The sequence below is a fragment of the Chrysoperla carnea genome, chromosome 5 (assembly GCF_905475395.1).
Source record: "Chrysoperla carnea chromosome 5, inChrCarn1.1, whole genome shotgun sequence".
Classification (NCBI taxonomy): domain Eukaryota; kingdom Metazoa; phylum Arthropoda; class Insecta; order Neuroptera; family Chrysopidae; genus Chrysoperla; species Chrysoperla carnea.
The window spans coordinates 26,875,538-27,019,716 of NC_058341.1; the positions used below are offsets into that span (position 1 = coordinate 26,875,538).

At 28.3% G+C, this 144,179-nt stretch overlaps 6 protein-coding genes across 16 annotated transcripts; 4 read left to right on the top strand and 2 right to left on the bottom strand.

Annotated features, from left to right (window-relative positions):
- Positions 1–28,152: 28,152 nt before the first annotated feature.
- On the bottom strand, positions 28,153–35,668 carry LOC123301487 (methionine--tRNA ligase, cytoplasmic). Its single transcript, XM_044884237.1, has 11 exons — positions 35,455–35,668; positions 34,771–35,030; positions 34,568–34,705; positions 33,433–33,674; positions 32,616–32,732; positions 32,068–32,271; positions 31,698–31,980; positions 30,851–31,250; positions 29,825–30,275; positions 28,749–29,331; positions 28,153–28,578 (listed from the first exon to the last, which is right to left on the bottom strand). The coding sequence occupies exons 1-11, from the start codon at positions 35,558–35,560 to the stop codon at positions 28,420–28,422; spliced, it is 2,943 nt and encodes a 980-aa protein (XP_044740172.1). The 5' UTR covers positions 35,561–35,668; the 3' UTR covers positions 28,153–28,419.
- Positions 35,651–39,169, top strand: LOC123301508. Of its 4 annotated transcripts, XR_006535436.1 has the most exons (7): positions 35,651–35,681; positions 36,510–36,700; positions 37,407–37,515; positions 37,643–37,749; positions 38,067–38,120; positions 38,701–39,084; positions 39,158–39,169. XR_006535436.1 is itself a non-coding variant. In XM_044884273.1 (6 exons), exons 2-6 carry the CDS (start codon positions 36,693–36,695, stop codon positions 38,978–38,980), a joined length of 558 nt encoding a protein of 185 aa, XP_044740208.1. In that variant the 5' UTR covers positions 35,651–35,681; positions 36,510–36,692; the 3' UTR covers positions 38,981–39,114. The 4 variants fall into 4 exon arrangements, 3 of the variants coding, with proteins under 3 accessions (XP_044740208.1, XP_044740209.1, XP_044740210.1); XM_044884273.1 differs by lacking the exon at positions 39,158–39,169 and having other exon boundaries at positions 38,701–39,114; XM_044884274.1 differs by lacking the exon at positions 39,158–39,169 and having other exon boundaries at positions 35,676–35,698; positions 38,701–39,114.
- A 538-nt stretch (positions 39,170–39,707) lies between these two features.
- On the bottom strand, positions 39,708–44,221 carry LOC123301493 (poly(A) RNA polymerase, mitochondrial-like). Its single transcript, XM_044884253.1, has 7 exons — positions 44,021–44,221; positions 43,750–43,931; positions 42,855–43,109; positions 41,865–42,071; positions 41,395–41,609; positions 40,745–40,965; positions 39,708–40,318 (listed from the first exon to the last, which is right to left on the bottom strand). Exons 1-7 carry the CDS (start codon positions 44,160–44,162, stop codon positions 39,708–39,710), a joined length of 1,833 nt encoding a protein of 610 aa, XP_044740188.1. The 5' UTR covers positions 44,163–44,221.
- On the top strand, positions 44,183–46,261 carry LOC123301507 (cyclin-dependent kinase 2-interacting protein-like). The gene is made up of 4 exons (XM_044884271.1): positions 44,183–44,382; positions 44,495–44,645; positions 44,700–44,951; positions 45,293–46,261. Exons 1-4 carry the CDS (start codon positions 44,313–44,315, stop codon positions 45,444–45,446), a joined length of 627 nt encoding a protein of 208 aa, XP_044740206.1. The 5' UTR covers positions 44,183–44,312; the 3' UTR covers positions 45,447–46,261.
- Positions 46,262–46,502: 241 nt separating this feature from the next.
- LOC123301489 (phosphatidylinositol 4-phosphate 5-kinase type-1 alpha) lies at positions 46,503–109,583 on the top strand. 7 transcript variants are annotated; one of them, XM_044884238.1, is made up of 19 exons: positions 46,503–46,848; positions 58,788–58,828; positions 74,481–74,637; positions 77,354–77,565; positions 80,192–80,334; positions 80,565–80,739; positions 81,147–81,362; positions 81,666–81,898; positions 82,391–82,537; positions 82,660–82,792; positions 83,747–83,834; positions 87,480–87,542; positions 88,766–88,837; positions 89,746–89,790; positions 91,785–92,066; positions 93,578–93,863; positions 95,376–95,560; positions 96,015–96,193; positions 109,055–109,583. In XM_044884238.1, exons 1-19 carry the CDS (start codon positions 46,743–46,745, stop codon positions 109,064–109,066), a joined length of 2,775 nt encoding a protein of 924 aa, XP_044740173.1. In that variant the 5' UTR covers positions 46,503–46,742; the 3' UTR covers positions 109,067–109,583. The 7 variants fall into 7 exon arrangements, with proteins under 7 accessions (XP_044740173.1, XP_044740175.1, XP_044740176.1 ...); XM_044884240.1 differs by having other exon boundaries at positions 91,860–92,066; XM_044884241.1 differs by lacking the exon at positions 91,785–92,066.
- A 3,268-nt stretch (positions 109,584–112,851) lies between these two features.
- Positions 112,852–142,181, top strand: LOC123301500 (abhydrolase domain-containing protein 2). 2 transcript variants are annotated; one of them, XM_044884261.1, is made up of 8 exons: positions 112,852–113,271; positions 128,290–128,459; positions 136,835–137,002; positions 137,251–137,437; positions 139,359–139,439; positions 140,579–140,773; positions 141,119–141,273; positions 141,901–142,181. In XM_044884261.1, the coding sequence occupies exons 1-8, from the start codon at positions 113,117–113,119 to the stop codon at positions 142,071–142,073; spliced, it is 1,284 nt and encodes a 427-aa protein (XP_044740196.1). In that variant the 5' UTR covers positions 112,852–113,116; the 3' UTR covers positions 142,074–142,181. The 2 variants fall into 2 exon arrangements, with proteins under 2 accessions (XP_044740196.1, XP_044740197.1); XM_044884262.1 differs by lacking the exon at positions 139,359–139,439.
- Positions 142,182–144,179: the final 1,998 nt, after the last annotated feature.

Below are 144,179 nucleotides of genomic sequence, written 5' to 3' on the forward strand. Positions count from 1 at the left end.
TGTAAATCTTCTGGTTTCGATTTAAATAAACTTTGTAGAGCTTCAAAAGACACTGACTACCTATGTCCAACTTTTAGAACTTTTTTCGTTTTACATGCCTTCCTAAATAGGGACAGCAAAAAATTTCCCATTCTATTAGTGAATATTTAATTAATGTGACTATTTAAAAACAAAAGATGATTCAATTGTTTTATATTTCAGGGGTATCTTTAATATAAGCATGAATTCAAACACATCATTGTATTTAGTAGATTTAACTCCATATTGTTTATTATAAATATTTCATTATTTAAATTATTTATGAGATGATGATTTTATCTAATATAGATTGTTTGGTTGGAGCAAAAATCATGAGTAATACCTACAAAAATAGTCCAAACTTCAGAATATCATAAGAAAATTAAATGGAACAATTTTAACGGCATAATTAATAAGTCCATATTTTCATAAAGACCCATATGGCCATCTTTTCTGATACACTTAATGCTTTATGACTTTTTCTTTTTGAGTCTTTCCGAGTCCCAAAAGCAGGAGGGGGGTGCATAAAGGAATTTATTAAAATAAAAATAATTTAAATTTCGAGAAACTTAAGCATTTAAATTTCATTTAAAAATGAAATTGAAAGCTATACATATATTTTACCTATGTAAAATTATCCCTATGATTATATCCTATTTTAAGTGTTATGAAAGGGGGATAAGTGAGAGCAAGATAGGTGAACGCTATAACGCGGTGGTCTTTACTTTTAAGCCCAGCGAAGCGGGTGGGTATCAAGCTAGTTATAAATAAAATTTAGAGGTATTATCTTATTTTAAAGATAGGTTTTTAAAACAGTTCATCTAGAGCCTAGATATGTGTTGTTTTCAAACTATGGATAGTAAAAATTTTTTTTTTTTGTGTATCCATATACGGAGAAATTTATTGTCAATATACATATAATGAAATTTACTGTCTTCAGAGAGGGAAATTCTTGAATTATTGAGAATATTTTATCCCTTAGAGCCTTTATTTCAGATGATTCAACTATCTACAACCGAACAATACATGTTTATAAATGCAGTTAATAAAAATACATGTTTATAGATGCAGTAAATAAATGGTGGAAACGCAATGAAGTTATTATGACATATGAATTATTAACATTGTATTATATTTATTTGCGCTCCCACCATATTATTATACTTGAGATATATAAAATTCTGTATTAAATTTCCTAAAACATTTCGAATTTATTGCAATGATTTTGTTTGGTTTTTAGCCATGTTTACAATACATTCAAGTATCGGCAGAAATTTTAACCAGCTCAAATTACGTTTAAACTCAAACTTGTAGTGTTAAGCTCACTTGTAGCCGTAAAAATTTTGTTGACGATTTTTTGAAAATTTAATAAATCAAATTACGTGGATCCCGTACCCAAAAGTTTCAAAAGATGAGATGCAAAAGTAGGAAAATGAGTTCCGCTTATAAAAAAAATTTTTATTGGCTTTTTCAGAACTTTTAATGTGTTTACTCGTCGAAAACGAAACACGAAAGTTACACAAAAAATAATGGCAAAATTTTTACTTGTGAATGTGCTCACATTCTTTGCTTTTGTTTACGAAATGTATTTACGAGATTAAAAATCAGTCAGCACACATATAAAAATCAAAGACTTTTCGAAACGTCGAAATATTTCTTCTATAGATGGCTGAATACACATGTAACAGACATAAAAAGAAACAATATATTTGTACACGTCATTATACTAGAACATATAGAAGAAAGACAATTTTGTTCATAGGAAAATTGTCAATCAGAATGGGACACCATCATTGACTACGAGTGACATCTTTTCTTCAATCTGGTTCGTATTATTGCGTCTTTTATGTTATATTAGAGTAGAAAAGTGAAATTATATTAGAAACTATATACAGATGTTTTTTTATATTTTTTATTTTTGTAAGTTGATACAGTCTAGTATTTCGAGAGAATTTAGTTAGTATAGTAAACGAATCTTTTCTTTCGGTTTTTTGCATTGGATTCAGAAAACTATTCAAAATTAATCCCCGCGCTTTTGGAGTGAAGGGTAATACATAAAATGAAATAAAATAGCTTTTAAAAGATTTTAAAATGGTCAAAATGCTAAAGTAACTCGAAATTTAAAATATTTTTATTTTCTTAAATTCCTTTTTTGCACCCCCCCCCCTTCTCCTTTTGGGGCTCGGAAAGACTTTCAAAAGGAAAAATAAGTCCAAGAAATTTACGCTAGGTTTGCTTATACCTAATTATTTCGTGTAAATAAACTATGTTGAAAATCGACATAACAATACTGTTATACTCAAGGTTTTCTAAATTTAAAAAAATTTCTTATATCTTATATATCGTTTTTGTTAAGAGTAAATTTATAGAATTGTAAAGTCAATTTTCAAAGTTTGGAATATCTAGTTTTAAACTAGATCTAGTACAAACTTAAAATTATTACCTTCAAAAAGGATAAGTATGCCTTAAAATCTAGGTCTTCTAATCTACATTAAATTGACGTCTACCACAAGGTCTACGATCAAGAAGGCGCCAGTCTTATGGACAGACTATATAGCATTCTAGCCCATAAAAGATTCAAGTAGGTGATCCTAACATACATTAACCAATTTTATCAAATAGAAATAAATTATACTTCTAACGCAATCAAGTAAATATCTACAAATTACTCTGTATTTATTTTCTAACTTGCATGACTTTAAATACAATCCTGTATAATGGATTGTCTGCAACACGAACACACGAAACTAATTTTGAGGGGTTTATTACATTTTACACAAGGAATCATTGAAGATTTTGTTTTCTTCTTTTATTTTTTATTCGTCTTAAATTCTTTCAAATTAAAGAAATTTTCGGTTTTTTTTTGTCAATATATCAAATTTGTTTGTATGTATATGTTTGTGTTCGTGTAGGTTTAGGCATGTAGGTGTGAGGTAATCTTACAGATAAGTAATGTCAATTCTAATAAAAAACTGTTATTTAGTATTAGATAACATTGACGAAAATTGTATATAAATTTATTAAGAATTATCTATGTCAAGGCTGAATTTAGGTTTCAGTATATTAGTTAGATATTTGTTTCGCATTTTCTTAATAGTGCAGGATTTTCTATTCATCTTCTAAAAGAATAGCAAAAAAATCTATATACTTTCGAAGTCAATCTAAAATTAATCAGAAGTATGTTCAGCAATTTTCCTTCTAGCATTGTTTGACTCAAAAAATTAAAATTATTATAGTTTTCGTTTGCTAAATCAAAACTTAGCCAGGATGGGGACTGAAAGCATAAATTTAAACAAGTTGCCCCTAGGTATAAGTCTTAATATAAACGACAGTAATAATTACCGAAAAATCATTACAAAATATTACTGGCAAGATATTCTTAAAATGTCCTAAAAAAAATTTATGGAATTCGACATAAATTGTTAATGTTCTGGCTCTAAATGTTCATTGATCGTAACTTTTTTATCTTTTGGAAACAAAATAATTAAAAAATCTATAAAATTACGCATGAGAGGGTTTTTGATTTTCCGATTTCTATTACTCTTGCATAGGGACATCAAAGTTATAGATTTTTCTAACATTTTTACTAACATATGAAGATTTATCTATCTTTGTAAAAAATAAAAAAAGAGTGTGTGTACTTATGTACACGCGTTAGAAGTTATACTTCTTTGGCGTATGAAAAAAATTTAAAATAACTCAAATGCAGTAGTAATCGACAATAAATATTAAAATCAATCAAAAAGATTTTGTTAAAGATTTGTCAAGTAATCTGTAATATAAATTAAAAAGAGATGATTAAAATTATTCGATTCGATTCACAAAATGATAAAATATTATTATCTAAAGTAATAAATAATAAATAATAAATAATTAAATTTTATTATTATTTGATTATTTGTTAGAAAAATAATAAGTTCTTTAGAAATATATCTATATATTATACTTACAAAATTAACCTCTAATATTTGAAAACACTGTAACTATACACTGTACTGTAACTATATTCAGTGTTGATATATTTTTTTATTATTTCAATTCTGTGGCTAACTTCATCATGTCGTTCGTGCGCGCGCAGCTCACAAATTCACTCTCATCCAAACGCGCCAAAAGAAGTATAACTTCAAAAAGTGTAGCACCTAATAATCTTTAAATTAAAGAATGAATATCAGCAATACATAATCTCGATTCTACTGACCCAGTAAAATATTTTTTATTACACAATTGGAGTTTACAAGACGGACTTCAAATCAAGGTCATATTTACGGTCCAACATATAATGTTTGGTAAATAAGGCTTTGATCGTTGCAACGTCATTTTGTCGATAAAATCTATCTTAAGTCAAGTCTTAGTAGGTCTTAAAGTTCCAATCCGGTATCGATAATGCACATAATCAACGAATGTTACAAATCGAAAACACCTTGAAAAATTGTATCAAATGGAAAATTTTGGACAATTTAAATAGATTTTTTTAATAGTTATCTCATTATGATTTTTTACTTAAGTAAGGCAATCTAAGAAGTTTCATACCGTGAAACTATTTTTGCTCTAGACATCATCAAATCACAAAATGAAGTATTGTGTAAGTAAATCGGCCTTGTTTCATGTCTGATAAAATCTAGCTCGTAATATATATAGTGTGCCAACCTGTACATGTCATTTCTATATATTTTTATTGTATAAAGATATCTGTCTGTCTGAACAATTTAAGTGAATAGTCGTTGTTGGTAAGGTTTTGGGGTATAAAAATTCATTGTCTTCTTTTGAATACTTTATTGTTCAATATTATAAAGTACATCTACATTCAGCGTTCGTATAGACAGTACCTAAAGTAATTTTCTCATTAGTCATTCAATTGAATGAGGTAAGTTAGTAACGAGACACACTACGCAATTATGATGTGTAGGATGGGACTTATTAGCCAATAAAAAGTATTTTATGACCAAAGCATTTTTTTTATTCTATTGTATAACGAACTCTAAATCGGTTGACATAGTTTTCTACGATGTTTGAAGCAATTTATTCACCTTTATAACTATCTTTTTGAATAGGTACATTTGAAAAAGCCACGGTGATTGTAAATAGTCTTTTATACAATGTGTCAATTTATTAGTAGAAGAAATGAAAATTTATTGACACCTTATAGACCAATAAAAACAAAAAACTGTGGGGACAATTTTTTAAGTAGAAATTTTTAATTTATTTGAAAGGTTTGAAAAATCAAAAATCTAAGACCCTCTAATTTCCATCTTAGACTCAGCAAACTCATGAAAATATCTACAGAATGAAAATAATCGAAAGGAGGATAACATCACTAAGTGGAAGTGCATATTAGACTGAAAATAGATTTTGATGAAAATCATTTTATTTTGGCATATTTGATATTTTATGGATTTGAATTTAAAGGAACAAATTTGATGAATTGAACGCTTTCTGAACCCGCTTGAACATTTTCTGATCTATTTACAGAGATCGCATAATGTTCAAATCGTATATCTGAGATATCGATTAACTCACCATATACAAATATTTGATTATCTAATGAATTGAGGCGTGACTTCCCATTTCTTAAAATCTTTTTTTTTAATTACTTATTTTTTACTTGTCATTTTATTCAAATGATAACCTAATTTCATTTAACATCCTTATTTATCGTAATGGTTAGTAAAATTAAATATATTAAATATAAAATGAAAAATATTTTATTTAATATAAAAATAAACATAAATTCGTTAGAAATAATTAAATTGCTGAAGCTGAAGTAGGTTTCAATTTCCGCAAGCATAGTATCAATGTCAAAATATGATATCGAAAATATTGTAGATAACATTCACCGTATCGAATAAATTTGTTTTATTTGCTAACTTAAAAGAGAAAACCTTACAAAAGAAAAAAATAACTTCGAAAATCGAACAAAAATACTTTCCCCAAACGGACATGTCGCAAAGACCTAAAATGTGGAAATTTATAAACGTGACATTATCTCAAAATCTCAAAGTTCAATTTAAGTTTACAATCCTTCATAAATAAATTTGAGCTGCAAAATCTGTACAAATATTGAAATAGTTTGTTACGTAAACAGCTTTCAGGCAAAGAAAAATTAAATTCTTTTATTCCGATGTTTTTTTTTTCTTCTTTTTTTTTGAAAAATTCAATATCTAACCATCTGCTTTTGTACTCAGATTGTGTTCTGACTATGTATACCTTGTTATATGAAATAAATATCAATTTTAGTTCCAATTTTGTAGCGCTTCGAGCTATGTTCGAACTTTTTTACCTTGTATGTATATGAAATATATATCAAGATATACTAATTTTTATATCTTGTACATATGAAATATATATCAAGGTATACTAGCTTTAGTCCCAAGTTGTTCATAAAATCAACTATTTGGTAATTTTCCATTTGCTCATCCCTCTGGAACAGAACAACACGATAACTCAAAAACAAAACGAGTTATCGAGCAGAAATTTTTAGAGCGTGCTCAGGACGTAAAAAGTGAATTTGAGTTCGTAAATAAGCAACGTAGATCAATATGGTCTTCAGTCCGTAGGAACCATCTTGTAAACCGTAAGAGGACAAAAGTGTAAATGTTACGTCCTATAAAATAATAAACAAATTTTGTTTAAAACATTTTTTCGTAAGCATCTCTGTTAACTCGTGGGGGTGAAAATTAGGTTGGAATATATAATAGAAGGTCAAAAAATTGTAGGTAGATTCAAATTATATCGAATCTGGTGGATAATATGAAGAAAGCCAAATAGGCAATTTTTCGAAATTTCGAAATGGCGGACCTAGGTTACCATTTAATTTGATATAAATATTTTTGTTTTTTTTTAAACTTATCTAATTTACAAAACAATACAAGATCTGATATTCAACACTGTCTAGACAGATTATTTCAAGAATACTTTTATTTTCACTTGCTGTGAGCAAAGATTGCTTAAAATTTAAGACACCGATCACTTTTTCGGTATAGCTTCTTAACCATTTAAATATTACATTTTTTATTAGTACTATTTTTTCGTAATAAGTAATAAGTACGTTATTTTACATTCACTCAGCAGGAAAATCTTTTTCATGATACAATTTTATAATGTTCAGTAAAAATATTTTATTATAGTTATAAACATTTTTCATAGGAAGGTTTTTCATTTGAAATACTACTTATTTATTGACCTCTTATTGGATCATTTAAAAATACACCAAAACATTATAATAAATTTATTGGCTTCACAGTTCATAATTATTTTTCCTGTCTGATATATGAGATCCAGTCGAACCTAGTAGGTCCACCCTGATAACAATATTCTAGCCCAATTTTTCGTAAATTCGTGGCTTTACTGTCTTTCCAGGTTTTTGTAGGTTCGAAATGAGTCCGTCGATCAGCTTAAAATTGATTAATATCTACAATTTTAAACAATCTTTTATTAGCTTCATACGTATGCTAGTATGTTGGTATGTAACGGAAACTTTGAGCATGATTTCAACCCCTTTTAAAACGTCGGATTAACTCGAAATTTGGCGTACTTATCAAGGACCGATGAGAATACAATCATTTAATAAGTACATTTGATTTTCCTGATCAGGATTTGCAGGATTGACGATTTCCAAATCAGAAAAAAAATACATTTACTTGCGCTCCCACCATATTTATACTGAATTTTTTGTAAATAAATAATAGTCTAAAAAACAAAAAAAGACAAAATTAATAACAGTTTAAAAAAACTAAAAAACACGTTTTTGTAAAGAGCTGAACTAAAAGGTAGAAAATAATTTCTTTAAATTCAAAAAATCATTTTATCGTAAAAAAGCGTGTGAAAATGATTTGTTTTTATCTAAAGAAATTATTGTCTACCTTTTAATTCAGCTCTCTACAGAAGCATGTTTTCTAGTTTTTAAGCTATTATTTTTTTAATAAGTAGATAGTTGAAAGCCGTGTGTCTCGAGTATAACATTTTAAGAATTTCGAGATTTTAATGTGTCGAGCTATGTTGCTTCGTTTAGCGTCGGACAAAAGCCAGTAAGGTTGAAAAGTCAATTATCTTCTTACTAAAATAAGAAAGAGATATTCATCAAATTGATTCTGGTGCGTTAAAATTAGCTAATCCCAAAACTAAATATTGACCAGGTTCATCATTGTTGTTGGACTATCTAAAAACTAAGTTCACCTAAATTTGGTGCAAAGTCTAAAACAAATTCTTAATCATCATACAATTAAAATTACACTTCGATCTTATCTGGCAGACCTTACTATAATTAGCTTTACCCTACTAATATATATTCACGTAAAAGTATTTTATGTCTTATTTTATATATATATTTAATACCCCATAGAGAGTAAAAAATGATGAGGTATTTTTCACCTCAAATAATGAATGACCTCTTATCTATAGTAAATATTCAGTATAGAACATGAAAACTGGTATACATTATAGGCAATTTGGTATACATTTTAATATAAAATATAGATTATTTATACGGATAACACAACATTTAATATCAGAACCATTGGATGACAGTGTTTATATATAATATTGTACACATTAAATGTTATAAACGTTATTATATTATGTGTTTGTTACCTATTTACCCTATTTATTCATATACGGTTGTGTAGTTTTTTAATAAAATTAAAAACCATAAATAAAATAATTTATTTTTCATGTTCAGCTTACGAAATATTGTGTATAGATTCAAAAAACAAGAATGCAATTAAATGTTTTTTTTTAACATAAAATATAGTAAAAAAACTTATGCAACTGGGCAGGTATATGTGTGTTTTTAAATTTAATGATAAAACTAAACTTTAAAAAATATTGTTTATTCTACCGTCGAACCAGGATCAACTGGAAAACCGAAGCTTCAACTTACAAAATATTTTGTATTGATTCAAAAAACAAGAATGCAATTAAATGCCTTTTTTAATATAAAATATAGTAAAACAAGTGATAACAAACACTTGGCTGAGTTAATTGTTGAAATACCATGTAAAGGCAGACAGTATTGATTACTCTATCACATTACAAATACATACATGTCACACATACATAACTGATATTCTAATATAATGAATACTACACAATTTACGCCTAATTTGCTCCCTCACGGGTAAACAGTGATGTTTACGAAAAAATGTTTCAAACAAAAGTTGGTTATTTTCATATAAGAAATATTTTTTACATTTAAATTTTGTTCTATCTCTAACAATTTACAAGATGGGTCCTACAGACCCAAGACCTAATTGACATATGTTGTTCCTTTACGAACTCAACCTCAACTTTTACGTTCTGAGTACGCTGTGAAAATTTTAGCTTGACATCTTTTTTCGTTTTTGTGTTATCGCGTTGACAGATGGACGGACAGATGGACTAATTTGGTGATTTTATAAACACCTATGTCAAAATTATTTTCATAGCATCAATATTTTTAAGCGTTACAAACTTGGGACTAAACTTAGTATACCGTGCATATTACAAATATGCATGGTATAAAAACTTATTCGACTAGGTAGACTTATGCGTGTTTTTAAATTTAAAAATAAAACTAAAATTTAAAAAATATTGTTTTATCTACAGTCCAATCAAGCTTAATTGGAAAATCGAAGCTTCTATTAATGAGAATTATTGATGATTTTAGAAATAGAAACTTCTACGAACTAAGTTTTAAGAAATAGATCTTAGAAAATTTTCAGTAGTAGTAGTTGCAGTTTTTTTCGAAATTTTATCAACTTATAGCTGAATTTTCATTCAATAAATTCAATAAATAGTTGCACAATAAAAATAGAGAATGAAAAACATTAAAAGAAACGCACAGAAGAAGTATCAAACTAATATTATACATCTATAAATACAACTAACTTGCGCTTCCACCAAAAATAAAAAAACAGTATAACTTTTATTTTACTAAAAACTTGAAAACTAGATTTCATTTAAAATAAATAACGAGCTAAGCTCGGTCATCCAGATACTAAGATTTTAAGAGACATCATGTATTTTTTTCACACTAAAATAAATGCACTGATGTGAATTCCGCCTTTAATATGATTATATATAGAATTTTCTAACACCAAATTATTATTATTATTATTATTACAGTGAATAGCTGACTGATATAATATAATACTCGGAAAAGATAGATACTCAACAACATTCAGCACAGGTCAATTTTTTTTTTAATTCTCTGGAGTGTTATAAATTATACTCTCGAAGGTACTATAATCTAATATTATTTGGTCAGCGAGCTATCATCTCTGAACACTATAGACATGTCTATTGTATAGATATGTACAATGCATGTACCTACATATATGCTATAGGTAATCGTAGAACTTTCATAATATGAGCTATTGTACTGTTATTAACTTTCTAATAGAAAGTTATTGTTCCTTCGATAATCGAAATGTAGAATTTAATATTAGAGTACAATGTGTTATACGTTGCTGAGAGTGTGCCTTGGATAGCACTTTCTTGAAATAATTGGTTTTCTACAAACCGACAATTGTGTTGATTGTTAAGGATATTAATATAAAATTACCAAAAAAAATTTAAAAATGATTGGTCGTTTCTAACTCGAGATAAACTTAATTAAATTAAAATATAGATAATTAACATGGAGAACACAGGATAGGTTGTGTTTTTAACATATTTTTTAAGTGTAGAATAAAACTATCAGATATTTTTTTTAAATTAACTGAACATTAATGTATCTACATTTGTTCTGAGTTAAAAAAGAAAAACTCAAATCATTAATTTTCTCATTGTTGGGATATAATTATACAAAGTCAAAACATTTTATTGTTAAATGTTCGGAGGGCAAAACTTAGAAAGATTTACGGTCAATTTTCTTTGATCGAAAATTCTGTATCACCTATCAAATATCACAGGTAATTAATGTTATTTTATCAATTGTTATTGGTTGACATGCCATGTAGTATAACAGACGTTTTATTGCCTTTGAGTCAATGACAAAAGTATTTCAAATTGTTACTTGACCCTCAGAGAAAAAGATATATTATAGTAGAAACACCATTCGAACAATTTTCGGTAAATTTGGAAGAATTAAAAAGACATAAGACAAAACTTGATGTTTCTAGTAAAAAATATCGGAAACATACTGAAAATGAGTTGTGAGTTAAAGAGAACTAATCATGCGTATATTGTGCAACTTTTTGCCGATCATCTTATAGTATGCTTCATACTTTTGCTCGTTTACTCAACCTTCATTCATTACCTAAGAAAAGCTCACAGGTTCCAGAAATTTTTTTTAATTTTTCACTCTTAGAAAGGGGCGACAATCTCGCCTCCATCGCTTTCTGGACACTATTTTAATTTACTTTTTTTTATCTATGTAACTGTGTTATTACTCTATAAGTGTAATGAAAAACAGTATTTTTATGAGAAATATCTTTGTGTTTTAAAGTTTCACTCTATCGTTATCAGCTATCGCAAATTTCAAATTTAGCACTTTTTCTAACAGTATTGTTGGTGGTTCACAAATCCAAAACGGTGCGAGTTCTTCTAAAAGAGAACTTTTTGTAAACACATAAGCAAAGAAAAAGATTTAAATTTATATGTACTCATTTAGTTAATCAGAAAGTTAATAGAGGTTTAAAAGTCATATCTATGGCTTGTTATTATTATTCTAGAAAAAAAAATTTCAGAATATTTATTCTACGTATAACCATATTATTTATTGTATTATATTTTTGTTTTTATTTTTATTAAAAATATTTTTTAGATTTTTTGGTATGCTTGATCTACTTTACTATCTTTCTTTCACATTCTATCTCTCTCACTCTGATACTTGGTTGTGAAACAAAATCTAATTTATTTGTCATTTTGTTTGCATATCGTCGTGCATATTTTTTTTACAAAATGTTTTATGGTTTTATCTCGTTTACGAAATTTTAATGTGTGACAAAAATTTTAGTTAAAAACATTTAGTTAATGGTCTGATACTTAAATATCAGACCATTAACTTTTTGATTAAAGCAATTCAAAATTTATATGAATCACGCCATAATTTCTATTTTATTTACAAATAATTGACTACTCATTAAGGCATATTTTTCGTACGCTATTTTGGTTTTCCAAAGAAATTGAAAATAAGAATATAATTAGTAGAATTACATACTTGCTTTGTCAAAATTGGATAAAATTTCGATGTAATAGTTTTTAACACTAATTTTGGGTCATTCTTTTCAGCTGTGATTTTCAGTTTTTCGCTAGTTATCAATTATGTGCTTAATTCCGAAACCAGACCTCCATATTCTTGAAACCTATTAATGCTAGGTTAATTTTGACCACAAATTTGAAAAGTATGGCCCAAATTTAGTAGAATTACATACTTGGTTTGTCATAATTGGATAAAATTTCGATGTAATAGAGCAAAATTAAATATTTTGAATTTTGATGACGTCATCAAGTTCAAAAATTCGATTTTTTTAATAACACAGGCAATTTTGATCTGATCTTATTTGAATTTTTTTTGAAACCCACTAATTTTGGGTCATTCTTTTCAGCTGTGAAGTCAGTTTTTCGCTAGTTATCAATTATGTGCTTAATTCCGGGACCAGGCCTCCACATTCTTGAAACCTAATAGAGCTAGGTTAATTTTGACCACAAATTTGAAAAGAATGGCCTAAATTTAGTAGAATTACATACTTCGTTTATCAAAATTGGATAAAATTTCGATGTAATAGAGCAAAATTAAATATTTTGAATTTTATGACGTCATCAAGTTCAAAAATTCGAATTTTTTCATAACACAGGCAATTTTGATCCGATCTTTTTAATATTTTTTTTTTAAACCTACTAATTTTGGGTCATTCTTTTCAGCTGTGATGTCAGTTTTTCGCTAGTTATCACTTATGTGCTTAATTCCGGGACCAGGCCTCCACATTCTTGAAACCTAATATAGCTAGGTTAATTTTGATCATAAATTTGAAAAATATGGCCCAAATTTAGTAGGATTACATACTTTGTTTATCAAAATTGAATAAAATTTCGATGTAATAGAGCAAAATTAAATATTTTGAATTTTGATGACGTCATCAAGTTCAAAAATTCGATTTTTTTAATAACACAGGCAATTTTGATCCGATCTTATTGGAATTTTTTTTGAAACCCACTAATTTTGGGTCATTCTTTTCAGCTGTGATGTCAGTTTTTCGCTAGTTATCACTTATGTGCTTAATTCCGGGACCAGGCCTCCACATTCTTGAAACCTAATAGAGCTAGGTTAATTTTAACCACAAATTTGAAAAGTATAGCCCAAATTTAGTAGGATTACATACTTTGTTTATCAAAATTGGATAAAATTTCGATGTAATAGAGCAAAATTAAATATTTTGAATTTTGATGACGTCATCAAGTTCAAAAATTCGATTTTTTTAATAACACAGGCAATTTTGATCCGATCTTATTGGAATTTTATTTGAATACTTAAATATCAGACCATTAACTTTTTGATTAAGGTAATTCAAAATTTATATGAATCACGCCATAATTTCTATTTTATTTACAAATAATTGACTACTCATTAATGCATATTTTTCGTACGCTATTTTGGTTTTCCAAAGAAATTGAAAATAAGAATATAATTAGAAAATTATCTAAAAAAAATTATTTTTTAATATTTAAATCTTTCTACTAAATCGAAAGTGTTTACCATATTGTGTGACGTATGTTTTCAAAATTCGTAATGCGTATCAACTTGGAACAGTTTTATTCAATACTATTCACTGATTTAGAATTTAAATTCCTTAGAATTTATTTAAATATACTTAAAGTAGAAGTACAATAATTTCTTTAAATTCACAAAAATCATTTTATCGTTAAATCGTTAAATCATTATATATTATATCAGGTATTTGTAAAAGTAAAATAATTATAAAATATCTTAAAAAGTACACCACGCTTTTTAAGATAAAATGATTATTTTGAATTTAAAGAAATTATCTTTCAGTTCAGCTAGTTATAAAAGCGTGTCTTTTAGTTTTTTAAACTATTATTTGTTTTATGTTTTTTAGTCTATTATGATGCATTTATCAAAAATTGAGTATAAATATGGTGGGAGCGCAAATAAATGTATATATTTTCAGATATGGAAATCGTCCTGAAAATCCTGATCAGGATAATCAAATAAACATTGATAGTTAAATTATTGTATTGTCATCGGTCCTTGATAAGTATGCCAAATTTCGAGTTAATCTAACGTTTTGAAGGGGTCTCAAAATCATGTTCAAAGACTTCGTTACATACTAACATACTAACATACGTATGAAACCATAATAAAAACGTGTTAAAAATGTTAATGTAGTACGTATCTTGATAAATTTATAATTTTGGAAATTAAAAAATTGAACCATTTACTTTAAAAATTATTTTCACCATTTTCTATGAAAAATAATTTCATACAATATAAAATGAATGAATATATATTTTTTTTTACTTGTTCAGAAACTTTGCTTTCTGACAAACTCATCGATTATTTAATATAATATATTGAAATAGTTCAATTATACTCAGCTGAGAACATTAGTATTAATTTGTAATTGATAGACTGTCAGTGGCAGTCAATATAATATAGGAAATATTGAATAAGAATTAAATTTAGAAAACAATTTATATGCCGGGTATTCATTGTAAACAATCCACATGAAAATTTCTTTAACGAAGAGTATTTGTAAAAAATTACTTAAAATTAATTAAAAAAGTAAAGTTGTTCTAATCGGAGGGAGGCATCTCACAGATGCTTTAAATTCGATCTTGGCTTTCAGGATCTCTGAAAATTTAGTTCATATTTGTAAATGATAAGAGATGGAGAAAATGCTTAACTAAAAAAGTAATTCTTTATAAAACAATAACCATCTTTTGTTAGAAACATTTTTTCCTAAACTTAATAAATTGGGCGATAATAGGAAGCAAAAAGCAAAAATCGATCTATACTCACATGAAAGTGAAGTGTGATTCATTTAATTTTTGGTAAAATTAGAGGTATAAAGAAAAACTGAAGGAAAAATTTTTTTGGAAGGTGATTAAATACCTTGTAGAAATTGAATGGAAAAACAAATACCTTTAACATTCGATTTCCTTAAAAATTGAGATTTTGAAAAGTTGTTTGTTATTTTATAAAGAATGACTTTCTTATTTAAACATTTCCTCTAACTTTTACTATTAACGAACATAAAGAATAACCTTCAGAACTATAAAAGATCCTAAAAACCCAGGTTAAATTTTAAACCTCTTTGAGATACTCCTCTTCGAAGAGTTTTAAATTGGATCATTTTTTCCAAAAACTTTTTGTTACATAAATTTTCAGATGGATTATTTAAAATGAGCACCCGATATGTATGTATGATTGTATTGTAAAATGGAAACTAAGTATACATTTAAAATATAAAAATCATTAATTTCAATTAGTAAAAATTCAATATTATACGTGTAACAACATATTGAATCAACTTATTTTTAATGTACACAAGAAAGGTTTTATTTATTTATTGTTAATATATCAAACAGTGAAATCTGTCAATTCTGTAATTAATATATAAAATAAATAAAAATAGCGTTAATGATGTACGAGCGCCAGGGCAACGTTGGATAAAAGACTTGATTGTTCTTTATATGAAGTTGGACTAAGTCTAAATCAATCCTTAAAATTTTAGCGGAGGTTGCCCTATTATTTAAATAAATAAATGATTTCAAAAGTAGGCATATTTAACATTGGTCTTATGGAAAAACGATAGATGAATGACATGTTTTCATAAATTTCTCCAAAAGTAGACCGTTGAAATTAAAAAAACTATCCAAATTAAAGTTAAAATCATAATAAATAATTGAAAACCAAAAAAAACCGTTGTGACCGACTAATTATGGATGTATGAGCACGGTAGTGGGGAAACAAATTAAAAAATATAAATATTATCAAAGATAATAAATGAGAAATCTTTGGAAACAACTGTAAGAAACGGGACGATCAAATATTAGCAAAAACTGGCTTTTCACAATATTTGATTTATGAAAAATGATATTTCGAATTTCCGCAATTTACGAGAAAACACGACCTTGAAAGTTATTTTTCATAATTCCAATATAGATACAAATATTAATCAATTATGTCCATTTCTGTTTTGTATTAATACAAAATATCATCCCACATTAATCAAACATTCGGCTTTACACAAAATAATTTGTGTTTTTATACAAAACAATTCGTTAAATCAATGTATATTGATTCCTTTTAAACACATGTAGAAAACAACTTTTTCGCTGTATGAATGTGTGTCGAGCCTTACTACTCATATAAATCTATTTCTAATAAAATTAAAACAACAAAAGCACATATAAATTTTGTACGATAAGAGTAATACATACATACATACATATCTAATGTAAATGGATAAATGGATAAAATAATATAATATGGAACATAAAATTTCTTCCTCCTTTTAAGATATAGTATATTGATAAATTTCTATTAACAAAATTACTTTTAGCAATTTTGTTAATTAACAAAAAATAATATCCAAATAGTATACATACATATCGAGTTTTATTTTAGTTTATTGAATACAATAAAACATCAACTATACTTTATTTATTCCTATGTATCAAATAAATTTATACTTCTTCACTATTGTTTTTAATACTTTATAGCAGGCCCGTGCGCATGAGGGAGTGGTTTGGGGGTCAAAACACCTCCCATTGAGAATTTGCCCACATAAATTTTGAACTAACAATATAATCCTGTAAATGCGCCTATTTATGAAACGCTTTTCCATTGACTAGTCAGATACCCATGCATATTCTGAGCTCGGTACATTCTTTGACTTTGTCGAGTCGAGTACTTCAAACAGAAAACGTGGATCTTGGCGAGGGTATCGAACTGGCTGATGCTGCGAAACATATTTTGATTGAAAGAGAAGGAAACGTTGGAAAAGAGTTCAGGAACATTTTCAAAACCAGGAGCGATATCTGCGATGAATATGACCTAGAATTGCGTCAAAAGTTTGAACTCCTCTCTTGGAGAATTCCTGTTCACGGGCTTGCTTTATAGGTATAGAACCAAGCATAGTATTTGACAAGTCGTTCGAAAAAACAAATTTCCAAGACTTCCAATATCGTTGAATAACTTGTTCGTCCAGAGAAAATTAAACATTGTTTTCGAAAAATCAAAGATATGTTTTACAGTCTTTATATAAAAATAAATGACATCATTTATTTTATTTCACATTTTTGTAACATTTTGTACATACATATAGTAATATAATGTATATATATTTTATATAAATATTTATGTATAATGTATACAACTTACGTTAGTTTACAGTATTACAAATTGCCTATCTTTTCACATTGTAAAGAGGATAATCGGTAGAGTGTATCATAGCTGTCAGTAACATCCCTGGACTAACAGGGTGCTGCACATTGTATGTTCGCATATTGATTGGATACATTAGCCTTGTTTCCATTTTAATATTAAAAATATTCTATATTATATATGTATGAAATATAATAATACAGAGAGTTCGTGAACATTATTTTTTCACCTAACTTAAACCTTTTACGCAGTGGACATCGGGTTTCTTCGGAATACCTAATTAATATTAAGCCAGAACAAGAACAATTTCATTATCGTTATCTTGTAAACTTAATATTGTGTTCACATAATAAGTCTTGGTCTTGAAAAAGGTCAAAGATCAAAACTAATAAATAACATAAAGGTACTAAACTTGTAAAAATATGTCTCGAATGTAAGAGAAAAATACTCAAATATAATCTTGCTATTAGATGTAATAAGTTGGTTTCATCATACTTAAATAATAGAAATATAACCTGAGAAATGAAAAAATTTAGATGTAAAAGTTGCACAAGTATCAACGCTGAGTTCATTATTTTTCATTGTATACATAAATAAATTACTCTTAATTGATACTTTTATTATTATTCTTTCAATTACTGCCAAAGTATTTTATTTGAATTAAAATTCTTAAGAAATTTATAGTTTCTATAAATTTCCCGATTTAGATCGATGATCTAGACTCCCTATATATTGTTTGTAAAACTTTGAAATTAAAGTTTTGACGCAAATACATCAAATTATATTGTAAAATTTTCGGAAAAATTGACACATTTTAATACTTTGACCGACTTTAAAACTAAATAAAATACAACACCTCTTTAAGCAATGTCTCTAAAGACTTTGGTCCACTTCTAGGTTTTATAACGGTTTACAAATCTTTAATATAATATCAGTTTGTACAATAGAATGAATATTATAGCGATTCTTAAACAAAAAAACAACGAGAGGTGTCATAGGACACCCGGTAGGAACTGTGTTTCTTTCGTACAAATAACTGTATTAGTAATTAATTATGAATATTAGTTTAATGGAACGCTACCTTGAAGGTTTAGTGTAATTAGTTTCTTTTAATTGTTTTTTTTATCGATACATTTTGCATTACTGTGCGTTGGTAATTTTAGGTTTAATTTGTTATTTTTTTCATTTTTGCTTTCACGAACTGTTTGCATATCTGTGAATTGGTTATTCTGAAAGTTTAAAGTATTAATTTAAGAATTCAAATACTTGTTTTATTTTAAAGAATTAAATATTATAGCTACTTTAACTCAATATTTTATGAATTAATTGTAATATTAGTTTAAAAACGGACATACTTTTGATTTAGGTTCATTACCCACAATTTAATTGATCAGTATATTTAATATGACATAACATAAAGTACCCTTTTACTTACTTTAAATTATTTCTATTATGTTTGACTTCTGATAACTCACAACTCATTTTTTGAATGAAAAAATACAAATTTTGGACAAAAAATACAAATTGACAGATTGTAAAATGTTTTTGCATATTCCTAAAATTCATGGTAGGCTGAATCGATTAAAAAAAGTTTTAGTTTAGTATGTTGCTTTTTTTGTGGTTTTACTACAGTCAATATTTTACGAACTATCCTTAATTTCATATGCATATGACGCTAGTTAGTATGTATAATAAGCACATTGAATGGAAAATTTAATTACGAATATGATGATTTTCAATAAAGTGACATGGTATTTAAAATTTGTGACAGACTTTAAATGTATTTTTTAACTTTAAAACTGTTTTTTATTTAAATGAATATTTAAATAAATAAAGTAAACATATGTGCGATACAATCTGCGTTTATCATGATCATTCTTCCGTTTTTTTTCACATTGACAATATTTTTATGTATCTCTTCCATCACCACTCATAGTGGTTTACCATTCTTGAAACTAGGCCAATCCACAATTTAGCGGGAGGCATTTCGAAATATTATACCAACTGTAAAAAAAAAACTATCACAAAATTTCCTCAAAAAAACGTGCTAAAGTCTAAGAATGTTGTAGCAAATAACATTGCCATTACAAAGCGTAGTGGCAATTGGTTCGTTCCGATGTTAAAAATTTAATGGCCCTCGTCTTCAGTGTTGTTGTACTACATATACAGAAGTGTTTGTAAATAATTCCAAAAATTCCTTTTATAGACCGTGGGACAGAAAAGTTGCTTTATTAAATAATTAATATATACTTGAAACTTTCAAGTTTTTTCAGACCAATAGTTTAAATATGACGTTATCATACTCATTTGAAAACGCATCTTTTTCGAAACAATCTTAGAGAGAAATTTGATAGACTCGCACAAAAGGAAGCCACTCACGAAGTTTCAAATACGTATTAATCATTGAACAAAGCAGCCATTCTGTCTTACGGTCTATTAATTTGCAAAGGACGAACACAAACCTTAGGAGAATTGACTCCCAACTCCCAACATTATCTGAATTTTTTTTATGTTTTTCTAAGCATTCTTAATGAAATTATTATATAAAAAATGAAATTTTAAGACGTATAAAAATTCTTTACAATATCTACTTATTCCTTGGTTCGAAACATCATTTATTACCTATAGGTATTTAAAAATATTATTTGATAGAAAATGCTTGAAATGACTTTCCAAAACCACTACTTACTTTTCTTTATACTCATTGAAACATTGATTTAAAATGCTTAACAACAACATATCAAAAATTCAGACAATTTAAAGACTGTGCGCCAATTCTCTTAAGGTTTGTGAGTGGTTATTTCGTATATGTTGCTATATTGCTATTCACATGAGTTGTCTTCTGAAAGCTATAATTTTATACAAGACGATACTATGTTCTACAGGATGTTCTAAGTATTAACAGCAGGACTTCATTAAATGGTAGATAACGTTAAACTAATAACCAGCACATTATAGATCTAGATACAGATTTTTGAAGAAAAGGATATTTTTGTAAATACTTCCAAAACGCCTACTTGGAAATTTGACAATTCGAACAAAGGGTCTTTCATGATTTAAAGCTTATAATGATAAATTACGAAAAACAGCGATAGGAATTTGGGTATGCCGTCATTTTGAGAAAAAAATCTTTAGCTTCACTGACTTGCAAATACAATATCGTGATGTAATATTCATTGCTTGGGGCTTTGTACGCCAAATGTCCAATGTTTTAAAGCAGCCTTTTTTCCCATTTTCACAATAAAATTCCATATTTTCTAAAATTCAATCCCCGAATGTAGAAAACGATGCCTTTCCGAGTACATGTATATTGAGAAATTGTCATTATTTAAACGTTATCTACTATGTGGTCAAGTTCTACTTTTGTAACTTGGATCACTCTTTATATTTAAACGTTACATTACATTTAGAGTCATACTTGTTTCTAGCCTGTAAAAATAATAAACGAATCTGAAAATTGTTTTTAGAAAATAACTATAATAATTTCAATCACAAAATAAAACTCTAAGGAATAATAACAACATATTGTTGATTTTCTAAATCTATTTTTGAAGTATTTTATCTTTCAGTTTACGATTCAATCAATTTCAATAGATATGGTCAACAAAGCTTTAATTCAATTTTATTCAATGATATATTCCATAAAAATGTTTAAATAAATTTTTTAACTGTCCATGTTTTGATCGTTTGTTTTTCGAAAATCCCAAATCTTACTTTTTTGAAACTAAGAAACATTGAATAAGGGCTCTTTAGATCATAATATCTATATCTGCTGACGAAAACCCGAAAATTATTTTTTTAAATGATTACTAAATACTCTACCTAGATACTATGTAAATGGTAAAATAAAAAGTGTGAACCTGCCCGTGGTTGTACGGCGTTGACGTGAAGATTTTAGTAGATTTTATATTTTTTTCTAAAAGAATTTAATCGAAAGAATGCATTGTGAATAAAATGTAAAACCCATAAATTAATTATGTTGATTTAATTAAACTCATATTCATTTCCACATCAAATTAAACAAAGAAAACTTAAAATTGTAAAATCTCTCATTCAGAATAGTGGGAATTATAAAAGTATGATTTCACATTTAAATGAAAAGAGTTTGTAAAATATTGAAGGAAATATTTTATATTTTAATGCTACCTAATCCTTTGTTTTAATCTTAATGTACTAAAATTGGCAAATGACGCCAAATGTAGGCTTTTAATTTTTAATAAAATATGGTGGAAGCGATTGGAAATCATGGTAAAGTTATATTTTTAGAAACTCTTCACTCACAAGAGATCATGTGCCCATAAGGAAGCGAAATATGAAGCATTTTTTGTTTGTATTGTAAGGATTAGTAAAGGTATTTAAGAAAATTGAGGTTTGAACATTGCTCTAGTTAATTTATTGAAATTGAATTTTTCGATATTAATGTTTTTCCACGACTTTTTTTGTTTGTCGTATTATGGACAATATAATACGTAAAATAATGACTGACAGCTTGTAACTGCCCAAAGAGTCGAAAAAAAGAGGCTTTTTACAATTGAATTTAAAGAAATAATAAAATCGTAGAAAAACGTGAAAATCGAATAACTCGATTTTCTTGAGTTATTTCGACCTTTTCTTTTTATATTTTATTAATTTATAAGTTTTTCCTGAGCCTAGATCTTTCAAATTAATATCGCATTAAGCTCAAATATTAAAGAAAACACACGATAAGAAAATATACGGTACTGATTTGACCATTGAGGGAATAGTAACATTAGCAATAGTTATGGCGGACGAGTCAATGCAGTATGGACATGAGGCCCATACTGGTTGGTTATAACCACAATTCTTCTGTTGGATAGCCCTATTAAATACTGTAATATTACTTATGCTAACCTAAACACTTTAGTTAGTATCTGTCTCTATAGATATACCATACCAGCATTGTATTAAACGCCATATATTTCTTACCGTAATATTATTAAATTTTACTGCTCATTTCATACTTAGTAAACTTTAATAGAATGAATAAATTTTAGCTGATCGAATATTGTGGAAATCGTGGGAAAACATGTAGAAAGTTTTCTTATCGCTTACTTATTAAGAAATGTAAATCATACTCTAAAAATATAATTAAATACCTATCCATCTAACTTAGATAATGGTGATTTTGACAAGATGAGCATGGCTTAATTATGGTCCAGTAAACCATACTACTGATTCTTTCCAATTTAACATTTTCGACAAAAGCGTTTGAAAATTTTTTTGTATTTACTAAATGAAATTCCACTCCAATAATAGAGATATAATCGAGCCCATAAAAATTAACATGAGTCTATAATGCCACTTTTTTTGATGATTTTTGCAAAAATAGTCCAAGATCGAAGTTTTGAGCAGTTTTTTATTCTTACACATCACGCACTAGATGTAAGAACGCAAACCGGGAGAAATTTCATTTTTAGAACGAACAAGTAAGGCAAGTATTTGTAGAAAAAAAAATGGAAATCGTTTAATGATGCTACTAGACAACAGAATTATACAGATTCACTCATTGTGCATCCGATACCACGTGATTTTAGAAGTAAGCAAAAAAACTACGTTTTAAAGGTTTTATAGTAAAATTTGTGATCCTCTAGCCGAAATTGTATATCATTTTTGCTCGTATATATGGTCATTCTAGTCTCATAGAATAATTCGATCTATAAATGCCATCGATTTATAAATACCATGACCAACTATTTATTATTGATCAAAATAAGGGAGCTAAGTATATTAAATGTATAAGTATATTGAATGAGCATACTCATAATATTTTTCTAGTCAAAAAGACTAAAAGGTTAAAACTTATAAATTCTGGATTTTGAATAGAATGTCAGCAGTATTTTCGGGCTCACAGACTTCAAGATGATGTTGTAGGTGGAAACATGTCAAAATTTATTTTATAAAATAATAAAAGCTGAAATGCTTATTTCTAAAATCATAAAATAGAAAAGCAAAAAATAATTTTTTTCAAAGAACAAAAATCAAAAACCCAATTGAAAATACGTTTGGAATCAAAATTCACCTTTATGACGTATATAAACACGTGCATTGTATAACGCATCGTAAATTGAGGCCAGATATAATTACGTATGTAATTACTCGAGCGGTAAATATGAAAAATTGTTTTTTTCCTAATACTTAAAGAATGATGTACCATTCAATTTTACTTACCCAAAAAATAAGAATAATAAGAAGAAAATTTTACAGCAGGATGTTTTCCAAAAAAAAAATAATCACACCCAAAATTATTTCGAACTAAACCAGAAAAAGAAAAAACACTGCAAATAAAAAAAAAATGTTATTTAAAGTAAATATAATCAAAATAAAGAACGTTAGTACAGTTTTGTTTAATTACAGGTAATTGCATAATAAAGAGCACATTCGATCAAATACAATTTATAGTGAATATTATTTATACGCGTAATGTATACGGAATCATCTATATATTTGGTCGACACATCACAACGTACCGCAGCAAACTGCCGTCAACGCTAGTATATGGAGTCTGGTAACTGGTCCAGACGTCAGATGCGCGGACCAGATGCTGCAGCGCACTGTCGGCTGGGTCACACATTCACACATATTATAACCTCCTCCGCAGTTAGTTTTACACCACCCTTTTAAACTTTCTATAAACAACTCAAAGGAAAACTCTATTCTATTCGTATGTAGTATGTATCAGGTTATCATCATATGTTACGGTATTTTCATGTTTAAAAGTAAATGTTGCTGCTTCTAAAGTATAATACTTATATAACTGAACATAGTTGATTGTATAATTACTATTCATAATGTCTCATCAAAATCATTCAATGCCTTTTAAACTTTACGAAAATTATAGGCATCTTATCATTATACCTAATGAATATTAACTTTCTGATCGAAAATATATTGTATTTATCCCGAAAATCGAAATCAAAACTTGTATATTTTCGTTACGTTTCGAATGTTATAATATTATTCAAATAATTTATGAATGTGTGAAGCGTTGTTAAATTAAACTGCTTTTTTCTTCCCATCGCTTCCACCATATTTTGATATAGATATTAGGGATGTGCTGGATATTTGTATTCGTATTCGTGAATATCCGTCAGAAATAACTGAAATGGCAAAAATTTTCATCAAGACGATCGATACAAACTAAAAAGTTCTGAATAGCAATACAAGGAATCGAAGGATGTTTCTCAATGAGTTTTCTCGACGAGTTCGTCATATTTATAGATAAAACAGGGATGAGAAAGACTCAAAATTGCAATTTGTGGAAATCTTTAGGGGAGGCCTTATTCCAACATTTGGGAAGTTAGGCTTTATTATTATTATTATTATTATAAAATCAGTAAAAATCGTTTTACTAGACAATAACGCGGTTAAGTTCCCGCTGTTACTGTCACAAATGTTTCGATTTAAGATCTCGAAACAATTTATTCACGCCCTGAGATAAGAACTACTTTTCTCACACATTTTTCGTGTGAAAATTAGTTCATTACCACCACCCTCCAAAGTATCTACTGTCAAAATCAAAATTAATAACAAGTAACTATAGTAACTTTTTTAATTTGACAAATTTTAAATTATAATTATCGTTTATTTTCACATTTTAGAGACGTAGATAAAGTTTTGTACGATATACTGTGTAGGTAATAAGGCATTATTGAGGTACTTCTGCGATTGCCCAACTCATGCTACGCACTTGTGGTTCGCATACATACGTTAATAATGCTGTATCGTGAATGACTACTATATCATTAATTGAGAGGAATAGTTTATATTTTGTGACTGTAGTAAAAAAGCATATATAAATGACTAGCTGTTAACCACCCGCTTTGCTAGGAACTTAACCCCCTTTTGTTCAAAATTTAAAATCGGTTAAGTAGTTTTTCATTTGATCTAATGTACCCATAAACTTTGATGGGTACTTTTTTCACCACCTTAAGGGTTAAATTTTTAAAAATCCATCCTTAAAGCTCACCTACAGTGTCAAAGAAACCCACAGGCAAGTTTGATCCGATCTCATTGGATTTTTTTTTGAAACCCAATAATTTTAGGTCATTCTTTTCAGCTGTGATGTCAGTTTTTCGGTAACTGTCACTTTTGTGCTTTATTTCGAGAACAGGACTTCATATTCTTAAAACCTATTAGAGCTAGGTAAATTTTGATAACAAAATTGAAAAGTATGACCCAAATTTAGTCGGATTACATACTTGGTTTTCAAAATTGGATAAAATTTGCATGTGATAGAGCAAAATTAAATTTTTTGGATTCTGATGACGTCATAAAGTTCAAAAATTCGATTTTTTTTATAACAAAGGCAATTTTTATCCGATCTTATTGGATTTTTTTTTGAAACCCAATAATTTTAGGTCATTCTTTTCAGCTGTGATGTCAGTTTTTCCGTAACTGTCACTTTTGTGCTTTATTCCGAGACCAGGACTTCATATTCTTAAAACCTATTAGAGCTAGGTAAATTTTGATAACAAAATTGAAAAGTATGACCCAAATTTAGTCGGATTACATACTTGGTTTGTCAAAATTGGATAAAATTTGCATGTGATAGAGCAAAATTAAATTTTTTGGATTCTGATGACGTCATAAAGTTCAAAAATTCGATTTTTTTTATAACAAAGGCAATTTTTATCCGATCTTATTGGATTTTTTTTTGAAACCCAATAATTTTAGGTCATTCTTTTCAGCTGTGATGTCAGTTTTTCCGTAACTGTCACTTTTGTGCTTTATTCCGAGACCAGGACTTCATATTCTTAAAACCTATTAGAGCTAGGTAAATTTTGATAACAAAATTGAAAAGTATGACCCAAATTTAGTCGGATTACATACTTGGTTTGTCAAAATTGGATAAAATTTGCATGTGATAGAGCAAAATTAAATTTTTTGGACTCTGATGACGTCATAAAGTTCAAAAATTCGATTTTTTTGATAACAAAGGCAATTTTTATCCGATCTTATTGGATTTTTTTTTGAAACCCAATAATTTTAGGTCATTCTTTTCAGCTGTGATGTCAGTTTTTTCGTAACTGTCACTTTTGTGCTTTATTCCGAGACCAGGACTTCATATTCTTAAAACCTATTAGAGCTAGGTAAATTTTGATAACAAAATTGAAAAGTATGACCCAAATTTAGTCGGATTACATACTTGGTTTGTCAAAATTGGATAAAATTTGCATGTGATAGAGCAAAATTAAATTTTTTGGACTCTGATGACGTCATAAAGTTCAAAAATTCGATTTTTTTGATAACAAAGGCAATTTTTATCCGATCTTATTGGATTTTTTTTTGAAACCCAATAATTTTAGGTCATTCTTTTCAGCTGTGATGTCAGTTTTTCCGTAACTGTCACTTTTGTGCTTTATTCCGAGACCAGGACTTCATATTCTTAAAACCTATTAGAGCTAGGTAAATTTTGATAACAAAATTGAAAAGTATGACCCAAATTTAGTCGGATTACATACTTGGTTTGTCAAAATTGGATAAAATTTGCATGTGATAGAGCAAAATTAAATTTTTTGGATTCTGATGACGTCATAAAGTTCAAAAATTCGATTTTTTTTGATAACACAGGCAAGTTTGATCCGATCTTATTGGATTTTTTTTTGAAACCCAATAATTTTAGGTCATTCTTTTCAGCTGTGATGTCAGTTTTTCCGTAACTGTCACTTTTGTGCTTTATTCCGAGACCAGGACTTCATATTCTTAAAACCTATTAGAGCTAGGTAAATTTTGATAACAAAATTGAAAAGTATGACCCAAATTTAGTCGGATTACATACTTGGTTTGTCAAAATTGGATAAAATTTGCATGTGATAGAGCAAAATTAAATTTTTTGGACTCTGATGACGTCATAAAGTTCAAAAATTCGATTTTTTTGATAACAAAGGCAATTTTTATCCGATCTTATTGGATTTTTTTTTGAAACCCAATAATTTTAGGTCATTCTTTTCAGCTGTGATGTCAGTTTTTCCGTAACTGTCACTTTTGTGCTTTATTCCGAGACCAGGACTTCATATTCTTAAAACCTATTAGAGCTAGGTAAATTTTGATAACAAAATTGAAAAGTATGACCCAAATTTTGTCGGATTACATACTTGGTTTGTCAAAATTGGATAAAATTTGCATGTGATAGAGCAAAATTAAATTTTTTGGATTCTGATGACGTCATAAAGTTCAAAAATTCGATTTTTTTTGATAACACAGGCAAGTTTGATCCGATCTTATTGGATTTTTTTTTAAACCCAATAATTTTAGGTCATTCTTTTCAGCTGTGATGTCAGTTTTTCCGTAACTGTCACTTTTGTGCTTTATTCCGAGACCAGGACTTCATATTCTTAAAACCTATTAGAGCTAGGTAAATTTTGATAACAAAATTGAAAAGTATGACCCAAATTTAGTCGGATTACATACTTGGTTTGTCAAAATTGGATAAAATTTGCATGTGATAGAGCAAAATTAAATTTTTTTAACTCTGATGACGTCATAAAGTTCAATAGAAAATAGATAGAGAAATTTACAGTCCCCTTTTACAACACAAGCGCCATTCTAGTCACTTTATTTAATGCTATTTTATAAAAACTTTTTTAGTCTAACAGCCATAAGATATAATTCTGCTTTACACTTCTACACTCCATACATTTAAGCCTGTTTATGTTTGCCACATTGATTGTTTGACGTCGTTAATGATTTTCCCAATATTCAGTACAATACGTACGATTGCTAGATAACATCAACTCTCTCTTTAGGAAGCTAAAGGATTAATATTAATAAAAAATTAAAAATCCATATAGTCATAAAAACGAAACATTTATTGATAATAATTTAGACATTACACTTATTTCGTACAATACTTGAAAAAGTAATAAATTAAAATGATGAACTTAATTGCTAATAAATAAATTAGTTTTGTATAAATTATAAATAATTACGAAATATTTATAATGGATTATTTAAGAGATCAAAATATAAATTACAATCTCTTTACGTCTCATTGTGTCCACCGTTCACCTCTCAAATATAAAATTCATCTAACTCTTTTGAACAATATCAATAAATTATTTCTTAGATTTCTTTGACTTTCCTGGTGCAGGCGCAGGTGCTGGAGTTCCACCAGCAGCCAATAGTTGTGATTTCAATTCCAATAATTTTTTAACTTCAGGTTCCCATACCGATTTTTCTGCACCACTTGATTTTAAAGATCGTACTAATTCACCCTAAAATTATAAAATATGAGTAAAATTTACACTTCTTATTTAAAACGGGACTTATCTCTCGTTATTGTCCTATCGGAAGTCTCTGTATTTACTTGTATCGTAGATAGGAATCATTATCAAGTTCATTAGGCAATTTGAATATCCTAGGTTTTTAATTAAAAGTACGTTACCTGTTGCGTGATTTTCGTTTCAATTTCTTTAATTAATCCCTCATCAACAGATGTCGCAACAGGGGCTGATTTAATATCTCCATTTACCATTGCTCCTTCATTATTACCATTCTTTAAATTTTTAGGAACATTTCCCTTTTTAATATCTTTCAATTGTTTTTTAAATTCGTTAAGTTTCAATAGTTCTGTTTGTAAATCAGATTGTGTCGCATTTTTAGATTTCATGGAGTTAATTTTATCTTCTTGTTTCTTAATAACTATTTCAAAATCATTTACTAATGCATTTTTCGATTTAGTTTCCGTTGAAGGTTCCTCATTTTGTACACCTCCGTATTTCGATTTTAATTCTTCCACACGTGCTAAGTCGATTTTACTAAATAATGGAGCAGGTTTACCAATTTTGTGTCCTGATGGTAATAAATTTCGAACTCGTGGAAGATTTGGTGTAATAAGAATTACATCGTCGGAAGCATTTAGTTGTTGTTTCATAACACGGCTTGTTTCTGGCATGTAAGGATGTAAAAGTATCGATAGTAAACATGCCAAATTACAACATAATCCAATTACAGTACCAGCTCGAGCTCTAAAATGGAATTTTATAATTATTAGAAATAAAACTATAACAAAAATGGCTACTGTTAGGGCTCGCTAGGTAGCCTAAGACACCTAATCCGACATAGGCAATCAAATGCTTGTTTGCAAACACATAGAAACATTGACATTGTTTTAAAGTTTTGCAAGTATCTATTAGTACTCAAAAAAGGTCTAAAAACAGATCGAGTAATGACATAAGGTTATCTCTAAATTTTTGACAAGGCTCTATTAGGACTAAACTTAGGTCGATTTAGATTAATTTGTCTGAGTTAAAATTTGCAAATACACCCTGTATGTGGCTGCCATTAATATTCAAAAACTTTTTTAAAAAATTTCGTCTCGAAACGAACATAGCATATACCACATACACCCCACTCGACTATACCAAGTAGCCGTCAATTAGCTTCTTAAAAATGATTGGTTTATTCTGCTGCAACCAGGATGCGTAGTGCCAGATTTTAAAATTAGTATTTATTACTTACTTTTCTTCATCAGTTCCTTTTAATAATACCCAAGGTTGATTTGCTTGCATATATTGATTTCCATGCCGAGAAATAGCCAAAATATGTCTGATACCATCTCTTAAATGTGCTTTTGATAATGAATTTATGTACGATTTTAATTCACGATTACATAATGCCAGAAGAGTTACATCATCATCAACAATAGTTATTTTTGGTACAATTCCATTAAAATTTTTTTCACAAAATACTAAAGCTCTATTAACAAAATTACCAAGATTATTTAATAATTCTGAATTATTTTTAGTGGCTAAATCCGACCAACTGAATGATGAATCTTGTGATTCTGGTCGGACATACAACAAATAAAATCTCCATACATCCGCAGGAATACCAGTATCACGAGCATCGTTTCCAAATACACCAATACCACGTGATTTAGAGAATTTTCCATCTTCGTAGTTCAAGTATTCTGCAAAGAACATAAAATTATAAATCCTACTTTTTAACTTCGAATAATGTTAAGGAAGGGAAACCAAATCGACCGATTGGGAGTGAAGTATTCACTCGAAAAAAAGTCAAACAAAAATCCAAAATTATTTGTTTGTAGAAGTTAGTATTTTTGAATCCATTTAAAAAATAATTAAAAATAAAAAACGCAGTTAATATAAATGTATACTCACTGTCAGAAAAAATGCTACAGTTAAAACATTCTAAGCGTACTCATCATATGTTATGTTATAATAGTAACACTTAGAATGTTTTAAAACGAGCATTTTTTCTGACATTGAGATACGTTGACGTTGAAAAAAATGTTTATGAGTCCTCGCCTTTAAAATCTTTAATTTTGAAATTGTTGAAATAAAACATCTATAATTATGTAATTTTTTTCTCATGTTACAACACGAACTTCTCTTTAGTGAATCAAGTACAAATAATTTTTCATTCAAAATGATTCATAACACATTCGAATTTGAGTAATAGTTGATTGCAAAGATTAAATGTTACCTACTTCAAAAAAAAACAACAACAAAAAACAACAATTACCTGTAGCCATTAAATGCTTCACAACCGTATGTCCTTCATTAATAGCTAATAAAGTAGCCGGAAACATAACAGAATGGAATGGAACATTATCTTTGGCCATAAATTGATATAATTCAACTTCTAAATTTGGATTTTTTTTTCGATCAGGACACCACCATTGTTTCCAAGCAGTTGGCGAATAACGTTTTGTTATTGATACGTAACCAATTGGAGCATCAAACCACACATAAAATACTTTCTTTTTATATTTCTCGAGTGGTACAGGAATACCCCATTTTAAATCACGTGTTATACATCGAGGTTTTAGACCTTCTTTCATCCACGAATTAGCAATAACTTTTGCATTGTATGACCAACCATCCCAAACACCTTTCATCCATAACTTCAACATCGGTTCAATCTAAAACAAGCAAAATGATAATTTAAAAAAAACCATACAAAACAGGGAATCTTTTAATTTGTTTTTTTTTTTCGCCACTGGAAGGCCATGCATTTAAAGACTTTAAGACCTAAAATGTGAGAGTTATTCTTCAATTATGATCACAAAAAGATTTGTCATGAAGCCAGTGAAAGATTTTTGTGATAATGCAATAAAACCTGAATGCCAGTCGCGGTAACATGAGTAGACTCAGACTATTCTACACTTAAAATCGTATGTCGTCCTTTCGGGGAATGGGTAAGCGTATTAAAGTGTTTTCTAAACTAAAAGTCACATTCACATCAATGTCAAAAATAACTTACATAATTTTAAAAATAAATTGTAGAATAGGCTTTAAGGAATGGCCTCGCACGCACGTTAAAATAAAGAAAAAAATAAGTAAAACCACTTAAACATAAGCAATATTACCTTGGGTAAATCGAAGAAAAATTGTTCAGATTGCATAATCTTTGGTTGATTAGAACATTGTTTACAACGAGGATTCTTTAATTCAATAGCATTTACTAATTTACCACATCCATCACATTGATCACCTCGTGCGTCCTCATAATTACATCCAATATTTGGGCAACCACCTTCCACAAAACGATCCGCCAAAAATCGATCACATTTACTGCAGTACAATTGATCCACTGATTGTGTTGATATAAAACCATTTGAATTCAATTTCAAAAAAAATTCTTGGCATATTCTATAGTAAAAAATCATTTTATTTATTTAAAAAAAGTTTCACTTAAGCTTGAGTTTTGTGACATGCCATTTTTTGGGTTATACTAACTCAGTTTGTTCAGGTGTTGTTGTTCGTCCAAAATAATCAAATCCAATTCCAAACCAACGATAAATATCATTATGTATTTGAAAGTATTTATCACAAATTTGTTGCGGAGTCAAACCTTCAGCAAGAGCTTTTGTTTCTGTTGCTGTTCCATATTCGTCCGTACCACACACGAACAAAGTATTGTTATTGCAAAGTCGAGAAAACCTTAAAAATAATTCAATATTTATATTTTTGATAAATACTTTTTCATTTATAATTTGTTTAGCAAAAATTGAATGATGTTTTCAATTGAAATTACTAAATTTTAAAGTCCAATAAAACTACAAAGTGTTCAAATTTAAAAATATGCATTAGAACCAAAATTATTTTACGAAGTTTTTTTTTTTTGAAATTTTCGATTGGTTCATTTTTTTAGTCTTTTTATTGCGTATATTTTGACTCTAAAACTTTAATTCAAGGCTTAAACTTTCCTTTTTTGCATTTTTTTCGTTTAAATTGAACTTTGTTTGAAAGATAAAACCTACCTTACTCTAATAAAATTTAATTACCTTGCAAAAACATCAGCTGAAAGTACACATCCGATAATATTACCTAAATGTGGCACATTATTTACATATGGAAGCGCTGATGTGATTAAAACATTTCTTTCGCCAGGTACAGGAACTCTAGAATACAAAAGAGGTAATTTTAATTTCCATATTACAGCTAAGTTTGACAATATAAGATTTGTTACAAATTTTAAAGTGAACACATAGCAGCTTAGTCTATTTTTATTTTATAATGATTTTCAGATTTCAGTCGATAGTTTCACTTACATGTTTTTGCTCATTTAATAACTGCTCTTCCAACAAATTTAGTAATGAAGCTGAATTTATCAAATGAATCAAATAAAAGTTTTTGATTTTCTGTAAAACTAATTAAATAAAAAATAAAGAGTGATAACCGAAAAAAAAAAAGATGTTGATAAAGGTATCCGATTCGACGTCTCTTAAATCAAGTGTTGAGATTCCCTTAACAATTCAAGCTTAGTTCGATATTTTTTAATCACGTTTACTTCTATAAATAAAGATTTAAATATTTTTGGATTCTAAAATTCGAACTGATTTATAAAAGATGATAAAGAATGCAACTTGAAATTTATCAATTTTTTACAACCTACTTATTGAACCCTCTATATATAATTTGGTATAAATTCAAATTCAAGTTGCTACGCCATTTATTAACAACTTTCAGTTTTGTGTTAGAATAAATGACTATACTTTTACTTTAAAATACTTAGGATTATTGTTTGTATTACGATTAGAATTATTGTTTGAAGAAATCCCAAAATATATTTACAAATAAATAATTTTTAAATTTACTTACACTGGATAAACTGCTTTTTTAACTTTGAAGTCTGTACTATCTAGCCAAGCATTTTTAGCTTCTTGTAATTCTTCTGAAGAAAGAACTTCTAAAGATGCTTGATGTGACGGAGAACTATTATTTGAATCACCACTGTTAGAAGGCATATCTGTTTTGGGTGCTTCGAGAAGCGCATGCGATGGTAACGATGTTAATAAAGTTTTATAAGCAGATGACGTCAAAGAATATTTTTTTAATCCTTCCTGAAAAATTTAACATATAATTTAGGAAACTTTTTTTAGAACTATGTGTAAAAAATCGTAAATTTGGATAAGCAGAATCTTTATCTAGTTCGACATCACTATTGAGAAAACTGCACTATTTTCGGAATCATATCTTTGTAAATGATTTTGAACTGTCGGAACTAATGGAGAATATAGTTCTATAATGTCGGCCCATACAAATAGAAATATGTCGGCCTTCAGAAATAATTAACAGCTGCACGTTTTTTAGAATATTAATGTATGGGGGCCACAGTGCTAATTCAAGATTCAATATTGATTCCAATTAATTATGAAACATTTATTTATTTAATTGTACAAGTATTTATTTAAGTCCTGCCCACAGTTAACATTCAAACTTATTCATTATATTGACTCACAACATGCTTCTAATATAATCAATACATAGTATAAAACAAAGTCGCCTCCGTCTGTCCGTCCCTAATTTCTATGTATGCTTAGATCTTTAAAACTACGCAACGAATTTTGATACGATTTTTTCTAATAGAGTGGTTCTAGAAGTTTTTATGTATAGTACATATTATAGTAGAGTAAGGGGTTGAAGTAAGAGTTGAAAGGGATGTGCTTCAAAAACTTAAAAAATTGTTTTCCAGCAAAGTAGTGGGTAGTTTACACCTAGTATATTATAATTAGTGATTGTAGAAACGACTGTATTCTGTTACAATCAATTTAGTACAGTTTTGCATTGTATTTTTAGGTGTAAATTATTGGGCCTACAAATGTCTTACTTTATTGACAAAAAAAGCTAAGAAAAGAAAAACTTAATCTTTACGAGCTTAGCTTTACAAACATCAAGAGCACTCTGTGCGTTGCCTATCTACCTTTGCCAAAACATTGAATTTAGTTATACTTACAATTAAATTAGGTTGAGTCAATAATACATTAATCCAATTCTGAACTTTTGTGCTAAGGTAACTTTTTTTCAATTCTTCATCTAAATACAAAGCATAAATCGAGCTAAACAGTACTAAATCAGCTACTGTTATATCATTCTAAAAATTAATAAAATTAAAAAATTATGTTTTATTATTTATTGAAAATAACTGAATATACGTACACTTAAAAGAAACGAAGATTTATCTAAATAATTTTCTAAATACTTTAGACATTGTTCTAAACTTATGTTATTTGATTTATTCGTTGAATTGAGTAATGTTGGTAAGAAAATCGTGCTCTCCCATTCTAATAACTGATCAATAGAACTAATTAATTTTTCACTTGCTGGAAATAAGTATTTGCAAGCTGCATTTGGTGAAAATATTTGTGTACCATTTTCTAACTCTAAAATTGGCAACCTTTTCGTTGGAGACGACACCTCTAAAATAAAATAATTTTTTTACTAATATTACTCTGGAACATATTGACTCAAGAAATTGAAGGCGTGATTTCCAATTTCAATATGCCAATAGCTTTAAGCAAAAATGTGAAAGTAAAAGTCCAACTTATTTGTCCAACAAAAATTTGTCCAACTTATATTTTCTCTAAATTCACCAGTAATTCTTAGTATTCTCATATGGATAAAAATCTAAGTTACACGAAGAGTTTTATTTACATTTCCACTGTTTTCCTACTAAATGCTAGCGAAAGCATATATTAAATGGAAACTACTGTTTTGACATTTCACGTAAATGAGATATGAGAATACAAAAGACCCACAATATTTAAGCCTTGACTTATAGATACTATATTTGTAAATTATAAAATGCACAAATATGTAATGATGCAATCACCTGTAACATACCTGTCAGTTCAACAATTTTTATTTCGACATTTTTCTTTCCAAATAAACTACTTAAAAACAATTTTAAACCATTTAAATTATTTTTATTTGTATAAATAATAAACATATTGCAAAAATTATATGTTTTACTACAGAAAATTTTAGAATAGTAAACAACGTGGCTTAATTTTTATGGAATTTCCAACAATATAACTTGTGTCACATTCGTTTCAACTTTCCTGTGATTTGTTAAGTACAATTTGAGGTTAGTAATTCGCACATTTTTTGTGATCCATTGCATTTATGGCTAATGTCAGGTAAGTTACCCTTTGATTAATTTTTTTATACCATGGTGATAATTTTTCATGTTTACTTATTGTGTTTACATATGACAGTTTTGGAAACAGAAACAACATAGCTTCTGCATTTAATAGGAAAAATATTGCGGGATGCCAATTTTGCGTTTGATACGAAAAGATAAACAAAGTAAATTCACAGTAAAAAATACATGGGGATAATGAAAAGAAACAAACATTAAACCACATAATTTAATGTCCATTTACATATTTCAGTGCATGGATCATAGAGATATAAAGATGGAGAACGCTAGCCTGTAAGTGGATGCGATATGCAAAGCGAAAGAGAAGTCTGCCAGGAAGACCCTCTATGTCCTTGTTTAATGTATATACTTATACTTACTAAAACATATAATAAGTATATATGTACATATGATTATGACAAGGACACAGGGAAACTCACTGACAGTCTTCTCTCTCATTCATCATATCGCAACCACTTACAGGCTGGCAGATCGGCAGATCCCTCGCGTTCTCTATGTATAATATTCTATGGGCAACACTGGTATTATCCAAAGAGGCTATATAACATAGAGGCTTAAAGCATAGGAAACGCAATAAGTGAATTATTGATCATTACAGTTGTATGTTATTACTTCAATAGTATTATATCTATGACTTCTAGCCATCTTCTCATTTCCATAGAATAATGTATTTTCAAAGAATATAACCATAGAATAAATAATATAATCTATGCTCATTTCTCAAACACAATAACAGGAGACACGTATGGCGTCATTAGCACTGGCCAGTATACTGGTGAATATTACGGAACATACCCAATATGTCAGTGTCACATTAGTATAATAGCGGATAATATTGGTAACACAAATTAATACTTATTAAAAATCAAGTTGTACTACATTTTTGAATCAAGCAGAATTATTTTTTTAATCCAGTATAATGGGAAGGTAATATTTTATTTATATTTTGTTCAAATATAATAAAAAAATCATCAAATTACCTGCAATGTCCTAAAAAACTTTAATTTAACGCTATGGGTAGTGAGAATAAAAATTCGTATCTTTAAATTTATTTCTTTGCTATAACGTATAATTATCAAATATAACGTGTCTTTAAGAAATAGGGAATTTTATATATGTTATGAATTCGAAAACAATAACCTTTAAAAATAAATAAACAAAAGTGTCATGCATTAATGGCGGGAAATTTTGATTCGATGATAAAGAATTGCAGACAAAGTAGCTCAATAACATATAACGTAAAAACTAGAAAATGTTAGTTTATGTCCCAGTTTTTGGAAAATAATGTATTTCATTATATTCGATAAAACTGAGTCTCCAATTTTTGAAAGAAACTGAAGTTCCAATTTAATCCTACATAAATGAATTTTGATTCGGTATGAACTTTAACTTTTATGGTTTAAAACTTTGAATGGTTTTCAATAATCACCTCCTATAAATAAGTAGTATAAATCTTCCAATTGGGGGTCATCTATGACTATTCTAAAGCAGGTATTCATAATATTCCTAAAAATTTTGAAATTATTGAATTATATTTGAATTCTTTATCGAATACAATGAACTAAGTCATTTCATAGTATATAAAAGACAAATATGTATCGCTTCTGCTAATAACGTCGAATGTATTTTTCAGACCATTTAGAGTATCCGAAAAACAAGCAATTTTAAAATACATCGTAGCCCGGAAAGAATATGAAAGAACTACAGGAGCCGATTTGTGGAGGGAAATGGAGCGATCTTTTGTGAGTAAAATATTTCTGATTAATTTTTAATAAAGTCAGCTAAGGTTCATTATTGAAAAGAGATATGACATAGATCTCGGCTTATTTTATGGTATACCTAATTATTATTAGGGTTTTTTATTTTTAGAACAATGGGAGATCGTGGCAGTCATTAAAGGAGCATTATAAAAAAGTTTTAGTAAATGAATTACATAGATTTGATTTTTTGACAAATGAAGAGATCCAAAGTTTTAGGTAAAAATTATTTTATTTATTTTTTTGTAAATTATATACAGAATGTAAGTAAATCATCACGCCAAAAGAAAACTATGATTTCTTTACGAAATTCTAAGAAGAAAAGTATTTTGGCGTTTTTCGATCTGAACTTTTAACGTTAATTATCGCTTTTTATTTAATGATTTTTTCGAACGAGGCTGCAAACGTTAACGTTATTTTACCAAACGTCAAACTTTTCGTTTTAAAATTACGGAATACATAGATGTCTCTGTGACCATAAAAATAACATTATTTAAGTGAATTTAAAAATTAAAATTATTATTTTTTATTTCTAGATCCAAAAAATACATCCCAAATATTGTACCTATTGTGGAATCATCAGGGCAGAGGTATTTATTTAATCTATGTGTCCCGTTGAAAAAACTTCGTACAAATTAATTTTTTTTAGTATTTATAATGAAATTATTTTTAAAAATAGCCTTAATACAAATTTTAAACTCTTCCCTTTAAAATGTTTTTGGATTTTAAATAAAATGATTTCGCGCGTGCTTGATTGAGAAAAAAATGCACGATCTTAAAATTGGCATAACTAAGTCTATTTTAAGCTAGAAGGTCGAATAAAAAACGAAAATTACACAATTACTTTTGCTGCAACTTTTTTTCTTATTTGTTACTTAGTTTTTTTACCCCCAAAAAATGGTTTAAAGAAAACCTCCCCTTCCCTTGAGAAGTCGATTTTTCGTTACGAAGTTGTAACAACCAAACAAACAACCGTGCCAAATATCAAAGATGCAACACTTTCATTTTATCATGATTTTTTAAATAATTTCATTGTACTAACCATGCTATAATTATCGATTTAATTGGGCTATATTCAAATTCACCGAAACTGTTTACCTTTAAGGCTTTCGGTTAATGCTTTTGAAGTATTTAATTTGAATTAGACTAATTTATGTTTGTTATTTCTAGATTGGAAAACGATCGCGATGGAGCGACTGGAAATAATGAGAATCAAAATAATGAAGAATCGAGCGAAAATAACGACACCTCTTTTGAAAATAATGAAGTCACATTAGAAATGAATAATTCTGTGGATAGATATGCAATGATCGAAGAATTGCTCTGTTTAGAATGTATGGAAAAGGAACTACTCGCAACAACCTACGATACTGGTTTCTGCGTCGATTGTCATCTCACACACAAAATAACATTTGAGAATAATCAAATCAAAGAAATTCGTCGTACGTAAATAAAGACGTAGGAGAAGGGAAATGTAGGCTAATGTGATAACAAACCTAACGTCACATATGCTCAATATACCACCGATGAAATAAATAAGAAGAAATAAAAAAAGTATATTTTTTTTAAATTTTACGATGAAAAGTTTTTTTACGAGAAAATACCATATACAAATTTTTGATTACAGAGTGTGTCACGGATTTAAAACAAATAAAATTCAGATGTAAAACGTATAATAATAATTTTTACTAGAACTTCTTGTGTACCTACTGTGATTTAATGTAATTTGATTAATTTTATAATTATATGCTGTGATTTATTGTAATTTGTTTTATAACTAATAAATAATAATTCAGTTTCAAAATGATGGTCTTTGTTGATATATAGTTTTGTAAGATTTATCGATTTGATGCGCATAAACTGTGTCTATTTTCAAGAAAAACTTCTTAAAAACACAAAATGTGTTAAAAGAGTCATTACAAGAACTTTTATTTAACTTCACTTGTATGTTTTGAAATTTTGTAATCAAAATTTGGCTCAATTCCCTGTTTGCGATTGAGATGAAATTTTGAATGGATCGTTACTATGATAACTCCCTGAAATAAAACTCATGCACGGATCGAATAGCATAAATTCCGAAATTGTAAGGTTTTAATAATAAAAAAAATAAAAATTCGTTTCGAACGTAACATTTTTAATTAAAAATATTTACAAAATTATGTAAAAAACAGTCTCTGTTATCTTCTTCTAATTCGAATTTTTGATGGACTTTTATTTTTTATACTACTGATTACTTTATCCACTTTATCTGCAGTCTCCATTTTAATTTTTTTAATTTCTTTTTTCACGGCTTCATTTTTATATTCAATCTTATCATTAATATCATCATCTTCGAACAATCTTTTAACTTCTAATAAACGATTTTGAACGGGAGCCGTAAAAAAAATATTCTTTGTTTTTACTTTTTGTGATTTAAATAATTCTAACAACCCCCAGTTCGGAGTAGCTTTAAATTTTGAGGAATCTTGTGATTCTAGTGTCCATGCGGCGTTGCGAAATTCAATTCTTAATCGCTCCATTTCTTCGGTACTTACATTTTTACTCACATTAAAATATCGTTCCAATGGATTTACTATATATAGGGCGCATGATTCTGGTTTGTGAATGTCTTTCCCTTCGTTTAATGAAACTGCTCGATTATAAAAATCAAACGATGAAAAATGTTCGAAAAATTGTAGTAATAAAATTTCTAATGAATCTTTATTTGGATTTTTCTGTTCAGGTAACTTTGATAAATCGTGTAAAAATGAACAATTAATATCGTTAAATGTCATTTTATCACAACTTTCTGAAACAAAATTAAAATTTGCAATATAATCGATGGATAACAGTTAGAGACTACGAGTTCTTAAAAATCTGGTAATTATCTTCTCTGAGAGAAGCTGGTAATTATCTTTAATAGCTAGTTACAAATTTTACATCAACAAAAATTGTTCCCAAATAATTTTTGTCTATGACGAAGAAGAAGTAATTATCTACATTTTCTATTTTATTATATCGAAGGTAATTAACGCGGTTCTTATAAGAATTCAAGTACTATCTCAGAAACAGCTGATTTATTCGTCTAATGAACCTTATTTTTGCCTTAGCCAAAAGGTGAAAATTACCTCATTCTAAGTTTTATTGAAATCGAAAATAAAATTCAATTTTTTGCAGTTTTTTAAATATATTGAAACAATTTTTTTGTGAATAAAATTTATTAATATTAATTTACCTGCCAACTTCATGAGAGTATTGACAGATGGCAGTATTTGTACTTGTTGTAAAAATGATAAAACCATCAATGTTAAACCAAAGTTAGTGATCCATCGCCCTGGTGAATTCGTTGTTAATCCAACTTGTTGAGCCCACCGCCGTACAGTAAAAACTAATGGTTTCACTCTTGGATCAATGCAACCTAATGTATATAACAAATCTGACATGTAAACTCCAGATCTGTAAAGAGAAAATTGTTTTTAAATATTTTTGATTATTATTTGAAATGTGTGGAAAGTAACAGCTTTGTACTCACAAAGAAAAAACTGTTTTTCGGGTGATTGCATGTAAGATCCTCAAAATTTAATTTTAAATTCTACAATCCAAATGAATTAATGAATTTTGAAAAATGAGGTGTTGTTAAATTTATAATACTTAGCAAGGGGTAGATAGATCAAGAACAGCAGCAAAAAACATTTTTTTTAAATTTGTGAAAAATTGATATTAACTTTGTTGATGAAAATTTGTAAACATCAACTAATCTTTATTTTCAATTCCAGGAAACCTACAGAGGTCTTAAACAAAATTTATAAATAAAACCATGCGCGTTTACCGGAAAATTTTTAGTTTTGTGGAATAAACTACAGAGTTTTGTTATTTAACACTTACAAGTTAGTCATACTTAAATCACATTCCAGACCGGTTTGTTCTTGATTATATTTAATAATTGGTACACGTGCTTGTAAAATTCTCCGAACATTCACACAACCCGGTAAAAATAGTTGTAACATATCTGCAATACATTCCATATGTCTTTGAGTTTGAGAACGCTCATTGGATAACGCAGCTTTGGAATGAAAAGCTAATCGATTTTTTGATGAGCTCTAAACAAATTAATACAAAAATTTTAATTTAATGTCAAAGTTTAAAGTAACATACCAAGAGCTAGATTTCACAAATTTTCTGGACTTCTTAAATGAATCAATTAGTCATTATTTTAGAGTTCAAAATAGTTTTGGTCTCCATAAAGTTTTTTATAGCGGGAACAGCCTACTTTATCGAAAAATACTAAAGCAAGAAGTTCGGGATATGATAAAAATTTGATGAATTTGGCTCTTGGTATTGAATTGTTATCCAACCTTTTTGGTATTTAAACACACGACTAGATCTAAATCACACCCTTCTTTACCATAACTATTTACAGATGAACCAAAAGGTAATGCTTGAGCATTTGGAAACATTCCACTCAAAGCCAATTCAATTTGCCGACTAGCTAAAAATCGTACACGAGTCCCAGTATCACTTAAACAAGTCATTTTATATAACAATGTCATTTGATCTGAAATCTAGAACTCAATTTAAATTTCGGCTATTTAGATAGGAGTTTCAAAAACATCCGATCATTTCAAAACTTTGTATGTATACTAAAATCCAATAAAAATGAATCATTCGAAAACTTTACAAAGTCTTATTATATTTTAATCCGAGATGTGTGGACCAATTTTTCTTGATAATTTTCTCCCTTATAACTTCGACAATACAGAAAGATATGCAAAACATGATATAAATCACGAAAAATTTTAGAAAATCACGTGTGTAAATGATAACTTTTTACTGGTACTGATTAAGTGCTTGTTAAAATATACCCAAGCAGTAGAAAAAGCTGGGCACATGGCCAATAAATGTCAAAACGGGTTCACAAGTTAGGTCCGATTCAATTATTAGTTTCCATAATACGATTAAAAATCGGTCCAAAACAAACTTTTATAAATTTAAAGTTATCTTACCTAAACGAGTTGTGTTAAAATCGAATATAAAATTTATTCCTTTATTTTTTACAAGGGAAAAATTGAAATAACCGCATACAATTTTTAATTTTCAAAATTTGATAAAACTTATTTAATGAGTTAACTTTAACAAAACAGATCAGGTTCATTTAACGATCGGGCGATTAGTTTATGAGATATTATTTGAAATTTTGAGTCATTTGATTTCAGTTAAACATGTCTCTAGAACAATGTAGATAACTGAATACCAACGGTATATAAAGTTTATAGTTAATCAAATTAAAGAACGTTTTTGAAACTCCAATCCCTGAATGTTTTATTTACATTTTATATAATCCTTACATTTTGAGCATTATGTAGTAAACTTTCGATATCTTCCTGGCTAAAAATTTTTGTACCATTTTCGATGAAAGATATTGGTAATTTATTACTAGTTGCAGATACAGTTTTTGATGACTTTTGTTTCCCAATAGCTCTAAACCACAAAAACTGCGAAGTTACTGGTATTGTTTCTGTATCATTATTTGAAACATGAGAGCTTGAATCAATAATATTGGAAACAGCATTTTCATTATCAAATTCAACAATTATGAAATGCTATGGAAAAATAAAATCATTTGTAAATAAATTTAATAGCAATCATCAATTTTATTTTGAAAATTTTAAGAGATATCTAAGTGTCGCTTTAATGACAAGTTGAAAGTTACAAAAATTAACAACCCCCCCCTACGAATACCCCTCAGACTTTCTTGAATCATAGCTAAGAACAGTCTTTATCAAATTACCTTTCAAACAAACAAAATCGCATTCGAATAGGTTGAACTGTTTAAGAGCTACGGTGCCACAGACAGGCAGGCAGGTATAGCGGTCAAACTTATAACACCCTCCCCCATTTTTGCATCGGGAGTAAAAAAATTTATTTTTGAATTATTTGAATTGTTTACGATTCGAGTATTTATCAGATTCCATTTTCAAGAATCCCCCACCTTAGATTTTTGCCCTGAAAAAGGTCTTTTCTTAAAATGTTAACCGTTTTTCATCTAATAGAAAGGAAGAGCTCTAAATATAAACTTTATTTCCGAATTACTTTAAGTATTGGAATCTGCGTTTGCTTGTCTTCTTATAATTTAAAAAATTCTTCTCATAATTCATTCAGCGTTTAATTTGTTGGAGAACCCATTAAAGTTCATCATTTCTAGTTCACTTTCTTAGTCAGAAATGAAATTTGAATACTAACCAAAGGATCAGAACATGTTGTATAATGAAACATATTTTTAATTTTTCCATATTGTGAACAATACGAATACAATTCAAGATTGGAACGAGATGAATTTACTTGTACCAAAATACTGCGAGCCGCTTCTTTTCTACGTTTTTGAATTACATCTATAAATTTTGGTTGATAATTAGACGTTGTCCCTGTGAAAAATTAATAAAAAAACTTCCATATTTCAATTTCATTTAAATTTTATAGTAATATTATAACATAACTTGGGGTTAAACCTAACCTGTATGAGAATAAAGTTTTTGATTCCAATTTGTAGAAATTCTGATATTTTCTGAATTTGCATAATATTTCAAACATTTATGATACTGTTTCTTATAATTAATTGGCCCTAAATTAATTCGACCAATTCTTAACGCAAACATTTTATTAATTTGAAAAATTCATGATCTTGAGTATCTTTTTCACCAGATAACCATGTGTTAGAGTGAGAACAGTTTATACAAAAGTTGATACATGTTTTTAATCGGATAATTAATTTTAAAAATAAATATATTTCAAACTATATTAAAATTATGTCACGTCAATTAACGCCTAAAAAAGAAGAAAATCTTTTAAACACTTCTCAATTTATACCAATAAAACGTAAGTTTCATTATAAATTTTTTAATTTATTGGCCAAAAATGTTTCACCATACCATGTGAGAATAAATGTATATATAATCTTGCCGAATACAAAAAATATCCACCTTTTTAGTACATGAAAGTCCGGGCTCAAAAACGGCACAAAGGAATTTAACTGGATATCCAAGGATAATAAGAGATTTATCTGCAGATATTTTTAATGATATTCAACAATGGAATGGATTACATATTCGTGGGGCAAAAATTATCAAAGAAATTGCAAGGTAATTATTACAGATACGATTTTGCAGTTATGTTATTTAATTTATTATTTTCAGTTTAAAAGCAACAACTTATAAACAATCACATTATCCTCCAGAATTAGAACCGTTATGTAACAATGTACTGGAAGTTGTTAATGCTCTTGAAATTATTGTTGAGTCATTGAAGGCAATTAGTAAAAAAATGAGTCCCATTGTTAATTTGCATAAAAGTAATACACCATTATTTATATCTTGGCCTACTAGTAAATTTGTTTTGACTGCTGAAAAAATTGCAAATGTTTACGCTGAAGAATTGGATTTGAAAAGGTAATATTTTTACAGGTCAAAACTTGGTAAAATTTAATTTCTATCAGAATGGAATACTCGTTTAAGATTCGTGAACTTATAAAAAAAAAATCTATTAAAATATTTCTTCAGCGTGTTTCTGGGACACGTTAATTATTTTAGCGAAAAAACACATATCAGATATTCTGGCAATTGAAATCGCACCGCGTCCTGTATTAATTATTTACCGACTATAATCGGCATGATAAAATGACCAATATTCCTATTCGTTAGAAATTCTACTAGATTTAAACTACTAGAGTCAAAATTGAAGTTATATGATATGATTAAAAATAAATAACTAAGTAAAACCGTTGTTTCAGAACAATTTGCGAAAATATTGCACATAGTAAAGACGAAGAAGAGGCAACATTTCATGCAGTTACGTGGGCCGTTCAACCGTTTATTGAAAATGACGTTAACATCGCTCTGGAAAGTTTATTAACTGAAACTGGACATCGCAGTATTGGAAAATAATACAAAGTTGAATTCTTGATCCCCAAAATATTTATCTTTTGAAGTGTCGACCAGAAACAATTTCTTGCTTAAAGCATTTGAATGAAAAACTAAAGAATTACGCTCAGCTAAATTCCTTAATCGTACCATAATACTGCTAATCTGCTTTTTAGTAACGGCTCGTCCACACATGTAATACATTTATCTGTGTGTTTGTGAAATATCACAAAACTTAGTTTTGCATTAGCAGAAATTATGGTCGAATGGTTTCGGCAAATTACATTTCTATGGAAATTTCTAATGTATTCGCAAGAACTGAGAACACATACTTGCACAAATAGTGGCCGAATAATTTCCACATTCGAAAAAGTATCTTATTTTTTCACACACACATGCTACGGAGTTAGATATTGTAGGAGATATTCATATTTTATTTATATTTTCGTATAAACTTGGGTAAACTAAACTGCATGTAAGTGATTATTAAAGTTTTGCATCTGGACGGAGCTGAATATTCTTTACGTTTACTACGAAAAGTCAAATTATAGCAATTTATGGTAGTTAAGACTAAAAGGCAAAACTTAAAGATTCAGGGAAAACATATATCGATTTAGATTCCAAAAATATAATCTGTAAATAATGGGTATTTTTGGCATTAAAAATTGCCTCTTAAATATCGTTAATTTTATAAGAAAAATCAAAAAATTGCTTCCGGTCGGTTGATGTCTGAAATTCCGTCTGAAAATAGAAAAAACCGCTCGCCTAAAAGTAATTAGAAGTTATTTTGTATATTGTATAACTATAGATGTAGGCATACCAATAGACAGAAAATTTAATTACCATGTTATTATATAATTTTGTAAATATACATTGTATTATTAATTATTTGATTATTTATTAAAATTTTTGTTATAATAAAACAATTTTTTATTAATTTTTGATTGATTATTATTTGAGAAATAAATGAAATAATGGGATATAAAATAGAAATTGATAGATAGGGATACCAACAAATAAAAAATCCCTGCATATTGAAACAAGGTGATAGTAAATATGAGTAAACGGGAAAATGTTCTAGATACGCTTGCATCAATACAGTGAGTGGTTTTGGATGTGTAATGTATCGATCTGAGTGTGTGATATTAATGGTCAAATAAATGAAAATTTTGTTGAAAAATTAAAAAATGCGGATGAAATGATTATTTAATTTGTTTATTATTTTTGTGTGTATTTAAAAATCGTTAAGCTATGATATATCGTGATTTTGTTAAGTGAGAGAGGGTGTGTTTTTGTATAAATCATTAACTTGTTCACAACATGGCTTCAGGCGACACTACCGAAATGGTAGAATTGGAGACACCAACTAGTTTAAAAACTCGTGAAAGAATTATCCAGGAAGAAAATGATGCGGATGAATCTGAAGGTAAGTTTTCTATCCAACTGTTAATTAACAATTTATGTCAGGCAGTTGTCAAAAAGTCATTTTGACAGTTGGTAATGCATATGTAGGTATCCCAAAATTTAGCACTTTTTTTTAGGCTCTTTGGCAGAATTTAGCTGAGTTTTATCCATTTTGTCACACTCAATATATTTTCAATCATTTTAGCTCATGGTCCTGGGTTTTTTATTTTCTCAAATATTTTTATTGTAACCAAATACATTCACATTTAAGTCGAGTAGAAATGTTATTAAATCTCCCTTCGAGCTTAAAAATTTTTTAAAATTAAATTATGGTACGTGAATCTTACTAGAAAGTCAGTCTTAAAGTTCTGTTAGCAGAAATAGAAATTAAGCTGTAGTTTTGGATTAAATATACCGGTTCAATTTTGACAAAATATTCAGAAAAGGGATGCAAAAAATTAAGGAAATTTTAAATAGAATTTTAATGAAGAACAAGAATTGTTTTCCCATATTCTTAAGATTTAATGGTATTTATAAAAAATTGCCTAACAGGTGTATTTTACAATAAAAGGATCGATTTTGTAGATATAGTATGTAACTGAAGTTTCGACGAGTAAAAATTAACAGCGTGCCAAAATGGCATGTTTCATACACTAAAAGCGATATTGAGCTTGTGTGTAGGAAATAGGTTAATTTCGCCGCTTGTATCTTTTAATCTGTAAGAAATAGTGGGATAGTTGCCAATGAGTAAATTAATATAAAAAATTTCCCATTTTTTTAAAAATCAAACAACTTTTGTTTGTAACTTTTTTTTGCTAATTTATTATGTCATATATACAATATATTTAAACAATTAATTAAATTAGTTGGAGAGAGAGGTATTCAAATGCTTTCCGATTTGATTCAAATGCCTTATTCGTTTGTTGTTTGAAAGAAAATTTTGGAAAAAAACAATAAAACATTTTTAACTAGGTACGATATGTAAGTAAATCGGATACAACTAGTTTTATCTTAATTTATCTGTCATACCTACATAATATATATTTCAAGATCTATGAATTTGTCAATAGAGCGGGAGCTGAATGGTGTTGAGTGTGCAAAATATCAAGACTGCCAAAAACTGGGATTCCAAATCCGATAAATTGAAGATCCAATATCTTGAAATCCTTTATTATGGCAGATAAATGAATACGATTTTCGTTATTTTGGGTTCAAAGTTACCCTAGAAACTGATTTTCATTAAAATCAGGAACAAAAATTTTTTTTTCCAATTTCGAAATTTTTCAAAGGGGTACCCCTTAAAAAAGTAGCAAAAATTCGATAAAATTTATTATTCTTCAATTGTGATAAAAACATGGTTTTAGACTAATTTGGGCACAGCGAAAACGATGTCGCTATTTAAAATGCGATCTGATTAATGGTTTTCAAGATATCACTCTCCAAATTGGATCTTGGATTCCAAATCCGAGAAATTAAGGACTCAAAAACTTGAAATCCTTTAGTCTGGCAGATAATTGAAGGCGATTTTCGTTATTTTGGGTTCAAAGTAACCCTAGAAATTAATTTTCATTAAAATCAGGAACAAAAAATATTTTTTCAAATTTCGAAATTTTTCAAAGGGGTACCCCTTAAAAAAACAGCGAAAATTCGATAAAATTTATTAATCTTCAATTGTGATAAAAACATGGTTTTAGACTAATTTGGGCACAGCGAAAACGATGCCGCTGGTTAAAATGCGATCTGATTAATGGTTTTCAAGATATCACTCTCCAAATTGGATCTTGGATTCCAAATCCGAGAAATTGAAGACCCAAAAACTTGAAATCCTTTAGTCTGGCTGATAATTGAATGCGATTTTCGTTATTTTGGGTTCAAAGTAACCCTAGAAATTAATTTTCATTAAAATCAGGAACAAAAAATATTTTTTCCAATTTCGAAATTTTTCAAAGGGGTACAACATTTACTACGACTGCTCTATATACCACCATGTAAAAAGGGCTGTTTTTAATAATTAATTTCTTGCTTTCTGTAAGCTGTACAAAGAATCGACTTGATTTATGTACAAGACGTATTAAATGCTTATTAATTGACATAAAAAATTTGAGATTTTTTTAAAAACTATCGTTTTGTTATCGAAACGTCAAAAATAAGAAATGGGATGATTAATTATGCAACACCTTGTATTTTGGATACATACACCTTGCACATGTACTACAACTACACACATTTCCTGGTTATTTATAGCTTACAACTCATTGAATACGTTTTGAAATTGAATTTTATTTTCGTCTAATCTTATTACTTTTTACTTTTTATAAAATTTTTCAAATGCAAATGATTATTTTGCATGAGATATTATTTTGTTCTTTGTGTTGTGTTCAATTACTTATTATAATAATTATTTAAAAAAATTAAATAAATTATAGACATACTTTCACACTTTTATTTTGTTCTAAATACCAAAAAATAAAATTACTTAATTGTTTTTTGTTCATCATATTTAGAATTCAGTTTGAATTTGTTTTGGTTTTATTATATTCTATATCATCACAGGTATAAATATTATTATTAATAACGGATATCATAAAATTATTTATTAATATTTTTTACCTTCTGATAGATAGTTTTATTGTTTTCACCTCGAAAACCGAAATAATATGTTTTATGATATTTGTACCGTTTGGGGTGTGTTCTTCAATGCTTACATATGATTGAAAGATAAGATTATACTATATAATTACAATTTTGATCCGATCTTATTGGATTTTTTTTTTAAACCCACTAATTTTGGGTCATTCTTTTCAGCTGCGATGTCACTTATTCGCTAGTTATCACTTATGTGCTTAATTCCGGGACCAGACCTCCACATTCTTGAAATCTAATAGAGCTAGGTTGATTTTGATCATACATTTGAAAAGTATGACCCAAATTTAGCAGAATTACATACTTGGTTTATCAAAATTGGATAAAATTTCGATGTGATAGAGCAAAATTAAATATTGTGAATTTTGATGACGTCATCAAGTTCAAAAATTCGATTTTTTTTAATACCACAGGCAATTTTGATCCGATCTTATTGGAATTTTTTTTGAAACCCACTAATTTTGGGTCATTCTTTTCAGCTGTGATGTCATTTTTTCGCTAGTTATCACTTATGTGCTTAATTCCGGGACCAGGCCACCACATTCTTGAAACCTAATAGAGCTAGGTTAATTTTGATCATAAATTTGAAAAACATGGCCCAAATTTAGTAGGATTACATACTTTGTTTATCAAAATTGGATAAAATTTGGATGTGATAGAGCAAAATTAAATATTTCGAATTCTGATGACGTCATCAAGTTCAAAAATTCGATTTTTTTAAAGAACATAGGCAATTTTGATCCGATCTTATTGGAATTTTTTTTGAAACCCACTAATTTTGGGTCATTCTTTTCAGCTGTGATGCCAGTTTTTCGCTAGTTATCACTTATGTGCTTAATTCCGGGACCAGACCTCTACATTCTTGAAACCTATTAGTGCTAGGTTAATTTTGACCACAAATTTGAAAAACATGGCCCAAATTTAGTAGGATTACATACTTTGTTTATCAAAATTGGATAAAATTTGGATGTGATAGAGCAAAATTAAATATTTCGAATTCTGATGACGTCATCAAGTTCAAAAATTCGATTTTTTTAAAGAACATAGGCAATTTTGATCCGATCTTATTGGAATTTTTTTTGAAACCCACTAATTTTGGGTCATTCTTTTCAGCTGTGATGCCAGTTTTTCGCTAGTTATCACTTATGTGCTTAATTCCGGGACCAGACCTCCACATTCTTGAAACCTATTAGTGCTAGGTTAATTTTGACCACAAATTTGAAAAACATGGCCCAAATTTAGTAGGATTACATACTTTGTTTATCAAAATTGGATAAAATTTGGATGTGATAGAGCAAAATTAAATATTTCGAATTCTGATGACGTCATCAAGTTCAAAAATTCGATTTTTTTAAAGAACATAGGCAATTTTGATCCGATCTTATTGGAATTTTTTTTGAAACCCACTAATTTTGGGTCATTCTTTTCAGCTGTGATGCCAGTTTTTCGCTAGTTATCACTTATGTGCTTAATTCCGGGACCAGACCTCTACATTCTTGAAACCTATTAGTGCTAGGTTAATTTTGACCACAAATTTGAAAAACATGGCCCAAATTTAGTAGGATTACATACTTTGTTTATCAAAATTGGATAAAATTTGGATGTGATAGAGCAAAATTAAATATTTCGAATTCTGATGACGTCATCAAGTTCAAAAATTCGATTTTTTTAAAGAACATAGGCAATTTTGATCCGATCTTATTGGAATTTTTTTTGAAACCCACTAATTTTGGGTCATTCTTTTCAGCTGTGATGCCAGTTTTTCGCTAGTTATCACTTATGTGCTTAATTCCGGGACCAGACCTCTACATTCTTGAAACCTATTAGTGCTAGGTTAATTTTGACCACAAATTTGAAAAGCATGGCCCAAATTTAGTAGGATTACATACTTTGTTTATCAAAATTGGATAAAATTTGGATGTGATAGAGCATAATTAAATTTTTTGGATTTTGATTACGTCATAAACCCAACCCAACAGTTAAAAAATATATAATTTCGGTATATAAATTTTTTAATAACACAGGCAATTTTGATCCGATCTTATTTAATTTTTTTTTGAAACCCACTAATTTTGGGTCATTCTTTTTAGCTGGGATGTCAGTTTTTCGCTAGTTATCACTTATGTGCTTAATTCCGAAACCAGATTTCCACATTCTTGAAACCTATTAGTGCTAGGTTTAACGACACAATGTTTACTGGTCAACCAGTAAACATTGTGTCGAAAATTTACGGTGTTTACTAAAAATGGCGTTTTGTACAAAAAATATGGCGTTTTGGCCAAATAATTTATTTTTATCTAATGAGTGACCTTTAGATAAACCTATAAAGTACAATACATGCCTCAAATCTTCGCACGGTGGAAAATGTTTTGCATTAACTCACAAAAATTATTACTTGAATACTACTATTATTACTTTGTGTGTAAAAGTGGCTATCTTTCTTTATTTATTGACATGACATTAGAACAAAAAACTATTGAGTAATCAGCACTGTCTATACATGGTATTTCAACAATTAACTTAGTCAATTTTTTGTTTTAACTTGTTTTTTAAATAACATCTAATGATGAATGATTGTTAACAATAAATAAACCATAATGGAATAATCATTGACGTTAGAGTTTTATAGACTGAGTGTCAAACGATTTCAAGCGTGCCAACATCTGAGGTAATTGCTTAGGTCCAACCATTGTAGATTTGTAAGAAAAAATGTAAAGAGATACGTGATAAGTATTTTTTTTAAGTCAAAAAGCGAAAAAGTTTAGTGAAATCACGATGTTTTATGTAAAACATTTTGTGATATGAAAATTTGACATTCAAATGTCCCTATATTCTTTTGATAAATGTATTTTTTTTATAAATATTCCTAGCTGCCCCAAGCAATTACCTCAGATGTTGGCATGTTTCTCACTGTATGGAAAGATAGGCGATGCTTAGTCTATATAAAACTATAAAGTCAATGGGAATAATTGAACGAATTTCATGTATTTTAATAATTTAAGAGTAAAAATAAAGCTTACTTTACACTGCTTACACCGAGTGTAAATGGTACATGCATATGCAAAAAAAAAAAAAAAAAAAAAAACAAAAAACTGAATATTTATTATTGATAAACGGATATCATAAAATAATTTATTACGATTCAATATTTTTAATTAGTTAAATGCTTTTATGTATAATTTGAAATATTTAATAGAATATGTATTTTGAATATAAATATATTGTGTTTTTTAATAAGACCTTCGTCTTCAATTTTTTTATGTAACTTTTGTAATTAAAACTGTGCAAATTTTAACCTTAACTTGCTTGGGTAGTTAATTAGTTGATTTTATTGAGTTTTGATTTTTTTTATCTATTTAAGTAGTCATATTTTTTCAGAAAATATAGACTTGCAAGGTCAACGGAGAGGGATGGATATGTAAAATTAATCCGTTTTATGCCCTCCTCCATAAGAAGATATATGGGGTTTTGATAAACCACCCGAGATATTTTATGCACAAAAAATAAAAACAAAGTAGCCGTTTGAAAGCAACAATGGCTTATTTCAACGGCAACAGCTTGTATATCTATGTTGGATTATAAATGTTAAAATATTATGGTAACTAACCACAATAATAGTACCAACATATTATATTTTACATTTATAATATTAGCACAGTCAGTAGAATAAATTATTCATCTTAAGCTCAGAAATTTTTCGAAGAAGATGAATATTTGGTTACAGGTAGTTGATTGGTTGTAAAATAATAATTTAACCGTGTGTCACAGTGCGTTAGGAAAATTAATTTCAAGAAATCAGTTTTGCTTAAAAAAATTAAAAAGTTTGCTTTAAATAAAAACAGTTTAATACAAAAGTTGCAGTTTGCGCAATTCTGCCTATTTTGGTTTTTTTATTTTTATCTAGCTTCAAAATTGATGGAGATGTGCCACATTTTACTATGGCTACTTTTTATACCTTGTATAATATCAAGGTATACTAGTTTAGTCCCAAGTTTGGAACGCCTTAAAATATTGATGCTACGAACAAAATTTTGATATAGGTGTTCATAAAATCACCTAATTAGTCCCTTTTCGGTTGTCTGTCTGTCTATCCGTCTGTGGACACGATAGTTCAAAGTAGCGTGCTCAAGACGTAAAAAGTGAGGCTAAGTTCGTAAATGAGCAACATAAGCAAATTGGGGCTTGAGTTCGTAGGACCCATCTTGTAAACCGTTAGAGATGGAACAAAAGTTTAAATATAAAATATATTCCTTATAAAAAAATAAATAGCTTTTGTTTGAAACATTTTTTCTTAAACGTCACTGCTTATCCGTGAGCACGGAAATTAGTACAAAACCTTGCTGTCCATTTTCTCCAAAACTTTAAAAGATAGAGAGTTCAAAATTTGCAGGTAGCTTCAACTAGTGGTCTTGTGAAACATTCTCGTAAAAATTAAATAATAGTAATTGAGATATAAGCTCATTGAAAAATTTGATTCGTCGATAACTCAGTTGAATCATTCAATGTTTGAACGTTAACATTTAATATTATTTGGCAAAAGCTCAAAAGCTCATGATCCTATTTCATAGTACGTAATTAGGAAATCAAAATGAGCTGTAATAGATGTCAGTAGTATAAAAATTCCCAGAGCTATGAACAAAATAAACTCTTACTAGCTTCTTAGAAGGCAAAATTCTTCATTTAATGAGCCATAATTCGGAAACTATAATTTTTATAGAGTCACTTGAATCTTTTTGTTATTTTCTGAGCTTTATAGTGATATTACACTTTTTCGATTGCATGTACGGTTTTGGAGGTATTCACGAAAAATTCATAAAACGTATGACTTCCGCATATCAGTCTGCATATATTATCATAAAAAAGTACTCATATAATCAAATTTTCGTCTTCTTCACGTAATTTTTGAACTCAAAATGTCGTATTATTGACTGTGTTATTATGTATAAAGTATAAAGATAAACCACGAGCATGGGCGCCATTTGTTGAGTACTTTAATTTATGAAGGTTACCAGTACCACTGAAAACAATACAATTCGTATTCGTATATTTAAAATAATTAATGTAGATAATAATTTTCAATGTTTTTATTTTAATTATAATAAATAATGGAAATTTTTTATATAAACATGACGAATTAAATGTATACAATATATACATTTTATTTTATTTTATAATAAATAATAATAATTACGATGCGTCATCTAATTTTTTGGATGGTATATTCTATTACATAAAAATTATAGGGTCCATAAAGTTGGCATGTCAATAGAGAAATATGGCACCTTTTTATTCGTTGCGTGCAGGACCGAAGTAAGTGCCCCGCGCGGTAACATTTATAAAAAGTTTATGTTTATTATATTATTTAAATGAGTTTTCACAGAATGATTTCATCATTTATGGAATAATATTGCCTATATTTTAAAATGAAGAATATATATTTAATAATATAGGCTATATTATTCCATAAATGATGAAATGTGAACTATTTTTAGCTCCCTGCGCCTAATAGCCAATATGGGAATTAAGAATTGATGGTATTCATCATCTTTTTCAAAAATTAAATGCATGTATCAATGATAGACATTAGTTTACAAGACAATTTTAAGTGTTGTTAGCTTTCGGTCTAAAGCTCTAGTGTTTTAGGGATAAACAATTTTAACAGCCTTTCACACAATTTAGGGTTTAGCGTTTGATAACGTAAGATTCGAAATTGGGAAGGGGAATATTTCGGTGTAGGCTGTACACAGTTTTTATTTCGAAAAACACCCCTTCTCCAAAATTGATCGGATCGTGTTGGGGAAAAATATAATCATCTCGGTAACTTTTCGAAGTAATATTCAAAGTTTCATTCTCCTTGCTATTACAGTTTCCGATAAAATCGTTGGAAAATGATCATTTTTCAATTCTTGAAAGGTTTCCAGAGAGATTTTCCCTAACTATGCAAAATAGAATGTTTTTAACACTTAAATAACTTCGAACTTTGCTGGTTTATTGCGTTTAATTCCATACCAACTTCATCTAATAATATTGAAGGGTTGAAACTTTTAAAAAACGTATTAGAAATACAAATTTCGCCTGCATCTAGAAACAAATCGAAAAATTTCTTTCGTTTGAAGAACTCTCTGACCTTTTTTTTAAAATCAAGTTCTAAATCCGTGAGTGATCTTATCATTTAACGTATGTGTGTAGTATAGACGTTATGAAGCATTCATATTAAATTTTACCTCTAAGAACACCATTGAAATTTAACAAACATAAATATCATATCAAGTTTCGCTGGAAAATTATTATGGTAACTTGTTGGACATAAAATGGGGTGTATTATGAAGATAATTAGTTTGGTATGATGGTTATATCAGTTTCTTCCTCCCTTTAATCAAATCAATCAATAAAGTAAGGTTGTACGTTAGTTTTTTAAATTAATATTAAAATGCAAGATTAAATCCCGTTAAGAAATTAATCATATTTTATTAAAATAATAAAAAAATTTTGAAAAATATTTATTCATATTTTAAAAATTTCATACATCGCCAAGGCTGTCTTTAACAAAGACGATGAACTTTTCGGTCGACGATGATCACTTGCCCAGAATCTTTCTTCCACAACGAAAGGAGTGGCCTCCACAATTTTTTCAATTATTGTTCAAAACATTTTGTTTTAAAACAAAGTATGCAAGTATTTGAGATTGAATTTCACGATTGGTTTGGAGCAAATATTACAATAGATATACAGTCCTATATAGGTGTGTATTGTTGTTGTCCACACTTCTAACTCTTGTAGAAAGGGCCTTTTCTCAAGCTTTCAGTCAATTTTGATTGAAAGATTATTTCCAAAAAATTGTGACTGATCTTAAAATTTACTGATTGGTTCTTATTTCAAACGTTAGTTTTTTTTTCACAACAATCTTATAAAATCAGAGGTGAATTTTTTAGTCTGAAATTGTTTCTTGTCAGAGGTCATCGCATGCTCAATTTAATAATATAGGAATAATGATTACTATCAAGTTATTGTTCTTTAACTTTCTCATAAATTTTATAATAGCGTTTGGTTGAAAATGGGGGAAATCCAATGAATTGTGTTTATTGAATGATTTAAATATAAACATGGTAATTTATATTTAACTTTTGATTTATAATTTAATTCTAAATAAGTTATATTGAACCAAAAGTAAAGAATCCTTACATACAAAGGCTATGCACATTTCAAAATACATTGAAAAATGTTCCATTCAAAGTTAGTTTAAATAGGCCCCTTTTATACGATAAAACAAAAGTCCTTATGGTGCCAAACTCCGATGGTGAATATTTTTCCCCAATCAACGAGGCGTTTAAAAATGAAAATGTCTAGAAATTCTTAAATTTTACTTTTTAAAACGCAGCAGATAAAAGAAAAACTCGTGAGCTTTAAAAACGGGAAAATATTATATTTCTATATAAACAGGGGGATATATAGGGGCAGAGAAGTTCACATCTTCACTTGCTTGATACTAAATGTATCAGCGTAACAATTTTCCACCTTCTTTTTTGAAAGAACTGTAAAGATGAGACATCTTCAAATCCCCACAAACGTGGTCTGTAGAAAATATGAAAAATAATTTTACTCTAATCAATAATTACCTGTGCTGAAGTCCTAATTATCTGTTAATGACATAATCATCGACTTCAAAGCAATATTGCTCACAATAAAAATATTGGCTGTAGCCGTTTTTTTGCAAAAATTTTTATTTTATACTTTTTAGTGAGTTTAGGTCGTCTTTCTTCATAAAAATACTGAACCGATTTTGTCGAAACAATTGTAAAACCACCTGAAGAGTACAAAAGAAATCTTCAAAATCATTGGAATCGGTGCATAGATAAAAATTGGGCGAACAATTAATTATTTCCTAATTTTCTAACCTCCCAGTGGGGAAGTTTTTTTCCAAATTTATATGTTACCAATTTTTTATAACATATAGATGACTTAATTTTTTTTATTACTTCAGTTAAAGAATTAGGTCACTGCACTTACAGAGAAAAGTGAAGTTGATTTTTAAAAATTTTTAGAAGTACGCAAAATATGCACGTTTACTTAAACAAACAGGAAGATACTTTAAATGTGAAGTCATTATGTTGAGTCCATAGAGATTACATATAACTCTCTGTGTTTGCAAGAAAGAGACGGGCAACAATCTTTGAATATTTATAACTTTTTCGTCTTGTAATCAATTTTAATTTAACTTTCTTTTGTTATCGTATTAAGCCTACTTTTACATTTTTATGGGTAATGTGATAATGTATCGATATCAGTCATGTATCCAAATCGGACTACTCTGTAGAAAGTTATACGAGGTCAGACATTAAAAAAAAGATAATACGGGTTGACTTGAACCTCCTCCTTTTTTATCGGTTAGATATTTATTATTTTCTCTGTTTACAGGTGAAACAATAATCCAATATCATATTTAACCTGTGTACATACATTTTTTATAACATATAATTAACAAACTTATATTAATTACATGTAAAGTACTTATCGTAAATAATTTACCTCTGTATACAGAAGATAAATCATTTCGCAAGCCACATCCATGAGTATGAGAGAGAGTACATATACTTTAAGCAATGTGGATAAGAAAGATTCTGTTATATGTTTGCTTGAATGAGTCTGTAGCTTTGCTCATTGGCAGTTGTATGACTGACTAATAAATGTGGTCTCTGAACAGTAGTCCAGAATGTTTTACATACATACAATCAAGCATACAAGCATATAATAGTATCCTTCTTATACACTTTGATAAGTGTAAATGTACTCAAAATAATTGGTCAAATCTTTCGAGAATTGAAAAATTGTATATAACAATTGACAACCGGCTCAGTAGCTAAGCGAGAAAATTAGTCTTTACTTGCTTTGACTTATGGCTCGGAGGTTGCGGGTTCAAATCCAAGTAACGGCAATGTGAACGAAAAATAGTTAATGGGGCGGTAAATTGATCACATTGTCGTCGATTGGATAAGAATGAAGTAAACGACTCCATAAAAATGATGTGGGTGGCCTCTATTATAGACATGGTCTGAGAAATGGGGATTAAACCCCATTATTATTATTATATAACAATTAACAAAACAACACATGTTTACAACAGTTTGTTTACGGCATTTTTATAATTTTAAATATGTAACTTGTTACATGATGTATACTGAGGTCGCGTGTGGCGCCCACATAATATATTTTCTATAATTGGCCTCCTATTACAAATGTTAGCAATTTGTAATTGTTGTTTGATAAGGAATATTTTCATTTATTTCATTGTTAATTAAAATTTCATTTTTTCTGTTTTAGATAAAAACAATTTCGTGTCAAATGAGCCTCGACAAGTCGATGTAAGTATTTTTTTTATTCAATTGTATGTGAGTCGTAAAAGATCGAGTTTTAAAAATATTGCAATGTAAAATTTTGTTTGTTTATCATATTAATACCACCTACCAAAAATTTATTTAATGATTACATTGACTGGCAATCTCAATTAACAGCGGCACCCTAAATGTCGTCTATCAATTTTTTCTTTAAGATACAAGGGATACCGTAGTATGCATGGAGATTGTTCTGTTAAATATCTGAGTGCGTAGTTCTGCCAAACGTAATCTTTCCTTCTAAAAAAAGTGATGTAACTTATTAAATTCGGCAATTTTCCCATATATTACGATAGCTACTTTAGAAAACCCAATGAAAAAGAAAATTTAAGGTTCATTTTTGTTTCGTTTATTTTATCTTGTTTACGTTTTAATTTAATAATGACGCGGTTTAATTTTGTTAGATAAGAATGAATGCGTCAGAAGGAAAAATTTTCGATTTTTGGTAAATTATTTTAATACGTTGCTGACGTTGGTTGAGTACTTTTTTTTTTACAAGACGAACTTTCATTATACTTAAAAGAAGATATTGATCTATTCCAGATCTGTTATTTTAAATTAAAAATTACAAAAATATTTAAGTTAAATTTTAATTTTGTAATTTACTGTTTTTATATGTTTTTTGAAATATAATTTTTTTTGAGGTCATTTACTGATTAACTCACCCGAGAAAAAAAAGTCATTGAATGTAAAGTTTTAAATAAAAAAAACTGTTTTTTTCTGGTTTTATGATGTTCTTAGAATAAATCAAGTTTTTTAACCTCGCTTAAAATTCTTTTCCGTGCTAATGATATCTGTCTGTATAAGTTGCGAATTTATTTCTTAATTTTTTGATCAATTATGTTAATTTGTTTTAAATTTTAATATTTTATGCTAATTTTTTTTGGGTAAATTTTAGTCGTGGATATAATATTGTAAAGCAGCTAAAGCTTCTAGTATATAATTTCCCAAAAAAAAAAGTTTGGTTATGATTGATTGATGCATAAAAAAAAATATTTTAGAGTTCTATCAAACCAAAGTGACACTGAACAAGAGAGAGTGCACATACATATAATATACATCATACACTCTCTCTTACTCGGTGCAACTTTGGTTTGATAGAACTCAAACAAACAAGTTTACTCAGATTAGGGAAAGCAAAGCGATACTCAACGTGTTAAGTTAAGAAAGTAAAATCCTTTTGCACGTGTAAGTTATTTTATTATGAATGGCATGGACTCAGTAACGGCTATAATTAACTTATATAATGATTTGAATTAATTTAGTATTGAAATTTATTGTGCAAAACCTTCGCGTTTCATAAACGATTTAAAAGTGCGTGCATGATTGTTTCAAGGTATATAACAGACACATTAGAACAGAAGTATTTTCGAAAAAAATATTTTAAATACTGAATTTTTCAAACAATTTACCTAACGTAACGTATTTGAGTATGGATCAATGTGTCTGTAGATATATCGGAATCGTGTAAATTAATTGATCGTATATGAGACCCTTTATAAATTTATATCATAGTAATAATGTTGTGCTGTTAACATTAGTCTCATAAAAACATGCCGAGACATATTTTAATACAGGATATGAATTTGAAATGATAAAGTAACCGGAATATAAACTATACTTACTGTATGTGATAATTTTATAAACATTGAAATAGAAGAAAAATTAATGAATTATTCATATTTTCTACCCGGAATAATGATTAGTACGTAATTATATTACGAGTATTTTAGTGATTCAACATTAAAACATTATTGAAAATTTGAATTTAAGTAAATTAAATACTTGCAAAGTATTTTGAGATTAACTAATTATTTATAATACAATCAATAAGTTGGTTAAAAGTGTCGAAAGTGGAAAAGTATGCTGAAAGTGGATTCTGTCATGTATTGCGAAAAGCGTGCCATTTTTAGCCAAAAATTTCATAATCATTAAGTATTTATCCTCTGAACTTTGTTCTAGGGGGTATTTTTGGCCACTGATTGCGAGTTTGATGTTCGATTACACGGATTTAATTTATCTTCCGAAAATCGAATCATTTTTGGTCACAAATTTCAAATTAAGTATTTCTTCTAATTAAACGAACTTTGTTCTTGTCAAATTTTTCTAATGTTTTGATTATATCTAAATATTGTATTTTAAACTATGCCTACCTTTTTTAATCTTTAAAGTTGTTTGTCTACTATCTAAGAACAAACTTCTTTAAAAAGATTATCTTAAGTGACTGTGAGTAATTTACAAAACATCTTTAATTGATTAAATTTTTCAAATAGTTGCATGATTTGTCATAAATTTTTCTATTTTATTATAAAATTTAATAAAAATTTAAACATAATGATTTAAAACAGATGAAATTTGAATTAAAATAAAATTTTTATGAGTTTCTAAATGAAATATTCGTGTATTTGAAGGGGGCATATTTGGTATTTTCCACCTTATATGAGATAAATAATGGCAACTCTATTGGCTAAACTTAATAATAATAATTTTTAGTAATGGACTTTAACCACCTTTTTTCAGACATCCAACTATAACAGTTGCCACCCACATTATTGTTTATAATCTTTATTTAAACTACATTCGAATATACAATTCAATTTATGATGTGGGTGGAGTCAGTTACTTCGTTCTTATCCAACCGACGACAGTGTGATTAATTTACCGCCCCATTAATTATAATTGATCGACAGCCGCTGCCTGGATTCGAACCCGCAACTTCTCAATCTGTACTCAAACGGTTAAAGGCGGATACTGAGCCGATTTATAGATCTAAACTTAATATTTGTGTTATATTTACTTCTATTTTTACTTGACTTTTTCAAAAGAATAATCTATAAGCAGCAATAATGCCCAGAATTGTTTGGTAAAATAAAAGAAATCATCACAGATCGAATATCGTGGATAACTTCAAATAGGGCTTACAAAGTATTCTCAAAAAAATGATTATATGAACTAATATTGGGGCCTAAGTTGCGATTGATTTTATAATATTGCCCATTTTATGATATCGTTTTAATATGTGGTGGTTCTTTAAAAGTATATTTTCAAAATCAACTTAACGTTGAGAAAAACTACTCGTTTCAGTATTTAGGTAAATAAATGTCTATTTTACTAGTACTACAATAATAGTCCAAGGAACTCTACAATAATAAGTCTAATGGAATGAAATTTGAAAACAATAATAATGAATGGAGTCAAGGTAATGATTAAAAATAAAACATTAATCGGTCACCCACTGTTCTAAATATTTTCTTTTGAAAATAATTATCTTAAGTAAACAAATATTCATATAATATTAATAAATAATACATGCATTGAAGAACATACATTTATACTGACTTAATGGTTACTTTACTTAATATATGATAGGGAAGGCATACAGTTTTTTAAATAAATACTCATATGACTAGACCTAAGCTGAATGAACTTACTTAGCAAGTTGTTATTATAATATTATATGACGATGACCCTATGAAAATCTCAACTTCAAAATTTTAAATTAAATCTCAGGTTTTATTGTAAATTCGTGTAAAAAAATATGTTCGAAACTTTTTTTTATAATACCAGAAAAGCTGAATATTTAGTTAAATTAGCTTTTTTTACTCCGACAACGCCAAGGGTTATGTGTTTGACTGGCATGTATGCTCAGAGGCTGGCACTCAGCCTAAACCGGAAAGGTGGTCAAACACATATGATATCACAATTGGCTCTATAGCCTAAATGTGTGAACAGCCAATATAAACTAGCCTTAAATCGTCATTACAGTCGGGGACCTCCTTTCCGTCCTGCGGAAAACTTTGTAATCCCAGAGGTCTCCCGACTGTTATGACGATCATAACAATTTCAGATGAAAATGTTTTCTTGTTTTCATACTTTTAAGAGCGTGATTTGTTTTTTTAGTTTTTGAATTTTATTTTTTTAAAGCCAATGTCATTCTTAAATAAGATTCAGCTATAGGAATCTAATGGCGACCTTAATCTTGAAAATTCACTTAAAAAAAGTCAAAACGCTTTTCTTTTCTTTTACTTATGATTTGATAATTGAACGTTAAAACCACTGTTTTCATTACCAATGTATAAAAAGAAATTTTGTACTTTATCCTCAAATCACCTTTTTCCAAGCTCGACGCCAAGATAAAATTAAGTCACGCCGTTTACGAACTAGTACGTCTAGTCAAATTATTTGTTAACTAAATTTTGAAACACAACCAATTTATTATAATATTTCATATACAAAACCAAGCACGCCGCCTATGTCGGAGTTCAAGCCGAAGTTTAATCATACCACAGATCCATGCCTTTGCAAACAATTACGTTGATTAATATTTAAACGCTATTATATTTTGTTTAATTAATTACCGCCTACTTTGATAATTTTATTAAATAAAAATTTCATTTATGTGCATATATTTTTAAAACCTGTATATTGGGTGTAACGAAAAAATCGATATACTCAACGACTTTCTTTTTCAAATGAACAGGTAAATAAAATTGCCATTACAGTCGCGAGACCTCTTTAGATTAAAAAGTGTTCCACAGAACGGTCTATCGATTGCGTTGATAATTTTATTTACCTGTTCAGCTAGCGAGTATATCAGTGCCCTTGCGTTTTGTATATTTTGTATATACAGGATGTCTTCTTTTTAAGTTACATATGCTTGAAACTAGATAAATAAAAATCGGTAAAGGTAAATGCTTCTTAAACGAAAATATATTTTTTAAATTTGTGCCCCCACTACCGTGCTCATACATCCTTAACTAAAAAAACTTGATTACTTTTTAGTTCGTTCTTAGGAAGGGTGGTCTTATTTTTTATTGTTTTAAAATTATTATTGTTTTTTATATTCTATTTTATTTATCCCGTACTGTCCACTACTGTATGTACTGTTACTATGTTAATGTCCACTTCAATAACAACTAACTGTATAGTTCTTTATAAATCATTTTTTAAAAGCAAAATTATGTTATAAAAACATTAGCTATATTATTATTTATTATGGTTTGATACACTTTATTCTAATCAATGTTGGGTCATTAAACTATTATCCTCACAAAAAAATTGTACATCTGTATACAAAGTACAACTTAATAGATAGGATAATTTATTCTAGGAAACGCATCTATCATTTGTTAGAGTATTTCTTTAACTTTGTATTTTGAATGTAATTGTCAATTACCCATATTGTGTGATTTTGTAGATTTTGGCATCCTGATCAAATATCTCAATGGGTGCCTACGATAATAATAGGCCTTGCCAATAAATGGGCAACGGCTTTCACAAAAGAAAAATTAAAGAAATAAAAATAATTGTAGGGAAATGCGAAATTGTTCGGGCTAATACACCAATTTTGCGTATGTAATCACAATAAGGGCAGAATGTCTAATGCGTTTCTCTACGCTTGTTTGTCAGTAGCAATTCTCGACCATGTATTTACACCGTAATTTCTAAACTCATCCGACCATCTCTTACACAATTCTCTCCCACAATTTCTACTGTTCATTCTTGGTATCCAGAATATAATTCGTTTTGCCCATCGATCGGTTTTTGATCGTAAAATGTGTCCTACCCAGGTCCACTTTAGCATTTAGCAATAAACTTTGCTGAGCGCATTTGTGTGTTTAACGTATCTCCTTATTTATAATTTTATCTCTCCGGGTAATATTGAGAATACAGCGTTCCATTCTTTTTTGGCAAATATTCAGTTTTTTACTAATCATGTTTGTTAGATCGCAAGATTAACATCCATACGTTAAAACTGGTGTTATGCTAGAGACCAGAATTTCTGCCAGGCTTTGGCGCAGCGACCTACGATAGTCTAAATGCAAAAGTTTCTAGACTATGGGGGTTGGAATGCTCGTTGAGACTTTTGGTTAGGATGTCAAGATCTACAAAATCTCGCAATATGAATAAGTTTTATCGAGACCTAATCCCTAAATATTTAAACCCTTCTATTTGGTAAATACAATATAACCCAATAGGCCTTCTTCATCACCTGATTTTATTGATTCGCTTCGTTTAAATACAGAGGACGTAAGAGTGTCTCACACCACAAATTTTTTATAATATGATCAATGTACGAATTGTTGTGTTCTATTGTTACAAAAACGTACAGAAGTTTATTGACATGAATATCAACAAAACATTATTATTATTAAAATACACTGATGGATGTGTTTTTAAACTAAATTTTGTGTATTCATTTAAATTTCATTAAGTAACAATAAAAAAAAGAAAATTATTCACTTAGTATAAGGCATATGGGCGCATTAGTTAAGGAAATAAATTTAAGAACTCCACACAAATCGAATAAAAAATTCCATTCTGTTAAATTATGTAAAAATTTGATACAAGTTCTTCTTAACATGCTGATATAAAGTTTCAATGGTCCCAAAGTTTTTAAATTAATATATTTTGAACTATTTGAGCTTAAAGTTAAAACATAGGCAATAATATACGTCTATGGAGTCTAAAATTCAGGCATAATAATTGGAAGAATCAGGACTAAAATAATTGGAAAGAATACACACAATACAGTTCAGCTGTTTTCAAGTTGTGAACTCTTCTATCAGTGGTTTACCCATTTTTTTTGAAATTTACTGGCTGTTGATATAGCTAGTTATTTATAGAATTATTTACTTTAAAATTATATTTTAGTGCATTTTCTATAAGTATGCTCTTTTTTGATTAAGCAATTTTTGTTTACTCTCAACGTTCATAACTAATTTTTCCAATTCGAGTACGCCAATTTGTTCTACACTAAATTTCATGACATAAAAACGAAAATTATAATTAATGAACTATATTTTTTATGATATTAATGTGTTATTGTTCTGATATGATCGTTTTGTTAGAATTGGTTAAACATATAATTAGGTTTAAAATAAATTAGTCGATACCTGTTACCCATGATCCTTCCTTAATAATAAAACGAACAAAGACAATTAAAACACTAATTATTTCTTTTTTCTTTTAAAATTTTTAACACGTAAATTTCAAATTAGCTTAGTTTTATCTGTAAAATATTAATTGGATCCAAATTAGTATGAAACAAAATTTTCGAAAAAATTAGAAAAAAAAAATGTACGTGTTTTACCATTCTAAGTATTATAACTATAACATTATTTGACTGAGTATATTTCGGTTTTTCATTTGTAAGCACAGTTTTATTTAAATTATTAAATTATCTACTTGACCGAGATAGTTCTTAATGTTGGTATTATGATTATAAAGCTTAAAACTTGAGGAGTATTGATAAAAGTTTTTTATGTAAATGTTAACATTTTTAAAAGCACTTATTGACTAAAAACCAACCTTTACTAACATTTCTCTAAAATCCATGTAAAAAGGGCTGTTTTAATAATTAATTTATCGTAAACTGTACAGAGAATCGACTTGAAATGTATACACAAGACGTATTTTATTATTTATAAATTGACACAGGAAATTCAGATTCTTGACAGAATCTTTTATTAAAATAAAGAATACATCAAAGAAAATAAAGGTTCAAAATTGAAATTTAAGTGCATAAAATGAGAATAACATTATGTATTAAAAGAGTCGTTGACCTTGTTGTAGTAAAAATAGATATTTTTGAGTTTTTGATGTGTAATGTTCAAAAATCGTTAAGATATGAATGAAAATAAATATAACACTGTTATTGAAATGTATTTTGTCGCTTTTAAAAGAATGGCTGTTTTTATAAGATATGGAGAGTTATTCCAGGGTAGGACTTATATATGTCCTCTATCATGTGCAGACTATAAAAAATTAATTAGGTTTTTCTGTTACCAGCTGACAGTCTAACACCTCTTTGTTATAAACATAATATCAATATTTATTTTCTTCCCTTCGGTCGGAAAGTGTCATGCTGTGCTAAACGATGTTGTCGCCTTCCGTCTTCGCCGAGCAGAAAAATACTATATATATACATCACGGGAGCAAGTAAAGAATGTCTCAGGTCTCATGTTTGTCAATGAACATGGGATGTGAATCATTCGTTATTTTTGCTCCCTAGATGTGGAATATACTGGAAAGTTGATAATACATATCTACCAAAAGGTCGCATTCAGATGAACTGCTTATTTTCGACTAAGTGGCTCTAATAAATAATATTACATTCCACTTAGTATTTACAGGGTAGGTTTTAATAGCACTTTTGTTAGATATTTTATTTTAAAATTCCTATAATGTCACTCTTATTTGTTCGATTCTGTACAAATAATTGAAAAACTAAAACAATTCATAAAGAACAATATTTAAAGTTTTAGCATTTTGAATGATAAGAAAATACGTAACTAAATTCCTTTATAGAATAATAATATTATATTTGTAATATAAATTATATAAATGATAAGATGGATGTTCAGTTAGTTTTGAATTCTTGTCATGCACGATAGCAATAACGTATAACAATAAACATATTTTATTACATATCCTAATCTGATTTTCAATTTATAGTATGAAAAACTTTTTCGAACTTTTTTGTTTTTTAATGGAAAATTTGATTTTTGTTGTAGCTAAAATAGCTAAATTATTATACTCAAGTTAGAACATAATGCATTTATGTTTTTTAATTAAATTTGAGCTCAAAACGAAAACTAAGCACATGAGTGATAATTAGCAAAAAACTGAAACACAAAATTAGTGGGTTTCAAAAAAATACCAATAGGATCAGATCAAATTTGAATGTGTCATCAAAAAAATCGAATTTTTTTACCTTTATGACGTCATCAGAATCCAATAATATTAATTTTGCTCCATCACAACCAAATTTTATTCAATTTTTATAAACCAAGTATGTAATCCTACTAAATTTGGGTTATACTTTTCAAATTTGTGATCAAAATTAATCTAGCTCTAATAGGTTTCAAGAATGTGGTGTCCTGGTCCCGGAATTAAGCAAATAAGTGATAGCTAGCGCAAAACTGACAATACAGCTGAAAAAATGACCCAAAGTTAGTGGGTTTAAAAAAAACTTCCACTAAGATCGGATCAAATTTGCCTGTGTTATAAGTCCTATGAAAGAAAATGCTCCACATCGACTCAGGAACTCATTTACTACGCTGCAGAAAGTTTTTTGCGTGCTATTTCCTAGAATAATCCGATGTCCAACATGTTTCTATATATTTTTCTAAAAGCCCACAGTTTGCTTTCCGATATTCTTATAGGCTTTCATATCTTTTTCTACCAAAACTTTTATATGCAATTAGTCATTCATTATTAAATGACCTCCCAATAAACATCCAATATAGAACAACAAGTTTTAATAATTTGATAACATGTTTGAAAATACCGATTCTAGTATAACTTTAAATATTATAAATAATTATGAATAACATATCCGGTGTAATATTTAGTATAGGCTATAAGTATTTCAATAATTTTTTTGTTACAATTCCATAAAAACCTCATTTTTATACTAAAAACGATAATCATTATAACAAAAGTGTTAAAAAAATTATTATTTGGTTTAAATAATTGAGTTTTATATATTTTACTAGGTCAAATGGCCTCAAGTGTAATTCTTTATTTCGAATTAATTAACTTTTTATACAGAATGTTCAGTAAACCGTTCAACGATAAATAGGTTTTGTCATTTAGAAGTGTTTAGATAAACCTAGAGCCAGTGGTCAGTTATTAAGCCCCCCTTCGAGTTCGAGTTATTAAGCTACCCTTCTCATTTAGTGTAATTTGTGCATTTCATGAGGTGATTGATTTTCTATGCGTAATATCATTCTTATAAAAAGGCAGTATTCATTAAACTAGGAAAATCGCAAAATAGTGATATTCGAAAAAAACGATATTTCGGATCGATTTCCGGTATTATCTCGAAAATTATTCGCCCAATCGTTAAATGAAACCGATTTTTGTATTTTTGGGTCAAAATTACCTTATATACAGAGTTTTATCGAAATTGGAGACGGTAAATTTGTATCGATTTTTTGCAATTTTTTCAAGGGGTACCCCTTAGAAAAATTCGAAAAAATCGTAAAAATTTATTTGTTTCGGAATTTGATGATACTCAGTTTATAAGGTAATTTTGACCCAAGAAATTCAAAAATCGAGTTTATTTGGCGATTGGCGGAGTAGTTTTCGAAAAAAACGATATTTCGGATCGATTTCCGGTATTATCTCGAAAATTATTCGCCCAATCGTTAAATGAAACCGATTTTTGTATTTTTTGGGTCAAAATTACCTTATATACAGAGTTTTATCGAAATTGGAGACGATAAATTTGTATCGTTTTTTTGCAATTTTTTCAAGGGGTACCCCTTAGAAAAATTCGAAAAAATCGTAAAAATTTATTTGTTTCTGAATTTGATGAAACTCAGTTTATAAGATAATTTTGACCCAAGAAATTCAAAAATCGAGTTTATTTGGCGATTGGCCGAGTAGTTTTCGAAAAAAACGATATTTCGGATCGATTTCCGGTATTATCTCGAGAATTATTCGCCCAATCGTTAAATGAATAAGGAGTTTTAAAGAGAAATTTCTGAGAAATATTTCTCATGTGGTTGTGACAATCACACCAGTATTTTGTTATAATATTTAAAAGGTGATATAACCAACCAACCAAAAAGATTCTTAAAAACTATATTGCATTTCATAACAACAATATTTGAAATTTTTTAGACAGTGTATTTTACTTTCATACAAACAACTCATGCGTTTGTGTCCACTTCACCACTCAACCCCGTACGATAGTTGTATCACATTCGTCGCCCCATTCGCCATATTTGATCTTGCGATGAGGTTGAGACAATTTCGGTTGATACTAAAAAATTTTTTCTTTAGTGCAACTAAAAAAGGAATAACTAAACTTTCTGTTATCTTTAACGCCAGGGTACACTTTGACAATTCATTTTATAAAGTGGTGCAATACACTCCTTAGTTCAAAACATTTATTTTTCAATTTTACTAGAGTTGCCATCATTGTGGGCGTTAGAACGACGTATTTTCGCGCTAGGATTTTTCCGAACTATATAGAAAATTTCTTAGAAAATATTATTCTAATTGTCAAATGGGTTGGGTCTTTATTATTCTAAATAAGCCAAATACACGAACATTTTACCTATGAAAATGAAAGCTATTTTGAAATCGTTTGCAAATTTTTTAAAACTAAATATTTTGTAGAAAGAACAAAATTAAATAGAGTCGGTAAATTTTTAAACCGAGGACTAAACCATATTAAGTTTAACATACTAATAATCTTTTGTGTAAGCAATTTGTATCAATTTTATAGTTCAAATAAGTTTTACAGTTATTTTATTATTGTATATTATTATTAATCATTATTATAAATATAGACGATTTTATTATGTGTTTTATCACATTATTATTAAATTTATCTACACACAAATGATTCATTCAGAATGGTACTGAAACCATTTGAATGTGTTTAGATAAATATTTTAAATAATTATAACTTGATGTATGAGTGATACATGTGTACATATTTGTTTATTCAAATAAATAATAATAACAATATACTAATATTATTTTATGGAAGCCTGTTGAAAAAACGGTATAACAATAATGATGTGAATGTCACTCGTATATTTCCGAAATGATAATAAGACTGTATGAACAGGGAGCAGCTAAATCGGCCGCAGTTTTATCTTATAAAATTTGCAATTAATCATGCATTTTATTTAAAATATGACTAATTTTCAATTATTTACATGTAAATAGTATAGTAAATATCAAAGTAAAATTATTGAAAAATAACACTTTATTAAAGATGTTTTATTAGAAATTGTGAAACTAAGAGACGAAATTGCTGCAAAAACAATATTTTTTAAATGTAAATTAACAACATATTTAGTTATTTAAATTTGTTAGAAAATAGTATTAAATTTTCAATGTAAAACATATATACAATCCATAGAATTATATGTTCATTAATACAATTATTTTATCACAATGGGCTCTATATCCTAAGTGTGTCCTTCGTGGACAGCCAATATAACCTAACCTATAAAATACAATTATTTTAGTAATTACTGACATAAAACTCATGCACGGAGCGAATAGGTCCAAGTGTCTACATACCAATATTATTCACAGTTTAAAATTGTATTCAAGAGAATAATTCGAAGAAAAATTTGATTAAAAAATAAACTTCAATAATTGTTGCGTTTAATAAGGAATTTATGCAGGAAAGCGTGTTTTGTCATTCAGTATGGTAGGAAATTGAGGAAAACTAAGTTACGATTTTTATTTGTTTGGTTTATACAGATTATTTATGCAATTAGCTCTGTTAGTTGATGTATTTCTTGTTAACGATATATTGTTATACAATGGATATTCAAGACAATTGTATATAATTTAATGATCTAACATGAAGGTGTTAAAAAAACAGTTATACTGTGTTAGTTAATATTAACATTTTATTGAATTGTTGTTTAATTTTGAATTTACTCCTACAATTGTGCTAAAACCTTGCTTGTTAAACTTCTCGAGCATGTGTGTTAAATCCTTGCTTGTCAACTTCTCCGGTAAAATGCATAAAAAGAATAGGAATAAAATTTATTTTAAAAAAAATTAAGTAAAATACTTTTTCTATTTTGGTTCGTGTCGTGAAACTATGCAAAATCAGCGTGATACAGAGTTTGTTGATATGATAGACTGAGCTCGTAATTCGTTATTTGAAAGCCATCCACAACAGCAAAAATGATAATATCTCCATAAAAATATTTTTAATTTTCGAATACACTGAGATCAGATTAATAATTTGAAAGGTATGTTATGGATGCCGTGAGTGGAAAACCGCTGCCCAGAACATTTTGCGTTTACTAGAGAAATTATCACATTTTCTAAGTCTAAGATTATGATACTTCTTCACATGAACTTGTTTTCCCAAGCACTCTACGATGGTGAAATAATGCAGTTTTTGAGAAACTGTTCGAAATATGCATAAAGAATTTCTTTGAATAAAAATTTTATGATTAACTTAAATATATTCCCAATTCAATTATCAAAAATTGTAATGCATATATTTTTTTATCAATTTTGCCTTGAATTTTAAATAAATACCATAAAACCAATTTTATGAAAATTGATACTGCCTGTGGAAGAAGGCGGATTTTTTTTCGAATTACAAAATAATGTTTTACCAATACAAAACCTTCTAACTTAATTACTCGAAATGCCAAAATGTATTATTGGTCGTTTTTCAATTCCCGGTCGATATATTGAATTTAAAAAAAAAGAAGCTATATTCTACAATTTATAGCTATGTAAAAATTTTTTCATCCTGTGTTTTCCTGGCCCACTTACTAGCGCCGCCCGTGAATATGACAAGGTTCTAACATTATTCTGAGAGTAAAGATAATATTAAGATATCCTATACAATTGAAGGCTAAAACAATTAATAAATTATGAATTTGTATAATAATAAATGGTGTGATAATTGACATTATAAATGCTTTTTGTTTGAATGAAACATTAACTTTTTATTATTAAACTCTGTAAAGGTCACCAGTTTAAATGTATGTAAACTTTAATAAATAAAAACATTCATACATTTATTTTTAATTAGAATCTTATCGGTTCATTTGACCTTTAAGGTTTGAGTTTAAATTCTTCTTCAGTATCTCATTTTTACGAATCTTGAAAAAGTGTTCAAATAAGACATTTTCTAGGACAATAAGAAATATTCATGAAATTTAAATTTGGTTTAAATATTTTTAAACTTTATTGGCTGGACATTTGAACTAAACCATTATGTTAGTAATTAATATCTTTTTAACTACTTAAAATTAATTAATATAAGTACAAATTCAGTGAGAAATTCAAATTTCTAAAACGGAAATTCAAATGTTTAAACGGACATGACGTCATAGTATGTAGCTTGTCAGACTTGTTGACATTCTCTATGATATTAATTACTTATTTTTGGATGGTATTACCATGGATATGTACTATAATTACTACATAGGTGGATATTAAACCTGTAGTAAACAGTACATTGAACTGTCACAAACTGACAGATCAGATATTAATACGTGACAGAAAGCGCCAAAAGGACTGCGTTTAAACATCTCAAAATTATTCTCTATTTTAAATATTTTTTTACACTTAATTGCATCATTTTTAAACAGTATTCATATTTTTTACTATGTTATAACGGTGTAAACAATGAATTATAAATATAAATAAAATACATGAATATTCCCTACTGTCAAAAATTATGAAAATCCATTCTATTTTAAAGAACGATCTAGATATTTCGAGGTGTAATTTCATTCTATATTTCGATATTAAGAATGAACAAAATGAACATTTTAACAACTGGCGACTTTAAATTGTAATTACTAAAGCTTGAATGTATTCAAAGATAACCTATTAAGTTCAACTATTATATTTTTCAGATACTTATCATATAAAATAAACTTCGTAATCAAGAGTTAGTTTTAATAATGGGTCAAATTAATACAATTGAGGTTTGTTTTATAGAAATAGAACAAAAGCTTTAGTTAGGGAAAGCTTTCTTATAAAAAGTATGCTTAGTTATACTAATTAGAATATTACAGTAGAACCTCGATTACACCAAATCTCCACAAATTAAATGTTCCATTTCTCACACTGAAATTTCACTTACTTTATATATAAAACTTGTGTAGTTTGAGCTTTGGCTCACAATAATTCAGCATACTTGGAGAAAAACACGGTTTCATATGATTTTAATACCAAATTTCAAATGTTTTGGAGAAGTGCTTTTGTCGTTCAGAATTTTTGGTGATGTGCGATTTTTACCGTTTCTCATTAATTTCTTTCCCATAAACTTATCGAGGTTCTCCTGTATTTAGAATGTGTTTTAATATTAACAAAATAATGACGAAAAATCAATAGAAGATATTAATTGCTTTTTGATAACCATGTGTGTCGAATACGTACATGAAAACTTAATTTATGTCTTTAATACGGGTTCATCAGTTAAAATAACTCATTTGCATATCAATAACTCTGGTGTTTTTTGTATGGTGTAATGACCTATCAATAAAATATTGTCACATGACTTTTTCAAACCCATATTGTTGACATTCCCAAAGTAATATATGACAAATATCATATTTCCCCCCATTTTATTTCAAAAACCTTTTCCTCGAAAACATTTTCGGGTTATTATTCTGCAGAGTTGGTCATTTCAATCTATACACCTAAATATCTCGTTTTGTACTTAATAAATCAAAAAATAACTTTAAAAAAAGTTGCAGAGAAATTTTTTTTTAAAACATTTTTTCGAAAAACGTTAGCTTTCAGAGGAAATGCAACTTTAAAATATATCATTATTGCATATTTATGAGTTGCATTTCTTCCTAAAGCTAACGTTTTTCGAAAAATATTTTGAACAAAAATTGTTAGTTTTTTTTTATGAGGATCAAATTTCTAATTTAAAGTGTTACAGTGCGTTTTTTTCTTTGAACGTAGAGCCAAGTTCGTTTACTAACACCAACCCGTAAAAAATGAGATTTTAGAGAAATGGGAAAAGAAAATTTAATAATTTTTCGGTTAATATTATAAGGTAAAAGGAAATTATATGGGCATATGATAAACAAAATTATAGACTCAAAGACAATAATTTAAACATTTGTTTAATGTTTTTGTTTTTTGTTTTCAGGTGTCCACTGGTGGACCAACATCAATGGCTGGCAATAAATCATCATTACGAATGGGGGACAAAGAAAGAAAGATCGGCCATCGGCGAGTTGGTGTGGGTGGTGAAATCACGTACAAAAAGATTCAAACTTCGCAGATTATGGGATCAATACAATTGGGTACAGTATTTGTTTTCATCTTTGTTATAAAATATCATTGGTGTAGATTTTCCAAAAGAAGAGCCTATGACGAAAGTTATCACGAACATAATCCATGCTTTATTTAGCTTTGGAGATCGACAGGCAGCAAATATATTAAAATTTTAAAGCTTTGATTTTTCTCATGAAAAAATGTTCCCATAAAAGGGCCGTAAAACTTTATATATAAGCTATAATAATACCTTTTGCTATCTCAACACATACCAAGAGGAGGAATAAAGACACGAAGAAGCTACATTTAATTTTAAACACTTTTAAACTTCCATAACTCCCAATACTCGATAATTTGAACATTTTTATTGAGTAATATATCTCATGAGCTACGAGTTATCGAGATTCGCTGTATAATTTCCATTCAAGATTTAAATAAAGTAAAATAATTTAATAAAATTTAAGACAACTTTCTTTAAAGAAAAGAATACATAATTTTTGTTTGCATGATGTGATAACAGATAGAGATCTTCTTTTTAATAAACATTTGGGTTTTAGTCCGGACGCCAGCTCCAGTGTTTTTTTTCTTATTCATTGTGTTTTAATACATGCGTTTATTTTTCGAGAGTATTAATCCCAAAATTGGTGCATTAATTAATTATTAACAATTTAATTGTTTATATGGTTATAAAAAATTATCTATGCTAATGAGATTGGCTATAGAAATGATTATAACTTGGTTATAAATAATTAAAAAGATATGAATGACATTTTTTTTATTGCTAAGATGATCACCTTTAAAATGAGACGTCATTGACCTATATCTAATGGAAGCTGAGTTATAATTGACTAAGTCCATGAAAATGTATTTTTGCACTAAATTATTCACAAATTTTTTACTAATATTCTTCGACAATCCAAAGAAAAAATGTTTTAATTAAATTATCCAACTATTTTAATGGCTACAATCTCCATATATATATAGCATAAATAATTTTTAATGGTCATTTAAGCAATTAAATTATTAATAACTAATTAATGAGCTATTTTCGCATTTAAAATTAAATCAGCGTATCAAAAGCATCAAAAAATATATAATACATTTTTAAATTTTAACGTAATGAAGCTAAAAAAATATTCGAAACCCCAGCTAGCGTCCGGACTATTAATACTACGGGTAGTATAATATTTAAAAAAACAATTGTTATAATACTCGTGCGATACAATGTTTATAAATTCTTCGATGTTTCACTTTTTTTAACTTTCACACAGTGAATGTAGCGTAAATAATTTATAATTAAATTTAAAGTAATTATTCAATGTTTTTTATCTTGCATTTTTTTTTTGTCTTAATCAAATGAAATGAAAACGTATCGAATTTAAATTGAATGCAATCACTAATCAATTTTTATCAGTTGTTCGCGAAGGCTCATTGTGTCAAATCTTCTAATCATAGGCGGATAGGTCTTTCCTTACTCTAAGATTCAGGTTGAGTTGTAAGTCACGAAGTTATTAAAAAAGGTGGGTAGGGTTTCCTTCCATTACCGTAGATCAATGCGATGCGTTCTAAAACCAGTAGACTTTATTAAGGGTGGGCCAGATGCAAAAATGTGCAAAAACTTTTCGTCTTAGAATTCCATTCTCTATCCAGCTTTCAAAAAGGAAATGTATAGATTTTGGCGAGTATCAAACCTATACGTCCCTAGTTAATTCTCGCAAATGGTTACTTTTACGGAAAAATATCTCTGAACTTTTTTTGTAGATAAATAAATGACAGCTACAATTTATTACACATCGTTTTTTCTTGAAAAATCCTTCCATTTGGAGTTAATTATAAAAATGTATATTTTACGACCTTAGAATCTACACAACTATTTTCGTGGCACTCGGGTAGATGAAGCGAGAGTGTTACTTTCAAAAAACACTTTTTTAACTTTTAAATGCCTATTTTCTCGAATTAATTATAATCTAAAAACTTTTGGGTCAAAATTGTACTCAGAAAATGAATTTTAAAAATGTCAGGAACGAAATAAAATATATAATAAAATTGGGTGCTGTAAACTTTCAAACAGAAAGAGATAATTAAGAGTTTATTTAATATAATAAAATATGTGCTTATTCTTGTAATAAATAACTTCGCTGTTATTTTTACTATAAAATGCAAGGTTAGAGTGCTTTCAGCATATTTCACGTCTAAGCTATAATAAATGTTTCCGCCTATTGATTTAGTATAACATACATATTTATATAATCAATCGAATATAATATATAGGCTGGTATGCAAAAAAGATATATCTGATATGCTTTTTTATTTTTTGCAAGCCTAACCGCATGATGGTTGGTAAATTGATAGTTGGTGGATACGACAATATATCTGTCGGTTCCCAACCAGGTGTAGTGAAAACAAATGTATTGTATTATCACTATCAACTATTAGACGAGTAAGATATTTAGATTATAATGGATGTCTCCGCAGCTAATATACAAATTTGAGTAAACATTTTTTGATAGGCAATACCCCTCTTTGTGGTCCCTTCCGTAAATAAAATACCTAAAAATTCACATCTAAAAATTTTTGACGTTAAATTGATGAATGCTGCATAGAAATTTTATTGATTTTTTTTTTTCGTTTCGAGATTACCTTACATCAACATCAGTTATTTATGACCAATGATATATATTCTTCTAATTATTTTATTCTCTTAAAAGCATTCTCAAAAATTAATTTTCAAAATTTCTTTTTTAGGGATCCAACATGCAGTCGGAGGTCTGGCATCGAAACCTGAACGTGATTTACTTATGCAAGATTTTATGACAGTAGAAACCACCAACTTTCCAAGTGAAGGCTCAAATCACACTCCAGCTCATCATTATAGTGAATTTCGTTTTAAAAATTATGCACCAATCGCATTTCGTTATTTTCGTGATTTGTTTGGTATTCAACCTGATGATTTTTTAGTAAGTGTTAATTTAATTTTTAGTTTGCAAATAATTGCAAAATAATAAATTAGCATTAATTTGTATGTTTCACAGTTTTTTGCAATGTTATTTTTAATATTTCAAAGTTCATTTATCAGATCATAGATCAGGTTGGATATAAAGTCTAAGTTTTTCATTTAACTATACTGACTTTTTAATGGTAGGAAAAAAAAACTCATGAGCAGCTAAGCTCCATCACAAAGGTCATATTTCCCCATTAGATGATTCATGTTATTAGATTTTTATTGGTATGGGATTTTGGTCTTTTCATGTTATTGAGCGCTTAAAATATTTACAAAATATGATGTGGAATGGAACGTGGGCACGGTCAAAAAGCACTTCCTTAACATTTATATTCTTAATTTGTCTCAGGCGAATGTTCAACTCTCTTACTGAATTTGGTGTGGTTGTAGAGGTACGCAAATTATTAAATTTCGCAGTTCTGCGAAGGGGATAGAGGTATTTGAAAATTGGCACCTCCAAAAGCATTTCCTTAAATCCAACTTACAAATTTTCAACCGTATATCTCAATCTGGAGAGATGTGAGGGAGGGAAATGCAAAGCCTCAAACTATGGAAATCCATAATATTTCGACATAATAAAAAAGGGGATATGGCTGGAAAATTGTTATATACGCTTAAAAGGACTATACAATAGCACCAATCCTTGAAAATGTCAAAAAAACCAATCCTTGAAAATCCCATCCAAATTGCTTAAATCAACCAGTCTCCTCCCTTTAATAGCATCGGTCCTACTAAACAAATCAACTAATCGAATTCCAACTCATGCGAATTAAAGGGGGGCCGCTAGGAATACCCAAAAAGTAGCGCAGCGAAAATTCTAATAAAACGTAAAAACGGATTTATAGCATATCCCACTAGCAAAAATTCTGTACCGAAACGACATTTTTTGATGACCCAAAAATAAGGAATACTTTGCAATCAATTCGGCGGAATGTACAACAATTTATTACTTTTTAATCATCCTCTATAAAATTTATAAATTAAATTTTATAAAGGTAAATATTTAAAATTACAAATTCACTTTATTTGTCAATGCAAATATAAATATCAGTCAAAATAAAAAATAAAAATCTTGTTTATATTATCAATTGTTGTCTATATGAATCATCGAATATATTTTAATAATTTTGCATCAATTAATCGTCAATGAAACTTATTATCAAGTTCAAATGAACTTTTTTCTATAGACAAAGCCAATGTTTTATAAACATTGATTCTTATATAATTGATAATATAATGGATCTTTTGTTTTAATCCGTTTGACGATCTTTCTAACAGTAGGAAAATTTCTAGTTTAACGTATCACATAATAATATTAAATCTAAAACTACATATTAATGTGACCTTTAAGAAACTAGACTGTTTATTTACATTAAAACGCTTATATAAAAAAAAAAAAAAATGGAAAAACCAAGGTAATTCTTGAAGTAATTTAAAAAAATGGAAATACCTTTTTGTATATTGTCAAAGAGTGGAATATTTTACGTTAAAATAAGTACTTAGATCATTGGCCCAAGAATGTTTAGGGTCACCATTAGATTTTTCGTTGAAAATTACTTAAAAATGATCTCGTAGTCATTAGGTCACTCGAATATTCACACTTAATAGATTTGTTTTGACAATTGATACTTTTTTTTTTGAAACATTATACAAAAAAGTGTTTTTGCCTGAAGTTACAGAGATAGCTCTTTCATCACTTATGAATTTACTCATTTTGCCTTGTAAATTGTAGATGCTTTCAATCAAACGTTGTCCCCCACAAGCTGTATTGCTTAGAATTAGCAATGCATTTAAAAAATATTCAAATTTGAGTATAGACCATGACACCACGTTTTAAAAAAAAAATGAATACATACTTGAAACTTCGTGAGTGTCTTCTTTTTGACGAGTCTACCACACTTTCCTCTACGATATTTTTTCGAAAAGGCTGCTTTTTTCAAATGAGCATGATGGCGTCATATTTGAGTTTTCGTTTTGAAAAAACGCAGCTGGGAATTTGTCGGTCACTATGATTACTTGATAACATTAATAATTATTAAACAATTCAGTAAAAGTTAATCATGTACGTATTCAAAAATAAAAATACTTAACTACGGCAAGTTCGAGGTTGTATCACCAAGCTCATCGGTGCAGTATTTTTCTCGGACAAAATATTTTATTGTTTAATATTTATTAATGTTATCAAGTGGTCACAGTGTCCAATAAATTTCCTGGTGCGTTTTTTTCAGAACAATAACTCAAATATGTCGTCATCATGCACATTTGAAAACGTAGCCTTTTCGAAAAAAATCGTAGAGAAAAGTTTGGTAGGCTCGTCAAAAAAATCCACTCACGAAGTTTCAAGTATGTATTTATCATTTAAAAAATAAACCGTGGTGTCCCACGGTCTACTTGTATTGATTATGATTGACTAAAAAATAGTTGATTGATCGAGTGTCAGGATTCCTCCCAAAAAGATTTAAGGGCAATGCAACTTCGATATTAAGACAATTGTTTATTGCAGAAAATCATCCAAAGAAATGCTATTATATACCTTTTACTTTATGTATTTTGCATACTAATTAATTGTTTTTATTTTGTAGATGTCTATGTGCTCGGCATCATTACGTGAATTGTCAAACCCAGGTGCTAGTGGTTCTATTTTTTATTTAACGGATGATGATGAATTTATTATAAAAACTGTACAACATAAGGAAGGTGAATTTTTACAAAAATTGTTACCAGGGTAAGCAATCATTTTCATAACAATACTCAATTAGTACAATTGACTAACTTTTAAGGCTATACGAACGTTGATTTTAAATTTAGCAGTTCATTATGTTAAATAAATAGATCGTCAACTGATCAATATTCCTTAACATTGTTCGTACATGTAGTCTAGTCACAACAGAAATTTCTTCGTAGTTCTAACAGAGATGTTGAAAATAAATTCTTATAATATGATTTTAATTTCAGATATTATATGAATTTAAATCAAAATCCAAGAACGTTATTGCCTAAATTTTTCGGCCTCTACTGTTATCAATGTAATAGTAAAAATGTTCGACTTGTTGCTATGAATAATTTATTACCGAGTTCAATTAAAATGCATATGAAATATGATCTTAAAGGCAGTACGTATAAACGAAAAGTAAGTATTATTTTTTTTATTAAAATCTATTTTAACCATTGCCATTTCTCAGCAAAAGTCATTTTGGAAAATGGGCTTAAGATCTTTCGAAACTTATCTGAGTTATCGATCATTAACCCAAAATGATGAAAAACATTAAACTTTTTAAATGCAATAGGTAGCTAATCCATGCTCCTGAATAAAAATATCGAATATCAAAACAAAAGTTCGTATATTCAATCATGAAGTTAAAATCCGCTAAATATACAAAAAAATCATACTATCGATTGAAGGACGATTACACTTTAGCCAGATAGCTTTAATAGAAAGCTTTCGAGGTTAATTGGATTTTCCAATATGATCGTGCGGCGTTTAAGTTAATTATTAAAATATATAAATGTTTAATAATAAACATTTTATTTTTGTAGGCGAATAAATCAGAAAGACAAAAATCATCACCAACCTATAAAGATTTAGATTTTATGGAACATCATCCTGAAGGATTATTTTTAGAAGCGGATACTTATAGTGCATTAGTAAAGACAATACAAAGGGATTGTAGAGTATTAGAAAGTTTTAAAATTATGGATTACAGTTTATTAGTTGGTGTACATAATCTTGATCAAGCGCAAAAGGAGAAACAAGTAAGTACTGATATCAATTTACAAATTGGATCCCATATTATTTTTTAGCTCAATTAAAATGGTTTTGCCTTCTTCATTGTGGTCATAATTATTGTGTAGAATCCTCACCTACATCATTGATTTATTTATCACGGAAGTTTTAGATATGACCCTTTTCTTATAGATATTTTATTAAGGCTCAACCCTTTAGATATAAGGCTTTACTATTAACATTATTGGAAAAAGTTTATAAACTGTATGTTGTCATTTAAGAACAAAAAAGTCAAGTATTAGAGAATTTATAAACTGTATGTTGTCATTTAGGAACAAAAAAGTCAAGTATTAGAGAATCTCGGTGAAAGTGGAGAGTGCCCAGACGAATCATTACCACCTTTAGACAATGATAGTGCACCACATACTGTTACGTTTTTAATGTCTGAACGGACAGCCGAAAAAACGGATCGTTTAGCTGCTTCGTCATTATTAGATAAAGTACGAGAGCGAGAGCGTGATGAAAGAATAGAGGCCATGGCAAACATGTTCCAGCAGCGGGATAGGTAAGAACAATTTATAATAATTATTTTTTATATTCATAACATTCCAAATTTATTTTTGTCTTTTTATTTATACAATTTGATAGTGAAATTATCAAAGATAATTTATGAAAACTCTAGTTGTTAGAAATAAAATTTAAATTCGCCAATGTAGTCATCATAAGTATGTAGCTAATCGTAATTGTTCTCCTGAGAAGCCTCACTAATTTGGTGACTGTTTCAATTACAAATAACATCCATAAAGGGAACATTCGCAAACTAATTCAACCATTGCCAATTCCCGAAAACTAATAAGACTCTTTTATTAATTTAATTAATACTTAAAGAGTAAAATATAATTAAAACTAAGTAGTGAACCTAACTTTACCGTTAATTAACTTTCAAATTTATTGAAATGCAATAACAAAGAAAAATCTTGGGATTATATGAATATAAAAAGTGAACTATAGACACATGCATTACACTATATACAATAAATAATATTTTAAATGTTAGAGAACGTAGCGGAGTGCGTGAAAAAGACAATGCAATAGCATTAAATCGTAGTAGATCTATAAATCGACAACGACTTGTCGCACATTCCACTGCCATGGAAAGTATACAAGCTGAAAGTGAACCAATTGATGAAGAGGAAGATGTTCCGTGAGTATAATAATAATCGGATTAAATTTATCTAATTCGATTAGTATTTTTTCTAAATACCCTCGTGTAATGTATTTACTAGGATTATTTTTATTGAACAATTTGTTTCATTTTAAATATAGACCTGGTGGTATTCCAGCACGAAGTGCAAGAGGTGAAAGACTGTTACTATTTGTGGGTATCATTGACATCCTGCAGAGCTACCGACTTAAGAAAAAATTAGAGCACACATGGAAATCTATGATACATGACGGTGTAAGTAACATTTTGATCTTTTTCTCAAATAACTGTAAATATTTTGTAAATTGAAGAACCTGGAGGTTTTATAAATTTATTCCATTGCTTTCACTATCTTTCTACAAATTTATTAAATAAACTGGATCAGTAAGTAGCAAAAAAAATTTAAAGGAACAACATTTTTTATTTTTAATCAAATATTATTCACATATAGTTTCAGTGTCTAGGGAAGTTTTGGCAAATGTCTAATATTCATCTGTAACTTCGTTGGCTCCACTATGATGAGTTTAAAGTATTTGTTTGGTTGAGAAAATTCTCCAAAACGCACGGCGTTTTCTAATTTAAGGACGACAAGCAATATTAATGGTTTTATTCTAAAGACCAAAATTCTACTTTATTCTAAATTATTGTTCTTTATGAATTTAGAACCTATTATATACTTTTCTATGATAAGATACATATAATGTATAAGGGAGCTAAAACTTAAGATAGAGAAACCTCTGTCATGAAAAAAGCGAATGCGTTTTTAGTTATGCTGAATACACTTATACTTCAAAATTGCAAATATTTAAGTTGTCGGTATATTTTCAAGATTTTCAATCTTTCCCGAATAAAATATGTTTCAAGCTTGTCAAAATGAAGTCATAAATGAATTTTCAGTCGGATATTAGTAGAGTATTTTCAAAACTTCTTTGGACAGAAATACAATTGAAGCAAAATTTTCATTATCTTTATATCTAAAGGTTTAAAATGAACGGAAAGATTCCGTTAGATAAAAATTTATTAAATAATGTACGTAATGCAAATAGCTTATTTTACAAAATAATATGAGCATAACAATTGGTTCAGCCCTTCTTGATTTATGCGAACAAGCAACAAGCAAACAAATTCACAAATTTTTCCTCTTTATAATATTAGTTTGGTTTTAAGAAAAACATAATTCGTTATTGAATCAAATTTTTAATTTTATAGGATACTGTATCAGTGCATAGACCTGGTTTTTATGCACAAAGATTTCAAGCTTTCATGGCGAAAACAGTATTTAAGAAAATACCATCCCGTAAGTATATTTTTGTTCAATATATAAAATACATAATTTAAAAAGAAAAATGGAAAAACAAGTAATCAAATTTTGGAATATATTAACTATTCTGATCTGGTTTAGGTATTTTTCTAAATATAAATTCAACAACATTTTTCTAGGCAAATACTGGATTCTTTTTTTATCTTTAATTTCTGAACAAAATATAATATTGATGTTTCTTTATTTGGAACAAGTGATTTAAATCTGGTTCTTACAAAATATTTGTCAACAGGTTTTACAATTTATACAATAAAGTAAAAAAAAATATTTTAATAAGAGGTTAGAAGGTTAATAAAAGTTCCTGAAAGGAAACTTTTTATATTTTTAGATCCTACAAATAACTTATTGACAAACACTATCGATGGAAACTAGTTTTTCGATCACAAATGAAGGATCAAACATAATAAAATGTGTGATCGTTGGATATGAAATTCTCCTCAGGTGAATATTTTATCAGAAAATATTTGCCGAAAGCTTGTATTATGGCTATTTTTAAACTTACACGTCTGATTTTTTTCGAAAACTAGTTTCCGGATATGGTTGCCTTTGAAATTGTTTTCGAATAAACCAGAAACGCTTTCCATATGGTATGCGTAGGTTCGTTCACATTCCAAATATCTTTTGTAATAAGCAGATTTCAAATCACACAGTGTTTTTATTTTCTTAATTGTCTTAAACTACATGTCTAGTAGGTGTCTACATGTTTCAACGTTTGACTAACTCATTACGATTCAGGGGTTAGTAACACACTCTCGCACACAAGTTATTTCTTTATTTTATTTACTTTTATTAATATTTTATGTATAAAAAAATCTTTTATTTATCTTTTTCGGTTTGTTTCAAATTTTTCATTTATTTAATGAAATTAAAGAAAACCACTTATTATTTCGTATGCGATGATCTCAAATCTATTTTGTTCAAAGGAGGACTGATTCTTAATATTCGGCTCTAAATCGTTTTGATCTCATATCATTTACTAGATATCGTTATGTCAAAGGTTATTAAGATAACAGGTTTAAATTTATATAATTAACTTTGACACCACAGTTATCTCTATCTGCCAAAAGCTGTTTAGTCTCATTCTCTTCAGTAGTTGCAATACTGCTTTTATAAGGTTCAGTGTGCCATAACTAATCTAATCATTATATATTATAGTTATGATTATATCATATATAATCATAACTAATCTTATCATTATACTAATCAATTTCAAAATTTAACGAGTATCTTCCTACTTAATATCTATCATCTACACTGAGCCAATCAAACAAACTAGGAACTATAACTTACGTTTTCAGACAAGAATGATCTTTTGAAAAAGAGGCCACAAATTAACGATAAGTAACACCTTTGTCTACATTATACATGAAATACGTATTAAGTAATAATACAGAATATGCCATGTGTCTAGTATTTTTACACAAAATAAAATAGTATTACATCGCTATTTTTAAAGCTTGAACAATAGGGAAGTCGTCGTAAACTAATTACAGAATATCATTCCCGGGCTATGCATCAGAAGACAACACTATTGAAATCGGAATAAATTTTACAATGAATATTGAGCGCTGATATAAGGCTAATATAAATTGAGGCGGAAGAGAAAACGACAATCTACCTCCTCCATAACTATAGTGCTCTTGCTTTAACACGCCTGACACGTTTGTGTCAGTCATTCTTTGACGACATTTCCGAATTGATATCCGACGACTTAATTATTATCTGCTTTTATTAAAGGCTCCAAATGGTTCAAAAGATAATGATTTCTTGTGAGATGATGCCTTCTTTTAATATCAAATGGGCCTTATGGTCTGAATATAATCCTACTCGGACAACATCGTATCCTAACCTAAACTTTATATTAACAATCATTCATTTAAGATTTCAAATCTCGTATACGAAATAATAAACATTTCCCTTATAATTAATTAAAGAGGCTGCCTAAACTTATTGTTAGTACAAATCCTAAAATTACAGCAGTTAAGTGCTTATATTTAAATTATGTAGGATTTGTTTTGAATAAAATATCGATCAAATTTGTAGAATTATCCCATCTTGTAGGAAGTATTTTTATTTTTTATGCTTTTCTTATTATTTATCATTTTCTTAAAAAAAATACAAATTTGATTAATTTAAAAAATATAATTTGATCAAAATCCATCTTGCTCTTTGAATACTATTCTATTTTTCAAATTATGCTATTATTTTGTATTTCTTATTTATTTTTAATTATTTTATTTATTTAATTTTCATATAATTTATACAATTACACACATACACAATAATTCGTGGTAGTTAATAATCAATTTCTTGTGCTAGACAATTCAATGTCCTATTGCTCAGATACATTTTATCAATGTTTATACAAAACTAAAAACAAATGAAAACATTGTTTATTGCTTTTAATATATATTATTGTCGTATTAATTTTTTATATTTTTAAATTATAATCTTGCAAAAATTTTGATAACAGTTTTATTAAATTATTTTCAAGTTTTTTTCAATTTGATTTTGAAAAAAGTTCTCAAATATCACATGACACTCGAATATATTCATGTGTCAGATAAATCAAAAAACATATCTGCGATCAATATTGATTTTTGATTAAGTTATCGGTCTCCTGAAAAAATATAAATTTCAATTCGAAAAGTAATATTTAAAAAAAAAATCTTTCGCTGCCATAAGAGAGCGTTTCCTTTTGCTAGGCCATCTCTGAAATGTTGATCCTTATTCAGATCTTTTAGGCCTTACATAAACTTTTTTTTAAAGGTTTGCAGGGGGTTGGAGGTATTGTTACATTTGGTGGGTTGTACGATTGTAACATTCATTTGGAAATTTAAAATCAAAATTCCATGAAACCTTAAAGCATAGCTAATTACTTCTCAACCGTAATCAATTAACGGCTCTGGTTTACTCAATCAGCCACTGGCGAAATTGAAAATTACAACCGTCACTATCAGGATGTATTTGATTTTTGTAATATACATTAATTTTAATCAAGTAACGGTATACCAGAGACCAACTACCAATCACAAGTAATTGACTTAAATGGACAAGAAAAACGAAACACTTCACCTATATTACCTGTCAATCGCTTACGTTTTAACATAAATCAATAAAAATTTCACATGCATGATGGGAATTTGATAAAATTATACCAAACACGTGGAAAAGTCCTTGAAAAACTTTGAAAATAATTTATAAGATATTTATTCTTTTTTTTCTACTGTTTAATGTATGTCAAAAAGTCAAAATAAAATAAATGTATACGTTGATTGCTCAAAATTTGGAATGTTCTGATCAATTTGACTGTAATTAATTTTATCCTTAATGGAATAATTTGATGTATTTTTTTTCAAAACTATTTTCTAGCTGTAATTACATATCCCAAAATTAAAAGAAATTGTTTTACATTTCAAATATAATTTTTCCACAGACTCTACAAAAAGAGTTTGATTTTGTCTGTAATTTTCCAAGCGACATATTTGAAATGAAAAACATTTTCTTCATTATAAGTGTAATTGTATAAGATGTTTATTTTCCCTAACAAAAAATTACGTGATTCTCTGATATTTGCTGATGTGGGGTATCTGTGTGTTAACAATGCCTGGCCTCCCGTAGTGGATCTGCCTGAGATAAAGGGCAATCATCGCAAGTTTCGCACCCTCGTTACCAGCTACATAGGTAATCTATCTACACTTAAAAACAAACCGCACTCTACTAACTAATTTAAGTGTTTTCTGTAATGCACTCTTTATCTATTTCTTAGCTATTCTCTTCGTGTGTTTTATCTTTCTTCTAATAATACTAAAGCATCTAAATTTTGTATATATGTCCTTTTTTTTCATTTCTTATAAAAAAACTATGTATAGTACAGTTATTCAATTTTTTCTGTATTTCAACTAATAATTAACCATTGTTATATATGTGTTATATTTTTATCTGCAAAGCTATTGTTCCTGAAAATCTTCTTTCGTATTAAAGTTGATTTATTTCTAGGAGAATAATTTCAATAATATATATTCAAGACCTTTACAAAAGTTTGATGAAACTGTCAATTTCGAGAAAAATAGCCTTATGTCCTACTGTCAAAAAAGTATCGGGAATTATTCTATTAAAAACATAATAATGGTCCAAAATTTGATGAATACGATATTTGAATGAAATTTTTTAGTTGTATTTCAGTTGATTAGTTTTCCGATCAATTCTGAATTCATTTTAAAAACAAATGTTGATTTTGGCACTTTTTTGACTTAACTTCTAAAAATTGCGTTGAAGCTGTGTTTTTTCTTATCGAAACCATAGTACGAAACAAGTTTTGTAAATTTAATAATTTATTTGATAGAAATTTGTATTGCTTTATGCAGATCATTTTCTATATCTTTCTCCGTTTATATTTATATATAAAGTTTTACTACAGTAACAAATAAGAGTGGAACAAATGTAGTTTCGCTTTTTTAATTTTATCAAAATTTCAAAAAATGTTCGTTCTTGTAATGTCTTGACGATTTCTTAAAAGACGAAATTTAAAACTATACATAGGTTTTTCATATTTTTCCTTCAATGTATAAATGTGTTGACGCTTTTAATTTAAAATTAATTCAATTGTTTGTCTAAATCAATTTTTTTTATTATTTGATTTTGAATAGTTTATAAAAATATGATTTTGTAGTTTATTTTTTATGTCTAGAAATTTCTTTAATTAATTTTTTGTTTTTATTAAAAATTATTTGAAAAAATTCGTAGAAAAAAATCAATGTTTAATTTTAAAATTTAAAATAACTTTACAGCATAAAATGGAATAACTAATTTAAAGTGTGTTTCCCAACGCTTTACTAAAAAAAATATAATAAAACACTTTTTTACTTTAACAAAAAAAATCTAATTACTGATACTTTCATTTACAGCTTTGAAACATTCCCCATCAAAACGTAAATCGTTATCACGACCATTGCGCCAAGAAAATGATATTGATAGTGGTACGTACAATTTGTAATTTAATGATATTTCTTCAAATTATTCTACAGTAAATATTTTAGATAATTATAACGAGACCTAGTATGAAAATGAATCATGTTTAAATTTACTAAGATCGTGGTGTATTTTAAGTTTAATATTACTACTTTAACCTTTCTAGGTATAAATAAAAACCAATTCTTGGTCTATAAATTAAAATAAATTTTAATTTTCAATCACGCTCAGTATGCCCAGTTAAAGGCTTGATTTTAAACTCAAAAATCAAGGGATGATTTTAAATAAAACACTTATCAGGAAACATTAAATTGAATTTTTTAAAGTGTGCAATTTTATGAAGCAGTTTATTTATTACATAATCATAATCTTAAGTCAATTTAATTGAGATTCATTTTTCATTTAAGATACACTGGAGGGTTTGTTAGTTTACTATTAATTAAAATAATGTCTATAGGAAATAAATTTTCTCAATACACTGCATTCATTCCGCTAACAGCATTTCAATTATTTAATTGCCTTTTGCTTTAATCTCATTTTCATATTTTCAATAATAGTGCAAGTAAAGAAGTTCTAAAAAATCAACGGGTGCACAAAAAATGTGATCAAATTCAGTTTTGAATCAAAATGATTCATTTTATCTTAAAAATTATGATCAGATACTTTTTTCGATTAAAACTTGAGACCGTAACTAAAACGCGGCGCGTTTAAAATGACCAAATGAAACATTTAAACAAAAACTGAATTTTGAATGAAACCCTAAATGAGGTGGTTTTTTTTAACTGGTGCATAAATATAATTCGACTCAAAATTTCCCCAAACACACACACACACACAGTTTTTAAATCATATTCAAAATAAATTTTTTTGGGTGACGGTGTTTTTTTGTACTATATAAATATGTTTCACGCTGCAGGGCAAGCATCATGCTCCACGCATCAAGCTAATGGAAGTAAATCGGGTGAGTCATTGCACCAAAAAATAATGCTATTAACAAGTCAGGCTCACTATCATATTGACTCACCACTGTTCAATCACAGTAGTAGTCACGTGATTAGACGCCTTAAATGTTTTTTGATATCACTGTTAACACTTTGTTCGTGTACTTATTTTTTAAATAAACATGATATTAGATGACAAGAATATTATTCGGTCGAATATCGATCGCACAAATAAATGTGCCATTGTAAAAATTGACGTGCTTCGTGTATCAGAAGGATTCGCAATTTTTAAAAATAGGACATTTTTATTTTTAGTATTTGGTTCAAAATGAAGCTTATATGTGCCTTTCTATCAACTTGTATAAAATTCAATCAGAGGTGAATCGTCTCTTTCGTAGGCAGACCGTTTACGAATAAATATTTTTAAAATTCATTTTATTTTAAAAAAAAATTGTAAAAAACCATTTTATCAAACCAATAAATATATGTTTGTAAAGATTTCAGAAAAATCCTCGTTAAACAATCTCAAAAATCTGAAATTCGAAAAAAATGGACTCGTTTTTCTCTTCAATCTTCATACGATATGCACCTACCTCTTTTCGTCGTCATTTTATTTTTAAACGGTATTATTTTGTCTTATTAAAAATTTGTTGAGCAATTTTTGACGAACAGTATACAGTGCAGTGCAGCTGAATAATTTTTAGATATTCTTGTCATTTGATTTTATTATTGTGATTTATCAGAAACATTTCACGTAAATTTTTATAATAATTAACATTTAGTCATTAATTAATAATTAAGGTAGTGTGATCACAGTAGCTATTAAAATATTATTGATGAGATTTTTAGTAGGACTAATAGCTCGTTTTGTAAGTTAACTAATAAAAAAAAAAAACTTATTGCAGTTTGATGGGTGTCAACATGTTTTGACATTAGATTGGATCTACTTTTCCGGGTCAATCTAAGAAAAAAACCTTTTTTATTTAAAACAATTTTTCGAAAATCGTTACTTTCCGAAAAATAAGTCATTTAATCGAAAGAAAATACGCTAGCTATAGAAAAATGCTTTAGCCAAAAGTTATCAAGGGCAATAGAGGACATTCGTCTGTGTTCATGACTTTGACCTGAAATTCTAGTTTCAAAAGACTCAACAGAATGACTTTTATTGTCCTTGATAATTTTTGTCTAAAAATTTTTCTAAAGCTAGTTTATTTTCTTTCGATTAAATGTAATAATGACATATTTTTAGTCGCATTTTCTCCGAAAGCTAATGATTTTCGAAAAAATTTAATAAAAAATGTTCGTTTTTTATGAGATTAACTTGCTAATTTAAAGTGTTATTGTATCTTTTACTCTTTATGATCTAAAGTGACTATTAAAGCAATTCGGAGGACTGATCCAATCTGATTTTAGAACTGCATGATATCCTTCATCAAACTCTAGAAGTTATTTTTTGATTGGTTAAATACAAAACGAGCTAATAGTCATAATTTATTAAAATGGTCCACCCTATATTCATAAATAATTATTTTATCACGACCAAGAAATCGTCTAGTATTTTAAATAAGTGATCATACTGCCTTAATAAACCATTCTTATTTTTCAATGTATTAAAAAATGGGATTTTAAAAATTAGATGTAATTGTAAATGTAGAAAGGAAATCAATGTGATATCATGAAACAAATAAAAGAAAAAAATTCGTACAGCTTATAAAAATCACATTAACTCATATGCTTTCTCTTTGTTTTCATGCTGCTTTACGGCTTGGATCGGCCTTATACGTCGTATAATTTATATTCGATGTTTTAACATAAATGATACATAAAATAACACACTTCTGGCTGCATTAATATGTTCTGACTAATATAAAAAATGCCTAAAACCTCATCATTGCTTTATTTATACCTAATTTTATTTTCAAATATACAAAAAACCTTGGGATATTTATATTAGCTAAAGTAGGTAGCCCTACAGATCACTCTCAAGGTATTATAAGTCCATCATCGGTTCCAGTTTCAACTACCACCCCTGTATCAATAACACAGCCGATTAGTACTTCAACAACTCCACTAACATCTCCTCCAACAGGACATACACCCTCATATCCTGTCGTGTTGAAGGGCCGGCCTCCGTCCAGTGCAACATCCCCTCCTCATGACAGTAGTGGAAGTGGTGTAACAAAGGCCCGCGTGCCACCGCCAGTACCACCTCGAGGTTCTCCTAAAGTAAAACGCGGAAATGGTCCTTCCAGCTCTTCAACTGCCGCCACCAGTGGTTCGAAAGACGCTGGAAAAGGTACTATGCTCGCTACCACCAATTTGCCTACAAGCATGCACGATGAGTATGATGATGACCTTGAGAGTTTTATTTCTGATACTGATTACACCCCTGTGCATGATGTACAACTTTGTTCTAAGCATGATAATAGCTCACAACTTTATTTTCGTTCGCACGATGCTAAACTCCTTCCTACTATTAAAATAACCAATGTATATGACCATTATGACGCAACGCAAGATGGTGAAGACGAAACTATGGTTATCGATTTAGCGTTACCATCAAAATATGTTTTACCAGAAAATCAGCAACAACAATCGTCTTCTGGCGAAAGTAAAAAATTTCCTTACGATTATATTCAAAAGAAATCGCCAGAAATATCTCATAAATTTAAGACGATTAATTTGGTACCAATATCTGAAGTTCAACAAAATCGCTTGAAATCAAGTAATTCTCAAGAAGAAAATCTAGGTCGCTACGAAAAGTTTACAAAAGAAGCATCAAAACTTCTGCATTTGGATAAGTTATCATCGATCAAGCAATCTATAACATTTGAAGCAGCTAAAAAAAGTTTATTTGCATTTAAAAGCACAAAACCAATTACCGATGCTAATTCAAACGAAAAATCACCAAATCTTACCGAATTAAAAAAAGAGCGATCAATTAGTACAATTCAAGGTCGTATCGAAAGTTTTAAACGTGACAATGTTGTAACCAAATCATTTCGATCAAGTAAACGATACAATATAGAAACTGGTACAAAAACTGAAAATAAAAGTTTTCTTAAACCAAATATTAATTTTCATCGAAGATCACTAAATGAAAAAAATACAACTGGCGTAAATTTTAAAATTGTTTCAACAAAAAAAGATTTTAGCGAAATAATTAAATATGGACCAAAAGTCAAGAAATTACAATCGATATTTGATCGGAAAAACGACTCAGATAATGATTCATTTAAAACAAGGTCAGCCGTAAATATACGGCAGGGTAAGACAGAAAAGCAAATTATAAAATCAAGACAAAAATATGATAAAGAAAAACAAATGAGTGAAAAATTTGAAGGAGCTTATTTAAGGAATGTAATTGGTCCGCATGGTGTTCAAATTTACCCTGTGCCAAAATCAGATGAACAAGAATATAAAGGGAAGATTGAACTACACACACCAAATACAAGTTTTCCGGCATATGATGTGAATGATTACGTTTGATCGTTTGCGTTAATTTTTTTTATTTTGGTTATGTATATATTTTATAAATCACAAAATATGGCTTAATTAATCCTCTTTTCAAAAATATACACATACACACATCCCTTTCTAAACAAAACAATTGAACGACGTATGATTACCGTTTTACAACTAAATTGAATTCACAACTAATTTCATTGCTTTAATTTTTTAATGTATTTAACGTATTTGAATATTGCTAAACATGTGTGAACATCCTTTCCCCCCTAAATTTATTATAAGTAGTAAAAAAAGCTAGTTCCCAACAGACCTAAACAAACAATCATAATCCTCACACAGGCTTAGCACCATCGCCATCTTGTTCTACGCCTCCTCCCGCTTTTGAGGATGTGTTACGTCAACCCGATAGGATATTATTTGTTGAACCGCGCGCCCATTGTACTCCAAGTCCCGTGGCGACCAGTTCAGGTACACAAGATAGCAGTGTTGCAAGCAGCATCAGATCTAGTGGAAGCGGTTCAGGTCGTTCAGGTAGTTCGGGTAGTAGTCGACAGAGAGTTGGCTCAATGCATCATGTCAGTTCAACGATGATTAAAAGTAGCACATACAGAGAAGAAACTGTCAGGTATATTACTTATGCACTTATTTCAATTAAAAAAAAAAAACAAGCAAATGTTTCTTTTATTCCCAACCACCATTTTTTTGTAGAATTTATATTCTCATTATTCTTATTAATTATAAATATTTTTATTATTATTAATGAATGTTTCATTGTTTGCATGTTAAATTTGTTTAATTTAGCTGTTATGATGTACTTTTTGATTCTTTTAAATTATTTCTATTTACATTCTTGTATTTTCGAAAATGATATTCAAATCATTTAAAATTCAAAGAAAACCCGAAATTAAGTATAATGTGGTAAGAAGAAAGGAAATTATACCAGGGCTATGAATTAGAAAACTGTGAGGTTTCTATCGATAAAAAACCTTCACAAATATTGGCTACATCGTTTTACCTGGTAAAAACCGTCTCTAACTGGTAAAATGCTATCGGCGAAGTTCATACTTGTAATCTATCACCTCTAAGAGCGCTAGAACTTTCTACATTTTGGCGCATTTGACTATTTGATGAAAAAAAGGTCTAATATTAGTAAGACTTTTTCTTCCAAATATTTATTATAAATATTCAATATTATTCGTTACTATGGTTGACCTAAGAGGATGACTTTTCAATACTTTTCATAGGGTTGCCATGGTGCATTAGTAGGAAAAAAAGTTCTACTTTTTTTAGTCAAAGCGCCCTGGAACGTTAAAAATCGAAAATGTACTTTGTTCATGTCTTCCTAATATTACTGTAACTATTAGCTTTTCTTAAGATAATTAAATTCTTGCAGACAGTTTGTAACTTGCAAAGCTTGAAAGGAATGTCCCCTTAACCGAGCAACCATTACCATAGAGCAATTCCATAAAAAATATCATTTATCAAGTCTAGAATAATACTTGTTAATAATTTAAAAGAATCTACTTTATATTATTTTATAATTTTTATAGTTTCATATTAGAAATTAGGTTTAGTTTACTTTAATCAGATTTTAATTTATAAACAATTTCCCTCCTTCCTAAAAAAATATGACACAACCTTTTTATACCATTTTTTTAAATTTGATTAGACATATCAAGTTATTTGCTTGAGAGGGTATGATCGTTTTCGGAATCATAGATGTGTATGTAATTTTGAAATGAAAAAAGTTTAATTTAACTGTAGATAACAATTGAAGACCTCCAATTTTCTAGGTCTGAGTTTTAGTACCAAGCTAATGATAGAAAAAACATTCATTTATCTAGCTATAGTATTTATAGCTTAGTTATGATGACAAGTTATTTGAGTTTTTTAAAGAATTCTAACTCAAAATTTTCTCAGAATATTAAAAACATTAATCTTATGTACAACTTAACGAATTTTATTTTAGAAATATGCTCTCTTAAGAAGAAGCAGTTTTTTTATTTTCTCTAAACCGTTTCTTATGAATAATTCACTTTATTATTTTATGTGCCCATTAAAATAACAATTTTTAGCCGAAAATGATCGTACCTCCTTAGATTATATATTTATGAATTGTGTTCTCTTATTTGTTTAGTGTTACGGATATACGACTCGAATCTAGATGTGAAAACAAATCATCATTGAGCGTTGAATCTGGTAGTTCTGGACGGGGTGGAACTCGCGGAGCGTGGACACCTCCACATTCTGTTGAAGGTTCTACCCCAACCTGGACGGAAGGTACACCATCGTTCACGGAAAGCAGCAGTAGTGGTGATATAGGTATGCATTTTTTTTAATTTTAGCAAATCTTTCAAATGCTTTTAAATTTTTAGTTTCGATCACCTTTTGTAAAGCTGCATACTTTTATGATAGAAAATTATTGTATTCGAGCCGAAAATCGAAATTTTTAAATATGTTTATGGTTTGAATTATCCACAACCTTTTTACACCATTTAAAAAAATGTATTCGTAAGTGATGAGATCGATTTGAAATTTGGATAGGTTGAGAGGCTCCATAAGACTTCAATGTCATTAGATTTTCCAAATTTCCAATTTTTATAAACTTATACCTTAAGAATTAATTGAATATTTGATTTTTACACCCAACCGTCTCGAGAAGAATACAATAATTTATTTAATATGAAATTTACAGGCTTGATCTCTTAAAGGTCATGCCCACCGCAGCTTGTTAGAAATAGCAAGCACACACAAAAACAATAAATATTTTTCGCAGGTTGTCCAACCACCCCGATACGAACAAGTCACGTATCTCGTGCAGGCTCAATGACTGGTGCTACAACTCAAGTGACTTCATCAAATGCTAGTACTGGTACACTAGATCGTGATTTATCACCGGCAATGAAACAAGCGGCTGAGGTGGAACACATAGCTATGTGTTTAGCATCGGAGATGGTGAGTTCAAGTATATCGACCACAACTGCTGCCGCTGTGCTATAAATTTTAAATATTGCTAAATATTTTTAACGATTTTTGCCTTTGTGGACATATTAATTATGACTATGTGAGAATTGGGTATTGTTTCCTTCTGTGGTGTTACTATTGCGTTATTTTACTAAATCATTTCGATGCCTTTATTATATGTTGCTTGAAGGGATTAAGGGTGCCATATTATGTGACAAATTTGCTAAGGGCATCTAAACGATTCATTCATACTGCTGAAATCAATTATATTTTTGACTATTTTTTTTTGTATATACGCAAAGTAAAACAAAAAAAAAACCTTACGACAAAATTTATATTTTAAAAATAAATTATTTATTTTGTTTTGGTAACCTAAAATTAAGTATTGATAAAGGCAAAATTAAATTTAAAAATTAAATTATTTGCTCAATTTTTAAAATGTAGTACATATATTTAAAATTTGAAATATTCTCAATCTAAAAGCAATTTCATTTTTATTTCGACCTTTGTTTCATATAGTTGATTGCAATGACGATATTTGATTAATTTAGGTTCTGAATTTTCTGATTTGTTTTTTATTAATATCGTATATGGATGTTGTGTAGACTTAAATATCTCTACAAATAGAACACGATCTACTACGGCAGGCAGCGATATATGCTCGCGTTGGATTGATGATATAGATATATTACTATTGGATTTTAACCCTAAGATGTCAGCGCCACGAGTATCAAAATGTAACCATTCTCGTTACAATCAGCTGATTATTTCAATGATTAAAGAGAGAGGAGATATATGCTTTACAATACATTTTAATGTACTATGCTATATTTGGCGTTCTGACAATAGTTCTTTTTTCTATCACTAGATAGAGTCTTTCTTAGCATTAAAATCCAATACATTATTAAAATATATTGCAACGGGTATTAATTATTACAAACTGCAGACAGGTTTGTTGCACAAAAACCTTTCACAATTTTAAGTTCACTTTTAATTAATTTTTTTATACCATTTTTCGTTCTCCGTGATTTTTTGTGAGATCGATTATGAAATATAGTAGACAACCAGCAGATCTAAGCTTTTTGGGTACCCGAGAAACGAAATATTTTTTGGGCTTACAGTGACGATATATAAGTTATAAAATAAAAATAGAAACACGTAACAACCAAAATAAAAAAGATATAAACAAATTCAGCGCCATATTAATATCGCTAATTTTTGGAACATCTTTTGTTTGTCTATGATACAACGTCCATAAAAAGACAAAATATTTTAACGAAACACCTTGATAGGACAATAAAATTAATAAATATTTCAGATTTTATTTATATGTGATTGTATGTACATTAATTAATTTAATAATTTTTTTAAAACGACTTAAAAACGTTAAATTATTCTTAGATATAATAATTACATTTGCAAATTATAATTTTTCACTCACAAAATTAATGTACATGTGTTTTTTGCATGGGTTGCATAATTGTAAATTGTTAATACACACACTTTGTTCACTCGTTATTTATTATTATAATTTATTATTATTATTAACAAAATGTATTAAGCATTTACGATTTTATATTACTTACTGTGTTATTACACTGCTATTTGAAAAAAGATTTTTTAATTAACTTTTTTAATATCACAATACACAACACACCACAAACACATAATCTGTAATAGGATGGTATTTTATGAGATGTGCAGAAAAACTTGTAGAATGATTTTCTCCTCTATCGTTTAATGGATATTAGCTACTTGATTATTTTTTTCGATCATTTTTTGTTTATTGGTGGAACAAACCATCTTTTAGACTGTCAGCTAGTGACAGAAAAAAATTATCAATTTTTTAAAGTCTGCCAATGATAGGGGACATATATTCAGCCACAAGCAACAGAAAAATGTGAAAATAAGGAAGAGGGAAACTTTTTACAGTCTACTACCATTCTCTTGAATAAGAGGCAGAATTCTTCAATGCTCTTAAAGTTTATTGGCAGACGATTTTCTTCTGTAGAAACTTCAACATAACAAAATTAGTTAGTTAAAACAATATTGTTGTTAAAGTTTGTACACGAGAAAACCACCTGTCAATAAATTTTTAGTGTATTGAACAGCCTTGTCTTTTATTCTAATGAACGACAGACTGTAAAAAGGTGTTCTCTTTGTTTTACAAACAATTGTTAATTTTTAAATATACATTAAATGTCCCCTAAAATTCCCAGACTGTAAAAAATTGATTATTTTTTTCTATCACTAGCTGACAGTCTAAACTGACAGTGTAATCATATTAAGAATTTTAATTGAGCTTTCAATTTGAGTTCCGTGAAGCTGATATTTCGAGAATTGTAAATCGAACCGATTTTTAACTTTCACCGTCGTCGTAGCATCAAATTAGTTCATAACAATTGGAGACAATAATCTTTTATCGGATAACCTAAGTTAATTTTGATTCAAAAATTACGAAAATCGATTTCATAACTCGACCATTACGAATTTGAAAATATTACGCTACTAGAAATATTCGTTAATATTTAAAGTAAATTTAATTTTCGTAATTCGATTCCAAAAATCATTCGTTAAATTTTATTCACTTCCTCTCAATATAACACCCTATATACAGAAGCTATTAGCACTTTTATATTTATTTTCTTGCGTATATTATTTTTGAGTTGCAATTTGAATATTCGAATTTATTTCTTTTTAATTTGAGTTTTCATAATGTTTTTTTCTCTCTCAAGTATTTTCTATCGTAAGATTTCTATCTCTTTTGTCCATTCACTTTAAAAAAAAAACAAAAGCTCATTTATGACAAGTTATCGAAAGCCAAATGGCATTGATATTACAAACGAACCCATTTCTATACAATGAATAATAATGAGAAAAAATATAAAATCATTTCTTCGATCGAATGCGGTGCGTGCGTGACTTATTTCTAGTGAAACTGTTAAAAATTAGGGTGACCCGACTCTTTCATTCATATTCTTATTTTGAGATTTATGTAATTTCACTGCGTTAAAACTTCTGAAGGTTTCAATATGAATTTTTTTTGAAAAGTTGATCCATAGGCTTGAAATAGCTCAGCGATGCAGGCGGGCAACACCTAGGAAAGTAGCTGTATATTCTCATTCAGTTTTGATATTTTTTAGGATAAATGAGTTTCACTCACGGATCTTATTTTCATTATATGTCTGTTGTTTTACTACAATTAATAATAGTAGTATATTATTCTAATTCAACCAATTTTCTTAATTTTATACAATTTTTTAAAATAATAATTCGATATTAATATTGAGCCTTTACTAACATATTTTTGAAAATTTCACGATAAATTATTGGCGAAAAAATCGTTGCTTTAATCTACTTTTTTATTAAATTATGCTTTTTTGAAAAGTTTTGATAATTTAATATTAACACTTTACATATTATTTAAATTTTTTTCTTATTTAAGGAAATGCAATAATGACAGTTAGGATTATTTTAAATCCTAGTTAATTATAATTTTTTTTTAATAAATATTAAATTTCTCTTATATTTCAAAATTTGCGTTACCTTGAATAAAAATTACGCTTCAAATTATAATTTTTTTTACTAAAATTATCACCTTTTTTTTTTACAAATTTCATTGTTGGGCTTCTGTGTTTTCCTCTCATATTGTTATAGTATTCTCTTTGGTTTTAATTGTTTTTGTAACTGTATGAACATTTAAGAACATAGCTGAGTTTTACCGAAAACAGCGCTAATGAATAGTAATCAGCCGGCAACCAGACAGTAATGGCGATCGCCATTTTGCTACGAAACGTTCGCGAGCACTGACTTCGGTCAAACACAACTAATATGTTTTGTAATTAGTCTGTATATCGTTAAACCATGGTTGAAGTAGAAAGTGACTTTGAAACATATATTTTTTCTTGCTATTGCGATTTAGTTCATCTACGATCTAAATATGTGCTAAAAATCTTTTTAGTATTCATCTTTAATAATCCGTTTCTTGGCACAAAAAATTCTGCCCTTTATTTTCATTGTAACCTTCTGCCGTAAATAAAATATTTATCAGATTTCGCTCAATTTAGGCGTAATAATTAAGGGCATAGGTCTCTAACTACAAATTTTTTTACTTTTTGACGAAATGTTAATGTAAACAAGTGAATTCTTGTTACACTAACCACTTCTTATGTGACCCTTACAAAATATGTTCTATAAAGCATCGTGTTATAAAAAACGTTCATATTGTTTAACGATATTTGAGCTTCTTATATAAATCACAAACGAAAAAAATAGGTTATTATAACCAATTTGATTTCCATCTTTAAAAATAATTAAAAAAATGAAAATTATGGAAAATATTTCTTGTCCAAAGTGACAATTTCATATTTTTATCCAAAATGGCAATCGTTGCAAGAATATCTCATCAAAGGCTAAAACTTTGCTTTAAGTTGTTGTTAAATTCTTTCACAATTAAAAAAAAAAATTGTTTCAAATTTATTTTCTATAAATACAGACTGTTTTAAAATACTGTTACAAAAAATCAATGAAATATTTTTCTCATATATGTCTTTCTCTTTCATCACACGCTTACAATTGGATTCTTAAAAAAATACAAAAATTAAAAAAATCATCTAAAATCAAAAATATCTACCTAAACTTGACAAAAAATTTCTACAGCAACATTTGAAGGATCGTGTCGATTCTGATTATGAATGATGAAGAATTGGTAACATCCCGGAGCTACCACTAATTATCATAATATATTGTATATAATATACAAAAATTTTCAGTGTAATAACACTGGACTCATTTTCAAAAAAATTGTAATAACACATTGATTTGTTTACCATGTTAACAGTGCTTATTGTTCTTTTGTTATGTAGGTCCGCTTAAATTCATAAATCACAAATTTTTAGGGACCAACTAAAAGTTTAGTAATGCAAAAATTAACATACTTGGTATTGTTTTATTTTGGAGAACGCGAGAGGATAAGCGAGAAAAACGATTTTCATATTTAATACACAAAAACAGAACTGATTTTGGTTTTAGTTGTACAAAACTTAAAACCTTACGTTTTCTTTGAAACGCCTTCAAAACTTTTTCAACGAACTTCTGAAAGAGAGTACTAAACCCACATTCGTAAAAAGTATATTGTGCGGAACTCTTGTGGATTGTCTATTATGCAGTGGAGTGGTAAAAGCACTCACATTATTATATCAAAACAATATACTATTATGCCAGAAAGTGTAATCAAAATCAGTTCTGCTCTCGAAAATTAAGGAAGAGATGATAATTTTTATGTTTCAAAATAAAGCTTTTAATGTGATAAATTAGATGTTGACTTCTTAACATTTAACGAAGAAAATCTCGCAATATTAGGCAAAACTATGTGTTCGTCCTTTTAACATCTCATATGTGGCATATTTTCGACCATTATGCTTTCGTGTGCAATTCTTGGGAACAAAAAATCGAATTACAATGTATACGTTAAAAATATACTCCAAAATAAAAGTCTCTATATAATTAGAAAAATTTTAATAAGTGAGCTCTTTTTAAACTGTTTTTTTATACAATAACAACAGTACTGTTAACACAGTAATTAAACAAAATTTAATCTTATTCAATTATTACATTTGGTTTATTTCTTTTTCAGCATTCCGTTAAGTTTGTACATTTTGAAAAACAAATTGTAAAATGATCATATAATTAGATAATCCTCTAGTTATTAAAATTTAATAAATCTATTACCAAAAATAATGGACTAAATATGTTTAAAAAAATAATTATTTAACTATAATTTTACAAAAATGGTCTTTAATTTAAAATACTTCATTTCAAAAAAACATAAACTTTTTTAAAATTTATTCTCAACAAACCTTTTACAGTTAATACCGACATAGTGTGTCGCTATACTGATGCAATCAAAGCGTATTAAAAAAAGGCAATTGTGCATTTTGTATTAATTTTTACTTTTATCGTGTGTAAGAGGTTGTTCAAAAGTATAAAACTATTCTCTTTGGAGTTGAAAAGGGTTGCAGTTTGGCTAGTATCTTGAAAAGAAGAGATCACTTTTCGATCAAAAATTTAGGGCCCATTTGACTATTCACGTTTAAGTTGTTCTTCCATCCTTCGAAGGATTTTATTTTATGAATTCGATGTACTTGAAACAGGTACCGCGAAATGGTAATTCTATACTTGAAAACAAAAAGTCAGGCTGAATTAATACTGGTAAATATGGCGGAGTTTTTCAATAAATTTGGTCACAATTGCTGCTTTTGATTCAATAACAAATTACGTTTTCATTACTTTTAAAAAATAAAACTTTACTTTGACAACAATACAGGAAAGAAATTGTTGATAATTTGGAATATTGTTAAAAATCCGATTTTTTAGACATGTCAATAAACAATAAATCTTCTTTTCAAGACAAAACTACAGTGTTCTCAACCCCGATAATTTATTTCCAAGATCTAAATATCACAAAAATAAAGTTGCTGCCTATCCAAAATGCACTATTTACAAATAAATTAAAATTTTCGGCAATAAAAATTTAATTTAAAAGTATGGCCTTTAAAATACATAAAAAATATCTGTGATATTTCAAATGATTGCGAAGTACTGAAACAAAGTGTTAATGAGTTCGATTTAAATAATCAACTATTGTATTTATTGTAAAAGGATAAATTTCATAATTTTTAACAAGAATTCTAATTTCCAATAGCAATAATTTTGTTTGAAAATGTTCCATAAATATTGTCGATATTTCAAACATAATCTAGTTTCTATCGTCACACTTAGATCCGTTCTACACTGTGATAAGCATATCGTTATTCATTTATTTTTAGTAACTAAAGAAAATGACCTAAAATTTTGTTAACTTAGTTATTTTTTGGATTAGAAAAGTTTTTATACTCAATTCGTAGATGATACTTAAAAACGGTTACGATACAAACTAGATTTCTATAAAAAAAATGTTATTAAAAGTCCGCAGTGTTCAGTATTAATCATTTTAATGCGGATAGTAAAATTATTTAAATATTAATTGAAAATATTTGAGAATAATTTTTTGCAAGAATTAGTGATAGTTAATTGTGTTTTTATATTGGGGCTTCCAAAATGAGATCTCAAATTTCAAAATAATATTTTCTCAAATATTTTAGTAAATATTTAAAATTATGTAAATAATATTTGTAAAAAAAATCACTCAGTTGAAATTATTTTTTCGTTTTCGATAGTTTACAAGTAATTTTTGTGAAATTTATACCATGATAATGTTTGTAATATAATATAAAATGTGTATTTATTTTGAGAAATATTTTTGAACCATTTTCAGTAATATTTTTTAAAAATCACTCAAAGAACTTCTCAGTGTTGGTTTTAAATTTTAATTTGCTTCAGTTTTAACTAATTTTAATTGTTTTTTACAAACAACGTAATCAAGAAATAAGTACAGCAAATTTTTTTTGACTAAATTGGTAGAGTGCTAGTTCAAATATCAGAGAAAGTGAATACGATTCCCGTTAAAAAGTATATATTTATATTTCTTGATATAGTATTTTTCCTGACTATAAAAAAAGCTACGGAGGCGTTAATTTCTCGACCGGTACGATAAAATGTTGAAAGAAGAGGCAAATGAAGTAATAATAATCATTCCGAAAACATTGTACGAAAATGAGATAAACATTCTACGCCGTTTATGTCAAGCCGTTTTTTTAATACACTAAAATAAACCTGATATTATTGTGTTTTCTTAAAAAAAATTAGTTTGTTCCAAGGCTTATTTTATAAATTGGGCGCGTTTGGTTCATCTATTGGAATTGTTCAACTATAGATAGGAAGCCTTTGGATTATATTAAAAATAAATTACGAATCAATGATACAATAATTTTTTAAAAATTAGCTACGAAAAAAATTCACATCCACTGAGATTTGAATGCTATACCTTTTATTCGCGCTTGACAACTAGTTCTGTGATCTGGGTGAATTTTAAATCATTTGTTATGAAATATGGTATCAAAATTATTTTCTAATAAAAACTATAAAAGCCCCATACATCATTAATTATCTTATATTAAATTACACATCGTTAAATAATACAACGATGAGTCTATCTCATAAGTCTCATGAATCAATGGTGAAGTGAAGTGTATTGATTTGAATGTAAAAAAGTATATAAATATTGTAGACTAAACATTATATTGAACCTATCCATTTGGTACTATTTAATATTAATTAGAATTAATCGTATAGCGTTTAATTTTAATTAATAATTTTTATTTAATTCCAATAGAATATTACATAACAGTTTTTTTTAATGGAATAATTTTTATTTTTGATATAATAGTATATTTACAATCGTGTACACATAAATACAGCTTATTATATTTTCCTTTTAATTTCATCAACTTTATTTATTTAGTTGAAAAAAATTATTCCTACTTTTTAAGTTAAAGGAATTTATCTTTTTGACTCTGCAAATCGTGTATAATCTGATATGTATAGTTCCTCCTAAAATATATTATGAATACATTGATTGAGCAGAGCAAGAAAAAAATTTGTTCCACATTAACGGCCTATTTATGCTTCTATCGACAATTAATATCCTGTAAGTATTAATAGAAACCATCTAAAGAGGATGCTTGGAGGAGTGAGCCTTTTTAAATGCCATGCGATAATATTTAAAAATAACTGATCCAAATAGGTGAATGAGGTAGGCATTTACTTACAGAGAAGACAAGTAATCGTTCCCTCTTCTGGAACAATCCTATGATGCACTTGTACACCAAAACGCTTTGTATATTCCAAAGTTCTCCGTAAACTCCGATCGCACTTAACAGATCTACAGAGAGTCTTCGAAGAGAGATAATATCTTTTAAAATGTACTTTGGTCAGATATATCTTGAAATACTAGTAGTACGGTTCTCTCCTCATCTTTTAATAAGACAGCATTATGAAAGAGCAGTTTGCGGTTCGCAAAAAGACTTCTTTTACTTATTTAATTTTTTTGTTAAATAATTCTCTGAAATTTCTTTTATATGTAAGACTGAAATTGTATCTTGTCACAAACAATTGCAACGTGATTATGTCGTGTATCAAAGTCGATAATGTGAAATCAAAACTCTACTCAATGAATGTATTGTAAGTTCATGAATAAATTATTTAAATTGGATAAAAATTATCCTTCTTGTTTTTAAATTAAAACAATTTTGATGAGATATCTAAAATCCATTTTCGTTACTATCAATAAATATTTGCAAAATACAAAAAAGAAATTCTGTATTTACAAAGTATCAGTTAGCTTAGTTTCATTTTAAACCTAAGAGTTCCTAAAATATTAATGAGCACTCTTATTTTGAAAAAAAAAAAATTGAAAGTCACGATTTAAATACTTCCAAAATACGTCTTAACATAGAATTATAAATAATTTTATGTGACTAATTTATGTTTATTTTTTTAAATATCTAGACCAAATTTAGTGCCAAAATGCATAATTCTTTTTATAATCTGTAAAACAAAATTGGTGCGTGTATTTATTACATAACATAATAATGTAAAGATAATTTTTATTTATTGTCGACACAGATATAGTAAAACAGGGCTAGGTTTGAACAGAAATGCTATAGAATCTTCAATGTAAACGAGAAAGAGAGATAGATGGATTGATTTTTACACGCTTCATCCCTCGATTTTGAAGATCATCTTCACATATAAATGTTTATTTACGTGGCACCAGAAATGCCGGCTCTGTGACATCCCAGATTCGAGAATCTTTATACCAAACAAACTAACAAGATAGCATATGTCCATTAATTTTCAATTTTTTACGGAAAAAATGTGGCTCAGTCCTACCGAGCTAGTTTAATAATACCAACAATATAGAAGTTCTTGATCCTGTTTACTATATCGGGCTTGTCAATGAGCGTGTTCAGAACAATAAAATGATAAGTAAACTAAATTAAACACTCAGAATATCTAAATTACTTAAAAAATAACATCTGTTCTTTTGTCCTGAGCAAATCTTCAGTTAGATAATTAGTGTCTAACTTAGCTGAACACGCCCAAGGGTAAAAAAATACTAGATGTAGCTTTTTAAATGGTTATAATATTCATTCTGGGTTTTTATATGTTATTCTATCACATAAAGAATCAATTTTATTTTTTAATTTTTAATGCATTCATTCATTTGTACATATCAATTTTATTATTAAGATGTTCAAAGATCCATGTACGAGTGGTGATTTTGTTTGTACTAAAAATATGAATTCTAATGTTACCAAAAGCTTTTTTGATGCTTCCATTTTGGAAATCCGAAAAAATTGTATTTTAGTTCATTTCAAAACAAGGTGAAAATCATCTGGTCTACGATTTATCCAAACTGAAGAAAATATTAAAAATAATCAGCAAGTTCAAAAATTAAAAAATTCCCTAATTCAGAATATTTAGGATTAATGTTTAATATATTAATGTCGTAAGTTTCATTTTAAAGCATTCCGGTATTACTTTCATATATAAACATAAGGTAAAAGGCATTTTTAAATGATTCAAAAGACCAAGATTTTCCAAATCATCAATAGGAAGGAAAACTGTTTATTAAAATGCTTAAAATATTTGTTTAATTAACTTTTTGTTTCAATGGATGTTGAGTACTTACGTACCGTCGAAAAAATTGCAAAATGAAAAAACCGCTTTTCTATTATGAATTCATAGACTTAAAAAAACTATAAATCACCATAAAATTGATTTTTGAATATAAAAAATTAAGTTAACTTATTTGTTATTATTGAATATACCGTGTGTTTTTCATTGTTATTAATTTTTTGATAAAACAAACAAACAAAGAAATTAAATAAAATATTTATCCCTAGCTTTCGTATGAAAATTTCAAAAATGTCGTATAAAAATAAAAAATTATTCAATGTATGTATTATATATAATGGGATCATTGATTGCATTTAGTAATTGTATGTACAGCAAAAACAAATTAATAAAAACGTAGATGTTGAAATATAAAAATAAATACAAAACAAACAAAAAAAAAACTTTATAATAGTTCGTGTAATATTGAATTCATTTTTTAATATTAAAAAATTATATAAAATATTAATTAATTAATACATTATTAATATTTGAGCAATGTTGAATGCTAATCTGTTGGTCATGTGATTGCTTTAAAAAAAAAACAATTGATAAACAAATCAAACAAAGAAAAAATATAATATCAGTTACAATATTAATGAGTATCGTTTTTAATTTAGTCATTTGTTTCTGTACTCAATTTAAATATCTTAATTAATTTATGTAAATGTTCATAGAATCGTTTATTTATCATCATATATTTGATTTAGATCAATTATTAGAGAATTTTTAAAAGACGCGATCGAATGCTGGAATATTTTTGTAGGAAAGGAAAAAAAAATTGTTGCATTTATACTCGTTGCGCAAAAGAACTTCAGAATAATTCGTCATGAACGAAAAACAAAGAACGATGAAAATTCATGCAACAAAACGAAAAGGTCTACCACGAAATATCGTAAAAGATTAAAGATATTTTATGGGTTTAAGAATTTGATTAGCTAAAGCCGCCTTTCTCGCTCGGAGGGCTTGTTATCCAATTCTGGGCAGTGCCGTAGCAATTTTTCAATTTCTTCATTTCCTCATTGGATTGACTGTAGTAATTTTCGTTTGCGTACTTTCATTTTTGGAGATTTTCCAACATAAAGATGTTTCTCATCTTAGATAAGTTTGGTTATGACTTTTTGCTACCGAAGACATTTCTATTGAAGTCGTGTATCTGTCGTCTCCGTGCGATGTGCACGATGGTTCACTAGCCGCTCCGCTGCTACGTTTTTCTATTCATCTACATGTATAACGTTCTTCTTCACATCAGTGTGTCTAGACACCTACTACGTGTAATTTTGTTAACAATTTGTGAAAAAATAATTTTGGGTTAAAATATTTCGATGGAAAAATTTTCCAGTAACCGATCGTGCCACAAAACTTGTTTCTTATTTATCTAAAAACGTAATTTAAATCAGAGTACACAACTCTAGGTTTTTATTAACCTCCAACTTTCTTCAATAATTCAAACAAGGAATTGATAAAAATTTAAGATTTAACTATGTTTAACTGTCGATATTTAAATTTTGTACATAGAATATTCTAAATTTTATCGCATTGCACATATTAAGACCTAATTACGTATAATTGAAAGTGTCCCGCAATGACCCACGCGGGACATACTACACTTAAAAGAGCATTGTCTACAAAGTATCTATATGTTTACTTGTGTGGGTCATCTGTCTATTTGCTAAAAACAGGTGGCAAATTCGACTTGAAACATAAAATTCATTAAATAGCGACAAAGTATCATTACTGAAAATAATTTTCATTGCGATAAATTCTTAGAATATTCTATAAGCCTTTTTCACATTTTCAGGAAATTTGGGTTTTCCATAAAATAATATTGTTGTCGACGTCATATCTGTGTGTATGTGGGATTGATTTGATTTGGTTGAGTTTTCAGCTATTATTTATAATTAAATATTTAAATGACTATATTATATGCTAATAACTATTATTTGTTATTAAATTAAATTATTTTTGCATAATCAATGTTTATGACAAATTACAGCTAATTATGTTATTAAAATTAACATTTGGCTTTTATTCAATTATTATAATCATGAAATCAAAAATAAATAATGGCTTAATTCTCTTTATTCACAAAGTTTTGCTTATCCATATTATTGCACAGCTTTAAAAACATTTTCATTATGTACATAGCGGGGGAAATGGTATATTTTTCATTACATTTTTTTCTAACCAAATAATTTTCAGCTAGAAATTAGAAATCGTTTTTGTTTATTACAGACTCATCTATGACAATACCATTTTTAGTCCAATACCGTTGCTTATGATCAAAATAATTATCCTTTCCAACTTGTGTTCCAAATAATTGAAGAGAAAAAGAAATATTGCTAAAGCGATGGATAAAATGTGTAAGTTGAGCAGCAGAAACATCTTCTCATCTTTGTTTATTTATTTTGAATGATAAATATTCCATAAGAGTGAGAGATACAAATTAAGGCGGTAAAATGCAAGGGTGGGTATTCTCCTTGTGTAGGCGAAACAATAACGATAGACCACTGGTTGAAGATAATTGAACTACATATTCTGGATACTGTATTTGAAAATACATTACAACGGATGTTTAATGAGTTTAGGTTCAGCTAACCTAAAGAAAGAATTCAATTGGGAATTTTTCAAATTTTGGCAGTATAATTTCCAGTATGGATTTAAATGGTGAGATTAATCGGTCAAAAACTAAAATATTAACGATTTTACTCCTAATCTGCTTGGAATTTTTAAAATCATTAGATTCATTTAATTTATTTTCTAAATCCTCAAACTTAAAATTTTTTTAATTTCTAAAAAAATTATCCAATAAACTTTCGGATTTTAAATAAATTTAAAATTCCCCATTTTTATTTCAATTAAGTTTCTTAAAAAATGTTCATATAATACGTAACATTAAAATAAAGACAATTTTTATCCCTCCCTCTAAAAATTTTTTTAAAATCCGGGGCACCGGGCCATGTATTTAATAAAATAATTTTATAATTTTTTTTCACAGTCTAAAAATTGTTGTTTTAAGTTCTTGTATTTATTTACGATTCACTCAAAGTCAGGAAAACCTTGCTTCATGCTAATGGAGTTCTTACATAAAGGAGTGAACCAAAGGTGACATCTGCCCACTGTCCTGAGTTCCAGTTAAGATGGGAATAAGGGCCTCTTGATGCATGTTGACTAAGAAATGGAAGTTTTAGGGTTTTGCCAGGATGAAGCGTGGGAATTTTAAAGCGTTTCAAACAGAAGTGCGTTAATTTGTTACGCAAAATTCGAGTTCGTAATTTTGCATGCCTTTATATTGCCGTTTCGACGCTATTCGTCTTCACATCATACTTGTACTTCTGATTTGTATGCTTAAGATTTTTTCGCGAGTCGTTTTTTTTTTCGCGAGTCGTTTTTTTTTTCGCATACCAGCTTTACTCTCCTAGTATGTGGTGATGTTCCATGAGGTCGCATATGTTGTACACCCTTAGAAACGATTATTATCTTAGATTCTAACATATCAAAAGTTCAATTTGGAAATTAGTTTAGTTAGTTAATATAATTCTAAGTCTACGTGATATTATTATTAGAATATGGCTCCTCCTCTCAGAATTGATGATTACGTATTTTATGGACAGCATCGTAAAATAATATTTATTAAAAATTTTTACAGAAAAAAAATGAAAAAAGAATGGTAAATAAAAAAATGAATTTATAATAGTATTAACGATTTCCTATCATTGTTAAAAACAATCGATTAATAGATGAGATTTTCTTCTAAAAATAGTTCGATTTTTTGCCATAATTGGCGCAACGATGTCTACGCCTATGGACATTCTTAATTAGAGATTTTTTTTAATCAATAAATAATTTTATTGTTTATAAAAAAATTTTCACCGTCTTGACACAAGTATTTGTTGGAAGTGTACTTGAAATAATATGTTTCTAATTCGAATGTCCAAGTGCATTGTTTTTAGTAAAATTTTTTAGATTTTGTAATAAGAAAATTAATACCATGGCTCTTAAAAAAAGAATGAACTCTAGTCATTTAAAATGCCAAACCAATTTATTGAATCTGAAGTACGTGCGTATAAAAACTTCTTAATGCAAAATCTTAATATTAAAAAAATTTTTATCGATTTTCTTAGTTAATTTTTATTTTTATTTTCTATTTCACACCACACTAATCGATAGCAAATATTAATAAGTAGAAAATTTGTGCACATACCATGAAAAATACACAAATAATTTTATAGAGATTTAATCTTAAAATGTGAGTAAAATTTAACTTATTCTTCGAAAAGTTTTATTGTATTTTTGTTATTGAATCTCCGATAAATTGTAAATTAAGTTAAATATAAATATATATATATATATTTTTTGTTATTTGTGTTTCCTTTATTTCACCTGTAAAACTAATAATTCGTTCTACCAAATACCGTATGCATTCACCAGCAAAGAGGGAATATCTTTAATACTATTCTAATAGAGCTTTTCATTTTATAATCACGATTCACTTTTGTTTCGGATTAAATGATTTATAACCAATATGATAAAATGAATAGCAAATATCTTCTATCTTAGTCCAATTTATTGCTGTTAGTACGAAAAAAGGCCTATCCCATCCTACAGAAAACTTAAGGGCATTTCCAAGGACATGAGAGAAAACGCAATATTTTAGAATGAGAAAAATGTCTGTCAATGCAATCTTTGTTTATTGTTCTTTCGTAAACTAAACGGTCAATTACCTTGTAAACCGTTCATCGGATCGTATTTTAATCAGCGGCATCGTTTTTGGCGTGTCCAAATTAGTCTTAAAACATATTTTTATTATAATCGGAGATAAACACATTTTCTCGAATTTTGGAACCTTGGAAAAATTTAGATATTTGCAAAAATATTTTATGTTGCCAATTTTAGTAAGAATTGGTTTCTAGGATTATTTTGACCCAAAAATAACGAAATTGTATTCTTTTATATACCAGACTATAGGATTTCAAGATATTGGATATTCAATTCCGCGAATTTGAAATCCCGGAGCTATAAGAGTGATATCTTGAAAACCGTTCATCGAGTCGTAATTTAACTACTAGCATCGTTTTTGCCATGTCAAAATTAGTCTAGTTTTTATCATAATCGGATATCAATACATTTTCTCGAATTTTTGCTATTTTTTTAAGGCGTGCCCGCAGAGGCGAACTATCCGTAAGACAAATTACGTATATTTACTAGGTTAACAAGGTTACAAAGATGCACCCACGCATGGAAATTTAGCGATTTATTATATAATTACCAGTTAAAATTTATAATATATGGCCGCTAGAGAGGAGATGATGAGGTACTTCGAAGCTCTCGATATTTAATCCGGCTCTGGTAGCCATTTTATTTATATAAAGTAATTTTAAAATAAAAGATTTGAGCTACACATAGGTATTATCGGGTGAAGTTAAATAAGGGCTTGTAAAAACATTTTTCAATATAAGGAAACGTTATCGTGTGCAGTCACCTTAACATTCTAAAGATTTATGTAAATTCAAAAGCATCTTCCTAGATGGCACGGATGTTTGCTTTTGGGGGTCCATTTGAATTTTATAAAGAAATATAATATATAATAGCGCAACTATTCTAACTTATGACAACAGGGACATTGATGGAAAACTGTAAATTCACAAATTTTTTGTTAGTTATTTAGTAAATTGTTAGTAAATCGGCAAACTTACTTCGATCATTTTACAAAATAAATCATGTGTGTACAAAAAACTCTAAAATGTAATCGCCATCAAGGTTAATCGAAACATTAAACATACTTATCATTAATTAAAAAATATCCAAAAAACATCGTGATCCGTGAAAGAATTCTCAAAAAAATTCAAACAGATGGTTAACATAAATTTTTGAACATACCTACCTGAATTTTTTCAATTTAGTGGAACTTCATAGAATAATGACGTTTTATCGGCTGTCAATGTAAACGATTTTCTATTGGCTGTTGACTGTACAAGAGAGATAGCTAATCATTTGTCATTCAGTAATCAGTATCCATTGAATGAAACAGAATGTACAGTAATTTGGGTATAATCTTTACGATATGATTGCTGTTATCAGTATAATTGAATTTACGGTAAAAGCGGTATTTTAGAAACAATCAAAATCGTTTAAAGTGGTGTGCTTTTATATATCAATTCAGTTAAGTGTCAAATGCTTTAAAGTGCTAGTCGTTGGTTTAAGCATACAAAAGGCGTGCCAAACACGGCTTTTGTGTCAAACATAAATATAAGCGAGTTGGATTGGTTTCTAATTATTGAAAGACGCTTAGCCGTCATGTCAACAGCATTATTAGCCGCATTTGCGGTTATTTTATGTATATTATTTAGGATATTAAATGTAAATAGTACACCGTCCAAGCCAAGAATATGGTGTAATGATTTCACCTTTTTGGAGTCTGTAACGAAAATTTGCCCGCTTATAAATGAACCGTAAGTACCTATTACTTTTTTTTGCATTTTGTCTTAAATTTAACTAAAAGATATATACTTTCTAATTTAAATTATTTTGGTGTAATTATTTTTAATAATATGATACTTTTTTAATAATAATACCACAATTTATGTAGGTCAAAATGCCAAAATGTTTATTTGGCGAAAAATTTGTACATTTTACTTTTACTGTTGGTTATTATCTGCCATGCCCTGCTTATTATTATCTGACTACTCATAATTAACGACTGGCGAAAGCTAATAATAGGTATAAAAAGCCTAATGACTTCCCCTTTCCCAAATTAAGGTTTGAATAAGATAATATCTGAGAATATGATTTCAAAATTTGATTATGCATTCTGTTAAAACTTGACCAAATTAGAGGAAAAGTAAAAGTATATTTTTTTGATATAAAGCTTAGTTTTTTATATAAGAAAGGGAAATCATGCAATAAGAACAAAAACGCATAAATTGTACATGACATCCTAATCTTCAAATTCTAGGAACCAATCCCAAAAAGATCCGCTTTTAGTGCTTATTTAATCAAAGGGGTTTAAAAGATCAAAACCATTTTTAGTATATTTTATATTGTCCTTTCCTGTAATTTTCTTTACCGGGAAATATTTGACATATTCTCACGTATCTTAAGTTTACGAATATTAGTTTTGCATACCTTAATATTAGTTTTCCATACCGATCTACTAATCGTAAGAAAATTAACATTGCCAAAAAATAAATCGTTCGTTTTAACATACATCGTTAAGGCTCGTATATTTTTTAAGAATGTAACAAAAGCTAAACAGCTTTAACAGCTAAAATCTAAAAATTTAGCACCGTTGGCATTAACCAACGAAGATTTGTGCTTGTTTCAAATATCACAATTCAGTAGGTACGGTATGTTTTTTAGAACTCCGAATTTCGGAAACACATTACCTATACTTTACTTTAACTTCATCGTGCGGCGGTTTTATTTATAGTTATACATTTTCGATAGCCATAGCCGCTAATCTCGATGGGTAACAGCTAGTTATTGATATAAGTTGTAATTTTTATTTATTAAAATAAAAACCACGATACTAGAAATAAAATTGTATAATACAAAATAAAATTAAAGAATTTCTTAATACACAATTTTATTTCGAGTATCGTGGTATTTATGGATTTTTGGAAATGTCTGTCTATGGCAAACACCTTCAGTTCAAATGAACTGAATTTCGGATTTTCCACCAGGTGGATCGATGTTATTAAAGCCGGGCTTGATTTCAGCAATTTGGAAGGTACTTCTAGGGAGAAAACCGCTTTTTTCAACGTTTTGAGACTTTTTACTCCTGCACATCCCCTTCAAATTGGACTAAGGGATGTAAATCTGTATGTAGGCTTAGTTAGCGTCAAGGAAGTTTGTTTGATTGATGCCAATTTACCAGAATCTCTTTCCCTTCAATTGAATTTCGAAATATCATGGATTTTAAGGCTTTGCTCACTTCCTCAACGTCTCTTAATATGATCTAAAGCGTTGGAAATTTGTGTTGAAGTCAAGGTAGTGTCAAGGAAAAGGAAGTCTTTTGGAGGTTTCAACTTGCCAGATCGTCTTCTCCTTTTTTTATGTTAAAGTATCTTAGATTTTAGTCATTTGTTAGACTGTCGCCTTAATCCCACAAAATATGAAAAAAAGCAATAAAAAGCATCTTATAATAAGAAGCGCCTAGTGTAGGGGAAACATGTCCTTAGTGATGGAGTTCTGCTGCTCATTTTAAAATAAATAATTTAAGAAATTACTTGAAAGGCTTTCATTGAAAATCTTCAAATAGCTGTAGGATATTTAAAAATTTCAAATTTTTTTATTTAGATAAATTAATGAACTGATGAATGTAATACATTGCCAGTCAGCCAATATTGTGTTCAATGTTGTGTCTTATTACATGGTAATACTTTATTGTTAATATTGCGCGAACGATAAGATCTTATAAATATTTTATGACTCATTTTGCGTGGTATTGAATTACACCTAGATCCATCAATTTAAATTTATATATTTGCCGGAACATTCTATTTAAAAAAAAAAAAATCATATCATTAAATTGCATTAAAAAAGATCCATTGCTATGCCAAAGATAAATCTAATCTGTGCTGGCTGAAAAGGATAAGAAAAATTAATAATAAAATGTGTATTATTTTATTAGCATTATCGGTTGTAGGAGTTCATTGTCTTATGAAAGTTCTCGTAACACATTTATTATTTATGCCTATATTTTTTATGATTGTTACCGTCTTTATAAAATATGTACAAACTAAAATGTTACAGTAACAAGTGAAAACAAATAATTGAATGAGTTAATTGTTGAAATACCATGTATATACAGTGTTGATGACGCAATTGTTTGTGTTTTGACGTCACGTAAGTAAGGAAAGATATCCACTCTTAGATAGCCACACATTCATAGCTGATATTCCCATATAATACATACTATAAAATTCGCACCTAATTTGCGCCCTCGTGGGTAACAGTGATTTTAAAAAAAATGTTTCAAATAAAAGCTGTTTGTTTTTTTATAAGGAACATTTGTCCTATGTTGCTCATTTACGAACTGCTCAATTCGACCTCAATTTTTATGTCCTGAACACGCTATAAAAATCTCAGCTTGATATCTTTTTTCGTTTTTGAGTTATCGTGTACACAAAACGGGCAGACAGACAGCCGGTAATGGACTAATTTGGTGATTTTATGAACACTTATATCAAAATTTTATTCGTAGGTAGCATCAATATTTTTAAGCGTTATAAACTTGGAACTAAACTTCATATACAATGATATATTTTATATATACATGGATAAAAAGTAAACTTGCGAGCAGCAGAGCTCCATTACTAAGGTCATATTTATTCCTCATTAGATATTTCTTATAATTAGAGGTTTTTTATTGGTATGGACTTTTTTTTTGTCATCATATTTTTGAACATACGAAATATTATCCAAAAAAGGCGGGAGATGAGGCGGGGTCAAGAAGGCGAGGCTACCAAAAATCACTTCCTTAAGACTTAACTCAATTCTCAGGAAATGTAGTATAGGTGTGAAAATTCTTAAAAACTGCAAAAGAACATGATATTTTGACAGAAAAAGGGTACAAATGCTGGAAAAGAGGGCGCTAAGGTGATTGACGAAGGTCGGAAGTTATTTACGAAGGAGAATTGCATTGCCTAGGGGCCCCGGCATAGTTTAACCCGCATTGCATCATTCGAAAACCCGCATCATTTTAAAAAAAATCGAATTCTGTCTAACCTACCCCGTCCATGGTAGACTAGGCGAGTGGTATTGGCAGATATTTAATTCATATCAATTTCAGTCCTTATCTTGATTTTAAAGTTTAAAACTGAAGCAATTTTGATAAAAGTTTTTTATGTAAATGGTAAAACATTTTTGAAAGCACTTATTGACTATGAAATCAACATTTATTACGACTTCTTTATATACTACCTAAAAAGGCGTATTAACTACTCATATTAATTGACACACAAAATTTTAGTTTTTTGCGCTTTCGTATTGGTATCGAAACACTAAAGTTATAGAAAAATTTGTCTAAACTTTTGATTGACTAATAACTAATAAAAATTATTTTTGAATCTCAAGAAAATTAAAAATAAATTTGGGCGTTAACGGGTCAACTACATGATACATTTTTCGTTATCTTGTTTAGACAAATTTTTTTAGATGAATTTCATCATTAATCCATTATCAATTGCTTATTTTTTTATGCCAAAAGTGATATCATACTTAAAAAATGACGATTAATTAATTTCTGCTGATAAGGAAGATTTTGAAACCAATTTACGTATGTATGACATATCTTTCACTTGTTTTAAGAATTGAGGGAAAATTTTTTATTTTCTTTTATTCCATTATCAGTTCTTAAAAGTCTAATGTCTAAAATATTTTAAACAAAGAAGCTGGCTCATCTACAAATTTATCTGTTGAATTTTATCGACTGGAAGTATAAAGTTTGTTCTTAATACATGCCACAACAGCCTAAACAGGCAACAAATCAGAAAATTCTTCCTATTGTTTCAATTGGGGGAGAGAAAAAACAGGCTAACGAAATAATATATAAATGATATCAACATTAATTTACTTTCTTTTAATTTATATACAATTTTATTACAGATAAGATATACAATTCGATCGGATTTATTAAGTATGTACGATAAAAAAAATTATATTTTCAATTTTGATGATGAATTATGTATGATATAATTTGACAAATTTAGGAAAAATATCGTGCTTAGTGCTTCAACATTTTGATTTAATTATCCAAAATTCGTCTTCGGTTTATCGAAAATTAATCTAAATATCAAAGATATTTTTTGCTCTGCCCATACTTCCTTAATTGTTATGCAATTTAAATAATTTACTATTATCATTTTATTACCTTGCAAACCAGTCTGATCTATTTTATTTGATTACAATATAGATTATGGATTGATATATCCTCAGAATACACTATGAATGATTTTTAAATATTGACATGATATGTTGAATATCATGTCAATAAAATGACAATTCAATCTTGAAATGATAAATATTTTATAAATTTATGTAATAGCGGTCTGGCTAATAGCGAATCGTTTAAGAATTTAAAAAATAGGAATCGCTAAACACATTTAAAATATCAGCAACTGGTTTTACTTTCGCATGCGATTCAATGACGCGGAGACTCGACTTCTGCAGTTCTGTGTTCAATATTTCTACGCGATCGAAAATTTCAATCTTCCTAAATGGAATACGCACTCAAAAGATATAAATGTAATCGTAAAACGATGAATCTGTTCGCCTAAATATTTTAAACCAATATAGTCTAGAAACCGAATTACGATCGACCTTCATCTATCCGTTTACCTAATGTAAGTTATTTTTTATGGAATGTAAAATATTAACAAATATTCCTGTGTTGGGTTGCCTAAAAAAATGGAGCCAAGACTACTACTTGAAGGGGAAAATATGAAGATTATTTTGTTTAGAAATTTTTCACTTTTTTTCATATCTAACGACTTTTGGTATGCTCGAAAGTAAAAGCTATAAAGAATATGCAGCAGCTGAGTTGTATGCCTGTTTTCGTTCATGAAATTAATCAAATAACTTCAAAATCGTCAGGGAGCAAGAACATTAAGACCCCAGTAGTTTTTTCGAATCCAACCCATAAAAATAGAAGTTACCTACATTAATTAAATGAGTTTAACCTTGTTACATATTATAATGTTTTATAATTTGCTTATCAGTTATCAAATAATTCGCATTTTATAAGACGATTTTATAATTAGCTTGATTTGTAATATTATGTTAATAGTTCTAATAGCTCAGTTGTCCTAGAAAAATTATCCATTATGAGTATAACCTTCAAAAATTTATTATCCAGGGAAGTTTTTGCTGTTTAAGTTCGATTGTAGAATTATTTCATGGCATTTAAAAGGTGCATTTTAGGATGAAGAGAAGGTCAATGGTTAAGAAAGTCAGTTTTTCACAAAACAGTTTTAAGGAAAGGAAATTTCTTTTCTTCTGTGAAAATCAAAAACATTTTTTTAATGATTGTTTGTAAAAAACTGATTTTAATGAATATGGATCTACTTTCTACCCTCCATTACCTTAATTACCTTTTAAATATTTTTGTAGCTCAAATGCTAAAGCAAATGTACTTAATTTAACATTAAAATTATAAATTAATTAATTCACTTATAATTATTGTATCGGTTTGAAATTTTGAAATACTTATGTGATTAAATTTTGATGATGATAACAAAATTATGGTTGGTTATAATATAGACTAATAAAGTTGCAAAATAATTTGTTTTAAAAAAGTGCAAAAAATGTACTTGAAACGAATTTTTCCTCAACGAACTTTATAAAATTATAAAATATCTGTCTAATAAATGATTTTTGGAAACTATACACTTTCTTCACTAAGAAAATTTATATGTTGATAGCATTCCAAAATGATCGAGGATTGTAAACCAACGCATATGGGTTTAAATTGATCCTTTTTTTGATTTTTTCCTCAAAAATATTCCAGGCTCCGCCAAAAATGTCAAAATTCGTTTCAGAGCATGCAGGTTTCAAAAATTACTTACCCTTTTTACATTCGATTTAAATATTATTTTATACATTTTAATCCAAAAGCTTAATGTTACCTTTGTACCTAATACAATTTTGAAATAGGTACGAATGGATTGTTAATCATTTATTCTATAAAACTTTTTAAAAATATTTGATATTATTATTCACACAATATTTCAAATATTGTGTAATAATTGAAATATTGAATCTAAATAATGGTTAAAACAATGCGGAGAGGGTGTTTTTATGATATTTATTACAAAATTATTAATAAAAAATTTTTATTACTCGTTATCAATAGACAATATTATGTACGTCGGAAAACTTTATGTTGTAAATATGTAGTTACTCATAAATTGATTAAGGCAATTAGAAACTTTCTATGCAACGTCATGTTTTTTTACGTACGTGAATGACTGTGCATAACATAGAAAAATTATAGTGTTTTTCGAGATAATGATACAAAGAAACAAGGTTGATTGGTTCTTTAAAAATGCAATAAAAAAGTTTCAAATAACTTCTCAAGGGAACAATATTTCACGAAATGTAAGCTCTCATAATATTTAAGCTTAAAATTTAGAGGGGGCACAATTGTGCTTATATCTCATGCAATATAGGTACACGTGACGCAAAATTGTTACCTGGTATTTTTTATTTATCCTTTAAAGAACTACCCAACCATAACCAACACAAAGTGCTATACGCTTAAAAAAATTGGCACACAAAATTTTTAGCTAAGACCCCCTTCTCCGAGTATCAATAATTTTTGGATTGGAATATAGCATGGCTTAAAAGTTAGAAGAGGGCACTTTTTTTTGCATCTTTTGTAGAGGAGACACTATTTTTGCATGTTTTGAAGCTTCGTTTCTTTCTATTAAAATCGAACAACAAATGGCAAAATGAACTTATGTTTATGTGTAGAACTGGGTATTGTCTGTAACAGCCTGTATATTTACTAAGAAATAAATCTCAACTATTGGAAGAAGAGTGGCAAAGGTGAGCAAAGGCCACGGACGCAACGAATTAGGGTTAAAAAAAATTATAAGAAACTAAAAAATAATTGAAACATTATGTTTAGCTCAATCGGTTTTAAACCACAAAATAAATTTTAAAGCCTGTCTATATTATTATTATACTTAAATTTTTCTAAAATCATTTTTCCTCATTGAAAAATAATTACATTTGATTTTTTTCAATCATATGTTTTCCGAAAATGTAGACTTATGTATCGTATCGAACGTCAACGGAAAGGGGTTGGAACACCATTTGTAATCCTAGTATTTATATATGCATTGATAAATATGTTCAAAAGAGGTCGAATCAGTGTTATAAGATTTTTTATGCTTGTGCGCATCTGTACTTTCTAGAACCTAATATCGACTAGATTAAGGTTACAGGCAGCAAAATTGTTCTGCCAAACGATAGTATGAAAGTGGATCTTGTGAATCCACAAAAATATAGGTCAAATTTATATATGTTATGGACGCAATTCATTCGCAAACTTATTTCACTTAATCGACACTATTTTTTCCTCCACGGAGACAGAACTGAGAAAATTAGGCCTTTAACCCAAGTCTATTACTATTTTATAGTTCACCGCCCTCTGATTGTTTAGTTTTTTAAACATAATAAACCCTTGTGTACTTATTTGTTACGTTTTTGTGTATAGATTAGTTTGGGGCCAATATACACTTACATAATAAAATAATTCTTAATAATATTCTTATAAAATAATAACGTATTAAATTATATTTCCAGGTTTTCATAAACAATGATGTATTGATTTTATAATTTAATTTTTTAAAATGTGTATACAAATTGCCTACCTACTTAATATACGTATATATCATTACAAAGTTACGCAGCAGATATTATATATAATCCGTTCGGTCAGAATTACAGGGAGTCCGCGAAATAAATAATAGAAAATTTAATAGACTGTGTTAGTAACCATACGAAACAGGGTTACCAGATTATTTCGTTTAAAAATCGTAGGTAGCCTTCGCGGCCGTTATTTATTTGGTTTTCGAAAATTTTTGAAGGGTTTTTCTAGAATTTTTTTTTGTTTTCAAACAAAAGCTGTTTATTTTTTTAAGGATGTTATATTACATTTAGACGGTTTTCAAGATGAGTCCTATAGACCCAAAACCTAATTGACCTATGTTGCTCATTTAGGAAGTCAAACTCAATTTTTTCGTTTTGTGCACGCTACAAAAATTCCAGATTGATATCTCTTTTAATTTTTTAGTAGAAAACATGGGGAACATGGGAACTCGAAACTGCAATTATTTTACAAAGTTATGGGTTTGATTTCCAAAATTTCCATCTCAAAATTTTTTACATACAGAATTTGATGATTAAATTGATAATTGATTAAATACCAATTATTTTATCATATAGAATGTAAACAGATGTACCTGTTAATTTTAATGAAAGACAATAACCAATATAATTAATAGAATATCCTATCTATCATAATATTAAACTTTTCCAATTAATTTACGTAACAAGTAAATATTATTAGTCATTAACATTGTCATTAATTAATAATGTTTGTATGGTGATAAATTTGTATCAATTTTATCGATATGTTATGCTACATGACTTTGCATTCAATTTATTGAAAAACAATATTTTCCTAGCAATAATATTTATACCTATATTGCTAATTAACAAACTCAAAGTCGATTTTTACGCCCTGAGTACGCTATAAAAATTTCAGCTCGATATATCTTTTTATCTGAGTTATCGTGTTGATGGACGAACAAAGGAGTATGGACTAATTAGACGATTTTAACACCTATTCGGTTCGTGTATGAGTTTTATTTCAGAGAGCTACCATAGTAACATAACATTACTTTATTAATATAATTGTATGGATGGGCATATAAATCTATGGATTGTATATATGTTTTACATAAAAAATTTAATACTATTAAACAATAAGTAATTATGTTAAATTACATTTAAAAATATTATTTTAATGTAATTTCATAAAAAATGATGCGTTTTATCAGTTATTACATTGATTGTCATCGTATCCGAACATATTCAAGGTCAATAATTGTGTACTGAAAATTCTAAAAAAATTAGAAATAATTTCCACGTGCGAAACGACGTAATCTAATCATTATTACGTATTATTTTAAGTTTAGATACATTTCATATAAATTATTAAATTAGCTACTAATTAAAAATTAATAAAAATAAAAAACATTACAAATGATTTCACAAAAGCCTTATTAGTCTTATTTTCTAGGGTTATTTTTTACATTATGCATTTTTTAGACTTGTTAGCCAAAATGTTATCGTGACTGCCATGAAATTGGATTACATATGGCTGATATGAAACCACTTGACCATTTTTAATTGAATCAGAGATTACAATAGTTTGTTTTCCTGTATTTTTTCTACAAATGAAAATAAAAGTTAAAATTAATAATAACTTAAGCCGATCGAGCTTGAAGAGTTATTTGCATAATTTGTTTACAACAATGATAATAATTATATACAATATGTTGTTTTTAATAATGTAGTGTTACACTACAATAATTTGTAACAATTAATTTTGTATTTTATTTTAATCAATTATTTACGTTGCTATTGTCTTGAAAAATAAATATTTAAGTACGAGACAAAATCATAGTTCAAAAGTCAACGGTACCATTGATTTTTTAACTTTGTATACATATACGTAGTTAGTAATACAGATGTAATGCTTTTAGCTTGAAAATTAGATGGTGCTTTTTCAACGGTCATTTCCCCTTTACTGAATAAAATATTGAAAAGTATAATTTTCTTTTTAAACCATACATTGAAATGAAAAATGATCAAAAGTGAACGGAATCTGGTAGACAATTCTAGTAAATAAACTTATTCTTCTCTCATGCACTGAAAAAAATTCTTAATATCAACCGTTATGAGGTTGTCTCAACCTCATCGCGAGATCAAATATGGTGAATCTTTTTTTGATTAACCACTTATAAATATTTTAACAAAATACTGATGTGATTGTCACAATCATATGAGCAGGCTGATTAGGTAGTTTAAAAAAAAAGAAGATATTTTCAAGTCGGATTTGAACTATCGACATTACTTTTGATTTAAGTGGCTTAAGCCCACTGCTCTACCGACTGCGCTACCGATGGTTTTGAAATTAGTACACAAATATGCTAAATATTATAAAAACGATCAATAAGTTTATTACAAACTATCTGGAAGTTAGTAACAATCTTCATGTAGTCGACACAATCACATATAGAATAGGAATGACAGCTATGTGTTCGTAATAACCAAATTCTATATTTAAAGCAAACACAAAGAAATTTTCTTTTAATTCGTCTATTCGCTTTTTTTACACGATTGTATATTCCAACTAAGTACAATTTTATTTCCCATCACTAAAATGCATGACTTGAAACCAAAATCAAGCTCTTTCATAGAAGTAATGATTTTATTTTTTTAACTTCAGTGATTTTGTATCAATGAATTCATATTTTCAATTCAATCCCATTCTATTTTATAAACAAATATTTAACTGTACTTGTTCCAATCATTATTAAATTGTTTGAAAGTATTCTTACTTTATTTCAATTTGAAACGGTCAACTTCGGGATGAGATCATTATTTTAATTTTTTTCAGTGTGTAGGCTACACTCTTTGCTAATTTTGCATACCGTTAAATTAGGGAAAAAAACCTGCATTTATTATCTCTGATAATACTTATTTGAAGGGACAAAGCTTAAGTCATTTGAAGAATAGAAGTTTAGTTCTCCCTATATATTAAAAGTACTTTGATAACTATTTTATAACATTATAAAAACACTGTTCCACAATTGGATTATTTGCTTGTTAAATTAAAAAACGTGACACAAATTAACGATCCCTCTACACAGTGGTTTCTTTTAATTATTTAGTTAGCTAATATTTAGAAGAGCATCATTATATGTTTTTTTAAATTTAAATGTACGTACATAACCTTGCTTTTCATAAACCATATTACTACATTTATTAATCAACATGTGTTCCTCGACCTGTAAACATGCAAATACATATACAGTAATTAACGTTTGATCTACTATAAATAGTTATTACAGTAGAACTAGTCTTATCTATTATTGAAATAATAGGCAGTGATAATGGTGTTATAGGTCAGCGGCCAGGTGAAAAAAGGGTCAACACTTTATTACAATGCTGGTATGGTATAGGGAAAGATACTCTTGTAATACTCTATATAATATTGATCCATAGCTATGGCGTTACAATACAGTATTGACCTTACGACAATATACCATATCAGCATTGTAATTAACGCATTAACATGCATTTCTTATCGTGTACCTCATTTAAATTTAACCTTTTTTGGATAGTGATTCGAAACAAGTCAAATACGAAGTATCAGTGTATGTTTTTTTGGAAGGGTAGCTAGTAGATTTGAAAAAGATTTCGAAGAGTAATGGGCTTAAAGAAACTTAATAAAAAAAACGTAATATATATCAAGAAATACCAAATTTAGTCCCAAATTTGTAACATTGAAAAATATTGATACTACGAACAAAATTTTGCTGAACATGTTCATAAAATTAATAAATTTCTGTCTGTCCATCTGTGATCACGATAACTCAAAAACGGAAAGAAATTCAAGCTGAAATTTTTATAGTGTGCTCAAGACGTAAAATGTGAGGCTAAGTTCGTAAATGAGCAACATAGAACAAAAGTTTAAATAAAAAAAAATGTTTCTTTACTCGTGTTTACCCGTGAGGGAGCAAATTAGGACAAAACTTTGGTGTTCTCCAAAACTATAAAAGATAGACAGTTGAAAATTTGCAGGTAGCTTCAACTAGTGGTCTAGTGAAACATTCTTGAAAAACGAAAAAAATTCTAAAAAATACTTTCGAAAACCAAACAAATGCTGCCGAAAGACCGCCATAATTGTATGGATTTTTTAAACTCTTCTAATTCATACAGGGTATTTCAACAATTAACTCAGTCAATTGTTTGTGTTCACTTGTTTAAAAGCATGTTCTAACGGAGGTGGCATGTATCTTTTTTTTCAAGTCAATAGCTAGAATTGTTAACATAATATGTTTTTTGCTGAGATCAATGGTTGAAATGTCTCTTCTGAAGTGAAGTTTCACTGTAACGACATTACGACAGACAATCCAATTTTAGAACATTGATTATTTAATGTAGTTGGGACAATCACGTTAATGTTATGATCACGTTTTTATTTCACATTTAATTGTAATTGTCTAAATAAAATTTTAATCATTTTACGTACGGTATAAATTGCTCATGAACACTAACAGTATAGATATTCTGTTATAATTACTTCCGTAAAAAATATTCAAAAAGGTACCCAAGTGTTTTTCAATTCAATTGAAAAAAAAATTTAATGAAAAAAAAACTAGAATTGTCTTATTTTCGGTTTAAGGATGTATGGCATGACAATAATGTTTGATTTAAAGGCTCAAAATTTTTTTAGAGGCAGGCTTTTACTCAAAGAATATGTGGTTAATATTTCAGCATAGGTATCCATGCAAATTTTTAAGAAAGGTCATTGAAAATCGGTATAAAATACATTGGCTCTTATGGAGGAATCTCAAAAAACGACATATTTTGAAAGTTTTTGATAATTTTCACTTGGAATGAATTAAATTTAAAAAAATTGTTTTCTTATTTTTCGTCTACATTCATGAAGTTATAACAAAATTCATCATCAAAGTTGAAAATTAGATAAACATAATTTCAACCCTAAATCTATCCTGTTCTTACATCCCTTATATGGACGGAGAAACTTGGTTTTTTTATTTTCTATGCCATTGCTTATATGTTTACTTTCTATTAAAAAGTTTTTCTTTAAATTTGTTTTCATTCATTCCAGGTTTAAATCATAAAAAACTTTCAAAATATGTCGTTTTTTGAGATTCCCCCATAAGAGCCAATTAATTTTATATCGATTTACATGAATATAAACTATGCTGAAATTTTAACCACATATTCTTCGAGTAAAAGTCAGCCTATAAAAAAATTTTGAGCCTTTAAATCCAACATTGTTGTCATGCTCATACATCCTTAAATACTCAATAATTAACATAAAATATCAGATTTTTTGTAAAACTTATCTTTTTGGTATCGAAACGCCTTAAAAACATCTCCAAGTATAAGTAAATTTTTTCTTATAGTTTGTCTACGGTTCATGGTCTTATCTTAATTATGTTAATAGTGAGAAAGTCTAGCCGGTGGTACATCGTACCATTTATTATTCATCTAATTCATACTAAATTAACTATTAACGATCTTTTTTCGTTACTGAATTAATTTATAATTCTATAAATAATAACATAATCGTTTAGATAATATTATTGTCGTATGTTATTCAATGACAAATAGTTTATATAATTGCTTCAATAACTTGCGTGGCTTAAAACGCATTCAATTGTTATCATTATTCGAATATTATTTATATCGTTTATAATTCACATGTTTTTAAACGAGACATGTTTTTATTTAATTCCAACTAAGTTTATCTAATTGAGGTTATATAAATTTACATGGAAATATATTTTTGAAATAAATCGAAAGAAAATTATAACAAATATTTATTGCTCACACAAAAGGATCTGCAGTTTGTTTTAAATTATTGAGCTAATAATATAAGCTATTAATTCTTTATTTATAATACTTTCCGAGTTGCTATTTCGATGAATATTCGAAGAAAATTTTGTTAGTCATATGGTTTCATGAAAATGCTAGGAAGTATGATTTATATTCATATGATTTGTTTATAGTTTTAACAGACATTCTGACTGAAACTTATGTGTGGTAATTGAGTCAACATTGACCTTACTAAACTGGTATTATTATTTTTTAGTAAAAGTATTACCTCATTTTATTATCAATGAATCATTATTCTTTTCTAAACTACAACACAAGATGTAGTTGTTCCATAGTTCTAACAGCATGATTTTATACCTAATATATTTTTGGTATTGCACTTTTGTGTAAATGTGTTTATAGACCCCTTTTGTCAATATTCTCGACAAATTTTTTAAACAGGAATAAATTGACTATCGAAATGTCATTTCGGCGTTGATTAGTCGAATTAAATCACTCCTACTATCATTCGGCCTTTATTTAAGTTTGGGGATCCTTTTTCGTAAATATTGAATCATTTTCGAAAAATAGAAATAATCCAACATTCCTCATGCGCAGTTTGAATCTTACGTATTTTGACCATGACAAGTTGAATAAAACCATCTCCTACTTGATGCGAGCCATAGTGGCCACATTGTAACAAAAACAGAACAATGTGGTTCCCAGACCAAACTATGGCTCGGATAGATCCCGCAATCCTAATTAATTAATCTATTAATAATTCAAATAACCACTGAGCGACGGTATGTCAGAAAATTTTTAAACTTTAAAGAATTAAACTGTTTAAAGTTTTTATTGTATACTTTTACGAGATTCTTCCCGCGAAATTGGGTTTAACGAAATAAAATACATAATAAAATGAATTGAATCTTAGAGCCATGAATCCCGATTAGCCAAATAGATCGTTAGCGTCTATATAGCGAGATTTCTATGATGATTTGTGTCTGCATTTAGAGTCAAATTTTTGTGAACCGAGGTATTCGATTTTCGTAATGATTTTACCGACCGTTGTTATAAAAAAGTCATTGACCAATATCTACAAACAAATGACAAAAATTTTCGGAAGAATTGAAAATTTGTTTCGATAATAAAAAAAAGAATCATATAATTATGAGCTCGCGATCTAACAAGAACTTCTCTGGCGCCCGGACTAAATAGAATACGAATTTATATTTATCCCTCGCAAGTATCCCGATATCTTTATCCAACAATTTACTTAATCCTATAAAACTTATATATGTTCTTATTTATTTTATTTCTAGATATACACCAACAAGATTATGGGGATTTAGTGGTCATGTACAAACAATTGTTCACAGCGTGATTGGACGGGTGAGGTGTCCTTGGCCAATTGGGGAACGAGTGTTTCTTACTCTTAATGATAATACAACGCTCACATACGATTTGTATCAACCAATATCATTACATGAAGGTAAATTAATATAATTTTTTATTTCCGGAATTATTTATTCATCAACTCAATTTGAATGTATCAATTCTGAAAAATTGAGTTACGCTTATTGATAATATTAATTGATTCATTTTACTCATATTTTCTAAGAATTAAATAATTATTTGCTGCTTTTTTATATAATTTTCATAAAAATGTATTTCAACTGTTTGCTCCGATTAAGTCTAAGCCCAAACAAAGTATTTGGCAGAAATGCCAGAATTTGAGAGACTATTGTTAAAGTCTTATTTAACAACTCTTCTACGAAAATTCGCATAACCGAGGCCTTCTTAAAGCTTAAAATTGATGAATATTCATTGAAGGCGGTATTATAATAAGATGATTATATAGAACATGCAAAAATAATTTTTCAGGCACTCGAAGTAAAGAAAGGATCCCCGTTTATATAGCGATTCAGCCGAGATCTTTCATTTTCCCCACCATAACAGATTCGTGCGTTCATTTCAAAAGTATATCCACCCTTAATAACTCTTGACCTGATGTGCTAATTGTTTTCAGTGAAAACACATCGATTTGGATATCGAGGGGAAGATAAAAATGATACCTAGGGAACTTTAGATTTCCCTTCTTGAACCCCAGCCACCTCAACTTTGAAATTTCAAATGGCACTTACTACCTTATGATTCATTATTTGAAAGGCCATAAAATTCTCCATGCAACGATGATGGATAAGGGTGGGTAACCTCCATCTTCTGTGTGGTGTATCTTAGGAACCAGTCGATCGTTTTCTTTTTTTTATCATGGTTGTATCACAAGGTAGGGGGTGCCATTTGAAATTAAAAGTTGGTGTGTCTGGGTTTGAAGGGATGAAACCTGAAATTCCCTAGGTATTCTTTTTTATCTTCCCCTTCGATATCAAAATCGACATGTTTTCACTCAAAACAATATTCACGTCAGGTCAAGAGTTATTAAGGGTAGATACTTTTCAAATGAACACACTGTAGAATAATTTTATTATAGTGCCAAATATTGAAATTTTAATTGCAACGTAATCATCGCCAGTAGCTAAATTTATTTGTACAACAAAAAACTTACACTTCCAAAGCAGAAAATACATAGAAAAAAATTAACATTTTTTTTCAATTTTGTTGTATGAATTTAAGCTATTAATGATGATTACTTTGCAATCAACATATCGATATTTACATTATAACTTGTAGATTAATCTACAATTGTGTTGCATGCTTTTTCAATTATATTTGTAAATTTTAATAGTATACTATTTTATTTCGAGTACCATGGCAATTTCTTTGTTATTCGAATAACTAATTTATTATTGCTAACAAATGCAAAAGATTAAAGTGTTTTTACTCCGTTTGACAAAGGTCAAACATTAATATTAAATATTTGATCGAAGTACGAACTTGACTTATGTTCTCATCAAGTTATAATTTAAATTTTATATTATATACAATAATTAATGCCATTCTAATAAGTAGAAACCTATTTTTTCTATCGTGTAATAATAAATAATATGATAATAATTTTCATCTACTCGATGGGAAATTGAAAATGTGTTTTATAATTAAAGAAAACATGAAATATGAACACCTGTCTTTATAAATTACATATAACATAGCTGTATATATATATATGCCATATTTAATTTGGTTGTTGCATTAATTTTTAAATGCAAATATTTCCAATTCTAATATTCGTCGAAACTGATAGTATTACTCTGCAATTTTTTTCTTGACTAAAACTGTCTAAAACGCGGACATCTAATTTGATGACGTAATATCGGTATATTTTTACATAAATTTTAACTTTTTTTAAATTTCATAATTTTTTTTCGACTAACGATAATACCCTATTAATTTTTTTGCAATGTTTTTGTTTTGACATGTGTGTTATGTCTAGGCTTTTATACTGAGGGTCGTGTATTCATCGTACAGTCAACATAACAAAGTATGATTCATAACCTGTTACCATTAAAGATAATTTAGAATCTTTAATTGACCCAAAATTGACCTTGTTAATCAACATTGTATTTCATATCATGTATTCCATAGTATACCGGGATTGAGTATGTAAAATTAGTTGACTTAATTTTTTCTTTTGAATCAAGATATTTTAGTTTTTTAAAATTTACTAAAACATACATTTCTGATACTGAGGTATAACTCAATTTTTGATAGTCGTATAAAAACTCTTAGCTCTAAATTCGAATTTCGTTATACAAAAACCCATTTACTTATCAGCTCCTACATAGTCCCCTCCGACTAAAGCCTGACCTTTTTTTGTAATTGCAAATGTTTTTACTAGAAACATCAACTCATAATAATAATATGACTCACTCATTATTTTAAAATTTTAATTGTATTTTTTTTATCTATAAAAGTTATTCGTCTCTTATAATGAAAATTTTTAGTTATTAAAATTTGATAATGATTAAAAATATACACACAATTATTTATTATGTAATCGTAGCCTAGATTATCTATCTGGAAGGCCATCGCCTTCTACGTTGTTATTATTTACTGTACGGATTGTGAAAAAGTAAGACTAGAATATCCTAAGAAATTAAGAAGGTTTTTGTTTTGCATCTTTTAGTGCATTTGTTGCAAAAATTGATTAACTTCATACATTTCAAATTTTAAGTATCAGAAATTAACGATTTAGACTTAAAATATCAAGCTGGCATTTTCAAATAAACACGAGATTTGTAATTTTTAGATCAAATTTTCATAAATGAGTGAAAAATCTAGTTTTCTTTGATAATCTCTTGAACTAGTGAAACGATTTTGATGAATGAGGTGTCGTTAGATTCGTCTTAGTGCCAGGAGTATAAAACAATACATACTCCTAGGGAAATTAAGTGAGCTACGGGTGGAAGGCAAAGAGCTATTATGAATAAACAGTCTCATGCGAGTGTAGCGAAAGCCTCCATGTTAGATTAAAGAGGTAAAGAGGAATCAGGAGTGTCAAGAGAATTGACCAGCAACCCGGGCCAGTAACGGATGAAAAAGTAAAATAGCGAGCATTAAGTGTGGCGATTCCATTACGAGGGATTATTTTTTATCGACCATCGATTAAACACCGGTGATCCGCGTAATAACCACCATTTTCCTTTCAATAATTGTGTAAATCGACTTTATAAGGATTACCTATCATATTACTTTTTGTGTCAGTGCTTCTAAGTCTATTACTATTCTTATCATTGAAAGAATTACGCAATAACTCCCTTAATCCTGAAATAAAAGGTGTACAAAGGAACATAAAACTGTCAAATAAATTTATTGATATATTTTAAACATAAAATATTCATGATAATCTTTTAAATGACAAGAATTTCTCAATAATACGAATGACATATATTATTATTTATAACAGCACTTGTAATAAAATAAAATTCTACAAAAAGATTAAATTCTAACACAAATTATTTCTAATAAAATAATCACTCTTAATACTCTAATTAAAATAAATATATTGTACGTATTTATGTTTTTTTTTAGACACTCATGTCGGATAAGTACTCTCTTTCCGCACTTTTTTATGTGACAAATACAGCCTACGCTAAAATTAATCAAGCAAAATTTCATGTTCAAATTTCACTCAGCTTCAAATAATAGTAACTTGGCAAAAACTTAACGTATTTCAAAACTTGTATGCTCATTTTCAAGTATGTAAAGAAAATTTACCAGAGTTTGAAGTCTCATTTTCCCTTTTCACTATAAACGGCTTTAAACGTAATGCCGGTTTTCCACTAAACGAGCAGTTGAGTTTTTGTTGAAAAACAAAAGTGAAATTTACAAAATTTAAAAAACCTACGGAACCCTAAACTCACGCTTGAAATATATCTAAGAACACTCTCCATTAAATTACCTTTTTCCTTAAAGCCTTTTCCAAGCTGAGCCGATTTTAAAGTTCATCGCCAATTTTTTAGTTCTTTCTAGTACGGAACTCGAAACTCGCATTTGAAACATAGCTAACAACACTCTCCATTAAATTACCTTTCGAACGAAACCAAAAAAATCAAAATTGGTTCTTCCGTCTAGGCACTACGATGCCACAAACAGACAGACACACACTCATAGCGATCAAACTTATAACACCTTATTTTTTTAGGCCGAGGGTTAAAAACTGAAACAAAACTAAAACTGTAATGGCCATTATATTGCCAGTCTTCAATAAGTTTGTAAAAATTTGCAGTTTTGTTTTTTTAGACATTTTCTGTTTAGTTTTTGTTTGTGCGTTTAGTGGAAAACCGGCTTAAGGTAAATGTTTTGTCTCGAAAAGTTTTTTAGTTTAATGTGCTTTACCATTTAATCGATTTATGCTTGTATCGTAGGTGGGTTACAGCAGAGGTCAAGACTACATGAGTATGACATATTGTTCGAAAGAAATTCTAGAAGAAGCCTTTTTTTTACTTTATCTAAATATTTCTTAACCGTTATCTATAGAAAAAATAATCTAATCGTACAAGTTAAAAAAAGCATAGTTATGGTACATTTTTCAAAAAAAAAATGCACTCCTCCGTGCTAAACACATTAATCTATGCAAATTTTTGGAAACAAAACTTGTTTTTACTTTTAATGAAATAGTGAAAAGGGAAAAAAAATCTCAAATTTTCAAAGAAGTACTCACTTGTTGCACGGTATACTATTAAAAGTATGTATATGCCTATTATCATACTAGATAATTCAATTAAATGTAATCTTTAAAACTCATTAACTGTAGAATATTTTCCCTAATATGCTGCAATAATGTCAATTTGCTTTTATTATGTATTACGGTCAATAAAATTGATTAATAAAGGCGTATACAGGGTATACTTTATATGAGGTGTCTCGTAATGACCGCATTCAATGAGATGAGCTACCGACTCTGGTATGGCGGAATTGTTTTCACATTCAGTTTTCCATTTGGCCACCCAGAGTCGGTATTCATTTATAACAGTTAATTCATTATCATTAATGAATCGTCGATAAATTTGAACTACTTTTTTCATTGTCTGGATATCGATATTCAAGTCCTTGACACCAACATTTGATTCAAATAGTTTGGTCGAGTACCTCCGGAGACAATCTTTGCCCCAAATCATTGATATTGATTTCCGAAAGTACTCTTCTATCGATTTGAGTGATCTCTTTTGACACGAATTTTTAAACAAATTAGTTCTCAAATGAATCGAAAATAATATTTAAAAAATCCAATAAGTAATCATCTTATGTATCGTGCGAATTATGCAATTTATTTTTCTGTATAAAATTCACAAATGAATAAATTAACAAAAAATTACATATTTGTGAATAAAATACAGAACTGCTACACTTTATATTATGCAGGTAATATAAAATAAATTATACTTTAAATATTTATTTTAGACATGCAATGGGAAGGAATTTAATATCTATAATTATAAGGAAATATTTGATTGAAAGTGAAATAAAAAATTTTAAAGTAACTAAACTCATTTAAATATACCAACCTACTACCTCTTATAATAAATAACTTATTATATAATAATGAATGAGCTTGGGCATCAACTTTTATATTATTCAGTGGTGACTCAGAGAAAAAATAAAATTTTTTAATTTAAAACTCAAAAGCGTATGTTTATCGAAAAACAGTGGAAGTGATTAAAAGAACTTTTAATTCGAATAAATAATGCCTCCACTATCCCCGCATGAGAAAATAATTTAATGGATCTAAAAATCCTAACTTCAATTTTCAAATTATCTTTAGGTTTCATAAGATAAGGTTTGTAAGGATAATGCAGATTTGTTCGTTCATGATTTCTCGTGAATGACAGATAACTATCTCGAATTTTAACTAATCACTGCGTTATCACATAAAGATTTTCTGAAAAGACTGTAAAAATAGATTCGTAGAAACTGGGACGTTAAAGGTAGGAGCAAATAAAACTTAAAATTTTTCTGTTAATGGAAATTTTGATCATTAGTAAAGTTTAGAAAATCAATTAAACAGTAATTTACGCCCTGATAATTTTTCCGAATAATCAGACGGAGTTTACTGTCATTATCTTTGGATACGGAAAAAAATGATAATTGGCATGAAATGTGATTAACTCTCTTACTATAAATTTTTCATGTTTTATTCAAGTTGTAGGACAAGGTGAAATATTTTTATAAAAGGTTAACACCATCGACTTATTTTTATTTGAGTGCCATTTAATAATAAAGAGTGAAATGTCTGAATTATGTAAAGCGACCAATACCCTTCTAAATACAAAAAACAATATATTTAATTAATTAAATAATTTTATTTACATTATTATTTTGAATATTTTAAATATTATTGTCAAGGTTGATGAAAGAATTTATTATATGACGTCATTACCATATTAAGTAACTAAAAAATGTTTGAAAAAATTTAATACATGATCAGTGTATGGTAATCGTATATGGTGCTGGTGCCGGCAAGGAAGGGGGCCATTAATTTACATGGGACTCACAAACTTGACTAATAAACCAAACCCAAAGCGGAAAATACATGTTATCCGAGTTTGCATTTATCCGAGGTACTTACTCCAACTCGGATATACGAGGTTTTACTGTATTTAAATACGAGGGAGCTGAAATATAAATGGAGAGAATTTTTTTTGGCAATTATAGTCTTTTTCAAACACCGTCCGATCTTCTACAACCTACTATGGCACCTCTTTTCTATCAACCCATTTATATGGAAATTTTTGTTTGAAAGTGCTTATCCCAAACACTTCCATACTTCTAGAAATTTCTCCAGTCTTTCATTTGTTGAGATGATCTAAACCAATATTTTTGCATATTTTTAAGTTGCAAATGAGTATATTGTCGAGGCCAGTATATTTTTTTTAACATATTATTTTGGTGAAAGTTTACAACTTATAAATTTTGATAAGTTTAAAACACGGAAACAAAAATAAAGAATCTAAAAATTTTAATATGTGTTTTAACAAACTGTATTCTATAATAATTATTCCACACAAAAGAAATCCGTTGAAAAATCATACAAAAATATACTTTACATTATCACCAAGATTTTTCATCAATTCAATTCTATTATTTAAAGACTTTTTAGAAGCGAACATTCAACAAATTTTGTGGATGTTGTTTTTAACAATACACTGATTTCTGTTGTTCATTAAAATGTACTTGAAAGTAATTTTCATTTAATATATTTTCATAAGGAAACAAGAGAATGGATAGAAAAATAAATGGTAATAACAATTGATTTTCATTTGTTTATTTGAATATTTGAAATTACTAATGTATGCAAAAATATACCAATTGGTAATAAAGTCATTGGAAAATAGCTTGATAAGAACCATCGATCGCAGCGTAATCAGTGGACGAAATGAGCAATAAAATATTCATATTATACCACATATATAGGACTATCACGTTATTCGATCCGAAAGATTAAGGCTAAACTGCATGATTTAAAAAAATTGTTTCTGGGATAGATGGAGGCTTATTGGCTGTACATTTCAAAATTAATTTCGTATTGTGCACGATGTCCGGAAAAATCGAAAATCAAATTTTAAATAGAACAGTATTCTTTTAAATAGAACACCGTGAATATTACTTTATTTTCAGGTTCTACGGTCAAAATAAAAGTGAGATTCGTTAAGGTTAACCTTACTAAAATTCACAGTTTCTGTACTTTCTGAAAATGTAGCAGGAATTTTATAGTTTTTAACATGAACTGATTTTAACAAAAAGTAATTACTTAACTTAATATTAATGTCTTAATCTTACGCCAGTAACTCTTTATAGACAGTTTTGAAGAAGTCGTCTAATACGAAATCAATGCTACGTATTATTTGCTACTTAAACTTAAATATGCTTAACAGTGTCCAATCGAAGAGACATTTTCAGTCAAAATCGAAGTCGAACCATCAACTTCTGTTCTTATTTTGGTCGAAAGTGAAATCTTTTACATATTTTTGGAGATATTTGTTATCTAATAAAAAAGCTTGGCAGGACAAAGAATGCCACCCACGATGTTTCAATAAAAGTTTAGATCTAAAAATGGGTTCCAAGGTTATGCATATCTGTAACAAGTTTTGTTACTGTACCAAAATTTACAAAGTAAAATCGCTTAGCCTCTGGACTATTATATTCATATGAAACGTAAATAGAACGAAATAGACCAAAATGTTTTTAATACAGATGTGAATTTCTTCGAATATTTGATAGGTTTACAGTTTCCAGTACACATACGTTTAACCTTTAACGTAAATTTCTATGCGTAGGTTGATTTTGATTTCCATATATAGAGCAACTTGTAATACTCCAGAAAATTTCTCATACTTTAGAAACAGTTTTTGCTTCAACTGATTCAAAACTCTAAAATATCATAATTTAACAATTATATTTATTTTACAGATGATATCACAATTGCAATATGTCCTGGGATTGGAAATACATCAGAAAGTGTATACATTCGCACATTTGTACATTGGGCACAAAGGCATGGTTATCGAGCATGTGTATTAAATCATGTTGGCGCATTATCATCTGTTCCAGTCACATCCCCGCGTATATTTAGTTATGGTAAGAAACTCTTTATTATTTATTTTGAAAGTCCCTGACAGAATTTAAATAAAGCAGCCCTTTTTGGAAGCACGAATTGACATTTCTTGATAATGCCGCGACCGTTTATTATATTTAAAACTGGAAAACTCGAATAGTATAACTAATCCTAAAAATATTTGATCAATATTCTTAATTTCGAAAATTAAAATACTGTCAGAATCTTTCAAATAAATTTCAACTGTACATTTTTTTTCTTTTTTCTAAAGGTCATACTGGAGATTATAATGCAATGGTTCAGAATTTATTAGAACGGCATCCACTAACAAAAATAGTTTGTATTGGTTTTAGTCTAGGCGGAAATTTGGTTACTAAATATATGGGTGAAACAGATCGAGTAAGACCACAAAATATCATTGGTGGAATATCAATATGTCAAGGTTATTCGGCTACTGAGTAGGTTTATTTCTTTTTTTTTTTTTTTTCATTTTCTCCATTTAAAAAATATTATGTAGCTTTTGTGAAATTATATTCAGTGAAATTTGTTATTTGATGGTAAAAATATATTAATGTATTAAATTTGCATCTATGTTACTCTATTCAACCAATTATTTGCTTCTCAGGTGCTCAAAGATCCACAATTTTGTACTATTTAGAATTTTTTATACGAAATACGTTAATTTTATTTTACTTACTTTTATAATATGAGCGGAAATGCGTAACACTTTCTAATTATATGAATTATAAATAATCCTACGGCACAAGTTACCTACACATAATGGTATAAAAATGTTGCTCACATGAGCTCATATGAAAAAACTAAAAAAATGATGAAATTTTATTCAAAAATTCAAAATTAAGAAGTCTCTGGTGAACCAACAATTACTAGAAACATTTTCTAGAATATTTAAATGCAAAAATTTCCACCCAAACAAAAATTCAAATCACTACTTGCTATAAAAGTTGAAAATTAGTGGAATTGGCTAGAATTGCTACTGCAAGAAATCTCACTAGTTTGGTTTGAGTAGCGTATGAGTCCCTAGTTAGTGTTCCTTTTATTAGAAATCGGTCTAAAACTTAGAAGTTTTCAAAGAGCAAATTTCACTGTAACAAAAAAAACCTTTTTTCTTAGAATTCGATACAATTTGGAATCTACCGTATAGGTATTCATCTATTTCTTTAATATTAGTTATTTTTAATGCGCTTTTCTGTAAATTCACTGTAACCAATTTGTCATTATTTACTTTTACTTCTACAATTTTAGGCATTTACAAACTTTATTTGATGTTTCGAAATGATGACGGACATAAAATGGACTGATTTTTAAGTTTATTATATTTTCCTAATTAGTTGTTTATAAAAATTCTGACTGAAACATATTATTGTCATCTCTGGGTTAAATAGAAAAAGTAGAACGATTTTCATGTATATTAAGTTGCCTATATAGATTATAACTATATTACTCGAGTGAATGTAGCTTAAGAAAGTGTAAAATAAAGGAATAATTTTTCCTTGATTCGATCTTTGTCAATTGTACTATTTTCTTAAGTCCTAAGATACCTACAAATATTTATTTCAGTTTCCTCAAAAAAATTAATTGGATATTTAAGAGCAATTCTACTATTAAGACGATGTAATCGAGAAAACGATATCTTAATTCTGCCATGTTTCCTGCTTTTCTGTTGATTAATGGTAGCAAGTTCTACTGTGATTGGATAAATCTAAATCTATCTAATGCTGTAATTTGACTAATAGTGTATATCTTGCGCTTATTAAAAATGTAAAGCAACATCCTGTTGTCCGCAGCCTTACCAAATCTACTTCGCATTTTTTTACATTTATATAGCTGGTAGCTTCTCAACAAGCCATCATCACCTTTAAGCTTATCATTTTTGATTGCTACTAGGCATTTGAATGTAGCTACAGTGAACAAGTCTCTTATTTCGCAACATTCCCATGGAAATATTTACAACCACTTACCAGTCTATGCACCTATTGATAGCAAATAACTTCGAACTTCAACATCAACTTCTAAACCTTTTTAAAATTTTTCTTCAAAATTTTTTTTTTGCAATCATCTAGTCCGTTGTCTTTTTTAGAAATCACATAGTTATTGAAGCTTTGGATTATTGTCGTAACACCTCTCGTATTTCAAGATGTAAGACAGAAAATTCTCTTCCCCAAATATATTTGCCTAAAATAACGTAAGGAAAAGAATATCAATGGTATCAAAAACAAACCAAAGAGAAGATATTCCGAATAATTATGCTAAATTCTCTCGAATAATATATTTTATTAAAAATTATTGTAGAATAAATATTTTGTTTCCAAAAATGTCGATTAACTATGGTTTGTGGTTTATTGGGATTTGTTTTAGGGATGCAGATTCATCAAAAAGTTTCAGTGAAATAATCCGCTCGCCAAAAACCGTTCTTTGGTTGCCGTACCTGTATCAAACGTATGGGTTTTATTAACTCGTTGGGTAGACATAAAAAATTATTTTAGATTATTTAAATTCAAATTTTGATATTTCTCTATTTGTTTGTTTTTTAATGGGTGTTCATATTGATAAAAATAAATTATTTTAACAAAATTCAGCTAATAATAATAATATTTTGATATTTTCTAGAATATTTTTTGCATCATCTCTTCTTAACACAATTAATTTTCAATTTTTTCACAAACAGTTTTCAAGTTATGCGCTTTAATTACTTCTATAACAAAATGGTTGATGAATATTTTTATGATAAATTTTATTAAAATCAATTTTATGGTGTACATTCATGAAAGAATTAGAAAAATGTTTCATTATTATTTCAAGATTTTTAAAAGAGTTTCGATAATTACCAATACCGATATTTACCCCCTTTTATTATTGTATAGAAAGCTTATATGGTTACCAAACGCTCTGCCGTGAAGGGGCGCGAAGCAACTCAGTGATGTTTTAAATCAAGATATTCCTCTTATTCACACGGACGTAAATTTCAACGTTGATTAAAATCAACTCTCGTGTATCGAGGCCTAAAAAAATGGAGGGTTATATTATTTACACTTATATATGTTAAGGAAAGAAATCTCAGTAGAAAAAATTTCTTCTCGGTCTAGCTGCTAGCTCTTCATTTGCTTATAATATAGGTACCTTCAAATGAAAAATTGCTTTTAAAGATGGCATTGAGTTTTTTAAATATGGCTAGACCTATATTGGCCTGGTTACGAAGATGTCGAATATGGCACTCCTTTTATGCTGTGTGGGAATATGAGTGTGTTCATTTCGAAGTATCTAAATAATAAAATTTATCCACTTTACACGTAAGAGCTTCTTGTTAGCTTTAGTGGTCCCTTGGGAGTGTCTATGAAACAGAACGACCGAGCTAAAACTGACTACCGATTGACTGTTCTTAAATATACAGTAGACAAGTTCTAGCTTATAACTTTTCCCAGCCGATTTATCTACTCATTTTGGCAAATGGGAATGCCTTAATTTTATAGGAATGTGTCTTTCAATTTTTTTTAATTGTTTCTTGCGTGAATGTACACGTATTAATTACATTTGTTTTAATTCAATGTTTGATTTGTATTTTATAAATTCTTTTTCAGAGGTACAAAATTTTTACTAAATTGGCAAAATTTTAGAAGGTTTTACTTATATGTGATGACTGAAAATATGAAAAATATTATACTACGTCATAGAAGTGTTTTACTAAATGAAGATGTTAAACGGCGATTTGGTTTACAAGAACAACAAATCATTAGTGCTGCTACACTGCCTGAATTAGATGACGCTTATACAAGGTACAGCATAATATGTGATAAATTTTAGCAAAAAAAAAAAAAAATACACTTCCAAATGAAACTCAAACCACGAATCTTTCGCTGTTGGTATAAATTCTCTATCTTTAAGCTATTCAATTTTACCAGATATCGTTAACATCCGTGGTTGGAGACCCGTTTGGATATAAATAATTTTTCTATATTTGATAAAGACTTGTTTGTCAAAATAAACGAACGACGTTTTCATTAACGATCATATTTAAATAGGAGTCCGGAATGTATTAGTGTTAATTTGCTACACAAACCCTCTATTAGTTTTTAAAAAAATTAACCATTTTATAACATAGTAAAAAAATTTGTTTTCAGGAAAATTCATAATTTTGATTCAATCGATGATCTATACCGATGGAGTTCAAGTGTAAACTATTTAGAAAATATTAAAACTCCAATGGTATTTATTAATGCCAAAGATGATCCTATTGTTCCAGAATTATTACTTAATCCTATTAAAACGTATGCATGTGAGTATTAAGTTATAAATGTTTTTTTTAAATTTAATTCATATTTTCATTTTATTTATGTAAAGAGGCTGCATCATATTTGAAGCGAAAAACAAAAAAGTACAAATTTTACGGGTATGGAATAATACCACAATTTATGGAAGAAATTTTCGGTATATTAAAAATAAATTTAAGTATAAAAGTCGGTCTTTTCGGTTTCTTTGAGGCTTCTAGTTTCGAATCTCTATTAAATAACTGAATCATCTGTTATGGACTAAATCAATCAGCTTGATCTGAAAATCGAGCTTTGCTAGCACGAACCTCGTAGTATTTCAAAATAAATAGTCGATGTCACAAGCCCATCTTAACCTTGCACAGTACATTTCCTTAATGCAAGATAAAAATTAATTATTGTGCAACAAAGAAGGATAGTAGGCGAAATTCTGACGATCTACCTTATAAAGTATGGAGAATGGTATTTAATTTTTAGATCGAGTACCCTTAACCTCATGATTTACATTTCTAGAATCTTTTGTCTCTATGGATTGTACTCAAGATAGGAAAAAAGGGTCTACAGGTCTTTCATTATTAATACTAAAAGCTTAAAAAAACTTCATAGTAATATTTTATGTGTGTTTTTGTTTTCAGCGGAGCATCCAAAAGCAATGTACATAGAATTAGCACACGGTGGCCATTTAGGTTTCTACGAAGGTGGTTTCATATATCCGAATCCGGTAACATGGTTGGATCGAGCTTTAGTATCATTAGTAGGAAGTTTATTTTTATATCATAGTGACACTGCCAAAAAAATAGCGGATTAAGAAGTAAATTGAAATAAATTTTTTTTTTTTGATAATTGATTATGTTTAGAAATGTATCTTTTCTATATGTAAACAAAATAAATTTTGTATATAAAACATACTTGTTTTAGGGGGAAAAACCAATTTAATTTAAACAAAATTTATTAATAATATTAGAAAAATATCAATTAATATTATTTATTTATTATTGTCTTTTAATGCAATGAAACTGGCATTTTTTAATATACTGTTTTAAGTATATTGAAATAAATGATCCATTTTCATTTAGTTCAGAAATTTTTATAAAAATGTTTATTTTAAATGGTTTTTACTAACAAAAATTGTGAATTCGTTATCAATAGTAAATTTGTTTACATTGCGCATCCAATTTTTATATTCAAAATGCAGAGTACCAAAAGAATGTATACACTATTTAAATGACGAAAGGGATTAGCTTTTTGTTTATTAGGTTTCAAATAAAGATGATAACATTGACCTATGAAATACAAAACTTTCCTAATCGCTACAACTGGTATTTGAACACGTGTGCTTCAATGTCCGGTTTCTATTCATTGATTTCACCAAAACATTCAGGAGAATTCCTTTTTCTTCAAACTTATCTCACAAACGAGTAATTGTGAATGGCAATGGAACATTTCGCATTTAATGCATTTTTTGGTGATCTAGCTGTGTAAATAACTTGGTAATGGAGCCGATCATAAATAGATCTCCCAAGAATTGGCAAGAGGATAGAACGTATATATATAAGCGTAGTTAGCTACTTTAAAATTGTTTTAATCAATCGAAAAATTATCTCTCGTGTAGAAACTCAATCAGAGACCATTGCACAATGGTAATTTTAGCCGGTTCCATCGAAGTTTGAGGCAGACATAATTGTCAAATGATAAAAAAAATTCTAAAATTCAATATCATCTTAATTTTCAAAAAAAAAGGCCAACTAAAATTTTAGCAATTATAGTATACGAATCATCGCAATTTTGTATTTAGGTATTTATTTTGAAAAAATGAATGATTTTATTTGAAGTTTTAATAATATAACATTTTGACTTCGAAAAATTTAAAATATCGAATGAGGTTTTTAGTTCAATTTATTTTAACGTTATTATTTCATTTAACTATTGCGTTAACTTATAATTTCGAGTTTCATAGATAAATATGCCAAAAAAAAAATTAGATTTATTTAGTTTAACAAATCAAATCCTTAACTTATTCGACATTAAAAAAAAAAACGTATAAAATTGGATGTTAATCGAAACATAATTTGTTTTTAACGCAATACGTATAATTTTAAATACAGGCCTATTCAAAATTCTTTTTATTATTCAACAGATTGTAATAGGCAATTAATTTGCTATGTTTTAAGAAAATTGGTTCAGTTTGGAAAGAACTACAAGAAAAAACTCGTAAAAATTTTTTAAATTATGCTTGTCGGCTGTTTACATATTTAATTAACTTCCGTCCTTCAATTGTTAATAAAATAACTAAAAAGTTATATTAACAAAAGTGGTATTTTGTCATTTAAGTAATCTTCCTCTCTTAATATATTTTACTTTTAGAATCTTAATGGCAGCTATAAATCGTTTTTTCGTTATTCTCTGTAATTTTTTCCGTCAACGACTTTATCTTAAAACAGCATTTCTGCCTTGAATACCTTTTGAAAAAATTTTTAGTGCATTATCTTTTATTGCCAAAAAGTATTCCTGTTGAAATATAAAAATAATGTTTTTTGAATGCCCTGTATTATAAATATTCTAATTGGACACACACTCAGTAAAACAAATTATTGTATAATATGATTTTATCCATCCTCTGACAATATAACTTATTATTCAAATATAACTAAGTTTATTCGTTTGTGTTAATTATGCATTTATTCCAATAACAAATTAATAATAATAATAACCATAATATACAATAAATTGTATCTACAATAGTTTTGTGTCGATGCTGTATGCAGTTTTACTATAAAAATGGCTAACCATGGATGTATTGAAAAGGCAACTTTGTATTTTAATTTACTATTTATTAAATAATAAGTCGAAGGGTACTGTTGAACTAATCTATTTACGCCATCGTAAATGATAATACAAGTAAATTGAAATAGTT

Bases quoted from the DNA above. Each gene is read 5' to 3' on its own strand.
- LOC123301493 (XM_044884253.1), bottom strand. From the start codon at position 44,162: ATGTTTGCGTTAAGAATTGGTCGAATTAATTTAGGGCCAATTAATTAT. The intron at 40,966-41,394 runs GTAAGTGTTAAA...TTCTCTTTACAG, and splicing joins GATTTAAGTATGACTAACTT to ATCTGGAGTTTACATGTCAG. The intron at 40,319-40,744 runs GTAAATTAATAT...ATTTTGTTTCAG, and splicing joins TACTCTCATGAAGTTGGCAG to AAAGTTGTGATAAAATGACA.
- LOC123301508 (XM_044884273.1), top strand. The intron at 37,516-37,642 runs GTGAGTAAAATA...TTTTATTTTTAG, and splicing joins GGGAAATGGAGCGATCTTTT to AACAATGGGAGATCGTGGCA. The intron at 38,121-38,700 runs GTATTTATTTAA...TGTTATTTCTAG, and splicing joins GTGGAATCATCAGGGCAGAG to ATTGGAAAACGATCGCGATG.
- LOC123301489 (XM_044884238.1), top strand. From the start codon at position 46,743: ATGGCTTCAGGCGACACTACCGAAATGGTAGAATTGGAGACACCAACT. The intron at 46,849-58,787 runs GTAAGTTTTCTA...TTTCTGTTTTAG, and splicing joins TGATGCGGATGAATCTGAAG to ATAAAAACAATTTCGTGTCA. The intron at 82,538-82,659 runs GTGAGTATAATA...TTTTAAATATAG, and splicing joins GATGAAGAGGAAGATGTTCC to ACCTGGTGGTATTCCAGCAC.
- LOC123301507 (XM_044884271.1), top strand. From the start codon at position 44,313: ATGTCACGTCAATTAACGCCTAAAAAAGAAGAAAATCTTTTAAACACT. The intron at 44,383-44,494 runs GTAAGTTTCATT...CCACCTTTTTAG, and splicing joins TCAATTTATACCAATAAAAC to TACATGAAAGTCCGGGCTCA. The intron at 44,646-44,699 runs GTAATTATTACA...TATTATTTTCAG, and splicing joins ATTATCAAAGAAATTGCAAG to TTTAAAAGCAACAACTTATA.
- LOC123301487 (XM_044884237.1), bottom strand. From the start codon at position 35,560: ATGTTTATTATTTATACAAATAAAAATAATTTAAATGGTTTAAAATTG. The intron at 30,276-30,850 runs GTAATTGTTGTT...TGTTCTTTGCAG, and splicing joins GAAGCATTTAATGGCTACAG to AATACTTGAACTACGAAGAT. The intron at 28,579-28,748 runs GTAACGTACTTT...TTATAATTTTAG, and splicing joins AAACGAAAATCACGCAACAG to GGTGAATTAGTACGATCTTT.
- LOC123301500 (XM_044884261.1), top strand. From the start codon at position 113,117: ATGTCAACAGCATTATTAGCCGCATTTGCGGTTATTTTATGTATATTA. The intron at 139,440-140,578 runs GTATGGGTTTTA...ATTCTTTTTCAG, and splicing joins TTGCCGTACCTGTATCAAAC to AGGTACAAAATTTTTACTAA. The intron at 140,774-141,118 runs GTACAGCATAAT...ATTTGTTTTCAG, and splicing joins TTAGATGACGCTTATACAAG to GAAAATTCATAATTTTGATT.